The sequence below is a fragment of the Bos mutus genome, chromosome 10 (assembly GCF_027580195.1).
Source record: "Bos mutus isolate GX-2022 chromosome 10, NWIPB_WYAK_1.1, whole genome shotgun sequence".
NCBI lineage: Eukaryota > Metazoa > Chordata > Mammalia > Artiodactyla > Bovidae > Bos > Bos mutus.
This window is the reverse complement of record NC_091626.1, coordinates 26,478,183-26,622,361: the sequence shown is the minus strand read 5'-3', so window position 1 is coordinate 26,622,361 and position 144,179 is coordinate 26,478,183. Positions and strand designations below refer to the sequence as shown.

Below are 144,179 nucleotides of genomic sequence, written 5' to 3'. Positions count from 1 at the left end.
GCAGCCACAGAAAGACACATACAACATGAGTCTTTCAGATTTGGATTCTGACTTCCCACCATGAAGGAGTTTAGTGTGCCATTAAGAGGCCATTTTTCTCTGGCCCCTCAATTTGTGTTGGGGCTAGGAAAAGAAAACGAGCCTTTTCTTTTTGAGGTTTTCAGCATCAAATTTTTTTCCAGTTCCCTAGAATGTAGCTGAGAGGTGAGTCTGAGGGACTCTCCCTCCCTCTCCAAGACCCATTCTTAGCCTATATGCCATAGAATGGGGGTGCTGAGAGTCACCAGCCATAGAAAGGAATCCCTTTTGTCCCAGGGAGCCCTCCCTGAAACTGAGACACCATGTGACTAATGGCACAAATGGTCGATCACCCCAACAATCGGGTCAGACAGTGAGAGGTAGCTCCTGAGCATGCAGCTAGGGCACAAAGTGTGAGGCTAGACACCATGCGACTCGGGCAGGAAAAGATAGGAGAGAAAGGGACTACCGGAACCAACCTGGGGACTCACCCTTTGGCAATTCCCTGAAACATGGAGGCACTTTTTAGAATGACTCAGAGGCAACTCCCAGACTCCTGTGAATCAATCCAGACCAAGGGAGGAAAAGTGAAAGTAACAGGGAAGACAGGCTGAGGGATCTGCTTTGTGGCTCTGCCGGGAAGGCAGCAGTCAGGGGTGAATGGGCTCAGTGCTTTGCTTGAACCCATGTGTGCCTGACATTGCACAGAAACTGTCTTGGTGGGGGCAGATGTCCTAGTAGCCTTGTCCATTCTGTGACCCCCTATCCTGTCATGGGAGTATTCAGTGGCAGGTGCACTAATGGCTTTTAAGTGCCTGACCTGTGCTTGCAATTTTAATTGGCCTGGTCCTCAGCTTAGGGGAGAATGGGGAAAGGAGGAAAGGAGGGCCCTCACCCTTTTGGGTGGCAGTTACTGGGGCATAGTGGACTTTGGGGCCTTTGGAACATGCCAGAGAGTACCCCTGGCCAGAGTTCCTCAATTGCTTCCACAGACACTGGCCTGTTCACAAGGGGTTTGAAGAAAAAGAAATGAGAGAAGAAAGGAGAGCAGGGGAAAACCCCCCTGAGAATCCCCATATGGGCCACTCAATGTTGTGATCTGTGCCTGGGTTGGAAAAGAATTTCCAAATACAGAGTATTTTAGAAAGGAATGAGTTCATTAAGAAAAAGAGCAGAGAAAATGAGGGTGCTGCAAGCACACGGGGTGACCTCCTGACAGACCAGGGAAAGTTAACGCTTTTCGTGGGTTAGTAGCCAATTGTTATAGTCTCAAGACACGGAAAATTCCTGCCAGAAGGGTAGCATTAGATAATTGCTTAGGATGGATATTTTTGTCTATTCTGGGGTTAGGGAGCTGGCCGGTTTACATCAGGGGAGCTCTCGCAAAGCTTGCTATGTGGCTCGGTCACGTCCCGATGCCCATGGCGCAGGGCTCCACGCCTGTGGAACCTATCGCGTTCCACATAGAGCAGTAATCAACACAGCATGAAAAAGTTATCCTTCAATAAAAAGAAAACAAGGAGAAAAATTTGGACAAATGAAAATGTCACAGGGTGACTATCTTGTTGATTCTCTACTGCTACATCCATCCTCTTCCCTTAGGTAGTTACCCTCATCTGAACTTTATATTTATAGAAACGGATTTGCCCCGAGGACTGAGACATTTAAATACCATGAATATAACATATATCACTTATGAGACCCGCTTCTAAGAATCTCTTATGAGCAATTGCTTCCTGTCTCGTTTTGTGTAAATTTTGTATCTGTACATACAAAAGGCACTCAGTTACACCTGTACTTTATAAACAGGTTGTGCTTAGGCAATTCCTATGATTTTAGTATGAGATGCTACGACATTAATACCTGGGGGCCACAGTAGTGACAGAGCAGTGATCAATGGCTCCTTGTGTATTGGTTTTAAATTAAAGATAGCACATGCCAAAGTCCTTGTACTTTGAATGCTTCTGTTTTAGCACAACCCAAGAGAACAATGAGAATGATAGGCACAGCATGTATTAAGTGCATAACATGTTCCAGGCCCCTCTTAGGTCCCTTCTTTGGACCATCACAAAACTCCAGAAAGGTACATTTCATCTTTCAGTGTAAAATGTCATATATAACCTTGATCCTCTTAAAGCCTATGACTTTGAGCAAGATCATACGTAGCAGAGTATTGAACTGCTGTTGATATTCACATGCCTGTAACACGGAATTTTTTATCTTCCTACAGCATCAGTTAAGGTATCTTTTATGCTATCGTCAAGTTAGGTTTATTTAACGCTAGCAAAAGCATGAACTGGTAACAAAAACCTAGTACATAATCAACTAAGCAAAACGCTAATAAACTACTAAACACGTGCATACCAGTTCTAACAAGGTGTGCTACAGGCACATCCATGAAACATTAGTAACCACAACATAAATAAGTACAGGTCCTCTTGTTGGTTGGAATCTAACAGTTCCCATTATCATTGAGAGGAGTAATAAGACTAAGACCAGATATAAAATATTAAATGCATTTAACCACACAGACTCCTTTTAAATTGCCAAGTCATTTTAGTTGAAGACAACAATTTGGGAATTAGCAGTGTGATTATTGATCATTTCTCCCAGTAAGTGCCAATGTGATTTTCTCCATTTTGTGAACTCCAGTTTTATTTTCTTGGATTCAAGGGATTAATTCTCAACATTTTCATCTTCCTCTTCAAGGATATCTTTTACATAGTAAGTGGCGCCTATAAATGCTGCAAAGAAAAGAAGGCAAAGGCGAAGAAGCAGCAGAGCTAATGCTCTGTTTAGACTCAGCCTTAGACTGGCTCGAATGCCTAGTTCTCTGTCAGGTGGAGGGCCACTATCTACGCTGCCACCTGGTCCTCTCTCAGTACAATTTGGTGGTTTCCAACCTTGCTGACAGTGACAATGTTTCCGGTTGTTGCACACCCCTCTGTAATTGCATTTCTTGACATCGCAGTCAAAACCCAGGTCTTGAAAAAAAGTACAGTTTTGGTCCTTACAGTACGCTCCTGGGCCACATGTTGCACCATCCACTACAAGCCCCATTTCTGGCACATCTGTCCCGAAGTGGGCATCATACCCAAAGCAGGTTTGTGGTGTAACATCATGTACTATTATTTGATGAAAAGTAGTGTGCTCCCCACCACCTGGAATTTCCTTCACGTCGCTGCAGTGCAGCATTCCACACAGAACATCATCCTGTTCACATGCAACAGGTTTTCCTCCTCCTCGAGTCAACTTCACACCACAGTTTCCAAATCGGTCACCCCTGACATTCAATACCTCGTAGCATGATGACGCAGCCTGTCTTATGTTATAGCCAAAGAGGGCTTGACACTGTAAATCACGATCACTACAATTTCCCCTCACACAAACAGCTGATGGTGAACACGGGGTTCCATCCTGGATATAAGTGTCATCTGGACAATCATGTGTCTTCCCGTTACAGTATTCTGGTAGATCACAAATACCAAGAGTATCTCTGCAAATATATCCAGGATAAGCATATTTACAGTTTCTGCAACAACCTCCATAATCACAATCACTACCAAGGCTGAGGGCACAATTGGAATTGCAACATCGATCCTGAGTACAGTCTTTTAAGGTGCCACAGTCACATTCTTCATTGGGATCTATCTTCTTGTCACCACATCGTCTTGCTATATAAGGAAAATTATCGTATGGTACATATGGAACACTCAAACAAGGATCCCACATATGTAACCGTCGGTGAATTCTCTCAAAAGTGCAATTGCTCATCATATCTAGAAGACCAGGGTTAGAATTCATGAGACAGTGTTGTCTCCGAAAACACTGACAACCTGGAACATCATGACGACAACCCAATACATGACCTATCGAATGTGCTCCAATAATTGCAGTTAAAAATAGGTGGTATCTTGGAGCAAATACATATGATACTCCCCAGTTGGGATTGCATACTCCTTCAAAGCTGCTAGCATAGGAGGCCCCAGCAATTTTATGTCCTGTTACAAGCAACGAAGTATCATGAGGAATTTGTTCATACCATCCATATAATTTATATAAACCAAAATGAGTTACTGCCGTATTAACATTTTCATATCTATGCAAATTCATCCTATCTTTGCCATCCCATATGCATAAAACACGTATCAAAACCTGAAGTTGACCCTGGTAATAAATGCTATGTATTATGTTATTCAAAATCACCATATTCTCTATTATATGTGTCATATTAATGTCCTGAATATATAATGAGTGAGAAACTGTGTAGTGAACTTTTAAGGCTTTCCTGTGTGGCCACCACAGATACACAGGGCCTGCTCTAGGCATTTCAGAAATTATTGCCTCCTCATACTCCTGATTTGTATCTTTCTCTTCAGCCTCACATTTCTCATCCTCTGCTGCTGTTTTCTGTGTCACAAGCTGAGAAATCAGATGCTCAAATTTGGAAGAAGCCTCCAGTGGTTTGATTTCGTAAGTGAAGTCGTCCAGCTGCAGCATGCCATGCAGACCCCCATAGCAGGTGTCCAGGGTGCCCATGGACCCAGGAACCCCTTCGATGTAGCTAAAGTAGTAGCAGTCTCGGGGGATATAAGGGTAGTTCTCCTGCATGGCACCTTGGTCGTTATCGGTGATAACAGGAAAATGTCTGGGCAGCAAGTTCTTCTTGACTCTCAAGTGAACCACGTGTCTTTGGCCGCTGAAGCGAATCTTGTAGGAGAGCTGGCCTTGTCTCTCAATTCCACTCACTCTGTGGGACACCTTCCTGGGAATCACAATTTCAGAAGAAGTGAAGCGCCATCCTGGGGGGTCATGGGAATAGCAGGTTGGAAACAGGAATAGCCAGAGCAGAGGCAGCCAGAGATCACCTCTCAGGTGGGCCTGGGTGCAGGCACGCCCCATGAGTGAGGAAGTGTGTGACCAAAGAAAATGCACTGCGGTGGGAGGCAGGCAAGACTATCCCTGGAGCAGCAACTTTTAGACAGCAGGCTAGTCCTGAGGAGAGCAGAGACAGACTGGAGGCTGGGCAGCCCCAGAGGTGGGGGAGGGAGGGGAAGCTCTTACATAACAATGTGTCCTCATGAGGGGGAGGGGCTGTGCCAAGTGGTCCTAGGGGTCCTAACACAGGGGTGTTAGGGAAGACAAAACATGGCAGAAATGAGGAAAACAGAGTGCATATCTGGGCTGAGTGGTTCCATGGTCCTTTGGAAAAGTCACAGGGGGAGGATCAGGGGGTTTGGTGCAAATTTGAGAGTGATTGACTTTTTGCCCTCAAACCAAAATGAGACAAGGCTTCAATTTGTAATGAAAATACAAAATGGAGAAGAGAGTGGAAGCTTCTTTCAGTCAGACTTTTGAGGAGAGAATCAAATTCTTTCATACTTTACAAACGTGGGATGTGTTGGGGGTGATGAGTGGAACAAAACAATAGTGTCATGAGTAGAAATGTTAGGGTGGATAATAGTTCCTTATAAAGTTAAAATTATGCCGGCCCTGTGTCTTGGTGATTCTAGCCATAGGAAGTTACCACAATGATTCTATATACATAACAGCATTATGCTTGAATTTATTCCACAGACTGGAAACAAGCAAACAGTACTGGACAGATGAATGGCAGACACACGGGGCTATTCGTTCAGTGGGAAAATCCTCAGTAAATCTGAACGAGTTTCTGGTATGTGTACGATCGTGGATGTATCTCATAGATAATATGAGAACAGAAAGAAAGCAGAGCAAAGAAGCTTTACATAGGACTCCCTTTGTACGACATTCTGGAATCAGATCAGATCAGTCGCTCAGTCGTGTCCAGCTCTTTGCGAACCCATGAATCGCAGCATGCCAGGCCTCCCTGTCCATCACCAACTCCCGGAGTTCACTCAGACTCACGTCCATCGAGTCAATGATGCCATCCAGCCATCTCATCCTCTGTCGTCCCCTTCTCCTCTTGCCCCCAATCCGTCCCAGCATCAGAGTCTTTTCCAATGAGTCAACTCTTCGCACGAGGTGGCCAAAGTTCTGGAGTTTCAGCTTCAGCATCATTCCTTCCAAAGAAATCCCAGGACTGATCTCCTTCAGAATGGACTGGTTGGATCTCCTTGCAGTCCAAGGGACTCTCGAGAGTCTTCTCCAACACCACAGTTCAAAAGCATCAATTCTTCGGCGCTTAGCCTTCTTCACAGTCCAACTCTCACATCCATACATGACCACAGGAAAAACCATAGCCTTGACTAGCCAAAACTTTGTTGGCAAAGTAATGTCTCTGCTTTTGAACGTGGTATCTGGGTTGGTCATAACTTTCCTTCCAAGGAGTAAGCGTCTTTTAATTTCATGGCTGCAGTCACCATCTGCAGTGATTTTGGAGCCCAGAAAAATAAAGTCTGACACTGTTTCCACTGTTTCCCCATCTATTTCCCATGAAGTGGTGGGACCGGATGCCATGATCTTCGTTTTCTGAATGTTGAGCTTTAAGCCAACTTTTTCACTCTCCACTTTCACTTTCATCAAGAGGCTTTTGAGTTCCTCTTCACTTTCTGCCATAAGGGTGCTGTCATTTGCATATGTGAGGTTATTGATGTTTCTCCCAGCAATCTTGATTCCAGTTTGTGTTTCTTCCAGTCCAGCGTTTCTCATGATGTACTCTGCATATAAGTTAAATAAACAGGGTGACAATATACAGCCTTGACGAACTCCTTTTCCTATTTGGAGCCAGTCTGTTGTTCCATGTCCAGTTCTAACTGTTGCTTCCTGACCTGCATACAAATTTTTTAAATGGCAGGTCAGGTGGTCTGATATTCCCATCTCTTTCAGAATTTTCCACAGTTTATTGTGATCCACACAGTCAAAGGCTTTGGCATAGTCAATAAAGCAGAAATAGATGTTTTTCTGGAACTCTCTTGCTTTTTCGATGATCCAGTGGATGTTGGCAATTTGATCTCTGGTTCCTCTGCCTTTTCTAAAACCAACTTGAACATCAGGAAGTTCACGGTTCACATATTGCTGAAGCCTGGCTTGGAGAATTTTGAGCATTACTTTACTAGCGTGTGAGATGAGTGCAGTTGTGCGGTAGTTTGAGCATTCTTTGGCATTGCCTTTCTTTGGGATTGGAATGAAAACTGACCGTTTCCAGTCCTGTGGCCACTGCTGAGTTTTCCAAATTTGCTGGCATATTGAGTGCAGCACTTTCACAGCATCGTCTTTCAGGATTTGGAATAGCTCCACTGGAATTCCATCACCTCCACTACCTTTGTTCGTAGTGATGCTTTCTAAGGCCCACTTGACTTCACATTCCAGGATGTCTGGCTCTAGGTCAGTGATCACACCATCGTGATTATCTGGGTCATAAAGATCTTTTTGTACACTTCTTCTGTGTATTCTTGCCATCTCTTCTTAATATCTTCTGCTTCTGTTAGGTCCGTACCATTTCTGTCCTTTATTGTGCCCATCTTTGCATGGAATGTTCCCTTGGTATCTCTAATTTTCTTGAAGAAATCCCTAGTCTTTCCCATTCTGTTGTTTTCCTCTATTTCTTTGCATTGATCGCTGAAGAAGGCTTTCTTATCTCTTCTTGCTATTCTTTGGAACTCTGCATTCAGATGTTTATATCTTTCCTTTTCTCCTTTGCTTTTTGCTTCTCTTCTTTTCACAGCTATTTGTAAGGCCTCCCCAGACAGCCATTTTGTTTTTTGCATTTCTATGGGAACGGTCTTGATCCCTGTCTCCTGTACAATGTCACGAATCTCATTCCATAGTTCATCAGGCACTCTATCTATCAGATCTAGGCCCTTAAATCTATTTCTCACTTCCACTGTATAATCATAAGGGATTTGATTTAGGTCATACCTGAATGGTCTAGTGGTTTTCACTACTTTCTTCAATTTCAGTCTGAATTTGGCAATAAGAAGTTCATGGTCTGAGCCACAGTCAGCTCCTGGTCTTGTTTTTGCTGACTGTATAGAGCTTCTCCATCTTTGGCTGCAAAGAATATAATCAATCTGATTTTGGTGTTGACCATCTGGTGATGTCCATGTATAGAGTCTTCTCTTGTGTTGTTGGAAGAGGGTGTTTGTTATGACCAGTGCATTTTCTTGGCAAAACTCTATTAGTCTTTGCCCTGCTTCATTCCGTATTCCAAGGCCAAATTTGCCTGTTACTCCAGGTGTTTCTTGACTTCCTACTTTTGCATTCCAGTCCCCTATAATGAAAAGGACATCTTTTTGGGGTGTTAGTTCTAAAAGGTCTTGTAGGTCTTCATAGAACCGTTCAACTTCAGCTTCTTCAGCATTACTGGTTGGGGCATAGACTTGGATTACTGTGATATTGAATGGTTTGCCTTGGAAACGAACAGAGATTATTCTGTCGCTATTGAGATTGCATCCAAGTACTGCATTTCGGACTCTTTTGTTGACCATGATGGCCACTCCATTTCTTCTGAGGGATTCCTGTCCGCGGTAGTAGATATAATGGTCATCTGAGTTAAATTCACCCATTCCAGTCCATTTCAGTTCGCTGATTCCTAGAATGTCGACATTCACTCTTGCCATCTCTTGTTTGACCACTTCCAATTTGCCTTGATTCATGGACCTGACATTCCAGGTTCCTATGCAATATTGCTCTTTACAGCATCGGACCTTGCTTCTATCACCAGTCACATCCACAGCTGGGTATTGTTTTTGTTTTGGCTCCATCCATTCATTCTTTCTGGAGTTATTTCTCCACTGATCTCCAGTAGCATATTGGGCACCGACTGACCTGGGGAGTTTCTCTTTCAGTATCCTATCACTTTTCCTTTTCATACTGTTCATGTGGTTCTCAAGGCAAGAATACTGAAGTGGTTTGCCATTCCCTTCTCCAACAGGACTTCCTTTGTACGACGTTCTGGAATACTCCAAAATAATGTACGGGGAATCGAATTTTAATCAGTGCTTTCCTGATGTGAGGGAATGGACGGATGGAGGGAACTTTCTGAAGTGATGGGAAACTTCTGAATCTTGATTGGTGTGTGTTCAAGATGAAGGTTTCCCTCCAGGGTCCACATGTTGAAATCCGACCCCCCGCCCCAGGTGATGGTATTAGCAGCTGGGGTCTTCGGGAGGTGATTGGTGCTTTTACAAAGAGGCCTCAGAGAGATACTTCAGCCCTTCTGCCCTGTGTGTTTACAGTGAGAAGGTGCATCTGTGAACCAGGAAAGGGTTCTCCAGACACTAAATTTGCTGGCGTCTTGATCTTGGTCTCACTAGCCTCCAGAACTAGGAGAAATATTTTTATTACCCACCCAGACTAAGGTATTTTATTATAGTATTCTTAACACACCAAGACAGGATGGTACTTACCATCCTGTCAAACCTCAACAAGCTGCATCATTAAATCTGAGTATTTTATTGTATATGCTGAGCATACCTCAAAAAGTTGATTTACTTAAAAAGTTCTGACTTGAGCTTTTTTTTAGTTCCTTACAGAATAATGAATCATAATCTGATCATCACTGTTTCATACATCTTTCTGCTTTCAAAAATCATTTCTGCATTGAATTGCCTGTAAATGAACTCAACTCAAACTAAGGAAGTTACCATGAGCAATTTATGTCGCCTGATTTCTCTTTTTGTGGATCATATCTTGAAGTTGGAACCAGTAATAAGGACATTAACATTTAGAAGAGAAGACTGTCCTATTGCATAAATGTGATGTATGCAACACTGAAGGATTTTTAAAAAATTAGTGTACTCAGGAATATTCAAAAAAATACAAGTATGCTTGAACTCAGCTTGAAGTCAATTCACCATGAAAAGAATCGGTGATTTCCTATTTTTTAATTGAAGTGTAATTGAGTTATTGTATTGTTTTCAGGTATACAGCATAGTGATTCAATATTTTTATGGATTATACTCATTGAAAGTTGCTATCCTTTAAATATCTGATGCCAGATGCCACTCCCTTCTGCCTCCAAAGTTTCCACAGAAAAGTCAGCTGATGGCCTTTTGATTTAGTGTTTTCCTTTTCTTCTTCTATATACCCAGGTGTGGAGTTGCTGGATCATGTGGTGAATTTACTTTTAATTTTCTGGTAATCCTCCCTGCTGTTTTCCTTAGTGTACCGATTTACATTCCTAACAACAGTGCACAACAGTTCCCTTTCCTCTGTATCCTCACTAACACTTGTTCCTTGTCTTTTTGATGATAGCTCTTCTGAGAGGTTCATGAAGTCGTATCTCATTGTAGTTTTGATTTAAATTTTCTTAATGATTAGCGATGTTCAACACCTTTTCCTATGCAAATTGGCCATGTGTGTGTCTTTCGTGGAGAAATGTCTTTCCAAGGTCTTCTGCCCATTTTCTAATTGGGTCGTTTGGTTTTCTATTTGATATTGAGTTATTATATACTTTGCATAATAATCCCTTATCCATCATTGCATCTCCAAATAATTTTTCCCATTCAGTAGATTGAGTTTTAGTTTCGTGAATAGTTTACTGTGCTCTGCAAAAGCTTTTAAGTTTAATTAGGCCCCCTTTATTTATTTGTGCTTTTGTGTTTTTTTGCCTTAGGAGACAGATCCAAAAGAATAATGCTGTGATATTTTTCAAGGAGTGTTATGCCCATTTTCTCTTCTAAGTGTTTTACGATTTCCGGTTTAGGTCTTTAGTCCATTTTGAGTTTATTTTTGTATACGGGGTGAGGAAATGCTCTTATTTGCTGTACAGACAGAAAAGTCGCTCAGTCATGTATGACTCTTTGCGACCCCGTGGACTATACAGTCCATGGAATTCTCCAGGCAAGAATACTGGAGTGCGTAGCCTTTCCCTTCTCCAGGGGATCTTCCCAACCCAGGGATCGAACCCAGGTCTCCCGCATTGCAGGCGGATTCTCTACCAACTGAGCTGTCAGGGAAGCCCATTGCCAAAGCCCTTGACAAAAGTTTTGCTCTGCATTACTCCTGGAGGCCTCAGTCCTCAGGAAAGGGAGAAAGAGCCAATCATTTCCTCAAAAACATTCTCGAAAAACTAATCCGGGAAACCACAAGTTTGGGTAACCCTGTTACCTATTGCCCTCCTTAGCAGTAGAATAACTCCAAAGTATCCCTCGGATTGAGTCCATATACATTCTTTCTAACATCAGACCTCCTTATGGACAGGGAAGCCCTAGGGCTAGAGTATTATGTAACCAAACTCTCAGTGTTCTAACAGGCCATTAGGGAATTTGGCCCAGAAGCTAATCCTCCCAGCCCTCATTCAGCCATACTATATCAACTTGGGGATAGAGTCCTTAACAGAACTTGGAAGGACAGTTCTCCCAAGTCCCAGCTGGTTCCTATTTGAAAGGGACCTCTTCCAGTCTTCCTTTCCTCACCTACAGCCATCAAGGTTTCAGGAATCTCCAGCTGGATTCACCACTTTGAGGGGGGAGCTTGGAAACTGCCCTCTGAAGACTCAGGCACTCCAACATCCTGCACCTCTGAACCACTTGAAGACCTTAAATTCCTCTTCAAAAGGACCAAAGATAAGTAACAATCGAACTCTTTAAATAAATACATGATCAACTGCCCATGTTGTGCTGCTGATATCGTGATTGTCCTTTCTTTCTTCCAATCTTGTGCCCTCCTGTGGATGATCCTGTCTCACACCCGTGGTACCTAACCTTGGTTGTCTGGTCTTTCTGAGGCCTACACCCGGCATCATTCTTGACTAAATGCCCCTCAAACTCACCCTTGGGCTCCAGAATCACTGAGGACCGTGACTGAAGCCATGAAATAAAAGACACTTGCTTATTGGAAGAAAAGCTATGACAAACCTAGACAGTGTATTAAAAAGCAGAGACATCACTTTGCCAACAAAAGTTTGTATAGTCAAAGCTATGGTTACTCCATTAGTCAGGTACAGATGTGAGAGATGAAACATAAAGAAGGCTGAGTGCCGAACGCCTGATGCTTCTGAACTGTGGTGCTGGAGAAGACTCTTGAGAGTCCCATGTTCAGACCAGTCAGTTCTAAAGGAAATCAACCCTGAATATTCACTGGAAGGATGCTGAAGCTGAAGCTCCAGTACTTTGGCCACCTGACATGAAGAGCCGACTCGCTGGAAAAGACCCTGATACTGGGGAAGATTGAGGTAGGAGGAGAAAAGGGTGACAGAGGATGAGATGAGACGGTTGGATGGCATCGTTGACTCAATGGATGTGAGATGAGTTTGAGCAAACTCTGGGAGATAGTGAAGGACAGGGAAGCCTGGTGTGCTGCAGTCCATGGGGTCCCAAAGAGTTGGACACGACTGAGCGGCTGAACAACAACAAACTCACTCTCACTCTCACCTTACCCTTCCTCTGTTCCATCACACAAGCTAAACCCTCCCAACATTCCTTAGACCCAGAGGAGTATTTATAGACCTTAGCTACTGCCCACAACCCATCCTTCTACTGGCTATGCATCTCTGGAACTAGCCTTCAGACAGTATTACTCTGGCCAGTAGAAACTCAGTCTAGTGTCTCATCTTACCCAGATGCATAATTGATCCTAGGACCACAAGCTTTAAGTTAGATCATGTGGAGTCTATCTTTCTTCAGGTCCTACGAGAATGCCTAAATTTTATTCCTGTCATTCTGTCAACCCCACAACCCGGAAGCATCCTAACGAACCTAACCGAGGCTCCCATATACCCCCTCTATTTTCAGGGCGGTCACCCGTGGGGGTATTCTGTTGGTAACATCTCCACACCGTGCAACCATACTTTCATCCTGACTTTTCCCCCAGGGAGTAAACAACATTGGAACAGCACCAACCAAACTATCCAAGCAGCAGTTAAACACAAAAAAACTAGCCCTCTGAAATATCTCAGCTTTTTGGTTTTCAAAATACAGATGCCAGACAAACCCCTCTTTAATCATAGATACCGACAGTACTTTCATTTCTACAGGATGGGTCTTACTAAACATCTCTGGAAACCCCTCTCTTTTTGCACAATTACTGGTCTGGGGACAAAAAAAAAAAAAAAACCACTTTTTAAAAGTCTATGCTGTTTCCAGCATCCACAGGGGCAAATTGGGACCCTCTGATCCATGTGGAGGTCGGCTGGGAATCCCAGTAGCCAGTAACACCACCCCCCCAATTACACTCCACGCCGACTCATATGGAGCCAGCTTACCCCCATCTCAAGGCCTCTTTTGCATGTGTGTGAGCTCAGCATACATGCGCCTGCCCCCACAGTGGAAAGGAAAATGTTCCCTGGGTTACATGCATGAAAATCTTTACCTGAAAATGTCTAATCATCTGAAGGCCAGTTAGCCCGTTTTTGTTGTTTTTTTCCCCAGAGCACACTGCCTTATTTCTGATTTCCACTTTGAGCTCCTTTCAGGAGGTGCTGAAGGTTAGCAGCTGCAGTGGCTATGATTTAAGTTTTTTAGAGGCAGCCAGCACGTGCCAGATTCCAGTTGGCAGGACCCCTTCATGGCCAAAAATTTGACCATGGTTGGGAGCATTTTATGACCATTTGTCCTATGGTGCTAGGAATACTCATTTGCTGGTTTGGCAAAGATTCAGCTGATAGGCAAGTCAGTGTGCTGTTACTGGATTAGGCCATGAAAGTAGCAAAAGTAATTCTGGACCATACCTGTCTTACTAGTAATCTCTTGTGGTCCAGGAAAATATTCCCTCTGTTGTTTAATCCCTGTGTTGTGCCCACTCTTTTGTGACCCTATAGACTGTAGCCCAGCAGAGGCTCCTCTGTCTATGGCATTTCCCAGGTGGGAATACTGGAATGGATTGATATTTCCTTCTCAGGGAACTTCCCAACCGAGAATCGAACCCTCGTCTCTTGCACTGGCAGGCAGATTCTTTACCACTGAGCCACCAGGGAGGCTATTGATTTCGTATCGAACTGTATATATATATACATCATCGTTTTATCAGAGGCTCAGTCACACACACTTGGTAGTGCAAGCAACAATTTTGTAAAACAGGCAGTGAAAAGAAAGGAGCTAGCAGTAGTAGTGTCAGAAGCAAGAATTTAAGAATTTTATTAGGTATAGTCCAGGATACCCTAGGTCATCTAACTTAGTCTGTTAAGTAACTATTCAGTTCAGTTCAGTTCAGTCGCTCAGTTGTGTCCGACTCTTGCGACCCCATGAATCGCAGCATGCCAGACCTCCCTGTCCATCACCATCTCCCAGAGTTCACTCAAACCCATGTCCATCGAGTCGGTGATGCCATCCAGCCATCTCATCGTCTGTTGTCCCCTTTTCCTCCTGCCCCAAATCCCTCCCAATATCAGAGTCTTTGCCAATGAGTCAACTCTTCGCATGAGGTGGCCAAAGTACTGGAGTTTCGGCTTTAGCATCAGTCCTTCCAAAGAACACCCAGGGCTAATCTCCTTTAGAATTGACTGCTTGGATCTCTTTGCAGTCCAAAGGACTCTCAAGAGTCTTCTCCATACCACAGTTCAAAAGCATCAATTCTTCGGCTTAAGTCACTATAGCCTGGTGTTAATCTCCAGGTTGTAAATCGTGAAGCATCTGCTTTTACCCGAAGGTTGATGATGAAGTTAGGCATTAGGGGGAAAAAAAAAAAAAACGACCTAGAGTATCCCTTTAATAATGTAGTTAAATCTTGTTAACAGTATAACATAACAGCAAAGGACTGCCTGGGAAGTGAGTCTTAGTAGCACAGACTTTAATTAATAAAACTAGAATTTAATATTTAGTGAAACATAATTTTTTCTAAAATTATTCTCTTTTATTAAACATAGCCGACTAGTTTGTTCTAAAAATAAATTTGGTCCACTGACCATATAGGCTTTTTTTGTATTGACTCTGGCATAATTTTTCAGGAGTCTCAGATTAAATTCCCAAAGGCCTCTCAATGCCAAGAAGGTCATGCCAAAGGCCTGCCATCAGATTTTCCTCTTGTATCGGTCCCCCAAATATTTTGAGATATCTGTATTTTTTAGGAGACAGTCTTTTTATTTATTTGATGAGGTTTTTCAGAACCCAAGTGTCTCTAGTTTCTGGAGGGACAAGGCAGAGAGTAAAGGAAAATGTTTTAATTTTACCCACAGGTGTAAAATGCCAAATTGTTTTAAACCATAAGTAACTTGAGGATAAGAGCTTCTTTATATCTGGAAAAAAAACAAAAACAAAAACAAAAAAAACCCCACAAAGATTAGAAGCCAGTAAAATGTCAGACAAAAAGTCATGAAAGTTGCAACCATATTTAGCAGTTCATTTAATCCTCTGTAATTAATCTTTGTTCTGTCTATGGGGTCCCACAGAGTCGGACACGACTGAAGCGACTTAGCAGCAGCAGCAGCAGCAGCTGTTGCCCTTGCCTGATAATTGAGGATGAGAGTTTAAAGAAGTTTGTAAAGTTTTTGTTAAGGCTTGTGTGATGGTCCAGAGAAGTAGGGTCTTGCTCACTGGCGATTATAGAAAGCATATCCCAAGTGGAAGACACATTGTTAACCGTTTTTTCTGCACCGTGAGGGCATTAACCCTGTGCAGGCAAAAAAAAACAAAAACAACAACAACAACAATGAGGTTCGTCAGGAGCGGGAAAAGCCGAGCAGCTGTCTTAGATTTCCCATGGCCCGACTCTTTGATTTACCCATTTTAAATTTCCTGACTTAGGAGTAGACTGTTGCCATGTTTTAAAGACATCAATACGGCCAAAGTCTTAATTTTTGTAGAAGCAGAATGAACTTTATCCACATGTGCCATAGTCTTCACAGACCATTGTGAAATAATGCTTATTTACTTTACCAAAGTAACAAAAGATTTTAAAAACAAATATAAATCACTTAAAGGTAAGGAAATTCACATAGTCTGTTATCAAAAGCCACATTCCAAGAAAGCTTTGTTCTCTTAGGAGAGAAAACCAAATTCAGTCTGATACCAGGTTATATTCACTGTGCTACAGTAGTTATTCACTTAGTCAAAGTAACAAAAGATTTCAAAGGCAGTCAACATCTTAAGAAAACTTTACCATGCACCTACTTTTTCTTAAACAACCATGAACTGTTCTTTATATTAGCACTCTGTAGGTTGGTAAACAGAAATCACCCAGAGCTCTTCATTTTCTTCTCATTTTCTTTCCTTAAAAGTTTCTTCACGTAAAGTGACTTTCCCTGTTGACAAATTTGCAATAGATGTAAGAAGAATGTTATACTTATTGTTGATGATTCTTAAGACCTGTCCATATTAATTAGATTAGCAAACATTAATACCAGGTATTAATTTAATATTGAATATTTCCCAGTTCATGTGAACCTAAAATTCATTCAGCTTAATTTCTCTGTATTTAGAATTGTTTGATTTGTAAGCACTTTTCTTTAGGCCCGTTAAATTAGAACTCATTTACAAAATAACCTCAGCAATAGGATTCAAAGACAAAGACGCACACTGAGACATAGATTACTCCACACGGAAAGAGAGCTCATAGTTTTCCACTTGAGATTTAAAATGTCTCTTTGCCCTTGTATTTTCTTCCTTGGCTTGAAGTTCTACTAATTTGTCCAAGACTGAAGTCTCAGGCAGTGTGGGCCGTGTATGTCAAGGATGTGATAACAGTTAACTTCAGGTTTTTTCCTAGGCATGTTTCTCAAGGTCAGGAGTCTGAAAGAAGTATTGTAACAAGCTAGCTTTCTCCAATTGCACATGCAAAAAGAACCGGTTTTGTAATTTCAAAAAGGTTTCATTTTGACCAGTTTTCTCCAGAGTCTGAAGAATATCATGACCAGTCTTTCTGCATCATAGCCTCATAGCTAAAATTTAAATCAGAAAGTGCTCAGATTGGTTCTGATGACAGGTGCAGACTGACTGATAAAATGTTGTCCCCGGAGAGGTTGACCTTCTGGGGAGGTGGGGTCTTTGTTTGATCAGAAGAATCGGAAGGAGTAAGAAAACTTGCAGGAGTGGGGGAAGCTTGGTTTCCCTTCCTTCCTCACCACACGCCCTGAGAGGTAGGAGAAGTTAGAAGGAGACTTTTTTAGAACGTTCAGAGAGTTCTTTCAGGCTTCTGATTACAGACAGAGTAGGGGATGGGGAGATAAGGCAGCCACAGAAAGACACATACAACATGAGTCTTTCAGATTTGGATTCTGACTTCCCGCCATGAAGGAGTTTAGTGTGCCATTAAGAGGCCATTTTTCTCTGGTCCCTCAATTTGTGTTGGAGCTAGGAAAAGAAAATGAGCCTTTTCTTTTTGAGGTTTTCAGCATCAAATTTTTTTCCAGTTCCCTAGAATGTAGCTGAGAGGTGAATCTGAGGGACTCTCCCTCCCTCTCCAAAACCCATTGTTAGACTACATGCCATAGAATGGGGGTGCTGAGAGTCACCAGCCATAGAAAGGAATCCCTTTTGTCCCAGGGAGCCCTCCCTGAAACTGAGACACCATGTGACTAATGGCACAAATGGCCGATCACCCCAACAATCGGGTCAGACAGTGAGAGGTAGCGCCTGAGCATGCAGCTAGGGCACAAAGTGTGAGGCTAGACACCATGCGACTCGGGCAGGAAAAGATAGGAGAGAAAGGGACTACCGGAACCAACCTGGGGACTCACCCTTTGGCAATTCCCTGAAACATGGAGGCACTTTTTAGAATGATTCAGAGGTGATCCAGGGATCATTACATCAGTTTCAGAGGAGGGATCTCTAGTGCCTGCAGGATCTTGTCATGCCCTGTCAGAGCTGCCTCACTCCTAGGCTCCTCCACCATCCCAGCAGGACAGACAACAGTAGCCACCCTTCTGTAAGGTACAGGCAGCTGGCTTTGGCAGTGTGCACACTGGGCAGTCTCCATCGATGTGCAAATTCCACCCAGATTTTGAAGGATGGAGATTATTGGAGCCAAGGGCCCATTACCTTTGAGAAGCAGGGCTCCATAGAGAATACACCATAGGGCACTGCCCAGCAGAGCCATGAGGGCAGGCCACTTCAGAACCCCAGACTAGTAGAACCATTGCACATTATTTCAGCCATGGGCATTCAACTGTAGCCCATGAGAAGTACAGTGTAGGCTACGCTCTGCAAAGTGATGGGGTAGGCCTCCGGGAGTTGTGGGTGTCCAACCCAGAACTGTCACCCCAGTGTGTCTGGAAGGCAAGACCTCCACTTTAGTGGGTCAGGGAGTGGGACAAAATCCCCAGTGTGCCTGGAGGGAGGAAAGAACATGGAACCAAAAAGGATTAATTATTCTCTTGCTTTAAGATTTTAGACATAAGTGGAAACTGTCACTCCTTTCTTCCCTCCTATTTCTCCCTTTTGGAATGGGAGTGTCTATCTTATGCCTGTCCCACCATTGTATTTTTGAAGCATATAACTTTGGTGACTTTTTACAAAAATTATTCAGGAAGTTCCCTGGTAGTCTAGTGGTTAGGGTTCTAGGCTTTCACCGATGTGACCAGGGTTCAATCCCTGATCAGGGAACTAAGATCCTACAAGCCACGCAGAGTGGCCAAGAAAAATTATTCAGGAATATCCATATATAGTTGAAAGATAAAGAGCGAGGCTTTGACAGAAGGTGGCTTGAATTTATCTGGGCCATTATGTGACTGACGTCATCTTTTAATCAGCTTTTCTTCCTATTTGTTCCCGTCAGGATCTCCTAATGTCCAGTATAGCATCTCACTTATTTTTGAGTGATATAATGTTCTGGAGGTTTAGAAGTCTGAGATAAGGATGCCATCATGTTTCGGGTTCTGACACACGCTGTCTTCAGGGCTGCAGGCTGCCGAATCCTCCTTGTATCTCTGCATGGCTTAAAGAGACGTGTGTGTGTCCCATAATTTATTGCACCTTGAAGATCCTACAATGTAGACTCCTCTCACAGGGAAGCGTCTTTCAGAGAGAGAACCATTATCCATATGACTTGTTCATTTCCATTAACAGCTGGACTCTTCCTCTTGGATTTCCCGCTCTTGACTTCCCATGTGTACATGTGATAAAACACTGTACATGGTGACGTGATATGAGGGCTAGACACCCAAGAGCAGTATAGGCTGCCCTTGTTAAAACACTGCAGGAAGCATGCTGTGGGAAAGGCCACAAGGTCATAACATGACGCATCCCCATCAGATTTCCAAACTGGCAGTGACTCAGGCACATACTACAGTCATGGGAAATCATCCACAGTTTTTTAAAATATTTTCTTTTCCACTTCCAAGGTAATCAAGGGAGGAAAAAGAGAAGTTACTATGTTATCAGAGAGTGGAAGGTATTTTGTTGAATAATATAAAGCATTTACAGTTTGGCATTCTGTTACCTTATATATGACAGGTTGTAATGAGACATATTGAATATTCCAATAAAACTGTTGTGATTATAGCCTCTTTCTCCTAATAGACCCCCACATTTTTTTCAAATAAAAACTAACAGTATTTGAATATTGATATTTTTATTCCCATTTTGCCAAAAAGAGAAAATAGAACACGAATAATCTACCTGGTCAGAAAAAAATGTTTATAACCAAAAAAAAAAAAAGAAAACAATAAATCTTTATTCACCAAGAGCTGCTGCTGCTGCTGCTGCTAAGTCGCTTCAGTCATGTCCGACTCATAGACGGCAGCCCACCAGGCTCCCCGGTCCCTGGGATTCTCAAAGCAAGAACACTGGAGTGGGTTGCCATTTCCTTCTCCAGTGCATGAAAGTGAAAAGTGAAAGTGAAGTCGCTCAGTCGTGTCCGACTCTCAGCGACTCTTAGCGACCCCGTAGACTGTAGCCCACCAGGCTCCTCCATCCATGGGATTTTCCAGGCAAGAGTACTGGAGTGGGGTGCCATTGCCTTCTCTGTCACCAAGAACTGTTGACTGCTAAAATCACTTAAATTGGATATGTCAGTGGGTTTTACCAATAAAGTAATTCCTACAGTTACAGAATATTAAAAACATACAAAAGTGCTGTTTTTATACACAGTGTAACTGAAATGTAGTTTAACCAATGGTTTACAACGTAGTCAAATACCACAACAGCAAACCATGGAAGGAGTCATAAATTATGTATTTTCTACACGTCTGAAAAGCTTTCAGCTGGGACCAATCTTGTGTTTTTATCTTTGAAGGATGACTGTTGTAAAATGACAATATTCATTAGCCTGCCCTCTAAAAAGCAATAAGCTCAATTTATAGAATGAACAAAGGAAAAAATTTTCTATTGTTCTAAAGTATAATACGATTCCTTTATTTAAGTGGAGGGTATAGGAAGTGAAAACCCATCGTGTGGATCTACCTCTTACTTCAGGGATGAGGGTACTGAGGCCCAGAGAAGGGCAGTAACTTGGCCAAGGTCAACCCAGCAAGGTCTCTGATTCCCAGTTCAGAGAGACCTGGGGCTTTGGGATGGTCCTTTCCCCCGGAGTTATAACATTGTAACAGACTTGCTCTGGATGAGTATGTAGAAGTTTGGAACTCTTGGATCCTATCTATACCTCAGGTACAGTTTCTCTTCTTTTCCAGGAGATAAGCGTCACTTGTGTTGAATGGCTTCCCAAGGAGTTGATCTCTGTACAGCAACTCTGAGATGCACTCTTTATACCTTCACCAAAAATCTCCCTGCCCTGTTCATCATGGCTATTGTAGCTCTTTTGATAGAAGTAGGCTACCACTATAGGGAATCCCATTCTGCACATGGACATCTTCTGGGCACTGATGAAATCTCCCACTGTACCACTCTGGAAGGTCACATTCATTGATCTGAGGTCTACAGAGCTCCCCTGATGGCATGAACTTGCAGTCTTTGCAACAAAGCCCAGCACAAGCAGCCCCAGGTCTTAGAGTGCAGTTCAACAGACAACAGGGATCTTGTTCACACTGCTTTATAGATCCACAGTCACACTTCTCTTCTTCAATCACACCATTCCCACAGTGCTTCAGCATGAAGACTGTCCCTGGAATTGGAGGATTGTGCAGACATGATCCCTGGTTTAAAGCGGTCTTTGTAAATTCTGCATAGCTACAATTCGTGAATCTCTCTGCTGGCAACCTAATAGCATTCATGATGCAAGCACTTTGTCCACACACACAGAATTCTTTTTCATGCTGCATACCCAATTCAGTTCAGTTCAGTCACTCAGTGGTGTCCGACTCTTTGCAACCCCATGAATCGCAGCACGCCAGGCCTCCCTGTCCATCACCAACTCCTGGAGTTCACTCAGACTCACGTCCATCGAGTCAGTGATGCCATCCAGCCATCGCATCCTCTGTCGTCCCCTTCTCCTCCTGCCCCCAATCCCTCCCAGCATCAGAGTCTTTTCCAATGAGTCAACTCTTCACATGAGGTGGCCAAAGTATTCGAGTTTCAGCTTCAGCATCAGTCCTTCCAAAGAACACCCAGGACCGATCTCCCTTAGAATGGACTGGTTGGATCTCCTTGCAGTCCAAGGGACTCTCAAGACTCTTCTCCAACACCACAGTTCAAAAGCATCAATTCTTCGGCGCTCAGCTTTCTTCACAGTTCAACTCTCACATCCATACATGACCACAGGAAAAACCATAGCCTAACTCATGAGCTACAGTGAGAGCAAAAACACACCAGAGGTCTCCTTTGAAATTATTAACTCTACAGTTGAGAAAATGACAACATATTCCTGCCATATATGCTATAGCAAGGACACTTAGAAGTGAACCTTTAACAAAAATATGTACAGCATCATACTGTAGCTGGGGAAGACTGCTTTGTTTTCTCTGTCTTTATTAGTAATTTGTGTCATCTTTCTCCATTTTTAGTGTGGAAAGTGTATAAGTTTTACTGATATTTTCAAAGGACCAGATTTGGTTTCATTGATTTTTCTCTATTAATTTTCAGTTTCATTATTTTCTGCTTTATTTAATTTCTTCTCTTCTGCTCACTTTGGGTTAAATTAGGTACCAGATTAGTACAGACCTTCTTTCTAATATATGCAATCAGTTTTATAAATTTTAATAAATACTAAATACTGCTTTCACAGCACCCCATTAATTTTGAAAAGCTGTGGGATTTCCATCTTTGGAATTTGTTATGTTTCAGAATGTGTTCTACTTGGTATGTGTTACATATGGGTTTCGGAAGAATGTGTTCTGCTGTTGTTGAATGAAATATTTTATAAATGTCAATTATATCCAGTTGACTGATGGAGTTGAGTTCATCTATATCCTTCCTTACTAATTTTCTGCTTGCTGGGTCTGTTGTTGTTGTTTTTCACTTGCCCAGTGCTGTCTGACTCTTTGTGACCCCATGGACTGCAGCACGCCAGGCCTCCCTGTCCCTCACCATCTCCCAAAGTTTGACCAAGTTCGTGTTCATTGCACTGGTGATACTATCCAGCCATCTCATCCTCTGATGCCTCAGTCTTTCCTAGCATCAGGGACTTTTTCAATGAATCATCTGTTCACGTCAGATGACCAAAATACTGGAGCTTCAGCTTCAGCATCAGTCCTTCCTGGTTTGATTTCTTTGCTGTCCAAGGGACTTTCAGGAGTCTTCTCCAGCATCACAGTTCGAAGGTATCAGTTCTTTGATGTTCTGCCTTCCTTATGGTCCAGCTCTCACAACCATACGTGGCCACTGGAAAGTCCAGAGCCTCGACTATACGGACCTTTGTCGGAAGAGTGATGTCTCTGCTTTTCAACACACTGTCTAGGTTTGTCATCGCTTTCTGTCAAGAAGCAATTGTCTTCTGATTTCACAGATGCAGTCACTGTCTGCAGTGATTTTGGAGCCCAAGAAGAGGAAATCTGTCACTACTTCTACCTTTTCCCCTTTAATCTGCCATGCAGTAATGGGGACAGATGCCATGATCTTAATTTTTTTTAATATTTAATCTTAAGCCAGCTCTTTCATTCTGCTTCACCCTCATCAAGAGGATCTTTTGCTGGGTTTACCAATCATTAATAGAGAGTTGTTGACATCTCCAAATATAATAATGCATTTGTCAGTTTCTTCTTGCAGGTTTCTCATTTTTTTTAATCTAAGTATTTTGCTGCCCTGTTATTAGGGATATACACATTAAGGATTGTCATGCCTTTTGGAGAACTGACCACTTTATCATTATTTAGTGCTCCTTTGTATATCTTATCATTTTCCCTGCTCTGAATTCTGCTCTGTTTGAAATTAGTATAGCTATTCCAGCATAGTTTTGATTAGTGTTAGCATAGTATCATTCTTCATCCTTTTACTCTTTATCAATGTCTTAAAATATGTTTCTTGTAGACAACATATAGCTGGGTCTTGTATTTTATTTACTCTGATAGCTTCATTCTTTTAAAATGTATATTCACATTTAAAGTGATTATTGATATATTTGGTTAATATCTACCATATTTATGTTTTCTGTTTATTGCTCTTGTTCTGTTTTTTGTCTTCTATTCTTTCTCTTTTTTTGCCTTTTGTGGTTTTAATTCTGAAAAATTTTCTCATTCAAATGAAACCTACAAAACTTAGTTCCCTTGAGCCATTTTCCATCCCCTTTACAGTATAATTGTGTTAAATATTTCTTCTCTGTATATTGAGAACTACATTAGACAATATTATATTTGCCTTAGCTACTAAATATAATTTATAAAATTCAAGAGGAAAAAGAAAGTCCATTGTATTTACCCATATTTTAACTCTTCCATCACCCTTCTTCCTTCTTGATATTAAAAGATTCCTTGTTTTATAATTTCCTTTCTATTTCAAAAATTTTCTTTAGCTATTTTTTCAAGCAGGTCTGCTAGTGACAAATTCTCTTAGTTTTCCTTCATCTGAGTATGTCTTGGTTTCCTCAGCATACCTGATGAGTATTTTCAGTGGATATAAAATTCTGTATTGATATTTTAATTCTTGTGAAATATTTTGCTATTTCCTTCTGGCCTATGTGGTTTCTAACAAGAAATCTGCTATTTTTCAAATTGTCTCCCCCCTTAGAAGTAAGATTAGGCAATATAAAGTTTCTCTCAAAGTACTTTCAAGATTTTTTCTTTGTCTTTTAGTTTTCACAATATGATTATGACGTGTCCCAGCATGTTCCTTGGGTATATCCTGTTTGTGATTTTGAGCTTCTTAAATCCTTAGGCTATGACTTTTGCCAACTTTTAGAAATCTTCAGTCATTATTTGAGTACTTGGAATCCCTGCCTATTCTTCTCTCCTTCTGTAACTGGGATAACATGAGTCTTATATCTTTTGTTATAGTCCTAGAGGTTACACATTTTTTTCCACTTTATTTTTCCCTCTCTGCTTTTCAGATTTAGTAGTAATTCTTTCTCTGTGTTCAGTTTCACTACTTATTTCCTCTGTTAACTCTATTTTATTTTCCAGCCCATCCATTGACTTTCTGCCTTCAGATTTTGTATTTTTCAGTTATAAATTTCCATTATTTTCTTTTAAAAAATATCCTACACTTCTTTGGTAGGACTTTATTTTCCTGAAATTTTCTACTTTTCCCAATTGTTTTGATCATCCTTGTCATTGTTCATTGGAACATTTTTATGTTGGCTATTTTAAAATTCTTACCAGATAATACCAACATCTGCATCATCTCAGAGTTGGCATCTGTTGATCGTCTTTTCTCCTTCAAGTTGCAACTTCTATACTTCTTTATATGACAGGCGAATTTTCATTGTATTCTGAACATTTTGGCTGTTATATTTTGAGGCTTTAGATCTTATATAAATACCAGGACCCCTCTGACAGTGTACTAGCAGAGGAAGAGAAGTATTTCATTGTCAGTGCTATGATGGTACATGCTTAGGTCTCCACTCTGTTTCTGTTGATATGCTGAGGAGAAGGGGAACCTCATATTGTTAAAGTATGGAGCACATTAATTTCCTCTCTTGGTCTCTGCTGACAGCACCCTGACTAGGAAATTTAAGAATTCCACTGCCCAAGTGGCCTCCAAAAGCACTGTAATACGAGAGCCTCATTACTACATGGTGAGAATGAAAGTCCCAGAAGTCTATTTGACCTTCCCTGACACCACCCCAATGAAGGGGTGGCTAAGGCACGTCATGAGCTGGGTGAGATTGGATATCTAATCTCCTCACCTGGCCTTTGCCTATGAGGATTCATGTGGGACAACAACTTTTCCCATGACATTTGGCTGGAGTAGGATGGTTATTTTCTATTAATGAAAGGTTTCTGTCTTTCCAGGCTGCTCATTTCTTGTTTCTTTGGCTAGAGAGAACAAACTTGCTTGGGCCTTTTGTTTGTTTGTATCTATTGCATTTTAGCGTTTAACAGCCTTTTCCATACTACAATGAGGGTAGAAGAAAATAGAAAGAAATCATCACCATGCTGTTCTTAGGTTCCAGTGTCACTAACTGGTCTATAATTTTTGCTCCACCTTTCTGAACCTTCTTATGTTTGTTTTATATGTAAAGTACAGTACTTTAACCAGTACTGAGCATAAGCAATATGGAGACAAGTGTTTATTCTACCTTTTCTGGAACCAGAAGTCCTTAATGCTATTTTTAAAAAGCATTGCTCCCTGTTAAAGCAAGCAAGACCAAGTCAAAACTACTTTGGGAGATTTGAATTCTTTCTCACCTCTCAATCTCCTGGGATATTTTCTATTTGAAGCAGGTGCTCTAGTCTTCTTTCCTGAGTTGAATTTCCTTGCTCTGCTTACAGGTCCTACTTGTTTGTTACTAAAACTTTTCCATGATTGACTGTCTATAGTTTCCTACTTTCTTATCTCTTGGTTATATTTGCTTCATTGTTAATTACCTCATGCATAAGAGCAGACTTAATCCACTGAGTTTAGCTGTAGACAAACTTTTTTTAAATCTTCCCTTCCTAAGAAAGGGATATCTCCAGTTCTGTGTGGTTGAATGACAGTTTATGAAAAGAAAAATCTCAAACAGATTTCTGAGGAAATCAGCATGGCTAGAAAGAACTTTTCCTGAGAGTAAACAGAAGGGGACTGTCACTAAAAATGCTTCTAATTGATAATTATTTCATAGAGCTCTGAATCCAGTTAAATTAGGTGACAAGACTCATTTAGCCAATAATCCTTTTAAAATAGGATCTACCCAGATTTAGTATTTTATTGACTCAGGTTTTTTCTATGCAATATTTATAGAGTTGAAATCATTTTAGAGATGATCTATTTTGTCAAATATTATACTCTAAATTATCTACCAAATCATTTTGAGCATGTTTTTTGTCAAAATATTACAGTTTAATAGGAGATGCAACTTTTAAAACTTGTGTACAAAACAAAATAGCAAAGTTATAAATTATATAATACAAAAATGTGTTGAATATGGCAATTGTAAGGAGAATTATAGAATATCAGTGTTGTCTATATTATTTAGAAAATATGTAATATCTTGACCTACAATGTTAATATAATTAAACCCAACAGTGAAAAGTGATTAGACAATCTGGCCAATACAATAGCATGGGTAAAATGATGAAGCAGAAATGAATCTACACAAATTGGAGGTGAAGAGGCTATCTAATTTCAATTATAGTGAAGTCAGACGTAAATCTGTATAGAAATGGTGGAGCCAGAGCAAGACATTCTTGAGAGCCAGTTGTTTCTGGAGAAGTGAAAAATCCTTGTTGCTAAGCAGCTAAATCTAGAACTTTTGTCACCTGAGAGACAAGAGCGGCAACGCTTAAGTTTCCCTTTGTTATGTGAGGGCTCAGCTACCTATCTTGGTTCACTGATAAGCGTGGTACAAATTATCTCGAAGGAAAAAGCATGGAAGCTACTGTTACTCCTGTTGGTAAGTCAGTTATCAAGTTTGCCTCTACGTGTAATTTGGTGATCAGAATAATATGTCGAATAATGGAAAGATTCTTAACTTTGGTTGTTTTTCCTTTTAAAAGATGCGAGAGACTTTAGCATAAGAAGGTGGAGCTATGTTGCAGCTAGGGTTTGCCTAAAACTGAGGGGGTTGCTGTGATGTGGGACTTTCAGTTTATAAACAAGATAGTACTGGGCAAAGCAAGATAAGTTGATTACCCAAACTGCTAGTAAAGAACAGGAAAATAGGAAAAAGTAAAGTTGAGAGTAGGAAACATTTATAGACTCGGTGCTTTAGTAGATAGGAGATATGACCTGGAATAGAAGATAAGGGCTAATACCTGAATCTCAGGAAGGATCACTTTTCCATTATGACTGGGATATGGTGTAGGGCAGAGAAGTAAAAGAAATGGGCACCCATCCATATAGGTTTGTAACAGTGAAAATCCTAAAAACCATTTGGTCTTTGAATTTGGCATCAGTATGAATATTTTTTTTCACTCTGTTCTGGATTAAAAATTCATTTTGTATTATGACCCAGTGGCCACACATACACAAATACCCACAAAATTTGTGCATCATTCACGTATGAGTTGCTAAGGAACTTCTAGGGATGTCCTCTGATACTTTAATTCAATTTTCTAAAAGATAAAAACTGCATGTCTGCTGGGGTCCAGCCCCGGTGGATCCAGGGAAACTTGAAGGAGAGACGGTGTCGGCTTTGATCAGGAAACAACTGCTAGATTAAATACTAACTAGAGGGTTATAGAGTGGTTAAGTGAAGATAGCTCAGCAGGGAAATTCAGTGGAGAAAAGAGGCTGAATAACTTGGTTTACGCGGAAAACCAATAAAACTTCAAGACAAGAAGTTTGCACCACCCATGTAGGCCACAGGCGTCTTCCCATTCTCCCGAGGGAGAGGAGACACTAAGGCCTCCCCGGTCAGATCTTAGAAGCCCAGGCAAAATTAGTAGGCTTGGTGGGCCTCCGCACTCCAGATGGGAATTCAGCCAGAAGGTGAAAGAAAGAATGACATGAGGATACCAGTCTTTCGAGGAACTGATCCCATTCTTTATTTTCCAGGGTCAACTTTTATATACTGAGTGTTAAACAAAAGTCACGCAGGATCAGCAGCCCTGACTTTTATTAAAGTCAGGTGCTTCATACAAATGTATACAAAGGTCTTAGGGGTGTTACATCATCTTCTGGCCAGGGGGCCTGCTAACAATTTATGACCCTCTCCTTGTGACAGCAGTCAGTCAACCAGAACACTTATTTCTCCAGGGGTAATTATTCTTAAAACAGACACCACCTTCCGAAGGTACCAGATAAAGTTACATTCCTATAGGGTGAGGATGTAGTGGGTTTTAATTAAGCAAAGAATTTGCTTAGCCTAAGGTCTAACGTGATTAATATCAAAGGTTAATACTTTTTTCTTCTACATATTCATCAATGTGTATAAGGGCAGGGGATGTGGAGACTTAGCAGCAAACATTGGCTCAACAAATGAAAAAACCCTTCACCAGTACAATTTCTAATCAGCCCACTGTACTACACTAATAATTTCCTAACTTCTCAAAAGAATCTGTTTTTAAAAGGTTTAAAGCATCTCGTGCCTCTCATGGTTGGGAGGCTGTGAACAATCACATGTGGCCGGACAAGCCTGTCAGGCAGGCTAGAGAACCTTCAGAGGAGTTTGTAGGTTGAAACACTCCTGTCACGCCCAGGAATTATTATTAACTGGAGCTCTAAGTTAACTCTTTTTCAGAGAGAGGTGGTGGAGGACAGCCCCCATAAAGTCAGAGGTGTAGGTGAGAGCACAAAGCAGTAAAGTAGGCAGACTCCGGTTTTGGGGGTAGATGCTCGAGAATTTCCAGGGGGACTCCTGAGGCTCGATCCCGCCTTTGCGTATGTCAAGGCTCCTTTCTCATGACCTTTGCCATGGGCGGAGTTCCTCACGCTGGCTCCCAGCACATGTCAAGAACCATTTAATTGACTTCATGACTCTAATGAATCAGTGACAGACTGTATTCAAGCATAACAGAGTAAGAGAAGTGATGGGTAGGTAAAGGTTTTCAGAAATTTGGAATAGCTGTGGGGAAAAATTAAAAGTTGATAAAAATATATGGAGGAGGGCTATTGTCTACTCCAAGTTTCCAATAATTATAGAGAATATGGATTTTTAATGGCACCACTTCACAGTATTAAACATTTAGAATGATGTTCTTTTAGGAGTTTGGCTCTCTGGGGTCCTAGAAATAATGAGGACAAGGATTATGACAAAGATACTTTGAAGCGTTTTCCTATTCCCTGCTCTCAAGATGAGCAGAATATGACATAGGTTGTTTGTTTGGCCTCAGGGCAGCTCAATATAAAAAAAAAATTATAATAAAAAATGAGTGGAAGATCTAAACAGATACTTCTCTAAAGAAGACATACAAATGGCCAAAAAGTATATGAAAAGATGGTAAAAGTGAAAGTCACTCAGTCATGTCTGACTCTTTGTGACCCCATGTAGGGAATTCTCCAGGCCAGAATACTGGAGTGGGTGGCCTTTCCCTTCTCTGGCAAATCTTCCCAACCCACGGATCGAACCCGGTCTGATCATGCACATGCACTTCAATGTTCATTGCAGCACTATTTACAATAGCCAAGACATGGAAGTAGCCTAAATGTTCATCAAGAGAGAAGTGGCTGGATCATACCGTAGCTCTATTTTTAGGTTTTTAATGAACTTCTGTACTGTTCTCCATAGTGTCTGTACCAATTTGCATTTCTACCAACAGTGTAGGAGGATTCCCTTTTCTCTGTCTCACTGTTTCCAGCATTTACGGTTTGTAGAGAGGGAGGCGGGGGATGATTTGGGAGAATGGCATTGAAACATGTATAATATCATATAAGAAATGAATCGCCAGTGTAGGTTTGATGCAGGATACAGGAACCTTGGGGCTGGTACACTGGGATGACCCAGAGGGATGGTATGGGGAGGGAGGTGGGAGGGGGGTTCAGGATGGGGAATATGTGTACACCTGTGGCAGATGCATGTTGATGTATGGCAAAACCAATACAATATTGTAAAGTAAAAAAAATAATAATTAAAAAAATTTTTAAAAGAAGATGTAGTGTATACACACACACACACACACACACACACACACACACAATGGGCTATTACTTGGCCATAAAAAAGAATGAAACAATGCTATTTGCAGCAACAAAGATGGACCTAGAGATCATCATACTAAGTGAAGTAAGTCAGATAGAGAAAGACAAAAATCATATAATATCACTTACATGTGGAATCTAAAAAGTGGTTAAAATGAACTTATTTACAAAACAGAAATAGACTCATAGATTTTGAAAACAAACTTATAGTTATCAAAGAGAAAACATGGCATGGCTGTAAATTAGGAGTTTGGGATTAATATATATACACTATTATATATAAGGGCTTCCCTCATAGCTCAGTTGGTAAAGAATCCGTCTGCAATGAAGGAGACCCCAATTTGATTCCTGGGTCAGGAAGATCCACTGGAGATTTCTTGTGGATTCTTGGGCTTCCCTTGTGGCTCAGCTGGTAAAGAATCCACCTGCAATGTGGGAGACCTGGGTTTAATCCCTGGGTTGGGAAGATCCCCTGGAAAAGAGAAAGGATACCCACTCCAGTATTCTGGCCTGGGAGAATTCGTCCCAAAGAGTCAGACACAACTGAGTAACCTTCACTTTCACATACTTTATATAAAATAGACAACTAAAAGGACCTATTGTATAGTATAGGAAACTGTACTCAATCTTCTGTAATAACCTATATGGGAAAAGAATCTGAAAAAGAATGGATACATGTGTGTGTGTATGTGTATGTATATATATATATATATATAAATGAATCACTTTGCTGTACATCTGTAACTAACACAGCCTTGTATATCAACTATACTCTATTATACAATTAAAATTAAATTAAGCAAAACCAAAAAGACAACCTACTGAATAGGTGACAATATTTGCAAATTATATGACCAATAAGGGATTAATACCCAAAGTATATAAACAACTCATACAACTCAACATCAAAGAAATAAACAACTTTATTTAAAAATGGGCAGAGAACTAAACAGACGTATTTCCAAAGAGGAAAGGCAGATGGCCACAGGCACATGAAAAGATGCTCAACATTGCTAATGATTAAGAAAATGAAAATCAAAACCACAGTGACATCACACTAGTTTGACCAGCTATCATCAACAAAAGACAAATAACTAATGTTGGTGAGCATGTGGATAAAAGGGAATCCTCATACACTGTTCGTAGGAATGTAAATTGGTGCAACTATTATGAAAACAGTATGAAGGTTTCTCAAAAACTAAAAAATAGAACTTTCATATGACCCAGGAATGTACTCCTGGGTGTATACCGTAAAAAACCACAACCATTAATTGGAAAAGATACATGCACTCTATTGTTAATAGCAACACATGGAAACAACAGAAGTGTCCACTGACGGATGAATGGATAAAGAAGATGTGCTATATACATATAATGTAATATCACTCAAGTATAACAAAGAATGAAATTTTGCCATTTGCAGCAACATGCATAGACTTTGAGTGCTTTATGCTATGTGAAGTCAATCAGAAAGAGAAAGATATATACTGCATGATATCACTTGTAAGTGGAATCTAAGAAAACACCAAACTAGTTACTATAAAACAAACAGACTCACAGATATCGAGAACAAATGGGTGGTTATGAGTGTTGGATGGAAAGGATGGGTTTATAGGAACAAGGATGTGTGAAGTACCAACTATTCAGTGTAAGACAGGTTCAAAGATGCCTTGTACAACCCGGGGAATATAGCCAATATTTTGCAATAACGTTAAATGAAAAGTAACCTTTTAAAATTATATAAAAATAAAAAATATTAATCCAATAACCCTTGATTCAAACTGATATTTGCTCAAACTCTTAAAATTTAACAAAACAGATAATTCAATGTCTAAAATAAATAAATAGCAGATTAAGTGATAAAAAAGAACACACAAGTGATCTGGAAGGTAGAATAATGGAAATCACCCAACCAGAACAGCAGACAGAAAGAAAACAAAACAAAAGCAATCTATGACATCGTTGTCTGAAGCATCACTACCAACAAAGCTAGTGGAGATGATGGAATTCCAGCTGATTTATTTCAAATCCTGAAAGATGATGCTGTGAAAGTGCTGCACTCAATATGCCAGCAAATTTGGAAAACTCAGCAGTGGCCACAGGACTGGAAAAGTCAGTTTTCATTCCAATCCCAAAGAAGGGCAATGCCAAAGAATGCTCAAAGTACCGCACAATTGCACTCATCCCACACGCTAGTAAAGTAATGCTCAAAATTCTCCAAGCCAGGCTTCAGCAATATGTGAACCATGAACTTCCTGATGTTCAAGCTGGATTTAGAAAAGGCAGAGGAACCAGAGATCAAATTGCCAACATCCACTGGATCATCGAAAAAGCAAGAGAGTTCCAGAAAAACATCTATTTCTGGTACACTGACTATGCTAAAGCCTTTGACTGTGTGGATCACAATAAACTGTGGAAAATTTTTAAAGAGATGGGAATACCAGACCACCTGACCTTCCTCCTGAAAAACCTGTATGCAGGTCAAGAAGCAACAGTTAGAACTGCACACGGAGCAACAGACTTGTTCCAAACTGGGAAAAGAATATGTCAAAGCTGTATATTTCCACCTTGCTTATTTTACTTACATGCAGAGTACATCATGCAAAATGCCGGGCTGGATGAAGCACAAGCTGGAATCAAGATTGCTGGGAGAAATATCAATAACCTCAGATATGCAGATGACACCACCCTTAGAACTTAAAGAGCCTCTTGATGCAAGTGAAAGAGAAGAGTGAAAAAGCTGGCTTCAAACTCAACATTCAAAAAACTAAGATCATGGCATCTGGTCTCATCACTTGATGGTAAACAGGTGGGAAACAATGGAAACAGTGACAGACTTTATTTTGAGGGGCTCCAAGATCAGTGGGGATGGTGACTACAGTCATGAAATTAAAAGACGCTTGCTCCTTGGAAGAAAAGCTAAGACCAACCTAATCAGCTCGGCTCAGTCACTCAGTCATGTCCAACTCTTTGAGACCCCATGGACTGCAGCATGCCAGGTCTCCCTGTCCATTAGCAACTCTCAGAGTTTACTCAAACTCATGTCCATTGAGTCGGTGATGCCATCCAACCATCTCATCCTCTGTCATCCCCTTCTCTTCCCGCCATCAATCTTTCCCAGCATCAGGGTCTTCTCCAGTGAGTCAGTTTTTCACATCAGGTGGCCAAAGTATTGGAGTTTCAGCTTCATCATCAGTCCTTCCAATGAATATTCAGGACTGATTTCTTTTAGGATGGACTGGTTGGATCTTGTAGTCTAAGGGACTCTGAAGAGTCTCCTCCAACACCACAGTTCAAAAGCAGCAATTCTTCAGCGCTCAGTTTTCTTTATAGTCCAACTCTCACATCTGTACATGACCACTGGAAAAACCATAGCTTTGACTAGATGGACCTCATCATCAGGTTCTTTAGTTCCTCTTTGCTTTCTGCCATTAGAGTGGTATCATCTGCATATCTGAGGTTGTTGATATTTCTCCTGGCAATGTTGATTCCAGCTTGTGATTTATCCAGCCTGGCATTTTGCATGATGTACTCTGCATCTAAGTTAAATAAGCAGTGTGACAATATACAGCCTTGCAAAGTATAGAGAAATACAAATGAAAACCACAATAAAGTATCACTTCACACCAGTCAGAATGGTTATTATCAAAAAGTCTACAGATAAAAAAATTCTGCAGAGGCTGTGAAGAAAAGGGAACACTCCTATACTGTTGATGGGAATGTAAAGTGGTTCAGCCACTATGGAAAACAGTATGGCGTTTCTTAAAAAACTAAAAATAGAACTACCATGTTATCCTGCAATCCCACTCCTAAGTATATATCCTGAAACACCAATTCAAAAAGATACATGCACCCCAATGTTCATAGCAGCAGTATTTACCATAGATAAGACATGGAAACAACCTGAGGACCCATCAACAGATGGCTGGCTTAAGAGGATGTGTTTATATATATATATATATATATATATATATATATATATATATGCGTGCTTGTGTGTGTGCATGTACACCCACACACAATGGAACACCACTCCAGCATAAAAAGAATGAAATATTGCCATTTGTAGCAACACGGATAAACCTAGAGAATATTTAGTGAAGTAAAGCAGACAGACAAATACTGTATATTACTTGTAAGTGGAATCTAAAAAACAGTATAAACGAATCTATGTACAAAATGGAAACAGACTCACAGAAATGGTAAACAAACTTATGGTTACCAAAGGGGAATGAAAGTGGAGAAGGATAAATCAGGAATGTGGGATTAATAGATACAAACTACTATACATAAAATAGATAAGCAACAATGATCTAGTGTATAGTACAGGGAACAATATTCAATATCCACTAGTAAACTACAATGGAAAATAAGAAAATAATCTTAAATATCTATCTATCTCAATCACTTTGCTGTACACCCGAAACTAACACAATGTTGTAAATCAACTCTACTTCAATTTGAAAAGCTTGACTTAAATAACAAATACAAAAACAAAAAACCACATTGAAAAACCCTCCTGGTTTTCAGATGGGTTGTCTATATGCTTGCTAGCGTTAGTTATGATGAAGGTAGGGTTTTTGATGGAGAATAATTCTATCAGTCAGGTGTCAAAGTCTTTGGAGTTTGTGCAAGAATGATAGGGACTGGTTGACGGAAGAGTGAGAAAGAAAGGTTTAAACTTACTGTAGTCGGAGGCAGTTGGATAAATGGTTTGGATTTGACTTGGTGAGCTGTGGGCAACAGGAACTCAGCCTATGGACCATAAAGACACATGACTTCTATGATATGGGTTTCTCTAGAGTGAGTTTTAGGGCAAGCAGTAAACTGTGAGGAAGCTTAAGTTTAAGCAGGTAAGTGTATGTAAGGAGCTTTGTGAAGAGGTGAGGGTTGATTTGGGTTGTCTCTCTCTGTCTGTCTGCCTGCCTGTCTCTTTCAACAAATGAAAACTCAGAAGTAATAGGGGAAGTTGTATGTAGGGATGATATAGAGGAATTTGAATTAAAGTAAAAGAAGTATTGACTAGGAATGGATTTAGAATCCAGGAGATGATTGGTACTGGGTCAGGCATCTTCATTTTCATACCAGCTATGAAAGACTTCTTGGAATACGGAATGAAGCAGGGCAAAGACTAATAGAGTTTTGCCAAGAAAATGCACTGGTCATAACAAACACCCTCTTCCAACAACACAAGAGAAGACTCTATACATGGACATCACCAGATAGTCAACACCAAAATTAGATTGATTATATTCTTTGCTGCCAAAGATGGAGAAGCTCTATACAGTCAGCAAAAACAAGACCAGGAGCTGACTGTGGCTCAGACCATGAACTCCTTATTGCCAAATTCAGACTGAAATTGAAGAAAGTAGGGAAAACCACTAGACCATTCAGGTATGACCTAAATCAAATCCCTTATGATTATACAGTGGAAGTGAGAAATAGATTTAAGGGCCTAGATCTGATAGATAGAGTGCCTGATGAACTATGGAATGAGGTTCGTGACATTGTACAGGAGACAGGGATCAAGACCATCCCCATGGCAAAGAAATGCAAAAAAGCAAAATGGCTGTCTGGGGAGGCCTTACAAATAGCTGTGAAAAGAAGAGAAGCAAAAAGCAAAGGAGAAAAGGAAAGATATAAACATCTGAATGCAGAGTTCCAAAGAATAGCAAGAAGAGATAAGAAAGCCTTCTTCAGCGATCAATGCAAAGAAATAGAGGAAAACAACAGAAAGGGAAAGACTAGGGATTTCTTCAAGAAAATCAGAGATACCAAAGGAACATTTCATGCAAAGATGAGCTCGATAAAGGACAGAAATGGTATGGACCTAACAGAAGCAGAAGATATTAAGAAGAGATGGCAAGAATACACAGAAGAACTGTACAAAAAAGATCTTCATGACCCAGATAATCACGATGGTGTGATCACTGTCCTAGAGCCAGACATCCTGGAATGTGAAGTCAAGTGGGCCTTAGAAAGCATCACTACGAACAAAGGTAGTGGAGGTGATGGAATTCCAGTGGAGCTATTTCAAATCCTGAAAGATGATGCTGTGAAAGTGCTGCACTCAATATGCCAGCAATTTGGAAAACTCAGCAGTGGCCACAGGACTGGAAAAGGTCAGTTTTCATTCCAATCGCAAAGAAAGGCAATGCCAAAGAATGCTCAAACTACCGCACAACTGCACTCATCTCACACGCTAGTAAAGTAATGCTCAAAATTCTCCAAGCCAGGCTTCAGTAATATGTGAACTGTGAACTTCCAGATGTTCAAGCTGGTTTTAGAAAAGGCAGAGAAACCAGAGATCAAATTGCCAACATCCGCTGGATCATCGAAAAAGCAAGAGAGTTCCAGGAAAACATCTATTTCTGCTTTCTTGACTATGCCAAAGCCTTTGACTGTGTGGATCACAATAAACTGTGGAAAATTCTGAAAGAGATGGGAATACCAGACCACCTGATCTGCCTCTTGAGAAATCTGTATGCAGGTCAGGAAGCAACAGTTAGAACTGGACACGGAACAACAGATTGGTTCCAAATAGGAAAAGGAGTTCGTCAAGGTTGTATATTGTCACCCTGTTTATTTAACTTATATGCAGAGTACATCATGAGAAACGCGGGACTGGAAGAAACACAAACTGGAATCAAGATTGCTGGGAGAAATATCAATAACCTCAGATATGCAGATGACACCACCCTTATGGCAGAAAGTGAAGAGGAACTCAAAAGCCTCTTGATGAAAGTAAAAGTGGAGAGTGAAAAAGTTGGCTTAAAGCTCAACATTCAGAAAACGAAGATCATGGCATCCGGTCCCACCACTTCATGGGAAATAGATGGGGAAACAGTGGAAACAGTGTCAGACTTTATTTTTCTGGGCTCCAAAATCACTACAGATGGTGACTGCAGCCATGAAATTAAAAGATGCTTACTCCTTGGAAGGAAAGTTATGAGCAACCTAGATAGCATATTCAAAAGCAGAGACATTACTTTGCCAACAAAGGTTCGTCTAGTCAAGGCTATGGTTTTTCCTGTGGTCATGTATGGATGTGAGAGTTGGACTGTGAAGAAGGCTGAGCGCCAAAGAATGGATGCTTTTGAACTGTGGTGTTGGAGAAGACTCTTGAGAGTCCCTTGGACTGCAAGGAGATCCAACCAGTCCATTCTGAAGGAGATCAGCCCTAGGATTTCTTTGGAAGGAATGATGCTGAAGCTGAAACTCCAGTACTTTGGCCATCTCATGCAAAGAGTTGACTCATTGGAAAAGACTCTGATGCTGGGAGGGATTGGGGGCAGGAGGAGAAGGGGACGACAGAGGATGAGATGGCTGGATGGCATCACTGACTCGATGGACGTGAGTTTGAGTGAATTCCGGGAGTTGGTGATGGACAGGGAGGCCTGGCGTGCTGCAATTCATGGGGTTGCAAAGAGTCGGACACGACTGAGCGACTGATCTGATCTGATCTGATGAAAGACTTCTTAGATTAGCTTGGCTTAGTTGCTCTTCATAAGAAATTGAACTTACCTTGGCAGTACATTTATCACAGTCATGGATGAAATCAGATTTTTGAGCCTGAAGCATCTACAAGAGGAGAGGCCACTTTAAGAAAAAGAATAGAAAATTACAATAAGGATAAAAATGAACATTTATTTAGCATCGGAAGAAATCACAACAAACAATAACTTTCAAAAGTTTGAAAATACCATAAACATCACAAAAAATTTCAAAAACCCAATACTTGCATTAACTTCCTAACACACTTCTATGTTTCCCTACAGTTTTATAATCACTTCCTCTTGAGCTGCCTCCCTCATGAGAATTATTTTGTTATATTTTCTCTGGAGAGGACAGAAAGTAATTGCCTGTCCCTAGTGTATTCAACCAAAATTTATTTTTTATTATTGATATTTAGAAAATTCAGCTTTACAACTTGTTACTGGTAAAACAATAAAAATTACCTAAGTTATTAAATTTCAGGAAACATTTATCAAGTCTTTAATATATGAACCATTTTATTTCAGGGCACTTCAAATTTTCTTGTATAGTAACTAATTTTGAACACTTACGACTCTCATAAACTGCATTACTAAGCACCTCCTAGGGGTTTATGGAGGTCTATACAATGAGGGTCCCTGAATTATTAACTTTATTACTCATATTAATGTGATGCAGATCCTATTATAATAATTTGATTATTTTTTTCCACAGGCTCAGTGCTTCTTAGCCTCTTTTTTGTCACTTAACTGAGACTATGATGATGTCTATGGACACTCTCCTCAGCCATAGAAAAGGGCACATAATATATAAAATATTGAATACAGTGTTATAGAGCCTTCTAAAGTTATTCTTGCTCCTGTCACATGTTTCTGCACTAAATTGATAATCTGCTTAGTGCACTGTATTTTAATTTTATTTCCCTAGTATCTAGCACAAGGTCCTACACATTTTGTATGCTCCAGACATAAATTAAAGAAATTAATGAGTGTTGCCAGGCAGATTGTATGCCAGGTAATACAGAAATTCTTCACTTTCAAAAACTGTTGGTAAATACATTTTAGCAGACATTGGGAATTTTCCCCTGCAGTCCTAAAATACCAGGCACTCTGATGCCTTTGCCCCTAGAAGAGAGAATTCCTTTTCTCAGACTTTTAAATTTCATGAATTCTTATTATCCCTTCTGAAGTTATTTCCTTTCGTATTTCATATTCTCCTACAGGTAACCAGGGAGAACGACCTTGTTTTCCTCATTCCTTTAGAAGATGTCAGTATTTACGATTTTTTTCTCTTATAAAAATTATATTCAAATATGAATACATTTTAAGTGGCATTCACCTATAACCCAAGTACTTCACCACCCCTCCCCATCACCACCCACTGTTTACATTTTTCACTGTATGGAGGACTATACTAGGTATTATAGACCTTATAATATAGGGGATATTAAAATGAGTTAAAATCATAAACCTTGCACTAAATGACTCAATGAGTGAAGGAAAATATCGCAAGGAGACAAGCAAATAACTTGAGATAAATAGTCTAAAGTAAATCATAAGACTGATGCAAATTGACATAATGATTGTGATGGTCTCTGACCTCTCCAGTTTTGATAGGAGAAAGTAATAAGAGTTATTCAAGGGCAACAGGCACAAACCAACAGTTTTGGACAAATTGAGATACAGTGTCACTGTACTCTGAAGTTTCTTTAGTTCTGCTTTAACATTATATTGAGGAGATTTTTATGCCACCTATAGGTATTTGAGATAATTGTCTAATGAAAACCCAAGTGCCTAGCAACCAGTTCCCACAACTATCCACTGTCGATAGGGCCAATATTGTTTTATCTTTGTCCCCTCTAACTTTACATCCCCAGTTACTGAAAGCAAATCCAAAGCTTTTTGCTGCATTAATCACTCTTGACACATTCAAATTCTTTCTCCTATTTTCCTTACCCAATCCCACCACCATCCCCCACCCTTCTTTTTATTTTCACTTTGCAGCACTGCCCGCTCTGATGGTCCCACTCTGACAGGACACAGATCCTTAAAGTTCAGCTCAGAGGGAGGAGCCAGGTCAGCAGTGCCTGATAAGTTCTTCTCTGGACAGATGGCTCCATAGTGGCTGCTCCATCATGGTGACTGGTGAGGCGAGAGTGTCCATGCAGGTTGTTGGACTGCTCTGGCTTGAGGTGTCTCTGTTCTCTTCTGGCCTGTCCCAGGAAAGGCGCTCTCAAAGCCTCAACTCCCCAGATGTGGTGATTCCCTTGAAGGTTACCAACGGGAGCAGAGGTCCAAATGCTCCAGGCTGGCTCTCCTACAGCCTGCAGTTTGGGGGTCAGAGACGTGTTGTCTACATAAGAGCTAAGAAGATCTTGGTTTCCAAAGCCCTCCCAGTGTTCACCTACACGGACCAGCACGCCCTTCAGCAGGATCAGCCTTTTGTCCCTAATGACTGCTATTATCACGGTTATGTGGAGGGGGTCCCCGAGTCCCTTGTTGCTCTCAGTACTTGTGCTGGGGGCTTTCAAGGAATGCTGCGGATAAATGACTTTACCTATGAAATCAAGCCCATCAGGCACTCTACTACATTTGAACACCTGGTATCTAAGATAAACACTAAAGAGACACAGTTCTCACCAATGAGATGTGGCTTAACAAATAAAGCAGCACACCAGCAGCTGGAATTCGAAGAGGCTGAGAAATTAACTCTGAAACAAAATTCTGCTTATAACCGGTGGGCCCATTTGTGGTTTCTGGAGCTGGTTGTGGTGGTAGATCACAATTTCTTCATTTATTCTCAAAGTAATTTCTCGAAGGTGCAGGAGAATGTATTTGTTGTTGTCAACATAGTGGATTCCATTTATCAGCAGTTGGGTACCTATGTGATTTTGATGGGGATTGAGATTTGGAATTATGGAAATGTTTTTCCACTGATAAGCATAGAACAGGTTCTGGAGGACTTCTCTCAGTGGAAACAAATCAGTCTTTCCCAGCTACAGTATGATGCTGCCCATATTTTCATTGAAAATTCACTTATAAGTGTCCTTGGTATAGCCTATGTGGCAGGAATATGTCACCCTCCTCTCGACTGTGGAGTTAATAATTTCAAAGGAGACCCCTGGTCTGTTTTTGCTCTCACTGTAGCTCATGAGTTAGGTCATACTCTGGGTATGAAGCATGATGAAGAATTCTGTGTGTGTGGACAAAGCGCTTGCATCATGAATGCTATCAGGTTGCCAGCAGAGAGATTCACGAATTGTAGCTATGCAGAATTTACAAAGACCACTTTAAACCAGGGATCATGTCTGCACAATGTGCCAATTCCAGAGGCAGTCTTCATGCTGAATCACTGTGGAAATGGTGTGATTGAAGGAGAAGAGAAATGTGACTGTGGATCTATAAAGCAGTGTGAACAAGATCCCTGTTGTCTGTTGAACTGCACTCTAAGACCTGGGGCTGCTTGTGCTTTCGGGCTTTGTTGCAAAGACTGCAAGTTCATGCCATCAGGGGAGCTCTGTAGACCTCAGATCAATGAATGTGACCTTCCAGAGTGGTGCAATGGGACATCTCATCAGTGCCCAGAAGATGTCCATGTGCAGGACGGGATTCCCTGTAGTGACAGTGCCTTTTGCTATCAAAAGAGCTGCAATAGCCATGATGAACAGTGCAGGGAGATTTTTGGTGAAGGTGCAAAGAGTGCATCTCAGAGATGCTATAAAGAAATCAACTCCCAGGGAAGCCGTTTTGGCCACTGTGGTGTAAATGGCACAACATACCTAAAATGCCCTATTTCAGATAGCTTTTGTGGGAGAGTTCATTGTGAGAATGTGGGGAACATCCCCCACCTGAGAGATCACTCAAATTTGCAATACACTCACATCAATGGTGTCACCTGCTGGAGTACAGACTATCACTTAGAGATGAGTATACCTGATATACCTGACGTTGGTGAAGTGAAAGATGGCACCATGTGTGGTCCAGGAAAGATCTGCATACACAAGAAGTGTGTCAGCCTATCTCTTCTGTCACGGGCCTGCTTGCCTGAGACCTGTAACATGAAGGGGATATGCAATAACAAACATCACTGCCACTGCGGCTACGGGTGGTCCCCGCCCTACTGCCTACACAGAGGCACTGGGGGTAGTGTTGACAGCGGCCCAGCATCTGCCAGAAGAGCTTTCTTGCCAATAGTTGTGCCTCTTGGTTTGTTTGTTTTGCTTCTACCTTTAATTGCTGTGTTTATGTATCTTCAAAAACGTTTTAGACCCAAGAAGACTAAGACTCACTCTCCCAATTAAGAATATGACTGTAACCTAATAGCCTATACATTAAGTTTTAGTCTAGGGCAGTAGAAATATTCCAACATGCCTGTTCAGGAACACATTTCTGACAGTTTGCAAAAAAATGCGGACACCTTGCCTTCTGTCAGTATTAAAGATATTGCCATCAAGCAAAGGTAATTCCTAACGTTTTCCTATCTACTGTTCATGGTTGTAAAAGGCAAATAAAATTCATTTCCCTGCAAGTGAGTCCTCTTTGTGTTTTTTTGAGCACAGATATGACTCAGGAAAGGCAGGAGACATACATCTGGGGACCCAGGGATGAGTCTCGCCTCTTTTCATTTCTTCCCAAAGTAACTTCTCAAAGTTACACAGGATGTATTTGCTGTTGTCAGCCTAGTGGATTTCATTTATCAACAGTTGGGTACTGATGTGATTTTGATTGGGACTGAGATTTAGAATCATGGAAATGTTTTCCCATTGAAATGCACAGAACAAGCAAAGACTGCAACGCAATTCATGCCATCAGTGGGACTTTGTAGATATAAGGTCAATAAGAGTGATCTTCCAGAGTGCTGCAATGGGACATCTCATCAGTGCCAGAAGATGTACATGTGCAGGACAGGTTTTCCCTGTAGTGACAGTGCCTGCTGTTACCAAAAGTGAAATAATAAAGTTGAAAAATTACTTAATTTTCTAACACTGTGATCCAAAATCTGAAAAGAAGGATAACAATAATGCTTTCCCATCCAACCTCTAGGGATTATTAGGTAAACAAAAGAGAGAAAGGAATGGTTTCTTATTAAAGTATAAACAAATTGTTTTTAACAAAAATTCCTGACACTGTTTCTTCTGCTTCCTAGCCAAGCTTATCTGCTCTAACACTTTGTCTTAATTTGGCAGTTTGCATATCCTCTTTGAGGATTTCCTTTGAATACCAGAATATAATCTTCATGAGGGCAGAGTTATTTTAACTGTTTTCTGCTCACTGTTGTGTCCCAGTACCTAGAACAGTGCCAGATACACAATAAATATTTAAATGGACTATTAATTGCATAAAATTAATTAGGAAATAAAAAAATACTTTGGTCCTCTTTTAAAAACTACTATAGCTCTTCTTCAAAATTGAACTTTGAATATTTAAAATGTGTATTTATAATGCTCTTTTTGTACTTGTCCTTCACTATCTTTTAGTCCCCAGGTTATGATCTCCTCAGTCTATTCTCAGTATAGCTGGAAGTCTTGTCTCTTGAAAACACATTTCTATATCAGATACCCTCTGTATATGGTCCAGACAACTTGTAAATGCCTCTCTTTGTCAACTGAATTAAACTTTTTGATACCATTTTCCACTATCCTTTGCACATTTTGCATCCTCCAGCTATTTCCTGTTTTAAATATACTTAGCTGTGTCAGACCTCTGCACATCTATACATCAATTCCCGTTCCCCAAATTCTGTTTACCACCCTCTCCAACCCCCTTGCCTTGGAAAACTCCCATTTTCCTCTCAACAGAGGTTATACAAAACATCTTTGGAAAAGCATTTCCTTGTGAAATGCTTGTTCTACTTGTGTGCTTGTCGCTTTGTGCTCATCGCTTGGAGGCATTCTAGGAACAGATGAGGAATAGATGGTAACAATGGATCACCCAGAAACAGAAAGAAGAAACGGATGTTTAGTGGAGTCACAGAAACAGGGAAGCAAGAACCAAGGAGACAAGCTGATTAAATTTCGTTTTAGAACATAAATCAGAGATTTACCCACACGTTTTCAGTATACACAATCATATGGAGACAAAAGGCAGCTGCTCCAATTTATTGTTTCTCTTTTGAAATTATTTTGTGTATGGTGTCATTGTTCAGTTGCTAGGTCATATCCAACTCTTGCAACCCCAAGGAGCCCATTAGGCTCCTCTGTCCATGGGATTCTCCAGGCAAAAATACTGGAGTGGGTTGCCATTTCCTTCTCCAGGGGATCTTCCCAACCAGTGATGGAACATACGTCTCCTACATTGGCAAGTGGATTCTTTACCACTGAACCACAAGGTAAGCTCCTGTTTTTGTATAAAAATATTAAATTTGATTACAGTCAAATTTATCAGTCTAATATTATTTTACATTCACTGGGTTTTACATTTTTCACTTGTGGTAACTTTGAGATAATCCTTTTTATTTTCTGGGATTATGCTGACTTTGGTTTTCATGCTCAAATTTGGACTTTATTTTGCTATAAGAAATGAAATCTTCAATTATTTACTAAGAAAAAAACCCCTCAAATTGTCAGAGAGCAAAGAGAATCATCAAGAAGTAAAATTCCTTAAATATATTAAAAAATTGAACACATATCCATTGTAGCAGTGGACATGCAAAGTATAATTTGCATAATTGAGAGTTTCTTTCTGTAGATCAGAACTGAAAAGTAGAAACAATGAGAAAAAATAGAGTGCTCAATTATTTCTCCTTTAAGCTCCTTTATGACTTAGCATGGCTGGATTAGGGAATTAGAAAACAAAACATAACCTCACCTAGGGGTGCTGCCAGGGTTAGCAGAATCACAGTGTGTCTCATTCCTTTTCTTTTATGGAAACACAGGAGAATGCAGAAAACTAATATTTCTAAAACCTAACAGGGGAAAAGATAGGAAGAGTAAAGTGTAAATTATTCTACACAAAGTCTTCAGAAGGCCACACTTCTCTTTTTTGATTTTGCAGCGATTATCATATGAGGGTTGAGGGTGACTAGAGTTCCCAAGAACAATTCTAAATATATGAGAACAACATAAGGAGCCTCAGCCATCCAGACTCAGAGTTCTAACGTCACCTGCAGGGTAGTGACACCTAGCTCTAGATCTCCAGTTCTCCCTGCAACTCCACTCTCATTTAACCAGTTGTCTACCAGACATTCCCACATGCATGTTCAAAAACCATATCATATGAATATGGGCAACACTTAACTCTTTCTGAGGGGGAGGGGCTGTACCATGCGGCATGTGGGATCTCGGTTCCCTGACCAGGGATGGAACCTGTGTACCCTTCTCTTGAGGTGTGGAGTCTTAACCACTGGACTACCAGAGAAGTCCCCACACTGAACTCCTCCTCCCCCCTCCATCAGCAAGGGTTAATTGTTATGGCTCCTCCAGTGATAAAAAGAATCAACGGCACAACAACAATGACAAAAAAGAAAAGAAATAGAAACCCGACCATATGTTTTTTTTTCAAATGGCTATCCCGTTGTTCCAATGTTTTACCAACAAATTAAGATTCTGTATTATATTTTAATTTGTTAGAGTCATATTATCTTCCTTGCAAAGTTTTTTCAAGAAGTTGTAATGTTTACAATATTTCTAATTTTAGGAAAAGCTGCATTGTTATGTTATGTTGGCTGAGTTAATTAGGCTGAATCTGTCAATTATATCAAGATTAGTGGTTAAAATTAACCTCCTCATAATGAACATAGAGTCATAACTGGAGTTCCCTAAAAAGTATGCACTGAGATCAGGGTTTAGATGGAGTTAATTTACATGGGAGGCACAAAACTGAGTATATTATGAGCAAATTTCCACTGTGGGCTACTGGAGCCATTCCCTGTAAACTCTCTAAGTCATGTGAAACACACTTTAGAATATCCCTCCATGTCGTAGGAGAAAGCTGTCAGAAAAAGAAGTGAGATACAGCATTTGAAGTAGGAAGCTGCCACAGGATGGAAAATTGTCACAGCAGGAAACTGCCTCCTGCACAGTGAACTTAGGTGGATCAGGGAGGCGCAGGGTGGGCCACCAGCTACTGCACCCAGGTTCCCTAGAAAATAGATGCTGAGCCAAGGATTACATGCATTTGACCTTTTGTAGTATGATGACAATTCCTATACAGACTAGTGGCTTCTGACTTTACAGCAGTGTATTTGGCCCATCCACAGAGCAGGCTAGAAGCAAAAAGGAGTTAATACATCTGGAAGCAACTCTTAATCAATGAGAAAGATTTTGCAAATAAATCTCACAGTTCCCCGAGTCCTCATGGAACAATTCTGAGGTGTCTGACAGTGTCTCTCAGAGAATCCACAGGAGAACTGTGTCCTAGTTGCTCACGTGGTCACTCACTAATGTATGCTTGATTTACTTTTATCCCTTCCCTGTCTTAGTTGTAAAGTTGGGCATGGTATTAAAGTCCCAAGACCTCTAAATGTTTACAGAGAATCAGCCTACAGACTGTGCTGAAAATAATACCCAAGATTTGTCACACATCTGCAAAATTATCAAGATTTAGGTCTCTGGTATGTTTCCTACGTAAAAATTAAAGGTCCTCTTAGAAAGTGTTCTAGTTTCATTCTTTTACAAGTGGTTGACCAGATTTCCCAGCACCACTTGTTAAAGAGATTGTCTTTAATCCATTGTATATTCTTGCCTCCTTTGTCAAAGATAAGGTGTCCATATGTGCGTGGATTTATCTCTGGGCTTTCTATTTTGTTCCATTGATCTATATTTCTGTCTTTGTGCCAGTACCATACTGTCTTGATAACTGTGGCTTTGTAGTAGAGCCTGAAGTCAGGTAGGTTGATTCCTCCAGTTCCATTCTTCTTTCTCAAGATCGCTTTGGCTATTCGAGGTTTTTTGTATCCAGCAATCCCACTGCTGGGCATACACACTGAGGAAACCAGAAGGGAAAGAGACACGTGTACCCCAATGTTCATCGCAGCACTGGTTATAATAGCCAGGACATGGAAGCAACCTAGATGTCCATCAGCAGATGAATGGATAAGAAAGCTGTGGTACATATACACAATGGAGTATTACTCAGCCATTAAAAAGAATACATTTGAATCAGTTCTAATGAGGTGGATGAAACTGGAGCCTATTATACAGAGTGAAGTAAGCCAGAAGGAAAAACACCAATATAGTATACTAACGCATATATATGGAACTTAGAAAGATGGTAACAATAACCCTGTGTATGAGACAGCAAAAGAGACACTGATGTATAGAACAGTCTTATGGACTCTGTGGGAGAGGGAGAGGGTGGGAAGATTTGGGAGCATGGCATGGAAACATGTAAAATATCATGTATGAAATGAGATGCCAGTCCAGGTTCGATGCACGATACTGGATGCTTGGGGCTGGTGCACTGGGACGACCCAGAGGGATGGTATGGGGAGGGAGGAGAGAGGAGGGTTCAGGATGGGGAACACATGTATACCTGTGGTGGATTCATTTCGATATTTGGCAAAACTAATACAATTATGTAAAGTTTAAAAATAAAATAAAATAAAAAAAAGGTCCTCTTAGGAGAGAAGTGTTACCTTAAGATTTGGGATGAGAACATTTGAGGGGATGCATTTGAAAACTTGAATCGGGAGATTTTCTTGAACACTCTGGGCCAGCATAACTCATTCCTTAACGCTTGCTATAAGAGAGCAGCCTCTCATTACCTGGAGACCAGGCTTCACCAAAGATTATGCTTACACTCCTGAAGATCTGTCCTTAATTTTCCCTCATAGCATCTAGACCAATAACTAGCGTCAGTCCTCAAAATGGTCCAAGTGGGGCTGTACAGTTCTTGGTATAAGATGAATTGGATCATTGCTCCAAAGAACTATGCGAAGTGGCTAATATATGACCTTAGGAGTCAGGTAGAGTGCCTGAAGAACTATGGATGGAGGTTCGTAACATTGTACAAGAGGAATTGATCAAAACTATTCCCAAGAAAAAGAAATGCAAAAGGGCAAAATGGTTATCTAAGGTTTTGATGGAGCAAGGTGGCGCTCCATCAAATCGATGGAGCAAGATGGCAGAGTAGAAGGACATGTGCTCATCTTCTCCTGCAAGAACTTCAAAATTGCAACTTGCTGATGAACCACCATTGACAGGAGAATGTTGGATCCCACCAAAAAAAGATGCCCCACATCCAAGGGCAAAGGAGAAGCCCCAGCAAGATGGTAGGAGGGGCAAAATCATGTCTAGAATCAAACCCCATACTCAGCAGAGATGCTTGGAGGGCTGAAACAAAATCTTGTGCACACTACACCCAGAGACCCCAAAGAGACTGAGCCAGACCAACCTTGGGGTGTTTGAGTATCTCCTGTGGAGGCACAGGTCAGCGGTGGCCTGCCGCAGGGGCAGTGGCTCTTGCTGCAGCAGACCTAGGTCACACAGTGTGTGGCATAAGCCCTCTTGGAGGAAGTCACCATTAACCCCACCATAGAGCCACCAAGCAGACAACCCACAAACTGCAGAACAATTATACCAAATAAATTCTCACACTGTTAAGAAAGTTCTAGGAACCACGACAGATTTCCCAACCTGGGGGTCTGGCAAAGGGACTGAGAACTCCCAGGGAATTTGACTTTGGAGGCCAGTAGGATTTGATTACAGAACTTACACAGGACTGGGGAAACAGACTCTTGGAGGACACAAACAAAACCTTGTGTGCACCAGGACCCAGGAGAAAAGAGCAGTCCAAAAGAGGCTGACCCAGACTTGCCTGTGAGTCTCGAGGAGACTCTAGCAGAGGCATGGGTCAACAGTGCCTGCTGCAGGGTCAGGGACACTGAATACGACAGTGCATGCAGAAGACCTTTTGAAGGAGGTTTCCATTATCTTCATTCAGTTCAGTTCAGTCACCCAGTTGTGTCCAACTCTTTGCAACCCCATGGACTGCAGCACACCAGGCTTCCTTGTCCATCATCAACTCCCTGAGCTCACTCAAATTCATGTCCATCGAGTTGGTGATGCCATCCAACCATCTAATCCTCTGTCATTCCCTTCTCTTGCCTTCAATCTCTCCCATCACTGGGGTCTTTTCCAATGAGTCAGTTCTTTACATGAGGTGGCCAAAGTATTGGAGTTTCAGCTTCAGCATCAGTCCTTCCAATGAATATTCAGGACTGATTTCCTTTAGGATTGACTGGTTGAATCTTCTTGCTGTCCAAGGGACTCTCAAGAGTCTTCTCCAACACCACAGTTCAAAAGCATCAATTCTTTGGCTCTCAGCTTTCTTTATAGTCCAACCCTCACATCCATACATGACTACTGGAAAAACCATAGCTTTGACTAGACGTACCTTTGTCAGCAAAGTAATGTCTTTGTTTTTTAATATGCTGTCTACGTTGGTCATAGCTTTTCTTCCAAGGAGTAGGCATCTTTTAATTTCATGGCTGCAGTCACCATCTGCAGTGATTTTGGAGCCCCCAAAAATAAAGTCTGACACTGTTTCCACTGTTTACCCATCTATATGCCATCAAGTGATGATCAGATGCCATGATCTTAGTTTTTTGAGTGGTGGGTTTTAAGCCAGGTTTTTCACTCTCCTCTTTCACTTGCATTAAGAGGCTCTTTAGTTCTTAGATATCTGCCGTAAGGGTGGTGTCATCTGCATATCTGAGGTTATTGATATTTCTCCCTGCAATCTTGATTCCCGTTTGTACTTCATCCAGCCTGGCATTTTGCATGATGTACTCTGCATCTAAGTTCAATAAACAGGGTGAACATATACAGTCTTGATGTACTCCTTTCCCAATTTGGAACCAGTCTGTTGTTCCATGTCCATTCTAACTGTTGCTTCTTGACCTGCATACACGGTTTGCAGCAGGAAGGTAAGGTGGTTTGGTATTCCCATCTCTTGAAGAATTTTCCACAGTTTGTTGTGATCCATACAGTCTAAGGCTTTAGCATACAGCAGAAATAGGTATTTTTCCAGAATTCTCTTGCTTTCTCATGCTTTTTTCCATGATCCAATGGATGTTGGCAATTTGACCTTTGGTTCCTCCACCTTTTCTAAATCCAGCTTGAACATCTGGAAGTTCTAGTTCACGTACTGCTGAAGCTTAACTTGAAGGATTTTGAGCATTACCTTGTTAGCATCTGAAATGAGTGCAATTGTATAGTAGTTGGAACATTCTTTGGCATTGCCCCACTTTGCAATTGGAATGAAAACTGACCTTTTCCAGTCCTGTGAGTTTCCCAAATTTGCTGGCATATTGAGTGCTGCACTTTAACTGCATTATCTTTCAGGATTTGAAATAGCTCAGCTGGAACTCCATCACCTCCACTAGTTTTGTTCGTAGTGATGCTTCCTAAGGCCCACTTGACTTCACATTTCAGGATGTCCGGCTCTAGGTGAGTGCACACCATTTTGGTTATTTGGGTAGTTAAAATCTTTTTGTACAGTTCTTCTGTGTATTATTGCCAGCTCTTCTTAATTTCTTCTGCTTCTGTTAGGTCCATACCATTTCTGTCCTTTATTGTGCCCGACTTTGCATGAAATGTTCCCTTGGTATCTCTAATTTTCTTGAAGAGATCTCTAGTCTCTGCACTGATCACTTAAAAAGGCTTTCATTTATCCCTGCTATTCTTTGGAACTCTGCATTAAGATGGGTTTATCTTTCCTTTTCTCTTTTGCCTTTTCACTTCTCTTCTTTTCTCAGCTATTTGTAAGGCCTCCTCAGACGACCATTTTGCCTTTTTGCATTTCTTTTCCTTGGGGATGGTTTGATCACTGCCTCCTGTACAATGTTACAAACCTCAGTCCATAGTTCATTGGCACTCTGTCTATCTAATCCTTTGAATCTATTTCTCACTTCCACTGAATCATAAAGGGATTTGATTTAGGTCATACCTGAATGTTCTAGTATCATTTAAGTCTGAATGTTGCAATAAGTAGTTCATCACAGTCAGTTCCCAGTTTTGTTTTTGCTGACTATATAGAGCTTCTCCATCTTTGGATGCAAAGAATATAATCAATCAGATTTCAGTATTGACCATATGGTGATGTCCATGTGTAGGGTCTTCTCTTGTGTTGTTGCAAGAAGGTGTTTGCTGTGATCAGTGCGTTCTCTTGGCAAAACTATTAGCCTTTGCCCTTCATTTTTAGTCCAAGGCCAAACTTGCCTGTTACTCCAGGTATCTCTTGACTTCCTACTTTTGCATTCCAGTCCCCTATGATGAAAAGGACCTCCTTTTTCGGTGTTAGTTCTAGAAGGTCTTGAAGGTCTTCATAGAACCGTTCAACTTCAGCTTCTTCAGCTTTAGTGGTTGGGGCATAGACTTGGATTACTGTGATATTTAATGGTTTGCCTTGGAAACGAACTGAGATCATTCTGTCATTTTTGAGATTGCATCCAAGTACTACATTTCAGAGCCTTGTGTTGACTATGAGGGCTACTCCATTTCTTCTAAGGGATTCTTGCCCACAATAGTAGATATAATGGTCATCTGAATTAAATTTGCCCATTCCTTTCCATTTTAGTTCACTGATTCCTAAAATGTTGATGTTCAATCTTGCCATCTCCTGTTTTGACAATATTTCAACATAAATCAACATGCCTTAAAATAACTTTCGGGTAACAGGACAAATCATGAGAGATATTAGAAAATATTTCAACTGCATGAAAATAAACTTACTACATGTCAAATTTATATATTTATTCAAATAAAATATGTAATACGCAATTACTATAGAATATTGCCTATTCTAGGATCTCACATAAATTTCAATAGTATGCATTCTTTTGAGAATTGCTTCTTTCACTTAGCATATTTTCAGAGATTCATCCATGCTACCTATTCATGAAGTCTCGATAGTATTGGCATAAGAAAAGATATATAGATCAATGGGACAGAATAGGGAGTCCAGAAAGAGTTTTTCTTGCTTTGTTTTCATGATAGTTCATTATTAATGTGTAGAAAAGCAATAGATTTCTGTGTATTACTCTTGTATCCTACAACTTTATTGAACTTTTTAATTAGTTTCAATCATTTTTTGCTGGAAACCTCAGGATTTTCTCCATATATTACCACATCATCTGCAAATAGTGACAGGTTACTCTTTCTTGGATAACTTTTATTTCTTTTTCTCATCTGACTGCTATGGCAAGGACTTGCAATGATGTGTTAAATATAAATGGTTAGAGTGGGTATCCCTGTCTTGTTCCTGATTTTAGAGAAAAAGTTTCAACATTGAGTATGACGTTAGTGTGGGTCTGTCATAATGGCCTTTATTATGTTGAGATACGTTCCTTTTGTACCCACTTGTATGAAAGTTTTTATCCTGAATGAGGTTGAATTTTGTCAAATGCTTTTTCTGTGTCTATGGAGATGATTATGTGCTTTTATCCTTCCTTTTGTTAATGTGGTATATGACATTGATTTTTTTCAAATGTTGACTCATCCTCACATCTCTGGACTAAATCCCACTTGATCATGGTATTTAATCCTTTCTACATATTGTTGAATTTTCTTTTTTTTTAACTTTATTAACACATTTTCAATTAGAATAGGCATAAACCAAGAGAGGGAAAAAAAATCAGGATGATGTACCACTGTCACTCTGTGAGCAGGGAGGAGGCAGGAAATGGAACAGATGAGCAGAACAATGTCCTGAGACTAGGCTACATAACATGTAAATGCCTCGGTCAAGTCTTAGCCAACTTAATCTACACTTGAAAACAGGAGCCAAGGTTCATCTTATTTAGTTCAAGAATTTTTACACTGAATATATAGTGCTTCATTTCTCAGAAAGTGATGCTAGTTATTATTATAAGGAAGAAGTTCCCATTACACAAGGGCTGCTGCTGCTGCTAGAAAACCTCAAATGCAAGTAGGTAGCTGTGCTAGCTCAGGATGCACCGTCGGACTGAGCAGCTTGTGTACATCTCCTTTGAATGCAGATCTGCATCTGGGTTTAGAAAGGCAGCAATCATTACATCTTGGCTTTTATTCTAGATGCTTAACTTAGTTAAGGTGAAAATTCAAGCGCAATAAGTAGTTAAAATGTAATGATAGTCGATACAGTCTCTTACAGCTACACACATTCTCTAATAATGCTTACATGGAATAAAACCAGTGTTACTTAATTGGTGTGTGACACACACAGAACTGAAGAAAAGTAATTCTAAATGTACACAGCGACACGGTAAAAATGCAAATACACCATAGAACTAAAGTGATCCGACAGCACTGCTTGATGCCCAGGGTGAAGGTGACGGGTCTAACACGCAGCTGAGCCTGTATCAGTCATTCCACTCACAAAGCTTGTGAAAGATTCAGTTTAGTTCAGTTCAATCGCTCAGTAGTGTCCAACTCTTTGCGAACCTACGGACTGCACCATGCCAGGCTTTCCCGTCCATCACCAACTCCCAGAGCTCGCTCAAACTCATGTCCATCCAGTCGGTGATGCCATCCAACCATCTCATCCTTTGTCATCTCCTTCTCCTCGTGTCTTCATTGTTTCTGAGCATCAGGGTCTTTTCCAATGAGTCAGTCCTTCACATCAGGTGGCCAAAATATTGGAGCTTCAGCATCAGTCCTTCCAATGAATATTCAGGACTGATTTCCTTTAGGATGGACTGGTTTGATCTCCTTGCAGTTCAAGGAACTCCCAAGAGTCTTCTCCAACACCACAGTTCAAAAGCATCAGTTCCTCAGCGCTCAGCTTTCTTTACAGTCCAACTCTCACATCCATACCTGACCACTGGAAAAACTATAGCTTTAACTAGTTGGACCTTTGTTAGGAAAGTAATGTCTCTGCTTTTGAATACGCTGTCTAGGTTGGTCATAGCTTGTCTTCCAAGGAGCAAGCATCTTTTAATTTCATGGCTGCAGTCACCATCTGCAGTATTTTGGAGCCCAGTGATTTTGATCCTAGGATCAGGATCCCAGGAAAGCATCAGGTTCCCAGGAAAGAAACTAGTCTGTGTAAGTCTTTTGAACTGTAAAACCAGGATACGATTACAACTATCTTGATGTCTGAACAAGATACCAGATCGAACAGTAAGATCCCCGGCCCTACTGGAAGACATGAAGGTCCTCAGACAGCAAATGCTCACTGGCCCCTGGAAGGCTTCATGTGCATGATATAAAGGCAAGTTGCTGAAGACTTACAGGCGAACTTCTGGGAAGTTTCCACTGTGCCCTGAATTCTAAACCCCAGGAATGATGTGACCCAGCAAGCTTTTCATTATGCTTGGAGGAATGGTGTGATCCAGCAAGCTTTTCATTATGCTTGGCACCATCTGTTTAATAATGTGTCCAAAGATAAAAGCAGACATGATTATAATAGTAACTATATTTAACTATATTTCCAGCTGTGGACAGTACATCTGCGATTCGAGAGTCCTTCAGTCCAATGACATGCTGTCCATTGACCCCACAGGTGTTGTGTTCTGTAAGAAGACCATTTCTAGCTGCAGAACTGTATTTCACAATGGACGTGATTTTTTCATTTTTTAAAGACAAAGTTGACACGTCCAGTACTATCCTTATTCAAGGTAATTGTCCGTTCAAAGGGCCTGTCACGAATGGTCATGGTGATCTTCTCCCCAAAAGCCTGTGTGAGCACCCTGAGTGCCTGATCTGAGCTCCAGCCCACACAGTTCTCCTTGATCTGCAGCACCTGGTTCCCAAACCACAGACCCACCAGGGAGGACCAAGACTAGGCCTGGACGAGCTGAACAAACGCACCATTGTCTATGGATTTCAGCCTGAGCCCGATTATTATTTTTCTGTCCTAATCCTTACACAAGATGACTTCCCAGATTCCTTACTTAATCTCTGCTCTGCAGATTCCCATGTCACCACCAGTGACTAGAAGTTCATGCCAACCAACTGCCCCTGACTTGGTGCTCCAGGAACCATGGCCCTATTTGCACATATTTATTCTTCATTTAAACTCAGTCCCATGTACTGAGAGAACTCTGGATATAGTTTAGGACAGAGATTTCCATCTGGAGAGATAGGAGCAGAGGCTTCGGATAAAATCACTGGGTTGGCAGGGTTTGTGGAAAAGGCAGCCTGAGCCTGAATCTCCTTGTCTACCTTCAGGTCTTCAGGCGATGGGTACAGACACAGAGCAACTGGTCTAATGTGTCATTTAAGGCCACTGTTTCCTTATTAATTTTCTGTCTGGATAATCTGTTCTTAGACTTAAAGACGGCCATTAAAGTCTCTTACTATTAGTGTACTATTGTCAGTTTCTCCGTCTATGCCTTTGAAGGTTTGCTTTATATATTTGGGTGCTCTCATTTAGTTGCACATATGCTAACAAATGTTATATCCTCTTCTTGTACTGATTTATCATTATATAATGCTATTCTTTGATTTTATAATAGACTTTGCTTTAAAGTCAACTTTGTCTGATATGAATATACTACCCAGGTTTCTTTTCATCTCCATTTGCATGAAATATTTTTCCATCTCCTCACATTTAGTCTGTGTCTTTAGATCTGAAGTGTGTCTCTTGTAGGCAGCGTATAGATGCTCCTTGTTTGTTTTTTTAAATCCAATTAGCCACCTATGTATTTTTTTTAAGATCTACTTCTTTGGAGCTGTGCTGAGTCTTCACTGCTGTGCATGGGCTTCCTCTAGTTTCAGTGAGCAGGAGCTACACTCGATTTGTGATGTGTGAACTTCTCATTGTGGTGGCTTCTCTCATTCTGGAGCTTGGGTTTAGGCATGTGGGCTTCAGTAGTTCTGGTGTGTGGGCTTAGTAGTTGTCGCTCATGGGCTCTAGAACACTGGCTCTTCAGTTGTGGCACACAGCATTAGTTGCGCCATAGCAGGTGGGATCTTCCTGAACCAGGGATTGAACCTGTGTCCCTGCAATGGCAGGTAGATTCTTAACTACTGGGCTACCAGGGAAGCCCAACCCTACGTCTTTTGATTGAAGCATTTAATCCATTGGCACTCAAAGAGATTATTGATAGGTATGTACATGTTGCAAATTTGTTGCTTAATGGTTCTTTTTGTAGTTTTTCTTTGTTCTTTTTTCCTTGTCATTTGGTTTTCTTGAGTAAAAAAGTTGTGTTTTTTCTCTTTAGTTTTATGTATCTATTGTGTATAGATTTTTTTTTTTTCCAGTGAAGTACAGCTGATTTATAATGCTGTATTAGCTTGTATTACAAAGTGATTTGGGTACACACACACACACACACATACACACACGGAAGTTCCCCTGGAGAAGGGCATGGCAACCCACTCCAGTATTCTTGACTGGAAAATCCAACAGACAGAGGAGCCTGGCAGGTTACAGTCCACTGGGTCGCAAAGAGTTCGACATGACTAACGTGACTTAACAGCAAAGGTGAAATACAATGAGTAACCCATGAAGATGTGTACTATACTCCAAAGGAACTATATGAGTTTTCTAATTTATAGAAGCAGACATCAAGTGAACATGTGTGAGAACGAACACTGAGTATGTAGGATAACGGTAGAGGGATCATAAAGTTGGATTGGTCTGAATTTATTGACATGGGCTCACTAAGCTGAGATTCTGCATTAAATGCTACAGGTTGGGGTTTCAAAAAGGGCTCTAACAATTTGTTGGTTGGTTCTCTGAAACATGGACCAAAAGAAGGCCTCCTGTGAGCCAACTGGAAATGCTGAACCTCTTTTGGTTTAACGTAGAAGAGGGATTCAGAGGCTTAGGGAGACTGAAATATTAGAGTGAAGTCATTTAAGACTTGCTCACCTACACTGGGAGGGTCCAGAGGACATACCTTTCACTTAATATTTTGAGAAATAAATTTGTGAGAGGAGCCCAAAATCCTTGAAGAGCTCAATGATGGCTCTTATCTGGAGGACAGATCTTGAGTGGAAACCATGGCTACTCAATTGGGAAACTTAATGCAATAGGAATATGTGGATCCTAGGGTGGCAGGGGCCAAGTGATGGCACTCAACCACAAAAGCCAAGGGAGGCATGGTTACCATAATGAACAGTAGAGCCAAAGTAGCAATCAGAATAGTCAGGCTCATGCAAACCTACAGTCTTGGTGAATTAATCCTGATGTTCCTACAAGTGAAACAGAAATTCTCTCTTGAGCTAAATAAGCAGAAAATTTCAAAGTCAAGTGAACAAAAGTCACTTGACTCAAATCAGGAAATGAGTCACAGCCACTCAATCAATTCCCAGAGTTGAGCCAGTTTAGAGATTCAAAACCCCTTGAATGAATGGGAGGTTAGGTCCCCTTGAGGAAGGACCCTGGCAGACTAATGAAGATTTATACAGTAAACTTTGCTCCCAGCCTTCCCCAGAGGAACCTGTAGCCTTTTAACAAGGTAAATGAACATTGAGGGAAGGAAATAATCCTATCTTCTGGAGATTACCAGTGGCTCCAAACTGACACTGATTCCAGAAGACTCAAAACATCACTGCAGCCCTCCAGATAGAGCAGGTGCTTTCAGAGGTCAGGTAGTCAAGGGAGCTTTATCTCAGGCCCATCTCACAGTAGGTCCAGGGCCTCTCCGTACCCACCCTGTAGTTTCTTCCCTAGTTGCAGAATGCGTAACTGGAACAGACATATTTAGCAGCTGGAATCCTCACATTGGTTCCCCACTTGTGCAGTGAGGGCTATTATGGTAGAAAAGCCCAAGGGGAAGCCATTTGTACTGTCTCTGCCTAGGAAAATAATAAACCAAAAGTAATACCACATCCCTGGAAGAACTGCAGATACTGCTGCCACCATCAAGGACTTGAAGGACGCAGTCCTTCACACCACATTCTCATTCATCTCTAGCTGACCTGTGCAGAAGACATGTGGATCTTGGAGAATGACAGTGGATTACTTCATTCTAAGCTTAAAGAAGTTGTGACTCCAATTGCAGCTGCTGAACCAGACATTATTTTGTTGCTTGAGCAGATTCACACATCCCCTGGTACCTGGTATGTAGCTACTGCTGTGGCAAATGGCTTTTTCTCCATTGCTGTCCATGAGGCCCACCAGAGGCAGTTCCTTTCACTGGCAAGGCCAGCAATGCACATGCACTGTTCTCCCTCTCAGACCTATCAACCACCCAGCCCTATGTCATAATTTAGTTTGCAGGGATCTCAATCACCTTTCCCTCCACAATATATCATACCAACACATTACGTTGATGATACTATGTTGATTACATCTAGTGAGTGAGTTATAGTAACTACCCTAGGCTCACTGGCAAGACATTTGTATATCAGAGGGTGGGAAATAAATCTAACCAAAATTCATTCCTACCTCAGGGAAATTTTTAGGGTACCTGTGGTCTGGATCATGTCAAGACATCACTTTTAAGATAAAAAGTAAGTGGTATCTGGCTCTCGTACAACCAAGAAAGCAGATCAGTCCCCAAGGGGACTCTTTGGATTTGGGAGGCAACATATTCCTCATTTGGCGTGTTGCTCCAAACCATTTACCAAGTGGCCTGAAAAGGTGCTACTTTTGAGGAGGCCCAGAAGATGAGAAGGTTCTGCCCCAGGTCCAGCCAGCTGTGCAGACTTCTCAGCGACTTGGGCCATATGATCCAGCACGTGGAGTGGTGCTTCAAAGTCTCTGCCGCAGGTAGGGACAGCATTTGGAGACTTTGTCAGGCTCCTATAGGTGAATTGCACTGTGGTCCTTTAAGAATTTGATGCAAAGCTATGCCATCACCTTTGGATAACTACTCTCTTTATGAGAAACAGGTCTTGGTAGATTATAGGGACATAGTAGATAATGAATGCTTGATGATGGGCTTACCCAGTTGCCCATCATGAATTGGGTATTATCTGAGCCACCACACCATAATATGGGCCTGCATAGTAACATTCCATCATCAAATGGAAGTGATATATACAAGTCAGGCCTGAGCAGGGGAGCCTCATAGGGAGTTCCCTGTAATCAGATGACAGGGGAATAGAAGATCTGGGCCTGGTTTACAGATGGTTCTGCACGATATGCATGGACCACCTGTATGTGAAGAGCTGCAACACTAAGACCCTTTGCGGGGACATTCCTGAAGCAGAGTGAAGAAGGAAAGTTCTCCCGGTGCACAGAACTTTGGGGAGTGCACTCCATTGTACACACTGCTTGCAAGGAGAAATGGCCAGATCTGTGATTATATACCTATCCATGGGCTGTGGCCAATGGTTTAGGGACATGTGAGGAACATGATGTGAAAATTGGTGACACAGAAATATGAGAAAGAGGTATGTGGACGGGCTTATCTGGTCAAAAGACATGAAAGTATTTGTGTCACACATGAATGCTCACCAAAAGGTTACCTCAGCAGAGGATTCTAATAACCAAGTGGATAGGATGACTCATTCTGTGGATACCATTTGGCCTGTTTCCCTAGCTACCTATCATCACCCAATGGGCTCATTAACAAAGTAGCCATGGTGGCAGGGCAGAGTTGACAGTTATACATGGGCTCAGCAACACTGACTTCCACTCACCAAGAATGACTAGGCTATAGCCACCACTAACTGCCCAATCTTCAGTGGCAGAGACCAACACTGAGCCTCCAATATGGCAATTTTTCCTGGGGTGATCAGACAGCTTCCTAGTGTGTGCATCAGAAGGTGGTTCATTACCTTCCTGGACTGCTTCCAATATACAAGGTGAAGCATTTTATTCCTACAGGAGTAGACACTCTAGATGTAATCTGCGCCCCCCACCCCCACCCCACACCCAATACTTCTGCCAAAGATACCATCCATGGACTTAAAGAATGCCTTATCCGTCAGCATGGTATTCCACACAGCATTACTTTTGATCAAGAAATGTACTGCACAGAAAAATAAATGTGGCAATGGGTCCATGCTTATAGAACTCACTGGTCTTACCATGTTCCCCACCATCCTGAAGCAGCTGTCTTGACACAACAGCCTTTTGAAGACTCAGTTATAGTGCTAGCTAGGTGGCCATACCTTGCAGGATTGAAGCAAGGGTCTTCAGAAGGCTGCTTATGCCCAGAATCAATGTCGAATATATGGCGCTATTTCTCCATACTCAGGATTCAAGGGTCCAGGAATCAATGTGAAAATGGAACTGACCACACTCATTATTAACCTTAGTGACCTACTAGCAAAATTTTGGCTTCCTCTTCTCATGACTTTACACTTTGCTAGCCTCGAAGTCTTAGTCCTAGAGGGCGAAATGCTTCCACCAGGAGACCCTAGATTGATTTTATTAACAGAAAGTTAAGACTGCCACCTGGACAATTTGGTTTGCCATGCCTCCGAATCAATGAACGGAACTACGGTGATGACTGGGGTGATAAGGGGATATTGGACTACTATTCCACAGTAAAGGTAAAGAAGAGAAGGTCTGGAACACAGGAAATATCTTAGGGATTCTCCAGTATTACCATGCCGTGTGATTAAGGTCAATGGCAGGTTGGATTGGCCCAGACCCTCCAGGAATAAAGGTTTGGATTACCCCAACAGATAAAGAACATGATTAGATACAGTACTTGCTGAAGACAAAGGAACAAAATGGGTGGTAAAAGAAGATGGTCATAAATACCAGCTACAACCATATGAGCAGTTATAGAAACAAGGATTGGAATGTGTCATGAGTATGTCCTGCTTATTTTGGTATATTTTTATATTCATGTTTCTTGTCTTTTCTTGTTATTTCCTCTTATTCTACCGTGTAGCATAAGGTGTATTGAATTTATATCATAATATCTCAGGATTAATTTCCCATTATACTGTTAAAGTTACCAGATTTCAAGAAGAATCAGTATCACCCAAGGACTTTACTTCCTCTTCTGCTGCTGCTAAGTCGCTTCATTCGTGTCTGACTCTGTGCGACCCCATAGACGGCAGCCCACCAGGCTTCCCCACCCCAGGGATTCTCCAGGTAAGAACACTGTAGTGGGTTGCCATTTCCTTCTCCAATGCATGAAAGTAAAAAGTGAAAGTGAAGTCGCTTAGTCGTGTCTGACTCAGCGATCCCCTGGACTGCACCCTACCAGGCTCCTCCGTTCATGGGATTTTCCAGGCAAGAGTACTCGAGTGGGGTGCAATCACCTTCTCTGACTTCCTCTTCTGAGGAAAGGGTAAATCTATAAATCTCCATAGCCTCTTGGTTCTGTCTCCCTGGGGAACTCTCACACAGGAGCCATCCCAGGATGGACTGTACACACTAAGCCAGAGACCTTGACAAGGGTCTGGCAACCAGGGGCTGGAAGTAGCAGTGGCACCGCTTACATTCACTCCCTATGACTCAATGGTGTGTTTTGTACTTCCTGTCCCCTGCAACTCTGGCTCCGCAGAGTCACCAAATGGGTCATATTTTTGCCTTGGGACAAAGCTAAAGTCCCAGTGGAAATAAAAGCTGCCACCTGGGCATTTGGGGATCCTTGGATCCCTGCAGTAGCAAGAAGAGGTCACAGTCTTGACAGGCATAGCTGAGCCTAATCATAGGAGGTAGGGCAGGGGTGTGGAAGCCAGGTGGTCTCAGGTGCCTCTTCTTATCCTCCAGCTCTACTGTGACTGTGACTGGATAGATTCAGCAATCCCAGCCTGAGAAAGGCAATGTGATCAGACGTTCGGGGACTTTAAAGATAAGGACCTGGGTAATGACACAGGGTGAATATCCCGCCCAAACCATAAGAATGCTCTCTAGAGATGAGGGAAACTAGAAGGCATAGTGGAGAGAGGCAGTAACAATCAACTTCAGCTCCAAAACCAACACAGTAGTAGGGTTCATGCTTCATCCCACTAACTTCCCTCTTCTGTGGTTCCCCACAGGCAGAGGTGCCTGCCAGAATCCCGGAGAAGTTGTTCCAAAATATAGAAAGAGGGATGGTATGGGGAGGGAGGAGGGTTCAGGATGGGGAACACATGTATACCTGTAGTGGATTCATTTTGATATATGGCAAAACCAATACAATATTGTAAAGTTAAAAAATAAAATTAAAAAAATATATAGAAAGAAAAGCTGATCAGAGCAGTGTAAAGGTCAGATTGTGGAATTTCCAAATCAGCACCTTCATCCTCCTTCCAGGAAAGTCTTGCTGACCAGCTGCTGGAATTATCAGCATAGAGCCTCCAGATATTAGCTCTCTGGGTCAGCCTCAGTTGCTGAGGTGCACGGCCAAGCTCTTGGTCTTCCTGGAGCACCCACATCCAGTGAATGGGCAAGGGGAAAGTATGAAGACCAGGCCATTTTAGCCCAATTCAAGACTAGTCTGTCAGGTAATATTCATTCCAGAGCTTGCTGCCAGGTTGGCCAAGGCTGAAAGAGTAGTATAATTTCTCACCTGTACAGCTAACTTCCTCCACCCAATTCAAACTATCACAATGAACTAACTACTGAAAGCACCTTGCAGCCACAGGGCCAAGGGAACAAAAGAAAGAAGTTGGTTCATTCAAGTACTGGTGATTTCAGGAGGTCCTCTGCAAAGCAGGGACCAAGACTTCTAAGGAGGTCAAGTGACCAACTGCTGCTGGTGCTCCAGCAACTCAGAGGAGAACCACACTGCTAACCCCAGAGCTACAACAGTGACCTTTCAAAGCATCACTGGTCAACTGGTGCTTGTACTTCTAATGAAGAATGAGGGTGATTCTAACAGAGTCAACAAAACTGGAATCCAAAACCAAACTTGGCTACCAAAATGACAGAGTAACTTTCAGCACACAAGAAGGTAAACTCCCTTCTCTCTTCAGCCATCATTCCAGGCTACTTTTACTGGCCCCTCCCTGGCACAGATTCCCAGAAAAGAGCAGGCCAAACAGAAATAGGGTATATAGTGGCACATCTTGGACATGACATTTTAAGAGTACAAAGGTGGGAAGATGTTTACAACTGATAGACATTAGGTTACAAATGAGACTTTCCCGTGCCTTTGCTCAGGAAACATAAAGAAATGACTTCCAGAGGGAAAAAATGAACTTTTAATATTGCTTAGCACACTGAGGAGTAAGTTAAGAACATGATAAGAATCCTTCAGTGAAATATTACTGCTTATGATCCTGCCATAAGAGATCCTTAAATTTTTCTTGAAGCAGTCAGACAGGCCCTAATGCTCCTCTACTATTTAAAAGAAAAGCCAGGGATTTTTTTTTTTTTTTCCTTTGTGAATGAAGTAGGAGCCTTAGTCACTTTCTTCCTCCGTCTCCTCTTCTTCAGTATCCTCTTCCTCCATCATTTCTGGCTCCTTTTTCTTTTTACGCTTCTTACAAAGCACAAGGAAGCAACATACAAATAAACAAATCAAAGGAATAAGCCACAGTAACATGTGAGTGTTCTTTTCCATTTTTGTGTCTTCCGCCTGTTCTGCCTCTTCGGCCTCTTCTTCCTCCTCTCCCTCTCCTTCCTCATCTCCTTGGGGATTACCCGGTGGGCCACTACTATTACTACCTCCACTGCCTTCATCCTTGCAGTAGGGAGGTGCCCATCCGGGGTTGCAATGGCACTCTTGCTTATTATTGCAGACCCCCTTCATGTGGCAGGTCTTAGGCTGACAGGCTTGTGGCTCAGGAACCATACTGACACACCTGCTGTGAACACAGATCTTTTTTTGACCACACATTGTGCCGTCCTTCACCTGGCCGATATCAGGTATGGACATTCCGACATGATAGTCGGTGCCCCAGCAAGTGGTGTCATTGACTTGAAACTGATGCACTGTGGAATGTTCCATCAGATTTGGGATGACTCCCACATTTTCACACTGAACTCTCCCACACAGGATATCAGGGACTTCACATTTCATGTACTCTGTGTTGCTGATACCACAGTGACCAAATCGATTTCCTTGGGTGTTGATTTCTTTGTAGCAACTCTGAGATGCACTCCTTGCATCTTTGCCAAAAATCTCCCTGCACTGTTCATCATGGTTAGCACAGTTCTTTTTATAGCAGTAGGCACTGTCACTACAGGGAATCCCATCCTGCACAAATACATCTTCTGGGCACTGATGCGATGTCCCATTGCACCACTCTGGAAGGTCACATTCATTGACCTGTTTTCTGCACAAGGTCCCTGCTGACCTGACCTTGCAGTTTTTACAGCAAGACCCAAAAGCACAAGCAGCTCCAGGCTTCAGAGCGCAATTCGGCAGACAGCAGGGATCACGTGCACACTGCCCTATGGTTCCACAGTCACACTCCTCTCCTTCTTCGACCACTAGGTTCCCACAATACTTTATCCTAAAGATATTCTCTGGATTTGGAGGAGAGAAGAGACAAAGTCCATTCCTCATCACATTGTCCCAAAACTCGCATAACTGCAGTTGCTGAATTTACTCGTTACCGATCTGGCAGGATACATTATGCAAAACTGAAGTTCACACACACAAAATTCAGTATCATGCAGCATACCTAAATTATGACCAAGTTCATGGGTAACAGTAAGCCCAAAAGCATACAGACTCTCATCTTCGAAAACCATAACTCCACTATTAAGAGGATTCTGGCATACTCCAGCAACAAAGGCAACTCCAAGCGTAGGGTCAAATGATTTCTTTATGAAAAGATGGGCTGCATCATGTGGCAGTCGCTTATCAAGGTTAAAAAACTTCCAAACAGCAAAATCCTCCAACATATTCTCTATGTCATCAGTGGCAATTTGGTTTATTTCAGTCCAGATTTCAAGCCCAGTTAAAATTACATCAACTGCCAAAGGGCGATACAGGCTATTTATTATGTTGACAGCATTAGCTATATCATTTTGTACTACTGACACATTGCTTCCTGAGAAAATGTATCGAAGATTGTCCACAATCACTACCAGCTCAAGAAACCGCAAGTGGGTCCACCAGCCTGTGTAAGAACTTTGCTTCAGGGTGAAATTATGCAACTCCAATTGGCGTGCTATTTCCTCTTCTGTTAACCCACATCTCATACGTGGGAACTGAGTATCATCGATGTCTATTCTATATACCCAGTGTTCAAATGTGGCGGAAGACCTAACTGGTTCAATTTCATAAGCAAGATCATTTATCTGCAGTATTCCTCGAAAACCTCCAGAACAGGTACTGAGGGCAACCAGAGACTTGGGAGCACCCTCCACATAACCATGATAGTAGCAGTCATCAGGAACAAAAGGCTGATCCTGCTGCAGGGAACGCTGGTCTGTGTAGGTGAACACTGGGAGGGGCCTGGAAACCAAGAACTTCTTGACCTTCATGTGGGCGATGTGTCTTTGGCCCCCAAATCGCAGGCTATAGGAGAGCCAGCCTGGAACCTTTGCATTTCTGCCCCAGCCAGTCACCTTCAAGGGGATCACCAACTCTGGGGAAGAGAAGTGCTGGGAGGGCCTGGCCTGAGAGTGACCAGAAATGAACAGACACACCCCAAACCAGAGCAGCAGGGGAGTGACTCTGAAGTGTACCAGGGCCTCACCCACTGTCATTATGGAGCCACCTGCTCAGGACAGAAGAGGGCAGGGCATCAGGCACTGCTGGTCTGGCTCCTCCCTCTCAGCTGTTGAGGGTGCAGGGATGAGCTTTATGGATCTGTGTCCTGGAAGAACTGGCCCATCAAAGCTGCAACGCTGAAGTGAAAATAGAAAGAAGATCTAGGAGAGGGTGGTTGGGGCAGAGAGGGTAGGGGAGAGAGGGAGAGAGAGGGAGAGAAAGAAAGTGATTTCAATTGGGACAAGGCTTGAATCAATAAAATTCTGGAGTCTGTCTCATATATGTAAGGGCAAGGGATAAGGGAAGAGCAGGTTTACAGGGAAAGAAATGCAGGAAATTCATCATAGATGGGTAATTGTTGAATCCTGTTGTAATATAAGGACTCATTAATATACTATTCTCTAAGCATGAACACTGGCATGACATTTCTCATTTTAGAAAGATTGACGTCTGACTCCCAATTTACTCCCCACCCAAAGTCGACTGGTACTCTGCTAGCTTCAGTAAGCATGTGGACAGCCCATCCAAAACTCACCATTTTTTGGTTTCTTTATTCAGACAGTTTGCTCCATCTCCCCTTCTCTTCTACAGACATCTTATCTAGCTCCCATTCTGTTTGAGGTAAGCAGTCAAAGTAAGTCTCACTTAAGGGACTCATTAGTTTCGGGAGCCCAATCCAGACAAACATGTAATTTGTAACACACTTTCATCTGCAGAAAACCCCTGGACCTTCCAAGGAAGGCAGCTATGTTGACAAAGTAATAGGAATGAGACTGTTATCTGGGGACAAGTCAACAACCCAGTTGCCTCTAATCACAGCATGGAAGCAGCAGCCTTCTCTGCACCTAGCCCAGCTGCATCATGTTCTCAATCATAAGAGACTCACCGTGGCTGTGTTTAGATATATTCCATTCTATATTTTACATGCACGGTGAGTTAGCTGAATTCTCTAGAGAATGTTAGACCGAAGAATTTAAATCTAGAGTCAGTTCACTAAAAGATTCAGAGATCACAATTTGAATGGACTTACTTCATATCTGTTGAAAACATAAATTTTAACTCAAGTAAAAGCTAATTTTCTTCATTTGCTGACTTTCAGTTAAAAGTATCAATAATTTCCTTAACATTTGAAAACAACAGATTTTAAAAAATTGGAGACACATCAGAACATACACTGGTGGCTGAATATTCTAAACACAGACACAAATGGGGTTGACAGTAGAGAGCATAAAAATACTCTCAGTAGTACAATGTCAAGAACATCTGGATAGTCCTAGATACTTTGCCAGAACTAATGGATAGCTCCTGGAAGCCAAGTATACTAGATGCAACTTCTAAGGGAAAGCATCTCTGATATAGGTCAAATCCTAATGACCAGATTTCCTTTCCATGTCTCCCTTCATGATATCCTTGGTATCTGCTACAGATCTGGGGACATTAAGATGGAAATGCATGAGGTGAAAGAGGACTATTAGAAACAAATCACTGTAAAGAGGAAAATAACTTATATTAAGTAATCTCATCAGAAATAGGACGTGGTGACGAGAAACTTTCAACCCCGAGGGTCTTTACGTCTACCCGGCTTTGTCACTGTTGTACCGTTCAATACGACGGACTGCTGCACGCCAAAGCCCTTCCTCTCCTTCCTGCCAGCACTGCCCGCACTTCAAGTAGTGTCAGAATCTTCCTTGGCATCAGTAATTAACTCTTTCTTCCATGCCAGCAGCTACTTCAACTCCTCAAAACCTCTATCTTACTTTGTCTCCACTCACTTTTAGTCACAGCTAATTCAGGGTTTCTTACACTTAGGTCACAAACCATTCAGGGTCATGAGAAGAATGTAATGAGCCACAATTAAATAAAACAACAGAAAATACGAGACAGCATCACACAAATCATTTATCACCTCCTATATATCACCTGTCACCACAGAAGCTATTAGCAGAACTCTGCTGACATAGCTTATACTGATTATCAACTATTTTCTGAGTCCTAACGCTAAAGTTTATACTTTGTTTATGGAGCTAGAGATGGGAACTGGCACATTATATTTCCCCATTTCTAGCTGGATTCCTGAAAAATGCTGTCAAGAAAAGCCTGAGAGGGAGAATAAAAAGCAAAAGGGAAGGACAAGAGGCTCTTCCTGTTTGCCTGCTGTTACTGTCAGTGACCTTCCCCGTACACCCAGAATGGTCTCTTGCTCTGGTGCTGAGAGTCAGTTACCACATTCTAGAACCAGCTCCATCAATCCTACCAAAGGCACCTAGTGTCAATGCCCCCTGCCAGAGGGCTCAGAACCAGATGTACAGAGCCATCTTCCAGTACTGTGGGCAACCCATACCAGCCAGCCAGTATCTCTTTCTCAGATGTTTCAGGCTATACCACAAAGCTCCCTGATAACGGGTTTGATATGCTCCATGAGAGGAGTAACCCTCTGTCTCTTAGATCTGTGTCAGAGTCCTGGCGGACCTTCTTCCAAGTCCCTAAGGAACCAGTACCAGCTCAATATTACCTAATAGGAAGTACAGCTATCAACTCCACACTACTTTTCTGAGTTCCTAAATTACCAGCATCACCTGGGCTGGTAGTGCTCTATCTTCTACTGTCCAGGTCCAGACCTATGAGGCCACTGTGAGAGCTTCTAGGTTATGAAAACCGCCATCTCTTCCCTTCGTTCCCACAATCTCAGGGGTGCAACTCTCTGTGGTAATTCATACTTCTCTGTACCTCCGTGTTCCCTTTTTACCTTTTTGGCTCTCTAATACTTTTCCAAGAATTTTTATAGTAATTACTCTTGGTGGATTTTTCTTTTCTGGACTAGATCTTGACAAATACATACAGCACTTGGTACCAAGAGTGCTGCCGAGAGAGATAGATAAACTGGGTCTCTGGGATTCGCTTAGGTATGTCCATGGCCTTAACACACTGCTGAACTCCTGTTGAATGGGGGATGGGCTCATAATAACATCACAATTAGTTAAATTTCTCCTCACTGTTGATTGTGATGAAGTGCCCTATTGAAGCAAGTGTGTGGCGGACCAAGGGAAGGCTGTGATGTTGCCTAGAAATATCTCAAAGACTGAGGGGTGGAATGGGTGTATTAAATTCTAATGGACATTTTGCACAATGAGGCTCAAGGCTCTAAGGTCTCAGCTCAGATTGCTGATAACAGGAGACTTAAAAAAAAAAAAAATCTCTCCTTTAGCCACAGAGCGAACTTCAAAGAAAACCAGAATTTAACTGTGGAGTTTCAGAATCACAGCATAAGTTGAATACCAAGATTTGCCAAGACTGTAGCGGGAAATCCGATTGAGACAAAAAAAACACAAAAAAACTTTGACCTTGATAATGGGAGTTCCAGGTCGACTGGATTGGTTCTGAGTATCTAGATCCTCCCAAGACACCTGACATTCCTCTACCAGAGAAGGTGCCTAGACTCCTCTTGTCTGAGAAGCCTAGCCACCTTTAGCTAGAGACCCTGTGATTATCTCAGCTGGGGAAGTTATCCCACCAGGGCATGTCTAGTATCCTCAAGACATACTCCTACTGCCCTTTAATGGCTCTAAATGCAAACCAGAATCTAATTCAATATGCTACAGAGGAAAAGGTTCTTTCCTCTGAATTGAGAGGAAAGAACTTCTACTCAAAATAATGACAATAGTTTACTAATTTATATTGACAAAAGAAAGGAAACAAACCATATTAATAGCAGAAACGATGAAGTCATTACAGAGATAAAGATATATTCAATATGATAAAATTCAGCAGGAGTTTGTATCTTCTTAACAAATAGCTTTGAAATATATAAAGCAAACACCAACAGAACAAAAAGGAGAAATAGAAAAAATTAGAAAAAATAGAAAAGGAGAAATAGAAAAATTCAAAATCTACTTGTAGGTGTTAACATACTTTCTTTCAGCAACAAATACAGCAACAAAACTTAAAAGAGTTAAGTAGAAGATTTAAGCAAACTTAATCAAATTAACCTAACTGAAACAGGCTTCCCAGGTGGCCCTAGTGGTAAGAACCCACTTGCCAATGCAGAAGACATAAGAGACGTGGTTCAATCCCTGGGTCTGGAAGATCTCCTGGAGGAGGGCATGGCAACCCACTGCAGTATTCTTGCCTGGAGAATCCCATGAACAGAGAAGACTGGCAGGCTACAGTCCATAGGGTTGCAAAGAGTCAGACATGACTGAAGCAACTTGGCACACAAGCACACACATGATATTTACCAAAACAGACAATATTTACAGTCATAAAGGAAGTCTTAACAAATGCTAAAAATAAAAACTGCTTAAGGTTCCTTGCTTGCAGAATTAAAATTGTGTAAAGAAGAAAAACAAACTAGAAAATAGTAATTTGCTTCAAAGTTAAAGAACAGCCATGATCCAAACATGGTTTAAATGTATAACTGTAAATATTTTGGTCTGAATGAAAATATAACATATTATATTTGTATAATGGAGTTAAAGCAAAAGCTTACATGAAAATTTCTGGCTTTGGGGATACTAGTAGGAAAGGAGAAAGACTAAAAATACTTTGTATAAGATATAATGTCACAAAACTTGAAAGATAACAGCTAATCAATCTTTAACAGCAGAATTAAAAAACAGAGTACCAAAGACATAAAAAACAAACACTGAAAAGAAAATTAAAGTCAAGTTCCTTGTGAAGAACTGACACACACCTACCAGTGATGATCAAGGACTACCCTGGAGAATCGAACTGCGGGCTCCTGCATTGCAGGTGGATTCTTTACCAGCTGAGCTACCTGGGAAGCCCAACTTTTCACAAAGACTTAAAAACAATGACCATATAAACAACTTTATATCGATAAATTTGAAAATTTTAGCAATATGGGAAAATTCCTTGATAAACCACACTAACAAACGTAACAAGAAATCTAAATGGTTCTATATTAACTAGAGGTTGGATCTATAGTAAAAATATAAATTAAAAATAATATATCTTTTCACAAAACCCCCAGTACAGTGGATTCTTCCAACTGTTTTTGGCAGTAATACAAATGACTGAATAGTAATAAATCAGAGATTATCCTTACAAGTTTTATTAATAAAGCTTCAATTGCTTCAACAATAGTAACCTGAGAGCAACTGTTTGAATCTGAAGGAATTACAAATGTCTGTGCTATGATAAAACCTTTAACTATACTGGGATAATGATACCAATTACACTTATATTTAACTCACCTGTTTCACATGTACAAGTGGGTTGATCCTGAAGAGTTACTATTGAGTTTCCTAAACTAGGCAGGGGTGATTGTATTTACACTTGCTATTTCAGTTGTGATTTCTTTACTAAATAAGCCAAATCTAATATGAAGGTAATTATGGAAGGCTGAAAGCAAAAGATAAAACATGTGGATAGTAAAAAGTAAAGAAAGTAGTCAATGTAAACATTATAAAAATAAATCTTATTAAAAGTTGACAAAATATTGACAGTAATAGAAAGGTATAAATCAAGTAGAGAAACATCCAGTATATGATTAAAAAAACAGGGACCATTCCACAGTGTTTTATATGCACATAACAGCATAGCTTCAAAACATACAAAGCATATGTTGAGAGTGAGAGATAATGGAGCAAGAGTTGAGAAATCAAAAAAAAAGAAAAATCCAGGATCATACATGAAGAAGTTTACCAAGAGTAAGCATGCAAAAAAAGTAAAGACATAGAAGAGTTAAACAATATTAATCAAATTGACCTTGATATATATAAAATACTATACTCAAAAACTGTAGAATACACATTATTTTCAAATGCATGTGGGACGTTTACCAAGATTGATGATCTTGGTAAAGATCATTGGTAAAGATCATTTGTGGCTTCTGCTAAGCCACAAAGCATCTACACAAAACTTAAAACATACAAATTGCACAGTGGGTACCCTTCCAATTTCCACTCTGACATGTAGATCTTGTACTCCCACTCTCACAAAAAGAAAAAACTACACTGAAAAGCAATGAGTTTTCTTCCGTTCACTTTAGTCATTCAGTCTTGTCAGACTCTTTGCAACCCCATGGACCACAGCACGCCAGACCTCCCTGTTCATCACCAGCTCCCGGAGTTCATCCAAACCCATGTTCATCGAGTCGGTGATGCCATCCAACCATCTCATCCTCTGTCGTCCCCTTCTCCTCCTGCCCTCAATCTTTTCCAGCATCAGGGTCTTTTCAAATGAGTCAGTTCTGCACATCAGGTGGCCAAAGTATTGGAGTTTCAGTTTCAACATTAGTCCTTCCAATGAACACCCAGGACTGATCTTCTTTAGGATGGACTCCTTGCAGTCCAAGGAAATCACAAGAGTCTTCTCCAACACCACAGTTGAAAAGCATCAATTCTTTGGCCCTCAGCTTTCTTTATAGTCCAACTATCACATCCATGCACGAGCAATGGAAAAACCATAGCCTTGACTAGATGGACCTTTGTTGGCAAAGTAATGTCTCTGCTTTTCAATATTTTGTCTAGGTTGGTCATAACTTTCCTTCCAAGGGGTAAACATCTTTTAATTTCATGGCTGCAATCACCATCTGCAGTGATTTTGGAGCCCAGAAAAATAAAGACAGCCACTGTTTCCACTGTTTCCCCATCTATTTGCCATGAAGGGATGGGACCAGATGCCATGATCTTCGTTTTCTGAATGTTGAGATTTAAGCCAATTTTTTTCACTCTCCTCTTTCCCTTTCATCAAGAGGCTCTTTAGTTCTTCTTCACTTTCTCCCATAAGGGTGGTGTCATCTGCACACCTGAGGTTATCGATATTTCTCCCGGCAATCTTGATTCCAGCTTGTGTTTCTTCCAGCTCAGCGTTTCTCATGACGTACTCTGCGTATAAGTTAAATAAGCAGGGTGACAATATACAGCCTTGATGTACTCTTTTTCCTATTTGGAACCAGTCTGTTGTTCCACGTCCAGTTCTAACTGTTGCTTCCTGACCTGCATACAGATTTCTAAAGAGGCAGGACAGGTGGTCTGGTATTCCCATCTCTTTCAGAATTTTGCACAGTTTATTGCGATCCACACAGTCAAAGGCTTTGGCATAGTCAATAAAGCAGAAATAGATGTTTTCCTGGAACTCTCTTGCTTTTCCCATGATCCAGCGGATCTTGGCAATTTGATCTCTGGTTCCTCTGCCTTTTCTAAAACCAGCTTGAACATCAGGAAGTTCACAGTTCACATATTGCTGAAGCCTGGCTTGGAGAATTTTGAGCATTACTTTACTAGTGTGTGAGATGAGTGCAACTGTATGGTAGTTTGAGCATTCTTTGGCATTGCCTTTCTTTGGGATTGGAATGAAAACTGACCTTTTCCAGTCCTGTGGCCACTGCTGAGTTTTCCAAATTTGCTGGCATATTGAGTGCAGCACTTTCACAGCATCATCTTTTAGGATTTGAAATAGCTCAACTGGAATTCCATCACCTCCACTAGCTTTGTTCGTAGTGATGCTTCCTAAGGCTCACTTGACTTCACATTCCAGGATGTCTGGCTCTAGGTGAGTAATCACACCATCATCATTATCTGGGTGGGGAAGATCTTTTTTGTACAGTTCTGTGTATTCTTGCCACATCTTATTAATATCTTCTGCTTCTGTTAGGTCCATACCATTTCTTTCCTTTATTGAAACCATTTTTGCATGAAATGTTCCCTTGGTATCTCTAATTTTCTTCTCTAGTCTTTCCCATTCTATTGTTTTCCTCTATTTCTTTGCATTGATTGCTGAGGAAGGCTTTCTTATCTCTCCTTGCTATTCTTTGCATTCAATGGGTCTATCTTTCCTTTTCTCCTTTGCTTTTGGCTTCTCTTCTTTTCACAGCTATCTGTAAGGCCTCCTCAGACAATTATTTTGCTTTTTGGCATTTCTTTTTCTTGGGGATGGTCTTGATTCCTGTTTTCTGTACAGAGAAATGAGGCCACAGGACCGACTGGAGAGACTGGCTAATACAGAGAATACAAATGAGCTTACCTGAAGCAGAGTGGCAGGAGCCAGTAACACATAAACAATGACTTCAGCAAATTTGTGAAGCCTAAGTGTAGACTACCACCAGTGTTCAAAACTCATGGGGGCCCATTATAAAGGGAGCTTCTGCACTGCCATAAGTCTGACCTCCTAGAAACCTACCATATTCTCACAGTAGAGACTAGGAAAAAATTCATCATGTTTGACCAAGAAATGTGACCTTTCTGATATATGGAAAGAGTTATAGTCACCATTTTGAAATACACCCGAAGTGTCCTCAAAGTAAAGGTCTACTCAACAAGGTAAAAGACTTCATTCACCATAGCCTTTTTCAACTTGAGGGAAGGGAAATTACCCAACTTCAGCTTCCTCCAGCCTTCTTATCTCACCTAGGGGAAGAAGGGTGCAGCTTAAATGCACGAAATTCACAGCCCAGAAGCACAAGACCATTATAAGACTGAGACCTCACCTTAAGACTAGAGAACGCTTCCCATCCTCCCACACCTTATACCATCTCAAAGGTGCTCCTGTAATAAGCAGATTATAACGGAAATAACTACAGGCATAGGCTCTATTTAAGGGGTTTCTCAGAAAATCCTAAGAGGACATGGGAAACAGACATAAGAACATTAGAGGAAATTGAAACCTCTGACACCTACACTAAAGGAAACAGTAAATACAGACTAACACCTAATCAGATAAACAATAAAGGCTTATTTACTTCAGTTTCCATTAAACTTCATATCTGGTTTTCAACAAAAAAGTTGCAAGGCATGCTAACAGGCAGGGGGAAAAACAAAACAGTCTGAAAGGAAAAAACAAGCAAAAGAACCAGAGTCAGATATGGCAGAGTTTTTTGGAATTATCTGGGAATTTAAAATAATTATGATCTATATGCTAAGGGTAACAGAAAAAGTTGACAACATGCAAGAAGAGATTAGTAACATAAACAGAAAGATGGTAAGAAAGAATCAAAAGGAAACCACAGAAATAAAAAACACTGTAACAGAACTGGTATATTTAAAATGGATAACCAACAACATCCTACTATATAGCACTGGGAACTCTGCTCAGTAAAATGTGGCAGCCTGGATGTGAGGGGAGTTTGGGGGAGAATGGATACATGCATATGTATGGCTGAGTCCCCCTGTCATCCACCTGAAACTATCACGACATTGTTAATTAGTTATACTCCAATATAAAAAGTTATAAAAAAAGACACTGTAACAGATAAGAATGTTTCTGATGGGCTCATGCTTAGACTGATGGGTCAAGGAAAGAATCAGTGAGCTTGCAGTCAGTTGGAAGGACTGATGCTGAAGCTGAAGCTCCAATACTTTGGCCACCTGCTGTGAAGAACGGACTCATTGGAAAAGACCCTGATGCTGCAAAAGATTGAAGGCAGGAGGAGAAGGGGACGACAGAGGATAAGATGGTTGGATGGCACCACTGACTTGACGGACATGAGTTTGAGCGAGCTCCAGGAGTTGGTGGACAGGGAAGCCTGGCATGCTACAGTCCATGGGGTTGCAAAGAGTTGGTCACGACTGAGCGACTGGACTGAACTGAACTGAACATCCAAACAATAGAATACTATTCAGTGCTTAAATAATAAAGCTACCAAGATATGGAAGGACACAAACAAACTTAAATGTATATTACTAAGTGAAAGAGCCAATCTGGAAAGGCTGTACATTGTAAGACTTTAACAATACAATATTCTAGAAAAGGCACAATTTTGGAGACAATAAAAACATCATTGTGGGTGGGGGGCAGAAATCAGTGGTTGAAGAGTTAGGTAAAGGAGGGTGAACAGGGCACAGAGGATTGTTACAGCAATAGAACTATTCCATATGCTACACTGGTGAATATATGTCATTATACATTTGTCCAAACCCAAATGATGTATAACATCAAGAGTGAACCCTAGTGTAAACTACAGACTTTGGATAATAATGACAAGTAATGCAGGTTCATCGATGATAACGAATGTGCCACTCAGATGCAGGATGTCGATGGTGGGGGAGACTATACTCATGTGCAGGCAGCAGGGTGTGGTATGTGAGAACACTGTACTTTTCACTCAATTTTGCTGTAAAAAAAACTGCTGTAAAAAAAAGACAATCTATTAAATATTTCAACAACAAAGAAAATTAAATAATATTTTGAATTAAAATAAAAACATATATCGCAATATGTAGAACACCACTAGAGCAATACTTAGAAGGAAAGTTATAGAATTACATGCCTAAATTAAGAAGTAATAGGGAGAAATATGCAGCAATACAATAATAGAAGGGGATTTCAATACCCTATTTTCATCATCTGGACAGAAAATCAACAGGGAAACATCAGACTTAAGGTACATGTGATATCTGATGGACTTATCATATATATATGCAGAACATTTCTTCAAAAACAGCAGAATACACATTCTTCTCAAGAGCACAGGGAACATTCTCCAGCACAGATTATATGCTGAGCCAAAAGCAAGTCTCAACAAATTTAAGAAAGTTAAAATCATATCAAGCATCTTTTCCAACCACTGTGGTATAAAACTAGAAATCAATTACAAAAAGAAAACTGGAAAATTCACAGATAAGTGGAGATCAAACAACATGCTATAACAACCAATGGGTCAAAGAAGAAATCAAAAAAATATCTTGAGAGAAATGAAAATGGAAAGACAACATACCAAAATTTACAGGATGCAGCAAAAGCAGTTCTAAGAGGAAAGTTCATGACAATAAGTGGCTACATTAAGAAACAAGAAAAATCTCAAATAAACAACCACCCTTTACACCTCAAGGAAACAGGAAAAGAACAAATTAACTCCAAAGTTCACAGATGGAAGCAAACAACAAAGATCAGAGTACAAATAAATGAAATAGAGACTAAACAGAAAATAGAAAAGACGAATAAAACTAAAAGTTTATTTTTTGAAAAGATAAACTAAAGAAAACTTTAGCTAGATTTATAAAGAAAAAAAGAAACAGCAGCCAAATAAAACTAGAAATGAAAGAGGAGATGTTATAACTGACACCACTGAAATACGAAAGATTGTAAGACAACAATATGAACAATCATATGTTAACAAAATGGACAATGTAGGGAAAAAATGGATAAATTCCTAGAAACACAATCTACCATCTACTCTGGCCACCTGACGTGAAGAGCTGACTCACTGGAAAAGACTCTGATGATGGGAAAGATTGAGGGCAAGAGGAGAAGGGGGTGACAAAGGATGAGATGGTTGGATGGCATCACCAACTCAATAGACATGAGCTTGAGCAAACTCCAGGAGACAGCGAAAGACAGGGAAGCCTGGCATGCTACAGTACATGGGGTCACGAAGAGTCAGACATGACTTAGCAACTGAATAACCACCATCTACCAAGACTGAATCATGAAGAAACAGAAAAGTTGGACAGATAATTACTAGTAAGGAGTGTGTGTTAGTCACTCAGTCATGTCTGGCTTTGCAACCACATGGACTGTATAGCTTGCCAGGTTCTTCTGTCCATGGAATTCTCCAGGCAAGAATACTAGAGTGGGTTGCCATTCCCTTCTCCAGGGGACCTTCCCAACCCAGGGATTGAATCCAGTTCTCCTGCATTGCAAGCATATTCTTTACCGTCCGAGTCACCAGGGAAGCCCCACTAGTTAGGAGACTGAATCAGTAATCTAAAGTGAGTGGAAGTCACTCATTCGTGTCCAACTCCTTGGGAACCCATGGACTATACAGTCCATGGGATTCTCCAGGCCAGAATACTGGAGTGGGTAGCCTATCCCTTCTCCAGGGATCTTCCCAATCCAGGAATCAAACTAGGGTCTCCTGCATTGCAGGCAGATTCTTTACCAGCGGAGCTACCAGGAGTAATCCAAGTAGTAATCCAAAACCTCTCAACAAAGAAAAGTCTAGAACCAGATGTCTTCACTGCTGAGTTTTACCAAACATTTAAAGAAGAATTAACACCAATTATTCTCAAACTTTTCCAAAAAATACAAAAGGAAGGAACATTTCCAAAGTCATTTTACAAAGACATCATTACCAATACCAAAAATAGACAAGGTCACTATAAGAAAACTACAATCCAATTCTCTCTAATGAATATCAATGCAAAAATACTCAATAAAGCAGCAAATCAAATTCAACAATATATTAAAAAGGTCATACAATATGATCAAGTGGGATTTATTCCAGGATAAGTCAGAGAGAGAGAGAGAGACAAATATTGTATGATCTCACTTATATGCAGAATCTAAAACCAAATCCAGTGATACAGAAAACAGATTGTATTTTCCAGAGGCAAGGGTTGGGGGTTGGGTACAATGGGTGAAGGGGTAAAAGATACAAACTTCCATTTATTTATAAGATAAAATAATCCTGAGGATATAACATACAGCATGGATACTACAGTTAACAATACTATATTGTATTCAAAAGTTAAGAGAATAGATCTTAAAAGTACTCATCATAAGAAAAAATATTTGTCATTATGTGTGGTAAAGGATCTTAACTAAACCTCTTGTGGTAATCATTTCACAGTATGTACACATATCAAATCATTATGTTGTATACCTAAAATTAATACAATGTTATATGTCAATTACATCTCAATTAAAAAAGAAACAATAAAGGTCTCAAATCAATTATCTCAATTTCCACCTCAAGAAACTAGAAAGATAACAGCAAATTAAATCCAAAGTAAATAGATTAAAGAAAGTAATAAACATCAGAGTGAAAACTAAGGAAATAAGAAACAGAAAACAGGACTTTCCTGGTGGTCTAGCAGTTAAGACTCCAGGTTTCTACCGCAAGTGGTGTGGGTTTGATCCTTGGTTAGGGAACTAAGATCCCACATGCCACATGGCCAGGCAACACACACACACATACACACACGGGGAGAGAGAGAGAGAGAGAGAGAAACAGAGAGAGAGAAACAAAGAGGGGGGAAAAAAAGTACACAAAAACAAATGCTGGCCTTTTTTTGACAAAGCCAGTAATAATCATACACCTCCAGTCATACTGATCAGAAAGAAAGACAAAAATTACCAACATGAGGAACGGTTGAAGGATGATGCCATGGTTTCTATGGTTACTGAAAGGATAATAAAAAATAATATGAACTTTGTGCCTATAAATTAGACAACTTAGAGATGAAATGGACACACTCTTTGAAAGACACAAACTGTGAAAGTTAACACAAGAGGAAATGGATGACCTAGATAGTCCTGTATCTTTCCAAGAAATTGAAATTGGAACTTAAAACTTTCCCACAAGGAGAACTCCAGACCCACACTGATTTTACTTATGAATACTATAAAAAAATACAAGAAAGAAAAAGAACAATTCTATATAAACTTTCAAGAAAACTGAAGAGGAGAAAATATGACCCAACTAGTTCTTTGCAGCCAGCATTATTACCCTGATGTGAAAATCAGTTTACAACATTAATACAAAATTTCAGACCAATGTCCCTCCCAAATACAGATGGCAAAATCCTAAACAAAATGTTAGCAACTGAATTCAACAATGTATAAAAAGGATAATATAACATGACCAAATGAAATTTATCCTATGGACACAAGCTTGGTCTGAAAATCAGTCAGTGTATATTACCATATTAACAAACTAAAAATGAATAATCATAATGAAACAGGAAGACAAGAGTACACAGCCATCTTGGAAGAAGACCGAGGAAATGCCTGGAGCAAAGAAAACTACAAGCCTACTACAACAAAGTGCCCGAGGGCTTAGGTCTTTGAGACAATAACTAGAGATCTACAAAAGTACCAGATTATTTCTGTTCCATTGATGTATATACAGTTTCCAAAGGACAAAAGCTGGACTGTAAACCCACCACACAGTAGAATCACAGAACTCCCAGTTTCCTGAGAGATAAAGGCTGACACACAATCCTAAGTTGTATTTGCAGGAAGCAGACCCCGACCAGATGAAAACTGCTGACTGCAAGCATGCAGACCTCAGACCAACTGAAACCAGTATGTTGACGAAGCTCAAAATTTCACTTTTATGCCAACCAACCTGAGAAATGATGCCAAGCTAATCAGGCATCCTGTGGCCCCCTCCTTCACACTGCCTTTAAAATCCTATTTCTGAATGTCCTTGGGGAGCTGGGACTCGTTCACCTTCTCCCTTGGCACACATTATCCCTCCAATAAAAACTACTGCTTGCCTAAAAATCTTTTGGGAACAATATTCATTTTTGTGGTATTTCTGTCCAAGAATCTAGAGCAAGGCCAGTAACAATATGATCACATCAATAGATCAGAAAAATCATTTGACCAAACCCAACATCCAATCCTATTAACTCCCAGATAACTGACAATAGGGGGAACTTTTCAACATGAGAAAGGAGATCTGTGGGAAAATCTACAACTAATGGTAGCTTCCAATGGTAAAAGATTGAATATCTTCCCTCTAAGATCAGAAACAAGACAAGAACGTCTACTCTCATTATCTCTATTCCACATTGAACTAGAGGTTCTGAGCAGTGCAATCAGGCAAGAAAGAGAAATAAAAGGATTCCAGATAAGAAAGGAAGACTTAAATTTGTCTTTATTTATAGATAACATTTATAGAGGTCTATGTAGAAATCTGAGGGAATCTACAAAAAAACCTACTAGACCTAATGAGTTTAGTAAGCTCAAAGGATGCAAGATGAATATGCAGTAGTCAATTCTGTTTTTATAATACTAGCAACGAACAATTGGAAATTAAAAATTTTAAGGGGTATTATTACAGAGTGAAACAGTTAAGTACTTAGCAATGATTCTGACAAAAGTTGTGAAAAACATGTAACTTAAAACTATAAATATTGAGAGAAATTGACACCAACCTAAATAAGTGGAGGGATCTTATTCATCGATTAAATAATTAACATCATTAATTGTCAATTTTCCCCATAGGTCAATCACAAGGTTTTTCTTGTAGAATTTGACAAACTGATTCTAAAATTCACATAGAAATGTAGAAGATCTAGAATAGCCAATCCACTTTGAAAAAGAAGAAAAAAATTGGAGGACTACCACTTTCTGATTTTAAGACATATAAAGTCACAGTACTCAAAACAGAGGGGTATTTGTGTAACAATCAGTTCAGTTCAGTCGCTCAGTTGTGTTCCACTCTTTGAGACCCCATGAACCGCAGCATGCCAGGCCTCCCTGTCAATCACCAACTCCTGGAGTCTACTCAAACTCACGTGCAATGAGTCAATGATGCCATCTAACCATCTCATCCTCTGTCGTCCCCTTCTCCTCCTGCCTTCAATCTTTCCCAGCATCAGGGTCTTTTCAAATGACTCAGCTCTTCGTGTCAGGTGGCCAAAGGACTGGAGTTTCAGCTTCAACATCAGTCCTTCCAATGTATATTCAGGACTGATCTCCTTTAGGATGGACTGGTTGGATCTCCTTCCAGTCCAAGGGACTCTCAAGAGTCTTCAACACCACAGTTCAAAAGCATCAATTCTTTGGAGCTTAGCTTCTTTATAGTCCAACTCTGACATCCATACATGACCACTGGAAAAACCATAGCCTTGACTAGATGGACCTTTGTTGGCAAAGTAATGTCTCTGCTTTTTCATATGCTGTCTAGGTTGGTTATAACTTTCTTTCCAAGGAGTAAGCGTCTTTTAATTTCATGGCTGCAATCACCATCTGCAGTAATTTTGGAGCCCAAAAAATAAAAGTCTGACACTGTTTCCCCATCTATCTGCCATGAAATGATGGGACCGGATGCCATGATCTTAGTTTTCTGAATGTTGAGATTTAAGCCAACTTTTTCACTCTCCACTTTCACTTTCATCAAGAGGCTCTTTACTTCTTCACTTTCTGCCATAAGGGTGGTGTCATCTGCATATCTGAGGCTACTGATATTTCTCCCGGCAATCTTGATTCCAGCTTGTGTTTCTTCCAGTCAAGCGTTTCTCATGATGTACTCTGCATAGAAGTTAAATAAGCAGGGTGACAATATACAGCCTTGACGTACTCCTTTTCCTATTTGGAACCAGTCTGTTGTTCCATGTCCAGTTCTAACTGTTGCTTCCTGACCTGCATACAGATTTCTCAAGAGGCAGGTCAGGTGGTCTGGTATTCCCATCTCTTTCAGAATTTTCCACAGTTTTTTTGTGATCCACACAGTCAAAGGCTTTGGCATAGTCAAGAAAGCAGAAATAGATATTTTTCTGGAACTCTCTTGCTTTTTCCATGATCCAACAGATCTTGGCAATTTGATCTCTGGTTCCTCTGCCTTTTCCAAAACCAGTTTGAACATCTGGAAGTTCACAGTTCACATACTGTTGAAACCTGGCTTGGAGAATTTTGAGCATTACTTTGCTAGCGTGTGAGATGAATGCAATTGTGCAGTAGTTTGAGCGTTCTTTGGCATTGCCTTTCTTTGGGATTGGAATGAAAACTGACCTTTTCCAGTCCTGTGGCCACTGCTGAGTTTTCCAAATTTGCTGGTATATCGAGTGCAGCACTTTCACAGCATCATCTTTCAGGATTTGAAATAGCTCAACTGGAATTCCATCACCTCCACTAGCTTTGTTCGTAGTGATGCTTCCTAAGGCCCACTTGACTTCACATTCCAGGATGTCTGGCTCTAAGTGAATGATCACACCATCATCATTATCTGGGTCATGAAGATCTTTTTTGTACAGTTCTTCTGTGTATTTTTGCCACCTCTTCTCAATATCATCTGCTTCTGTTAGGTCCATACCATTTCTGTCCTTTATTGAGCCCATCTTTGCATGAAATGTTCCCTTGGTATCTCTAATTTTCTTGAATAGATCTCTAGTCTTTCTCATTCTGTTGTATTCCTCTATTTCTTTGTACTGATCACCGAGGAAGGCTTTCTTATCTCTCCTTGCCATTCTTTGGAACTCTGCATTCAAATGGGTCTATCTTTCCTTTTCTCCTTTGCTTTTGGCTTCTCTTCTTTTCACAGCTATTTGTAAGGCCTTCTCAGACAACCGTTTTTCTTTTTTGCATTTCTTTTTCTTGGGGATGGTCTTGATCCCTGTCTCCTGTACAATGTCATGAACCTCCGTCCATAGTTCATCAGGCACTCTGTTTATCAGATCTAGTCCCTTAAATCTATTTCTCACTTCCACTGTATAATCATAAGGGATTTGATTTAGGTCATACCTGAATGCTCTAGTGGTTTTCCCTACTTTCTTCAATTTCAGTCTGAATTTGGCAATAAGGAGTTCATGATCTGAGCCACAGTCAGCTCCTGGTCTTGTTTTTGCTGACTGTATAGAGTTTCTCTATCTTTGGCTGCAAAGAATATAATCAATCTGATTTCAGTGTCAACCATCTGGTGATGTCCATGTGTAGAGTCTTCTCTTGTGTTGTTGGAAGAGGGTGTTTGCTATGACCAGTGTGTTCTCTTGGCACAAATCCATCAGCCTTTGCCCTGCTTCATTCTGTACTCTAAGGCCAAAGTTGCCTGTTACTCCAGGTGTTTCTTGTCTTTCTACTTTTGCATTCCAGTTCTCTATAACGAAAAGGACATCTTTTTTGGGTGTTCTAAAACTATTAACAATAGACAGATCAATAGACCAGAACAGAAAGACTAGAAATAGACCCACACAAATATGGCAACAGATTTTTGACAAAGGTAAATCACTGGAGAAAGGATAGCCTTTTTATATACAGTGCTGGAACAACTGAATGGAAAACAAAAGAACTTAATTTCATATCTTGCATCACATAAAAAAAATAGTGTAAAATAGACCACAGACCAATATGTAAAGCCGAAAACTATAAAACTTCTGTAAGTAAACACAGGAGAAATCTTTTAAACTGAGAGCTGAAGGTTAAGCAAAAATTTCTTAGATGTGGCAGTGAATTAAAAATTCATGAAAGAACAAAGGGATAAGCTGAACTTCATCAAACCTACAAGCTTCTCTTTAAAATATTTTATTAAGAGAATTAAGAGACAAGCCAGACTGGGGTAAAATATTTTTAAAATGTATATTTGCTCAAGGACTATTCAAAATATATTTTTTTAAAAAACTTCAAAACTCAGTAAGAAACAAATCCTCAAGAAATAGGCAAGAGATCTGAACATATACTTTACCAAAGAAGATACATGGAAGGCTAATAAGCACAGAAAAAGATGCTCAACATCACTAGTAATAGGAAAATGCAAAATTAGCCACAATGTATATCACTACACACTTATTAGAATGGCTAAAATTTAAAAGACTGACCATACCAACTCATCGTAAAGATGCAGAGGGATTAGAATTCTGATATATATATTGCTGATAGAAATGTAGAATGGTACAACCACTTTGGAAAACAGTTCTGCAGTTTCTTAAAAAGTTAAACATTCAACTACTATATATCCAGTCATTCCACTCTCAAGTTTTTACCCAAGAGAAAAGAAAGCCCAGGTTCATACAAAGATATATGGAGGCTCATAGCAACTTCATTTGTTTAACAGTCTTAAAGTGGAAATGAAAAAAATGTTCACCTATCGACTGGAAAACAGATAGCAAATCATGGTGGTTTCAGGGATGTACACATATATAAAAATTTAGCTAGTTATGTTACAGAAATCACAAGTCTGTGTGCCCAACACACAGTGAGGCCCATCAATACTAAACATTAGAGTTTGGAACAGAGAAAGGTTCATTACAGATTCATACAAAGAGATGGGTGGCTCATGCACTAAGAACTTCAAAGTTACTGAAAGCTTCCAGCAAGTCCATGTAAAAGCCAAAGGTGAGGGATGGGTGTGGTTAGTTATTGCAGACTTCTCGGTATCAGATGCTTTGTTCTTGAGGTCCGGTCATGGTCAGGTAATGATGTTTCTGCAAATCTCTACCAGATGAATGTTATTCTCTGTCCTGACCAGAAAGGGCAAAGTCCCAAGGCACAACTTTCACCCTCCAAGGTTCCAGCCCTGGCTAAGAGAAGGCAGATCTCAGTTGACAGCTCTTCAGGGCCAGGTACCCACATCCTGCCCACTTGTCATGCCTGAGGGAGCCAGGCATCCAGCTCAACTGGCCCTCAGTCTCCTCAGACCACCCACTTGGGGAGACCAGGTCTCACAGACTATGACCAGACAGATGGCCACTGCCATTAAGTCGCAGAGACAAGGATGGGGAAGAGGTTCACCGCTGCCTCAAGGCCTGGACCAAGGCTAGTGGAGGGCCTTAATGAGGGCTCTGGAGCCCTGCAGGACATAGGGCCCAGGCTGTTTCCTGGGCCTTCCAGCTGACCTGCTGGCCCAAGGCTTGGGTGAGCTGGAGGCCCTCCAGGACAAGGCCTGGTTCGGCCTCTTACCTCACTCTCCACCTGATGACCACCGCACCACCCACCCTTGACTGAATCATTTTCCCCAGTGGTCCCTCACTGAGATACCAGTGGGCAGGGCCCACTGAAAACCCAGAGCAATGGCTGAGCAAGACCTGTTGCCTTAGTTACAGGGTGCAGAATAGTGAGGCACAGCAATGGCTGCCTGCTAGGAGCTGTGCTCTTTCTGCTCTGTTGCAGTTACACAATGTATTATGTGTAGTTTGCTATAGAATAAATAAACTGCAATAAAGCTGTTTTATTAAAACAAAATTTAAAGGGGTGAAAAATTATACTGTATTACACTATTAGCACTCTCTCTCTCTCTCTCACACACACACACACACACACACACAAACATACACACACACACCCTATTTACTCTTTACTGCAGGAGTTCAGCAAAAATGCAGTTAACACCCTCTTAGACTTCCTCATGGAAACAGACTTATATGTTATATCCCTTTTAGGAGCAGCCAGCAGCTGGCTTTAGTAAAATTTTATCAGCCCATGGTGGGAACAAGTTACTGAAAATTTAGTTTTGCCTATTTGTTCAGGACCAATACCAAGAAGTAAAACAGGCTTGATCTGTCAATTTCCATAGCCTCTTCCGATATGCTGACCCCTCTAAGCTTCTCTTTCCAAATTAAATTCCCTTCGCCCCAGGGTACCCTTCTGCTGCTGTCTCTTCCCTACACTTCCTCACGCCTCCCCTCCAAACCACTTCAGTTGCCTGCTCAGTTCCCTCTGTTGTCACTCTGTTTTTCCTGTACTTCTCCCTCTGGCCAGCTTCCAGACCCTGGAACCCCAGCCCCAGTCCCTTATACCGGGACAGCACTGAGGAACCGCCCTTTTTCTCAGGTCCAGGGCGGCGGCCGCCCAACCCAGAAAGCTGGGTTCCCGCCTTGGAAGAGGGTTTGCTTCGGAAGCAGATTTTCATACTCAAGCCTCTATCACCCACCTTCCTAAGACCGCAGAGAGCTGCGTGCGATGCAGCCCTCCGAAAGGCCGCATGGAGAGCGGTGTGGGCCAGGCGCATGCAACTGCGCCCTCCTGCGGCTCAGGCTGCAGGTGCTCCTGGCCCGCCCACAGGCTCCGCGCAAATCTGGCCCAAAGTGGGGCTTCCCCAACGTCCCCAGGGCACGTAGCGCCTTTGAGGGTGGCTCAGGGTCTGGCCTCCAGCTGCACTGGCGTCATTCCTGTACATCCTAAGAAGCTCTTGGTTTCCAGACACCTACAGAGAGCAGGGTGGATTCCAAGAAAATCAGCCCTTCATCCAAGATACCTGGTACTATCATGGTTACGTGAAAGGGCTCCCAATTCTCTGGTTGTCCAGCATTGGAGAGCCTTTCGAGGGATGCCACAGATAAATGACCTCACTGACGAAACTGGGCCCTGAAGCACTCTACCACATTTGAACACCAGTGGTGTTAGGTAAGATAGTAACAAGAGTCAGTTTTCATGAAATGCAGCTTTGAGGAAGACAGAACTATGTCAGAAGCTGGAGTTCAAGGCAGAGAGTTTAAAACTGCCACAATGCCACAAAACTGCCATTCCCCTGGCTGCTGGACTCACTGGCCCTTTGTGGAGTGTGCTTATGGTGGTGGACAATTACAGTTTCAACTATTCAAATGTCTCCAAGGACACAGAAGATATATTAAATGTGCTTAATGTAACAGATCCAATCTGTCTACTGCTATGCCTTCACGTTTCTGTAATTGGGACTGAGATTTGGAACCAGGGGAATCTTAATGTCAACCTAGACATGAGTCAACTTCTTGACAACTTCGAGTCAAGGGAAGTGTTCATCTGTACCCCCGTTTGCCATGTTTCTGGGCATCTGTTTGTGTGCAAGGACTTTTCTAATGTATTTAAGTTGGCTTGAATCTCAGGGATATGCTACCATCATTTTGGGCAAGCCTCAAAGGTAAATCAATTGCTTTCATTTTGCAGTGGTCATTGTTCAACAAGGGTCATAATCTTGTTATGTCTCATACATAGGAATTCTGTTTATGTGAGAAAAAACACTGCATCATGAATGCCTATAATACAAGTACCAGTGCTCCTGGCAACTGCTGCTATGGAAGTTACTTTAACCTCATTCATCACAAGGGACTCTGTGTGATGAATACACCAGCTTCTCAAAACATCAGCCATCAGAATAATGTCATAAGGAAGCGGAAGTTGAAAAAGTACGCTGTGACTGTGGATCAGAATGTCAGTGCAGAAAGGATCCTTGTGTACTTCTTGTAAATTGAAACCTTGGGCAGGCTGCTTTTGGATCTTGCAATGTAAAATGTAAGTCTGCTTCTCTTAGAATGCTCTATAGAGCACAAGAATGTAACCTTCCTGAGTGGTACAATGTAAGTTCAAGGTGACGCCCTGGCAATTTCTATGTGCAAGATGGGATGCCTTGTGGTGACACCATCTACTGCTATCACAAAATGTGTAACAACCACAATAAACTAGGTCAATACATTTTTGATCATAAAGCAAGGAGTGCCCCCTGAGCAGATACAAAACAATTAATGCACAAGGAGATCATTGAGGCCAATATGGTGTGGAAATTCAACATACAAAAGATGTCTTTCTTCAAATGTTTTGTGTGAAAGAGTAAAGCGTGAATATATAAACAATTCCCAATCTAAAGTAACACAATGCCATAATTCAGATAACACTGTTAAAGGTATCAAGTATTAGGAAGCCAGCTCCCACTTTGGGAAGGATACAGTTGATATTGGAGAAGTAAAAGATGGCACCCTGTGGGCTCTAGGCAAGGTATGTATAAGGAGCTGTGTCCGTTATTTGACCCTCAACTCTGTAAATTAGAGAAATGTCATTAAGAGAGGAGTATGCAATGATGAAAAACATTGCAACTACTGGTTGGAGTATTGTGACTTTACATGGAGAATGCAAAATAATGAAGCTTGTAGATAATGACAGAAGAGTACATTTTCATAACTACAATGTAGAGAAAAACCTCAAACAAGACACAAAAAAGCATTAATAATGGAGGAGACTGACAAACCAAGCAATGTTAAAATTAGAAACACTTGATCATTTTTCAGTTCAGTTCAGTTGCTCAGTTGTGTCCAACTCTTTGCGACCCCATGGACTGCAGCACACCAGGCCTCCCTGTCCATCACCAACTCCCGGAGTCCACCCAAACTCACGTCCATTGAGTCGGTGATGCCATCCAACCATCTCATCCTCTGTCTTCCCCTTCTCCTCCTGCCCTCAATCTTTCCCAGCATCAGGGTCTTTTCAAATGAGTCAGCTCTTCGCATCAGGTGGCCAAAGGATTGGAGTTTCAGCTTCAAAATCAGTCCTTCCAGTGAACACCCAGGACTGATTTCCTTCAGAATGGACTGGTTGGATCTCCTTGCAGTCCAAGGGACTCTCAAGAGTCTTCTCCAACACCATAGTTCAGAAGCATCAATTCTTTGGCACTAAGCTTCCTTTATAGTCCAACTCTCACATCCATGCATGACCACTGGAAAAACAACGGCCTTGACTCAACAGACCTTTGTTGACAAAGTAATGTCTCTGCTTTTTAATATGCTGTCTAGGTTGTTCATAACCTTCTATTAAAAGGAGCAAGCATCTTTTAATTTCATGGCTGCAATCACCATCTGCAGTGATTTTGGAGCCCAGAAAAATAAAGTCAGCCACTGTTTCCACTGTTTCCCCATCTATTTGCCATGAAGATGGGACCGGATGCCATGATCTGAATGTTGAGCTTTAAGCCAACTTTTTCACTCTCCTCTTTCACCTTCATCTTTAGTTCTTCTTCACTTTCTGCCATAAGGGTCGTGTCATCTGCATATCCGAGGTTACTGATATTTCTCCCGGCAATCTTGATTCCAGCTTGTGCTTCTTCCAGCCCAGCGTTTCTCATGATCATTTTAAGTCACCATTAAAGGGTAAGAAGGCAAGCCAGAGTGGACTTACACCCTGGCTTTAAAGATACATTTAAAAACAATACATGTAAGGACTCTTGTCCATGCATACCAAGGACTCTTCTGACTCTGGGAGACAAACAGACAAAACATACTTCACAAAAATGGACACACTTCACAAAAAAGAATATTCAAATAGTCAATAGTTGTAGGAAAGAATGCTTAATTAACATCACTAAATCATCAGGAAATACAAATTTCAGCCTCAACAAGATACATAAGACGGGTGGTAGTGGTGCTGCTCAGTCACCTAGTCATGTTCGACTCTTTGTGACCCCGTGGACTGCTGCAAGATAGGCCTCCCTGTCCCTCACCATCTCCCAAAGTTGGCTTTTCACATCAAGTGGCCAAAGTATTAGAGCTTCAGCATCAGTTCTTCCAACGAATATTCAGGCTTGATTTCCTTTAAGATTGCTTGGTTTGATCTGCTTGCTGTCCAAGGGACGTTCAAAAGAGCCTTCTCCAGCACCACAGTTCAAAAGCATCAATGCTTTGGCGCTCAACCTTCTTTATGGTCCAACTCTCATATACGTACATATAGTCAAAACTATAGTCCAAAACTATATGGACCTTTGTCAGCAAAGTGATGTCTCTGCTTTTTAATATGCTGTCTAGGTTTGTCATAGCTTTCCTTCCCAGGAGCAGTGTCTTTTAATTTCATGGTTGCAGTCATCATCTGCAGTGATTTTTGGGGTAGCTTTTAATATATACAGAATAAACAGATACGTGTGCAGACATATGTGTATTCATTCATGTCACACACACACACACATTTCTTTTCTTTTTTTTGGCTATGCCATGCAACATGCAGGATCTTACTTCCAGAACCAGGGATTGAACCCATGCCCCCTGTAATGGCAGCATGGAGTCTGGAGACATCCCCACCAGGGATGTCCCAGTATATGTCTATTTCTTAACTCTATCATCTAAAAAAGCCCAGAAGCCATGCACCCCAGTAGCAAATGAACACACCTAGCACACAGATCTTGATTTCCAAATATATTCTCTATTAAAAAGAAGGAGGGACCCTTAGAGAAATGGCTGACTCGAGGGTTTTTGAGATGAACTTGGGGTATCTTATTGTGCCAAAACACAAAAGATACTCAAGGAATGACAGGATTATGTCAAAAGGACCACAGGAATCAGTTTGAACCGGTTCCCATTGGCCCAGTCTGGCACAATTTGAGCATCAGTATAAATTAATGACAGTGAAGAAATAACAACACATTGAACAAATAAGATTCCAGGTGTCTACAGTGATATAAACAAGTAAGTACTGGGGTGGGGGCGGTGCGGGTGCAGCTCTTATTTATAATAGAAAGCCAAGTAATAAACACAGAAAGAAAGAAGAAATTAGAAAACCACCATTTGGCAACCCTAATAGTAAGAAATGATTCAGGTAAGAATGATCAATGAAAGCTGCCGGAGGGTAAAATTTTGAGGAATAACATGGCATTTACAGAGCCTCAAACTACTCCCCCATCCCATACCCCCACCTCATGATACTTAAAATTATGAAAAGAAAAATTCTAACTTTACAGTGGAGTACCTGACAAACACTACCTTAACCAAGTATTCCAAGTTAACATCACCAGCAATGGAACAAATAGCTCATGCCTCCATAAGCATCTTTTCCATGGTATTCCTAACAAAAGTACATGAGGTGAATTTAATTATGAAAATGTATCAAACAAACCCAAACTAAGAAACATTCAACAAAATAACTGGCCCAAACTCTTTAAATATTAAGTCATGAAAAACAAGGAATTAAAGAACTGTTCCAGATTAAAGCAGACTAGAGAGACAAGACAACTAAATCTAATGTACAATTCAGGATATTCTTTTGCTGACATTCCTGGCACCACTAGCAAGACCTAAAAAAGACCTACAGATTAGATAATGGTATCATACTGGTTTAATTTTGATAATTGTGCCAAGACTATGTAAGAGAATGTCCTTGATCTTAGGAAATGTACACTAAAATTCTAAGGGGAAACAGGTATCATGACTGCAGTTGTCTCTCAATTCAAAATAAGAGGTGTACATATGTATTATACATATGCATACACACTCACAGGGCTTCCCTGATGGCTCAGTGGTAAAGAATCCCACCTGCCAATGCAGGAGACACAGGTTTCACCCCTGGGTCTGGAAGGTCCCCCGGAGAAGGAAATGGCAACCCAATCCAGTATTCTTGCCTGGAAAATCCCATGGATGGAGGAGCCTGGTGGGCTACAGTCCATGGGATTGCAAAAGAGTTGGTCATGACTAAGCAACTAAACAACAATAATACACATTCGCACATATAGAGAGACAGAGAGAGACAGCAAATGACAGCAGGAGTTAGAGACAAAGATTAAAGAATAAACAAACATGGAAAATGTTGTTATATGGGGAATTTGGGCAAAAAGTATATATGGAGGAATTATTTGTACTATTTCTACAATTATTTGTAACTTTTCTATAACCTTGAAATTGTCAAAATTAAAAAATCTTACACAATTCAGAAAATTAGATATTTCATAAAAGCAAAAATCAAAGATAAGAAATTATTCAACCACTTAAAATAATGAAACACCATTTTTTTGCTACTTTGCACTAAAAATGTGTACTGTAATACTTAGTGTTAGCGAGATTCTGGAGAAGTTGGTATTTTCATATTTTGCTGTTACAGTAGTTAACAGCAAAACTTTTGAGAAAAACAACCTGGCAATATGGACTAACAGCAAAAAAAAAGTACAGATTCTAGTGATTCTACTGCTGGGAGTCTATACTAAGGAAATAAATGCTAAATGTAATCACTGCATGCGTGCATGCTAAGTTGTTTCAGTCATGTCCAACTCTGTGCGACCACATGAACTGCAGTCTGCCAGGCCCCTCTGTTCCTGGGATTCTCCAGGCAAGAACATTGGAGTGGGTTGCTGTGTCCTCCTCCAGGAGACTTTCCTGACCTAAGGATCAAACCTGTGTCTCTTGCATCTAACCTGCACTGGCAGGCGGGCTCATTACCATTACCACCACTTGGAAAGCCCCGAAATCACTACAGTCTTATTTAAATAATGTAAACTGGAAAAAACTTAAGTACAACACAGGGAGAGTTTAAGAAAACAGATATAATCATTCAAAGGAATTATTCAGTCAATAAACTATAAATAGTCTATAAAAACTAAGTAATCATGGCATAGTGCATCAATTCAGTTCAGTTGCTCAGTCGTGTCCAACTCTTTGCGACCCCATGAATCACAGCACGCCAGGCCTCCCTGTCCATCACCAACTCCTGGAGTTCACCCAGACTCACGTCCATTGAGTCAGTGATGCCATCCAGCCATCTCATCCTCTATCGTCCCCTTCTCCTCCTGCCCCTAATCCCTCCCAGCATCAGAGTCTTTTCCAATGAGTCAACTCTTCACATGAGGTGCCCAAAGTACTGGAGTTTCAGCTTTAGCATCATTCCTTCCAAAGAAATCCCAGGGCTGATCTCCTTCAGAATGGACTGGTTGGATCTCCTTGCAGTCCAAGGGACTCTCAAGAGTCTTCTCCAACGCCACAGTTCAAAAGCATCAATTCTTCGGTGCTCAGCCTTCTTCACAGGCCAACTCTCACATCCATACATGACCACAGGAAAAACCATAGCCTTGACTAGACGGACCTTTGTTGGCAAAGTAATGTCTCTGCTTTTGAATATGCTATCTAGGTTGGTCATAACTTTCCTTCCAAGGAGTAAGCGTCTTTTAATAGTGCATACAACAGACAAAACATGATAAAGTAAAACAGTATGAAGAGAAAAATTACAAACTATGGTTTTAAAAATATCTACACATAGGAATTTTCCTGGTGGTCCAGTGGTTAAGACTCCATGCTTCCATGCCACACAGTGAAGCCAAAAAAAAAAAAGAATCTACACACAGAAAAAGAAGACAAGGAAAATTCACAACATTGCTATGGTATTTGTGGGACATTGGTTTCAGTGAATAAGGTTGTTTTCCCTTTACCTTTCACATTGTCAGTAACTTTACTATTTTAATACTGAGGAATATGCAACTAAGAATAGAAAATCAGCTTAGTTACTACTTTAACAAAAATCCTTTGTGTCTGCAAAATGTACCTGGACATATTTCAGAGGGAAAATAGGAGGGGAAAGTCAAGATAAAGTAATTTATACAAATACCTTTATTTTGTTTTTAAACATATATAGCAGTAAACATGTGAGACAGGAAGCTGCTTAAGTCCAGAAGGGAAAAGGTTACAAAAGATACATTAAAAATATTTAGGTTGATAGCATGAGCATCCTTAACATCCTTTCTTAAAGAATAAGCACATTCTATACAAATGATTGTGACAAAGAATTTTAAAGTTCAAGAGCCTGTCACAGTAATGAGGTAAACCGTGGCCAAGAGGAGTCTTGCCAGCTTCTCTCTTCTCCAATACTCACTGGAGTCTCATTCGTTTTTCAGGTGGGCCTTTAGTGCCCACTGTCTGTTGCACATTCTTTGCGGTCTCCTTCTCCTCAGATTTTACAGTCTCTGGTAGAGGTTCTGCCTCTTTCTTTGTCTGATCCACTAGACATCAAAAGCAGATATTTTTTGGAGGGGATGGTGGGTGGAGGGATGAGACCAGTTTAGACAATGGTTAATGTGAATGGTTCAGACTCTCGAATTCACTTAAACTACTTATCCCAAGTTCTAGATTTAGCTGTTTCATCAGGCAGATGTTTAAGAATCAATTCATTTTACCTGGTAAGACCCAAAACCTGGTAATACAAGCAAATTATGATACAACCTCAAATCACCTCAGCTTTTCCACGCATCCTCAATACCTATTCATCCCACTCCAATTCATCTTTTAAATACTACTATAATTACCACAAAAACACCATCTTTTGGCAATTCAGCAAATCAAAACAAAGGTTAGGAGTAACAAATTACCATTAGAGAGTCTAAAAGGACAAAATGACAATTCATCTCACATGTTATAGTTATTATTTCAAGTTTAGTAAGAGTTATCAGATGAACCATACCTGGGACAGGCTTTTCTCCAGACTTTTGCTGTAAGTTTAAGAGTAGGGGAGGGAGGTGGAGGAAAAGGAGAAAAAAAACAGGGAAGGTTAGCAAAGCTTTCTTCTTCTTGACTTCATAATTTTCATTAAAATTATACCTGCATGCAAATTATATTATAAATTACTTGATGAAGAAGAACTACTATCCATGTACCATAAAAAGTAAACTTATTCTCTACTTCTTAACCCCCAGTTCCAAAAAGACACAAATGTAAAACTAGAACCAAAGAATCAAACATTTAAAAAAAAGAAAAACCTTGAACATCAATAAAGTCCTTTGTGTCTGCACTGAGGCTACAATTTTTTAAAAAGTAGCTAAGGAGAATCCAATGAGAGGGAATAATGGAGCTTTTCAAAACTCCATAGACTTACTTGCTTAGGGGAAACGAGCTATAAGTAAGCAGAATGAAATCTGGATGACTGATTTTTAAAGTTGGCAGGTATCAGAAGTAAAGAAAGAGGTATTTTTCTCTGAATATAAGACTTCTGTTGAGTGAGTACACTATTAGAAATCAAACTGCAGGAAAAAATGACGGGGGCACTAGGAGTCAGGAACAAGGTCAGATCCTTCATTCAGCACAGGAATTCTTAAACGTGAGTGGGCCCTGTCATCTCTAGGATCTCTTTCCCAAGTTAAATGCTTTAAAACACTTTTCTCCTCCCCCGCTCCTTCTTCGTCCTTAAGGCTCACAACCTACCCTTCACCATCAGCCAAGGAAGGTGTCAACATCCCAAACTCTCTCCCTTCTGCTGCTGCTACTGCTAAGTCACTTCAGTCGTGTCCGACTCTATGCAACCCCATAGATGGCAGCCCACCAGGCTCCCCAGTCCCTGGGATTCTGCAGGCAAGAACACTGGAGTGGCTTGCCATTTCATGCAGACATACATACATGAAAAATACTTCTCTATACTTCCCTGTCATCTCAGAATAAAAGTGTTCTAATAGAACACTTAATGCCTCTATTTGTTTTCTGAATTTCCTTCTGAATTTACATGCCCTCCCTAAGCTTTCTTTTCTATTCCTACAACTAAAGGCTTCAAAATTTTCGGTTATCATATGCTCCAGAGTCATGCTGCCCACTGCCTACCAACCCACTCCAACTACAAGTTCTGGGAACCACTACACTTAATAAGACCAAAACTGAGTTTTCCATTATTACCCACTGTACAGAAAAGGTTAACACAGAAGGCCTGAGGCTTTGATCCTTAAAAGGGCCAGCTTGGAAGGTTGGCCTTTGACTGGTATCTGGAAACTTGGATTTCAGGAGGGTTCCCACCATTTCCTAACTGATAACAGCAGTTAATTATGCCTAGACTGTATTTACAACGCTGTTTTTGCTTCCTTCAAAGAATGTGGTGGAATTTTGGTATGTGCTAGGCGCGGGGGTGCTAAGTCCCTTCAGTTGTGTCCAACTCTGTGCAACTCTATGAACTATAGTCTGCCAGGCTCCTCTGCCCATGGGATCCTCCAGGTATGAATACTGGAGTGGGTTGCCAGGCCCTTCTCCAGGGGATCTTCCCAACCCAGGGACTGAACCCACATCTCATGTCTCATGCATTCGCCAGGCAGGTTCTTTACCACTAGTGCCACCCGAGAAGCCTACATGTGTTAGGTAAAGGGCACCTGAAAAACCTCCCAAAACCTGGGCACCAAGTCTCTAACAGACTTCCTAGGGCAGAAACATCACAAACACGTTGATGCATTTTCACTGTTGAAACAAAAGAGTATATCCTGTATGACTCTTGGGTTATGGGTTTTAAATAGTGACTGAATACTGGACTATAGAGTTAACAATAAACTCCTTTGTGGAGCATATAAAGTTCTCCTAAATATGACTTTAATCCAATTTTTAAGTCTCATATTTCACCACTCTTCCCTTCATAAAACATATAAAAGTAATCAAACTTCAGAGTATTTTCTGGTTCTTTTTTTTTTTTTTTTAAAAGTACACTACAGTATAACTGATATGCAAAAACATGGCACATATTTGATATACACAACTTGGTGAGTCTGGACATACACATATACCTGTGATACCATCATCACAATCAAGGTAATAAACATATCCATCACCTCCAAGATTCCTCTTGCTGCTTTAGTTTGGAGTTCTGTGTGTTTGTGTGCATGCACGCTAAGAACACTCAACATGAGATCCACCCTCCTAGCAAGTTTTTAAATGCACAACACCGTAATGTCAACTATAAGCAGTATGCTATACAGCCTATCTCTACAACTTATTCATATTCATAGAGCTGTAACTACATCCTTTTTACAACTCCTTATTTTCCTCTTCCTTCATCCTCTGGCAATCACTATAATGTTTCTGCACCTGTAAGTCTGACTACTGAATATTCTGGATACCTCATATAAGTGAAATCATACAGTATTCATCCTTAGGTGACTGACTTATCTCACTTAGCACAATTATCTCCCAGGTTCATCCATGATACCACAAATAGTACAATTTCCTTTTTTTTCTAAGACTGAATAATATTTAACTGTATGTCTATCCCACAGTTTCTTTTTTGGAAGTTAATTTAAGAGTTTATTATGGTGTATAAGTCTCATTTTAAAAACATCAGTCCATCAAACCATGTAGAAATAAGTATGCAAAAAGTCTACAAAACAAAACATACTTTAAACATGTTTAAGTAGAGAAGTTATCTGAAATTCTGGATTTTCAGTCACTTAATTATTTGCATTATTATGCAATGGCAGCCAAATAATCCTTAACTTCAGTTGGGGAAAGCCTCCTAAATCCAGCTTCATTGCAGATTCCAACTTCTATATTATCTTCTGTCATATGCCCTTCAAAGCTTTCCTTTAGGGTTAATATGACTGTATGAATGGCATCTTCAAGTTCCAGATCTTCATTATATCTTTTCTCAAGGAAAGTTTTCCCATTCACATAGTTCTTTCCCATTGCTGTGGCTTTCCAGACAAAGTAAGCTCCAGATGGATCTGACTGAAATAAATATGGCCATCCTTCATTCCAACTACAGATAAGTAAAGAAACTCCAAATGGGCGAACACCATCTGACTGGGTGTATTCCATCATGGAAGCTACTCCCTGGACCAGCTGAGCTCTGGGAATGGGCTCTTGGTAAACGAGACAGCACTGTTGAGCTAGTTTTCAAGCTCTGTGCACAAGTACCCTGTAATCTGGGCCCATGCCACTATACACCAAACCTATATGCTTGGTGACTGGTTCCACTTTGTGGACACTTCGCTCATCATACAGAATGGATTTCTGTTTCTTCTCAGTTGCCAAGACCATGCCACTTGCAGCTTTAATTCCCACTGAAGGAGCTCCTCCAGCTACAGCAGCCAAAGCATATTCTATTTGGACAAGTTTACCAGACGGGCTGAATGTAGTCAGCAAAAAGCTGTAACCACGCTCTGCCACCTTTACCCGAAGACCTTATCCCAGTTTCTTTATCCATTCATCTGTTGATGGACATTATGGCTGCTTCCAGATTTTGGCTATTGTGAATAATGCTAAAATATTCACAATAATTATAAATGTGGGAGTACACATAACTCAGATTTCAAACTATATTACAAAGCCACAGAAACCAAAACAGTATGGTACTGGAATAAAAACAGACACAGAGCAAGGGAACAAAACAGAGCCCAGAAATAAACCCATGTTTATATGGTCAATTTACACCACACACAATAATTAACTCAAATGGATTAAAGACTTGAATGTAAGACCTGAAATCATAAAACTCCCAAAAGAACAGACAGTAAGTTCCCTGACATCAGTCCTGGTGATGACTTTTTGGGTATGACACCAAAAGCAAACATAAACAAGTGGGACTATATACATCAAACCAAAGAGCTTCTGCACAGCAAAGTAAATCATCAACAAAATGAACAGGCAATCTACAAAATGGAAGGAAATAAGTGCAAATCTCATATCTGGTAAGAAGTTAATATCCAAAATATATAGACAACTTATACAAGTTAACAGCATAAAACAAACACTTCAGTTAAAAACTGGGCAGAGGACCTGAATAGGTATTTTTCCAAAAAAGATACACAGATGGCCAACAGATACATGAGAGGTGCTCAACATCACTAATCATCCAACACAGCACTGTAAAGCAATTACACTCCAATTAAAAAAAAAAAAAAAGACAACTGGTGAGAATGTTAAAAAAAAAAAAAGGACGGGAGGAACACTTGTGCACTAGTGATGGAAATCTAGTGTAGCCACTATAGAAAACTGTATGGAGGTTCCCCTAAAAATTAATAACAGAACTACCATATGACCCAGCAATCCCATTTCTGTGTATATATTCAAATGGAGTGAATACAAGATCTTGAACAGTCACCTGCATTCCCACGTTCACTGAAGCACTATTCACAAAAGTTAAGATATAGAAAACAACCTATACGTCTGTCAACAGAAAGGATAAAGATGTGATGTGTATGTGTATGTGTGTGAGAGACTTATGCGATACACACACACACTGGAATATTATTCAGCCATGAGAAAGGATATCCTCCCATTTGTGAAAAAATGGATGAACTGAAAGAGTATTATACTAAGTGTTGAATAAGTCAGACAGAGAAAGCCAAATATGGTATCATTTATATGTGGAATCTAAAATATTCAAACTCATAGAGAGAGGAGTGGTTCCCACCAGTGGTTGAGGGAGTGGGGGAAATGGGGAGATGCTGGTCAAAGGTAAAAGATGAAGTAAATTCTGGGAATCTAATGTGCAACTTGGTGATTACTGCTAGTATTACTGTAGTATATATTTGAAAGTTGCTAAGAGTAAGGAGATCAAACCAGTCAATCCTAAAGGAAATCAACTCTGAACATTCATTAGAAGGATGATGCTGAAGCTGAAGCTCCAAAACTTTGGCCACCTGATGTGAAGAGCCGACTCACTGGAAAAGACCCTGATGCAGCAAAAGACTGAAGGCAGGAAAAGAAGGGGACAACAGAGGATGAGACGGTTGGATGGCATCACTGATTCAATGGACAAGAGTTTGAACAAACTCCAGGAGACAGTAAAAGACAGGGAAGCCTGGAGTGCTGTAGTCCATGGGGTTGCAAAGAGTCAGACATGACTGAGTGACTGAACAAGAGAGTAAAACTTAAATGAACTCACCATAAAAAAGAAATAGTAATTATGTGACATAACAGAGGTATTAGCTAATGCTATGGTAGTAATCATTTTGCAATATATAAGTGTATCAAATCCACAAGTTGTACATGTTAAACTTACACAACATTGTACACCAGTTATATCTCAATAAAGCTGATAATAAAAAGTTTATCCCTGACTGTTTTTTGATGCTATTTTAAATGGAATTTTCTTGCTACTTTTACTGATAGTTTGTTGTTAGAATATAGACATGCAACTGATTTTTGGGTATTGATTTTATACCCTGAAACTTCACTGAATTCATGTATTGGTTCTAACAGTTTTTTAATGGAGCCATTAGGGTTTGCTATGCAAGCAAACAATTTTACTCCTTTCCTATCTGAATCCCTTTATTTTTTTGTTGGCTATTTCTCTAGCTAGGCCTTCTAATACTGTGTTGCATAGAAGTATGGAGAATGTAATCTTTGTCTTGTTTTTCATCCTAAGAGAAAACGCTTTGTTCTTCCCAACTGAATATGATAGCTGTAGGTCTGTTACAAATGGCTTTTATTATGTTGAGGTATGTTCCTTTCATACCTTTGTTTTTACCGTAACAGGATATTGAATTTTCCCAAATGCTTCTTCTGCATCTACTGAGATGATTATGGGATTTTTATTCTTCATCCTGATAATGTAGTGTATTATAATGATTGATTTTGGTTTGTTGAACCATCTCTGCATCCCAGGGATAAATCCCACTTGATCATGATATATGATCCTCTTAATGCGCTACTGTATTTAATTTGCTAGTATTTCATTGAGAATTTTTGCACGTATTTTTACTAGGAGTATTGGTCTGCAGTTTTCTTGTCTTGTAGTGTCTGTGTCTTTGGTATCAGAGCAATGCTGGCCTCATAAAATGAATCTGGAAATGTTTCCTTCTCTTCAGTTTTTTTGAAGAGTCTGAGAATGGTGTTAATTCTCTTTAAATGTTTGGCAGAATTCACCCATGAAGTCATCTCTTCCTGGACTTTTCTTTGTTGGGAGGTTTAAGATTACTGATTCAGTTCTCCTTACTCATTATTGGTCTGTTCGGATTGTCTATTTCTTAATGAGTCAGTCTTTGGTAGGTCATGTATCAAGGAATTTCTTATAGGTTAACCAATTTCTTGGCATATAAACTGTTTACAGTAGTCTCTTAAGATCATTTTATTTCCATGGCTTCAGCAGTAATGTCTCAAATTTTACTTGAGTCTTTTTTGTTAGTCTAGCTAAAATTTAGTCAATTTTATCTTTTGAAAACACCAGCTGTTAGTTCCTTTGCCTTGTTGTTGTTTGCTTGTTTTTTAAATTGAAGTATAGTTGATTTAAAATGTTGTGTTAGTTTCTGGTGTACCATTGATTCTTTTCTATTATTTTTCTAGTCTCTATCAGTAGAAGTTAAACAACACACTCCTGAACAACCAATAGGCCAAAGAAGGAATAAAAAAGGAGAATCAGAAATTATATGGAGAGAAAGGAAATTGAAAACATAACATATCAGAATTTACAGGACAGCAAAAGAAGTACTATGAGGAAAGTTTACAGTGATAAAACCCTTCATTAAAAAGAAGGAAATATCTTGAAAAATATAACTTTCCACCTCAGGAAATTAGCAAAAGAACAAACAAGGGATTTTCTTGGTTTCTGAGTATATTTTCATCAATAATTTTTCATGTTTTTTGTTTTGCATTTTCCATTTCCCTTTTCTAAATCAGCACTGCCCCCCCCCAAAAAAATGTGAGCCACAAATTCAACTATATATGTCATTTTAAATTTTCTAGTAGTCACATTTTCAGAAACAGATGAACTTTAATATTTTTAACCAAATGTATTTCAAATAGTATTCTAGACATATAACCAATATTTTTAAACTAGATATTTTATACATACTTTTATGTACTAAGTCCTTGAACCCAGTATGTCTTCCACACATATCACAACTCACTATGGACTAGGCGTGTTTCAAATGCACAACAGCCACATGTGCTGAGGGTCTACTGTACTGTGTAGGTCTAGAGGTTCTGCCTCCACCATTCCTAGTATATGCTATGTACTCAGAGAATGAATGGTCAGCCACACCTAATCTCTTACACTCTGTAGTCACGACTCAGTATCTTACATACAGCTGTAATTCACTGATTTATTTATTCAACACACATTGTTTCATCTTCAAGTCCAATTCATGAGATTTCTCTAGACTGACTTTTCTGAATTCCAACTGGGCCTCTGCTGCCTTCAGTACCATATCACCATTCCAACAGCACATTTCATCCAGTAGAGTCAAAGAAGGGGGAACGGGAGGTCTGTTCTAAAATCATCTCAGGGTGTGAAAACTCTCAATCAGAAACTACCCTTGAAAATCTCTTAAACAGGCCCTCAACAAGAAAAACAGTATCTATGACCTTAAGTCTAAGTATCTAAGTTGTATCCAACTCTTGTGACCCCATGGACTGTAGCCCACCAGGCTCCTCTGTCCATGGGATTCTCCAGGCAAGAATACTGGAGTGGGTTGCCATTTCCTTCACCAGGGGATCTTCCTGACCTGGGATTGAACCTAGGTCTCCTGCATTGCAAGCCAATTCTTTACCAACCAAGCTATGAGGGAACCCCATCTATGACCTTGTGTGTATACAATCCTGTAAAGACAAATAAGAGCTGAGACAAATCATGAGAATAACATGTTCACATATTCCATTTCACACCTACTTCTCTGCCAAAGCTCATTCAGTAGACCTGCTATTGCTGTTGGAATACCCAAAATGACATAATAAAATTCATTTTAATTTCAACACCAGAACGACATAAGCCTATTTATTTTTACTCCTGCCTCCTCCATTTGTTATGCAAAACCCTCCACATCAAATGTGCTATTGTGTTACAAAAGTTTAAACTATTCTATCATTTAACGACTTAAATATCCACTATATTCAGGCTAGAAGGTAGCATACAGCATGACAGCATGAGTTCCAAATTCTAGTTTTGTTACCAACACTTTCAGCAACCTTCTGAATATATTATCTATAAGCAGGCCTCACAGTCTGTGAGGATTCCATAAGGAATTAAACTTCAGAGCACAGAATAGTATTAATTAGATTCCCTTTACCCGTTTTTTCCATTAAGTCCTTGAAAAACTTTCAATTCAGAGTTTTTATGTTTAGATCACATCTGAAACAGTTTTTACTTAAAAATTAAAATGTCAGGAAAAAGTGTTGAATCAAAATTAACCACATGTATTCTCATTACCTGCACAAATTTGGGTGGAAATTTTTGTCTAAGATCTAGGAGCAAAGCATCCACACGCTGTCTCTGGAAAATAGAACTTGGTTCTTCTTTCCTTTTGACTTTAGGTTTGACTTTATCTATTAAAATATGAAGTCCAAATCAAAACACTAATTACTTTGGTGCCTTATATTTCACAAATCTTTGTCTGCCACAAATATATTCAAATTTCATTTTTTTTAATGGCTGCTATTCCAAAGGCAATCCCCCCAAATACATTAAACATAGCATAAGGACAGAAGCATTCAAACTCCCTCTCTGAAATGAGGTTAAAATTCTAACATTTAAAAAGCTGACATATCTTTTAAAGATATTTCAGTTTTAGCATGGATAGACACTGTTCTTATGTTTTCATAATAATTATGAAATAAATAATTATGAAAAACTTTAAGGCTACATTTTCCATAATTATCTAACACATTCTGATTATGTCTGAAACTATCTTATGTTTACTTTAAGTGTATTAAATTTGTTTTTCCCACAAAACCTAATAGGCACAAATGGAAAATGTAATTTTCATAAACTTAAGTTACCATACTCAATTATGAAGACTATAATCCACTAAAAATCAGGACAAACCAGACAACAAAAGATCATGAAGAGAAAAAAGAACTTACAAGAGAAATTCTGAAATTAATCACATGTGGGCGTTTCCCTGGGAGGGGAATATGCTGTGGGTTGTTTCTAAAGGAAGCGTTCCAGTTAAGTTTTACTTCAAATACTTCATTAGGGGAAAGAGCTCGTGGGAGAAGTTTATTCAACTCATGCAAACTTTCCTAAGTCAAATGTTGTCGCCAGCACCTACTATCAAGAATAAATACAACCACATCTCAAAGACCCTTTATTCCACGGGTCTGAATTTTATTTCAAGGCTACCTTTTCCATAGTAATTCATCCTAAGTTGCTATTTCTCTAAAGAGAAATGCAGAATATAGGTATACTGCTGTAGATATGTTTCTAGAAGTATTTTTATTGGCAAAATATGGTACAGAACAAGTAGTGGATTAGCAGCTATGGAAACTAGACACCTGGCATCACAACAAGTGGTCATATGGAAAAATCAGAAACAGACTAGTAATGGAGATATGGCTTTAAGAGCATCTCCCCTAGTTCAAAGACTCAGATTTAGGTTCCGGGCTTCAAGATGACTCAAGAGTTAAGAAAGAAGGAAATATCATCATTACTCTTTCCTCATCACGATTTCCCGTATGTTTTCTAAATATTTTAAAACCTTGAATCAACTTATCAATGACGTCACTTACCAAAGAGATTAAAATTTATACCTGCTGTTGCTATGGGAATGCTATGACTACCACATCTAGTTGCAAGAAACCTAGCTCTGACAATGTTATCATCCTATGAAATTTTCCTATTAGAGGTAAAACACACCAAGAAATCACTGATAGCCATTTTTCAAAAGAAAAACAGCTTCATCCTCCGAGTAACAAAAAGTGTTTTAGGAGGGTCCAGGTGTCCCACCTACCTTGCTCTTCGTGATCTTTGAAGTGCCACCAATACCCTTTGGAAGGGTGATATCGACAGTATGACATAGCTTCATCAAAAGCTGACTGAATGCCATGCACTGCAGTAAGCTGATAAAGGGAAAACCAATTTTGAACTTTTCATCAGTCATCCATAATTTACAAAGTAACTACACAGTATTACATGTGCAAAGACAGTAATTCTTCTGTTTTTCAGAACCTGAATCACTATGTATCTGGGGCTGTGGTATATACTTTGAACATGGAGCTGGCCCACAGGAAGCAATGCTTAAGACATTCTAATGGTCAACACTTTATTCCAAGGGAGAGGAGTTCCTGTTTAATTCTTGGAAGAAGGTAGTTCAGCCAGAAGTTTTCTGTAATGTTTAAAGAATGTAAAGACACTTACCACTCTAGAGTTTATAACTGACCCCAAGTCTGGTGCCTGATAGATCACTCCAGCAATAATATAGTAATCAGCCAGTGGGATAACTAAAGCAGTGGGAGAAACAAACGTTTATTAATACAGCTATGCACACAAACTGCTAAATACACTTCCTTAAGAACTAAAGTTTGACGTTTTCCCATTTTAAAGCTTAAGGTGGGATTTGCCAATTCCTGTTTTTGTAAATAAAGTTATATAGAAAAATCACCACACCCCTTCATTTGCATCATTATCTAAGGCTGCTACAGCACTAGTGGAGTAGTCTCAGAGACCATGAGGCCCACAAAGCCTAAATACTTAGTCTTTGTGATGTGGCCCATCACAGAAGTGTGCTAACTTTTGCTCTAGGAGCAGTGCTTCTTAAACTTACTGATCATCTGAATCATCTGAGTATCTTGTTAAAATTAGACTCTGAGTAGAAACGACAATGCATTGCTAACAAATTCCTAAGTGATCCAATGCTGCTGTCAGTCAACCACACTTTGGGGAATAAGACCTTAGAGCACGAGGATGAAGGTATCAGACGCACTCAACTTGGTTCTGTGCTCCAGTCCAAGGTTCTAAGGAATAAAACAGCTGCTAGTGAGGCTGGTGTCATCGTGGGTCACTTCTGTACCTGGAATCCTTCTATCATGGAAACTGTGTCCCTGGGGAGGGACTCTGATCTTTGATTTTGAAAGTTAGTTTGGATTCTCGACTCTGGAACCACAACTTCATTAGCAAAGTCATTCTCTGGAATCAACACCAGGGTGAAGGTTGTTCCCAAATGTCTTGAAGAGAATATGTGATTTAGGAGATGTAGCTGATCATCTCTGGAATGAGTGATAGCTCTTTGATTCAAAATCAAGTCTGAATTCTATACTCTCCATACGATTTCTAAAGCAAGTTTTTATTTGGTAACATAACCCAAAGATCAGAGAAGGCAATGGCACCCCACTCCAGCACTCTTGCCTGGAAAATCCCATGGACGGAGGAGCCTGGTGGGCCACAGTCCATGGGGTCGATAAGAGTCGGACACGACTGAGCGACTTCACTTTCACTTTCATGCATTGGAGAAGGAAATGGCAACCCACTCCAGTGTTCTTGCCTGGAGAATCCCAGGGACGGGGGAGCCTGGTGTGCTGCCGTCTATGGGGTCGCACAGAGTCGGACACGACTGAAGCGACTTAGCAGCAGCAGCAGCAGCAACCCAAAGAAGACTTTTGCTTCAATGTGTCGATGACGGTTTTCAACTGATCTTTTATGAATCTGGTGTAACTGCATCTACCAGGAATTAAACATGATTTCCTTCTGAGAGACTAGAATTTTGACAGGCATGTAGAGGATGTAGAGGATGTCTACATGATCAGCCCTCAATAAAAAGTCTGGACTTAAGAGTCTCTAAGGGTCTTCCCTGAGCAGACATCTTATGCATGTGGGGGTGCATTTCACTACTGGAGGGAGGGTGGACTTGGTGTGGCCCCTCACAGAAGGGAAAGCATGGGAAGCCTATACATGGATTCCTATAGATCCCTAAAACAGAACCCAATCCAAAAACATAAGAACATACAGCTCAGGAATCAATATATCATGGTATTTTAAGAAGAAAATAATACCTGAAGTTTACACATTTTACCTTGAGTAGGGGACTGCCGCTGTTGCTTCCGAATGATAAAAAGAATGGGTTCTTGAGCGTGTAAAAGGATGTATTCCACTCCAACCATCTGACTGAAAACAGGAGACAAAAATTCAGAGATCTATGAATGCCCTACAAACAATTCTGCAGAACATTCAATTATATAAAAGCAGAGCAACATTGTAAATAGGATAAAACTGCCTATGTGTGATATTAAAAACTGGCTGTTCAATAAAACTGGCTATTTTTCCCAGGTAGGTGGAGCACAGATAAAGTAAGATTTGGTTTTTAAACAACAATAAAATTTCTCTATAAAAATTCATGATGAACTTGTGTTAAGAGTATTTTCAGTCATGAAAGTACACTGAACTTACATTTCAAAAAAGGCAACTAAAATACCCACGATGCATCTTGACCAAAGAGATCTACAAATATATATAAAATATTAAAATATACATGAACACTATATCTGTCCTAATTATATATCTCTACTATATATTCTACCCAACCAGAAAACATCAAACCTTATCCTCACCTCCAACAAATTTTCTTCTGACATACTATATTTAAAAGCAACATCAAGATGCTTCAGTAAATGTACATATTTACCTCACAACGAAAGCTATTTAAAATACAAGAAATTTAATTACCTGGAATCCACGCTCCCCATGTTTAGCTGACAGATGAAAAACTCTATTACCCAGTTGTTTCAGAAACTTTTGTATCAGTAATAAATTCTTAATTATTTAGCATCTGAAGTCTGAAGAATCTTGCTTTGTATTTGTATGGCTAAAATTTTACTTGTCATACAAAAAAAAAATGTTCTATAAACGGCACTATGGATTAAGACATTAAATTAGATGTAGAGGAGATAATAAATACAGTTACCTGGTTAAGGACAACAGAGCTGCATTGTTAAAATAAATGACATCTACATCTAAACTTCATACTGCATTTTAAATGGACTATAATATAGGAAGTTATAAAGAAAAGACTTCCTAGGTTACAAGTGACTACTAATAATTCTTTTGCATGTCAAACTTGTACAAACAAAACTCCGGTTCTTCAAAAACTTCTACTCTGTACTTCATGATCCACAGCTGGGAAGAAATATTCATTACAAAATCTGTAGCTGGCAAAGATGCTACCTTCTTACTAATAACTTACTTTAAGTGCTCTAAAGTTAGCCTCTGCATTTTGACCACTTCGTTATTACATGTCCTGTCATAAAAAGGATTACTTCTTTCTGAAAAATAATCCAGGACACTTCCACTGTTCAAAATAGGGATCCAGGAACTGTCAACCCAAGAGATTCCCAGCAGATTATCTTTAAAAAATAGAAACAAAATGATAAAGGATGAGAAAAGAGAAAAAAATCCAATCCAACAAACATTTATTATGCATATAACATAGGAGGCACTATGAATACAAGAATGTCATGGATCCTAAACTATATACCCTCACAGTCTAACAGAAGTGATAAGTATGCAAGAAAACAATGATAACACAACATTAAGAACTATAATAAAGATGTGAATAAATATATTATGGGAGCACAGTGTAGCGAGCAGAATACCTCACCTGAGGAAGAGAAATGACTTTTCCTGGGGTGAGGAGAAGGTGGGTTTTAGCAGGTGAGTTTTTTTGTGTGTGTGTGTTCATTTACTTTAATAACACTACATTTACCATGTTATCACCATGGAATGTAAATTCAGGTTAGACGAGAATTCACAAGTACAGCAAAGCATTCTGTGATATACCAAAGTTTGTATAATGTCTGACCAAACCAGCTTGCTCATCAATGACTTCCATTGTAGGGATTTTATTTAGTTGATGATACTTTTGGAGAAAATAAACATACTGCACACATTTAAAAAGTGTTTTTCATTTACCTTTGCATTAGCACTTAAAATACATGTTTCAAAATAATTTAAAATTATTCTAATATAACAGCAGCAAAATATAATTCTGCAATTACTAAAGAGCTAAAAGGATCCACAAGTTAAGTTACTCTCATGTTTATGATTCTAAAATAAATACTACTTCAAAGTGGCTCTGTTACCAGCTTTTTAGTTTTGGTTTAAAAACACACACAGACTTGCAGGGAGGTTTATAATGTTGTATTCCATGCACTGTTCTGAAAGGGTTCCTCAAGAGCCAACCAGCCCTTAAAACAGTACTCAGTCCACAAGGCCGTCAGAAAGTTACATTAACTGGGGTAAATAGGATTCCTACATTACATCAAAAGCATATGATATTCTGCAGCAACTGGGAGCATTTTCAGGATTGGCATGTTGTCTTCTTTAGAACTAATTTCAACAGAAGAGTTTAAGAAGGTGGACAGGTACCACTATCAAGTGTATTTAAAAGTGACATGTTTCTTTTGTGCTGGTCTGACTCCCCTGAATGACCTAGCCAGTGAACTAGTCACCAGTAACTTGGTCACCAGGCAAATCAAGCCTGCAAGAAAGGAAGCCAATTTTCAAATTACCATGTTCTTGTCTGACCCAAACAATTTATTTTCAGCATAAACATATAACCTCAATATGAGATGTCTAACTAAAGCAAGCACCACCAAGACGACCAAGACAGCATCTCCTCTTCTAAGGTTTAGGTTTCCCCCAGAATTCTTGATACAGGGAATAGCCCATACCAAGAGTCATTGCTCCCACAACAAAGCCTTGGGCTGCCACACGCATGTGGATCAGGTGAACAGACATTTTAGTATGTCCCCTGCTCTTCAATCTATATAATCCATATGCAACAATTGCTGCAAAACCTGCCATTCCAATGGGGACAAATGGTGCCTCTCTAGCTTTTCGGATAAGTTTAGATCCCTGATCTTCATCATATGAAGAAAGAGAAATATCTGTGTCGCTTGACATAGTGATTGAAGACTCTTCAGACAACTTCAAGACGTTTCAGGTTCCTACCGTATTCTCAGCAGGTGAGTTTTAACACGATATGTTAAAGAATAGATAGAGGCTCACCATGGAGAAAAGAGAAGCAAAGCCAATTCCAAGCAGAGAGAATGTAAATACAAAGGTAGGGAAATATAAAAATACATTATTAAAGGTTTAGGTGAAGAAATTTTAAGACTTGAAATCTAGAGAAGTCTTTATTGGAAATCCTGAGTTTTTATAATGCTGGCAACTAATTCAAAAATTTTCAAACAATACTCATGTCAAAGAAAACACATCCACTGTCACTAGTCTGAGATCTTCCAGTTAAAGAGACAGAAATAAGTTAGGAAGCTATTATTATAGATGAGATAATAATGATGTAAAGGGGGCAAATGAAAAGTTGAATGCCCTTAATTACAGCCATACAATGTCATATTTTAAAGAATTAAACCTTCAATTTTTCAAAATGGAAAAAGAAAAAGACAGACATGGAAAGTAGGGCTAGACAGCTTTAACTGAGCTTTTACTGGTTAACAGCTACAATGTTTCCTAACACCGACAGTACCAAGTCCCACTAGGTGTTAAGTCATGGATGTCAAACTGCCTATATAATACTGGTTGAAGGAGGTAGAACTGAAAACTTCAATCTCTTCTAAACTGTATTTCTGGCATCTATAAAGAAATCAGACCTAATTCAAGGTGACAAGCAATTTAGAGGAAAATGAATCAAATTGAAAAAGCAATTACACAAAGGTAAAACATGCTGTGTACATTATAAAGTAAAGGAAGAATAGATGAAGCACGTTAATGACCAAATAATCAGTAGAAATCACTGAGATAGCCCATATAAATGGACCATGCCATAAACAAATATTTAACAGGCCAGGAAAAAACATTTTCAGAAAAAGAAAGGTTTTCCAGTGAAAAACAACTAAAGATAATCATTATTTTCAGCTTTAAACACTACAGTTACTAAAGTTGTTTTCCTTAAACTTTCTCACACTTTTCTTTTTTATTTACTTAGGTACAATTATATAAAAGCATCTGCAGAAGAACAATTTGAGGTTGGTTTCTCCTTTACATAGTAACTATGTCTATATGGTGTTATAAGTTATCACAAACCATTATAGTATCACAGATCATTTCAGCATAGGCAGAAAAATAATCTGCAGAAGCAAATAAATGTATAATTATAGATTCTTCCTATCCACAATTATGGAGTGTTAATAGATATGGGCATGAGGCGATGAGGACCTAGTGGAAGGCAATGGCAATATACAGCAAGATAAAAACAAAAGAAACATTTCTAGGAGGGAAAATAGACAATTTTCTGAATGACCAATTATAAAGTCAGCGAGCTTGCTGCTGCTGCTGCTTCGAAGCCGCTTCAGTCGTGTTCGACTCTGTGCGACCCCATAGAGGGCAGCCCACCAGGCTTCCCTGGGATTCTCCAGGCAAGCACACTGGAGTGGGTTGCCATTTCCTTCTTCAATGCATGAAAGTGAAAAGTGAAAGTGAAGTCTCTCAGTCATGTCCGACTCTTAGCAACCCCATGGACTGCAGCCCACCAGGCTCCTCCGTCCACGGGATTTTCCAGGCAAGAGTAGTGGAGTGGGGTGCTATTGCCTTCTCCGGTCAGCGAGCTTAGGAACCAGTAAATGATTTATGAAGGTGTAATGAATTCAGCTTGAATACACTGAGTTTACATATGGAATCAGACTCTCAGAATTAGGAAAAATTACAAATGTCATCTGATCCAAGTGACTGTTCAGTTAATTCTCTCTACAATTTTCTTCACCTGGCTGTTTCTTGATCAGCAATTTTATGTCATATTTTCCTCATTTAGTAAACTAGTCAAAGATAAAAAGTAAGGTGAGTATGACCTGGAAATAAATACAGAGAACAGTATTTTCCACTTTTGAACACTAACAGTACGGACACTAACTACTTTACCCAATAACTCAAGATTGGTACTATTATTAATATTAGTTTACAAAAGAAAAACCTGAAATACAGCAAGGTTAACTCGTCAAGGTCACAGAACCACTAAATGGTAGACTTGAGATTTGAAACCAGGCAGCTCAGCTCCAGAACCCACACACCTCTACACTTGGCGGCCTCAAAATCAAAATACTGAGTCAGGAGAATTTCTGAGAGAAGTCAGGGCTGATACCACAGATTTTGAGACCACTAGTAGAACAACAAGTGCTGTCCTGTAGAAGAGGTAGTCTAATCAAATTCATTTCCTCTTCTCCACTCCTTTTGCCAGTATCACATCTAATCTTCCAAGTGTCACTTGGACAGCAGCCTCCTTAAGGGGCTTCCTGTCTCCAGATCTTCTCTCAATCCTATTCAGCCTTAAAAATGCCACTTATACGTTTAAAAAAAAAAAAAAAAAGATTGATTTTATTATTTTTGGCTCTGCTGGGTCTCTGTTGCTGTGAGCGGGCTTTAGAGCAGGGGCTATGTTTGCTGCGGTGCATAGGCTTCTCACTACAGTGGCTTCTTTGTTGCAAAGCATGCTAGCCCACTAGCTGTGGCCCATGGGCTTAGTTAGTTGCCCCATGGCATGTGGAATTTTCCCAGACCAGAGATCAAACCTGTATCCCCTGGACTGGCAGGCAAATCATTAACCACTCGACCACCGGGGAAGCCCAACTTGTACATTTTTGAGTGAGAGCTGCATAATACGTCATGATATTCTATGCAAAATTTAATTACGTCACTTCTTATTTAAAGAACAGCAGTGCACCTACAGTCTAAAAGAACAAGGTCCAAATTCTTTAACATGGCATTTCACAATCTAGCTCCACTATTCCTACTTTACTGCCCACAATTCTCCATCACACAGCTGAATGGCACAAGGAAAAAGCAGTGACAACTATAGGACTTCAGGCGAGTTAACCTCCCCATGCCTTACTTTTCTCATCTATAAAACAAGGATTATTATGTATGTAAAAGGTTTAGTACATTATAAAAATCCAGTGTCAATTTGATGATGATGGTGGTAGTGCTGATAGTCAATTTCATTTAAGATTAATATGACTGACCTTATTTCTGGCTTAACCAAGGCTAGCCTAGTTTGGGCCTCTTTTTTTTTTTTTTTCTAGTTTATACACTTTTTTGGAAAAAATAGAAACCTCTTTCTCAAAAGGGTATAGGTTTACCAGAAAATTCAAAGGGTCAAGTTAGATTAAACTCATTTCAAATGTTACTAATTTCTGCAAAGTCTTTCTCCAGTTTGCAAGGGAGAAATAATGGTTTCTTTCTCTATGTTCTCATAGCAGTTTCTATATACTTCAATTATTAATAACCCACAAATACAAATGTGTTCCTATTAAATGATGACTTTTTAAGAAACTGGGGCTGTGGGTTACTAATCAAAACTAGCACAGGATCTGACTGGTAAGAGTTAGAAAAAGTTTATTAATTCATGATTAAGGGCTAAAGGTAAGTTACTCTACTGGTCATAAATTTACACATACTCCAGTATCCAAAGATGTTCGTTTACAAAATAGTTAACTGGGTGGTGTGTGGCTGTAAAATAGAATACCTTAGCTCTCCCACATAGAAACTACCTAAGACCACAGCCCAGTAAAGAGAATACACTACCAAAACAAGCAGACTCCAACTACTACTTACCATCTCCACTGTTACCACCCTAGTCTGAGCTATCCCCAAATCCCCATTCATTACAAAAATGGCCTTCTAACTAGCCTCCCTAATTTCACCATTGCTCTCCTACACTGTTCTCAGCAGCCAAGGTGATCATAAGAAAAAGTAAGTTACATTATGTTCATCCTCTTTGGTCTGAACCCTCCAGTGGTTCTCCGTTTTTACTCAGAGGAAAAGCCAAAGACCTTACAACAGCCTACAATTCCTATATGACCACATCACCAATTCTCTCTGACCTCCTCTACTTCAGGCCTCCTCACTCACCCGGCTTCAGCCATACTGGCATCCTTGCTGTTCTGACACACCAGACACATTCCCACCTTAAGAGTCTCTGCAATGGCCTTAACAAATCTAAATAAAAAGTGAAAGTCGCTCAGTCGTGTCCGACTCTTTGCGACCCCATGGACTATACAGTCCATGGAATTCTCCCGGCCAGAATAATGGAGTGGGTGGGTAGCCTTTCCCTTCTCCAGGGGATCTTCCCAACCCAGGGATCGAACCAGTTCTCCCGCTTGGCAGGTGGATTCTTTACCAGCTGAGCCACAGGGAAGTCTAAAGTTACGAAGACTAAAGTCTGATAGACTTTTTATTTTTTATTCAATTGCAAGCGAGAGCGTGTTAACATGGCCCTAACAAAGCTCTCTGACTACAAGCGAGTAATGAAATTAGGTACTTGATATTCTCACTTATAATGAAAGAAAAACATATAGTAAGCATTATTCAGAAATGCTGAAGATCACTAGACATTTTGACAATATATAAGTGACAATATATTTGCAATGCATGTGCCAGACTCCAATTTGGTCAATAAAGAAAAAGGAATATCAAACGTCAGGATTAAGGCGGCCCCCAGGCCAAGTTCCAAGGATGAACCAAACCCTGTCGGCGGCTCATTACCCCACCCGCTTCTCTATCCAAAGGCCGTTCCTTCACCCGGATAGAGAGCCCCAGCCAATACTGATGGAGAGATATGTATGTAGAACAACACCGCAGCTATCAGGGCTCAAAGCCCAGGGCTTCTTCCAACCCCCTTCGTTTTAACGTTTCTAAGACTCCTGAAGGACTGCGAAAATCTAGGCGGTTTCCCGCCAGATTAGAGCTTCGAGTCGTTCAGAAAAAAACAATCACAAGAGCTTGGCAGACATCATAAAGGAACCAGAATTTTGCCCTCAAGAGCTATAAATCCCTAAACCAGGCCCCAGACAATCAGAAAACAAAGGATGATAACACAGGTTACCTCGGATATCCACCGCCGCCATAACTCCGAAAGCGTTCTCAGGCCCTTCTTCCGGCGCAGAGAAAACGTCACAACTCAGAGACGAAAGAGGCTGCAGATCGAGCGGAAGAACGTTGAGGAGGAACCAAAAGAGGGCGAGGCGAACAGAAGAGGGGGTGGAGCGGCGACGGGGAGAAGGCGGGACTCAGACCGAGTGGGCGGGGCTAGGAGGCGGAGTGGGGAGGGGAGGAGGGGATGGGAGAGGCTTGCTGGAAAGAGCTGCTGCTCCTGCTGGATCGCTTCAGTCGTGTCCGACTCTCTGCGACCCCATAGACGGCAGCCCACCAGGCTCCCCCGTCCCTGGGATTCTCCAGGCAAGAGTACTGGAGTGGGGTTCCATTTCCTTGTCCAATGCATGAAAGTGAAAAGTGAAGGTGAAGTCGCTCAGTCGTGTTCGACTCTTAGCGACCCCATGGACTCCAGCCTACCAGGCTCTTCCGTCCGTGGGATTTTCCAGGCAAGAGTACTGGAGTGGGTTGACATTTCCTTCTCCATGCTGGAAAGAGAGAGCAGATTCAAAGAAAGGAGAGGTAGAAGCAGGAGATGCTATCGGGTTAAAAGTTTGAAGACTTTGAGAAAAAAGGGACTGAGCAGAGGCCTGCCCAACGCCCATCTCTGAGGGATTCGAAAATTCCACCTTGATCTGTGATCGTTTTAAAAAGACAAATTCTGATTGTGCAGAATTGGGGGTGGTAACATTTTTAATTTTAAAAACTCTTGCTGGCGTATTCAGTGAACTGCTCAGTTTAGGAGCCACTGTACTGTTGTTAGTCGCTCAGTCGTGTTGGTTTCTTTGCGACCCCGTGGACTGTAGCTTGCCAGGATCCTCTGTCAATGGGGATTCTCCAGGCAAGAATACTGGAGTGGCTTGCCACGCCCTCTTCCGGATCTTCCCAACCCGGGAGATCGAACCCAGGTCTCCCACATTGCAGTCAGATTCTTTACCGTCTGAGCCACCAGGGAAGCCCAAGGATATTGTAGTGGGTAGCCTATCCCTTCTTCAGGGGATTTTTCCCACCCAGGGATCAAACCAGGATCTCCTGCGTTGAAAGTGGATTCTTTACCATCTGAGCTACCGGGGAAGCCCTTAGGGGCCACTGACCATTCTATTTTTCACCCCACCTCAAGTGTGGGGATCGGACAGGACTAAGCAGGAGGAATTTGACAGCTATTTTAGATTTATGTAACTAAGCCCATTAAGAGTCTAAACCTATTACATACCTTTGAGACAAAATTTTCACAAGACAAGGCTTCCAGCACAAAACATTAACAAGAAAGGGAATACCCTGGGTCCCTGAGTAAAGACTTAGTGTCCAAATTCCGGGTAATCTGGGCTAAATAGCAAGATGCCTTAGAGGGACAGTTCTGGAATGGGGGAGCTATAGGAAGTCTTAGAAAGATTTGCAAGCTCCAGTGTGTCTCCATAAAAGCAAAATGTTGAGGATATTTGCAAGCAAGACACAGATCCCAAGAAGAGAACCCCAAAATCTGAAGAAGCCCTTTTGTATGGGGATGAAGTGTTAGTGCCTATATCTTCTCCAGAATTTAGGTAGTGTGAAGGTTCCCCCAGAATTTAAGCACAGAACAGTGGTAAGGGGTGGGGGGTATGGAGGGGGTGGGGGGCAGAACGGCCATGAATTTACTGGAATTTTCTATGTTATAGACTGGGAATTCAAAACTTTTAACTCTAAGTGACATAAAAATATATGGCTTTGTTTAACTCCAGTTTTTGAACTTGGATTTTATGCTTGAGATGGTATGTATACGTGTCCCAACAAAAGTATGCACACACACAGAGCAGAGTTTTGTTTTCAAAGGAGGAAGGCCTGGTGGGGCCTGGTTGAGGAGGCATTCCAAAATAGGGGTTATCACATCCAATAAACAGAACTGTGAAACATCAAGCTTTCTGTTTTGTTTGTTATGCTTTCTTGTACTTTTATTAGGAGAAAATAACAGAACACAGATCCTTAGGTAATAAAACATATGGTAAGCATAGTAAGCCAGATCTGGGAGCTCAGCCTTTATCTTGTAGGCAGTGGGAGAAGTGTAATTGTGATTCCATTTTATCAATTTGAAGATTATCCAAAGAACATGAGTTGGAGGCATTTATAAGACTAAGAACAGGGAGTTGGTTTAGGAAACTATGGCAAACAAATGATGTCTACAGGCATACAAAGGCAGTGGTAGCCGAGGGAAGAAAAAGGATGACAAGTATTTAGGAGATAAAATCAAAAGGTAATTAGTGACTAATAGATGAGTCTGATGAAGGAGAGGCAGGAAATAAAAAATTATTCCCAGGATATTGCTTTATAAGACTAAGTGCTCCTGGAGAAGGAAATGGCAACCATTTCAATATTCTTGCCTGGGAAATCCCATGGACAGAGGAGCCTGGCAGGCTGGACTCCTGGCAGCTGGAATCAAGATTGCTGGGAGAAATATCGGTAACCTCAGATATGCAGATGACACCATCCTAATAGCAGAAAGCAAAGAGGAGCTATCTTTCACCTTGATGAAGGTGAAAGAGGAGAGGGAAAAAGCTGGCTTAAAACTCAACATTAAAAAACAAAGATCATGGCATCCAGTCCCATCACTTGATGGCAAATAGGTAGGGAAAAAATGGGGAAGGTGACAGATTTTATTTTCTTGGGCTCCAAAATCACTGTGGACAGTGACTGTAGCCATAAAATTAAAAGACGCTTGCTCCTTGGAAGAAAAGCTATGATAAACCTAGACAGCGTATTAAAAAGCAGAGACATTACCTTGCTGACAAAGGTTCATATAGTCAAAGCTATGTTTTTTCCAGTAGTCATGTATAGATGTGAGAGTTGGATCATAAAGAAGGCTGAGCACTGAAGAATTGATGCTTTTGAACTGTGGTGTTGGAGAAGATTCTTGAGAGTCCCTTGGACTGCAAAGAGATCAAACCAGTCAATACTAAAGGAAATCAAATCCCTAATATTCATCAGAAGGACTCATGCTGAAGCTGAAGCTCCAATACTTTGGCTACCTGATGTGAAGAACTGACTCATTGGAAAGGACCCTGATGCTTGGAAAGATTGAAGGCAGGAGGAGAAGGGAACAACAGAGGATGAGATGGTTGGATGGCATCACCATCTCGATGGATATGAGTTTGAGCATGCTCTGGGAGTAAGTGACGGACAGGGAAGCTTGGCATGCTTTAGTCCATGGGGTTGCAAAGAGTCAGACACGACTGAGCAACTGAACTGAACTTAACTGACACAAATCTGGAGTATCTATTGCTTCATGGACAAACCGCTCAGAGAAACAATTTGCCTTCTCAGTATTCATTCATCTAATCATTTTTATTTACCTGTCTGTTGTGGGTGAGTATCAAATGGCCTGTGAACCAATATTGTCATACAAATTGGAAAGTGATGTAATAGATGTTACTATTACAGACTTACAGAAGACAAATCAACTGTAAAGCTGCTGGTGAGCAGTGGAATAATGGGGAAATCATTCTAAGCTGAAGATGTTTAAGGTTGTATTTTTAGATGATAAAACATAGTTGTACACATGTCTATGCTCAAAGATGATACAAATAATTCATAATTAATTTGTGATGCAAATTTTATTATCCTTCTTTCCAGAAAATTCTATCTACATATAAGAGTTTGTCAGATATTAAAAGCTAGATTAGATATCACAATGAAGGACTGACTTCCCTGGCAGTCCAGTGGTTAAGAATCTGCCTGCCAAGGCAGGGAACATGGATTCGATTCCTGGTCCAGGAACTAAGATCCCAAGGAGAGAAGCGACCACAATGAGAAGCCAGTGCATTGCACCTAAAGAGTAGCCCTTGCTCTCTGCAACTAGAGAAAGCCCTCATGCAGCAACAAAGACCCAACACAAGCCATTCCAAAAAAAAATTTAGAAATCACAGTGGTATTTGTAGCATTTTGATATAGAATGAAAATAAATTTAATTTTGATGTATAGTTAAAATTGAAATAAGTCAAATTTGAAATTAAAAACAAGTTCAAAGTGGTATATAAAAATCACAGTTGTGTGTATAAATTCAGTAAAAATATTTTTTTCCATACAGACATAATGAACATAAGTAGAAAGAGTTTTACTAAGGTGGACTCTTTGAAATATTTGGTTATGTTAATATTGCTTATTATTAATGCAAAGCATTAAAAATACCTGACTGGACTCTAAGAACCTCCAAAATACAAAAGCTTGATCCTGGCTCAAAAGTTCCTGATGGAATTACAGTTAAAAATATCATTATCACATGGCACATGGCAGTTCAATATCGTTTGTTCAACCATACTCCATGAGATACAACTGGAATAAATGCCAAGGAAAAAAGGAACTACAGTTGGTAACGACTGTTACCTTGGTCATTTGTTTCACCCAAATTAATATAATTCTACATATAAAAGGTGGCTAAGTTAAAACATAAAAGTTAGAACACAATTGAGTTGGAGAAAATGTCAGCAAAAATAAAATAATAGTCCATATTTACATATTAAGTACTTACAACATGCCGGGCACAATGCTAAGCCCTTTAAAAAGATGACTGCATTTAATCGTCCCAACAGCCTCATATGGTTTAAGGGTTTCCCTCATAGCTCAGTCGGTAAAGAATTTGCCTGCAATGCAGGATACCCAGGTTCAATCCCTGGGTCAGGAAGATCCTCTGAAGAAGGAAATGGCAATCTGCTCCAGTATTCTCATCTGGAGAATCCCATGGACAGAGAATCCCAGCTCACAGAACCAGAAAGTAGAATGGTGGTTGTCAGGAGCTAAGGAAAATGGGGACAAAATTGCTCAAGGGTATAAACTTTCAATTATAAGATGAATAACTCTGGGGACTCTCACAGTGATTATAGTTAAGTAATACTGTACTGTATACTTGCAACTTGTTATGAGAGTAGATCTTGTCTTCTCATATGCAAGGTGATGGATGTGTTACCTAACTGGACTGTAGTAATCATTTCACAAGTGTATGTATCATCACATTGTACAACCTAAATATATACCATTTTTATTTGCCAATCATACTTCAGTAAAGCTGGAAGGAAAAAGTCGTCACCTTATGTATGAGGAAACAGAAGCTGAGGGAACTCAAACAAGTCACTTGAGGTTACAGTGATCAATGGTGGAACCTAGGTCTCCTGCTACTGCTGCTAAGTCGCTTCAGATGTGTCTGACTCTGTGCGACCCCATAGACGGCAGCCCACCAGGCTCCCCTGTCCCTGGGACTCTCCAGGTAAGAATACTGGAGTGGGTTGCCATTTCCTTCTCCAATGCATGGAAGTGAAAAGTGAAAGTGAAGTCGCTCAGTTGAGTCCGACTCTGTGCGACCCCATGGACTGCAGCCCACCAGGATCCCCCATCCATGGGATTCTCCAGGCAAGAGTACTGGAGTGGGGTGCCATTGCCTTTTCCAATCTAGGTCTCCAGTCTCCTGTTAATCACTCAGTCATGTCCAACTCTTTGCGACCCCATGGACTGTAGCCCAACAGGCTCCTCTGTCTGTCCTCTTGCTTGGAATTCTCCAAGCAAGAATATTGGAGTGGGTTGCCATGCCCTTATCTAGGGGATCTTCCCAACTCAGGGATTGAAGCTGAGTCTCCCTGCATTGCAGGCAGATTCTTCACTGTCTGAGCCACCAGGGAAGCCTCCCTACTCTTTCCCATTTTGCTATTCTGCTTTTAACATATTGAACACAACAACCAAAATTAGAACTAGTATGAAAAGATGATTATGATTTTTTCCTAGAAGAGAAAAAACAACAGGCACTTTGACTGGGAGAAGAGCTGGCACAAAGCCACAGAAGTGGACAAGATTTTGTTCAAAAGAGAGCAAGTATGTTGTGCACTGAATGAACAATATGATAATGCTGGAAGATGATGATGAAAGATAAGATCCTTGGGCCCCATTTGTTTCAGACCTTATTTGCTTAAGAGTTTTGACTTGATCCTAAAGGCATTGGCTAGTCAATGGAGTTTGTTAATTGATCATGGGAACTCATGTCACTGTGAATTAGATGGAATTCACAATGGAATTAGATGGAACCTGAGCGATAGTTCCTAACAGTCCAGACAAAAGCTGATGATGGACAAAACTAAGGCAGGAACAACCAAAGTAATGGAGATACAGACCTTGGAGGGGTCAAAGAAATTTGCTCTCCTCTTCCCCCAAGCCTGCAGATACAAATACTTCAACTGGCTGTTGAATATGTACAAAAATGGAAATGGTCAGCAAAAAAGTGCTGAGTTTTTCCACACAACAATATTTCCTGCTGTGGGCTCTTCTTTACCAATCCAGATGGGAAATTATTACTTGTAGACTTCAGAGGAAAAGGTAATTACAAAATTCATTAGACTTCCTGAGTGAAGAAGTGCAATGTCTTCCAAGAAAATAATTAAACCACTGTGGGCCAAGAGCCTCATCTGTATAATTTAAAGCTATGCAGTGGGTCATTGTTTATGTCTCAAATCTAGTCTACATGTAGCTAGTTCATAATCATGCTTCATCTGGCCAAAAAAATTACATTATGCTGTAGGCCAAGCAAAAATATTTTTTAAAGAGGTTTCAATATCCTCTCCAGTGTAGTTTTATGTGCATATGGAGTATCCATTCTCCTTTTCTCAGAATATTTGAATCTTGCTAGAGTGAAAAGAAAAAAATAGAATATGTAGCATGTATAAGACAAAGCTCTTATTTCAAGAGCCCAGAGTCCTTAATAACACAAAGTTAGGATGGAACATTCTTGTATCTATTTAAAGGTCAGGGGACAGGGAAAACAGGCAGATGTGTGCCAAGCTGCCAGGTGTTGAGGTGTTCAATTAGGATTATAAGCCAAGATGAAAGTAACAATCAAACCTCTTTATTCATTTCCTGCAACAGTGCAAGTGAGAGGTGAAAGAGAAAGGCATTGGCTCACTTCCTCCATGGAATGGCCCCAGGCAGGGATCAATGGAAGCACAGATGGGAGATTCAATCTCACTGTCAGGAGCCCTGAACAAAAAGCTCCGGCTTTTTAATGGACCTGTGTGGCTACAGGAAAAAAGCAAAGAGCTGGGTGTGAAAAGTACTGAGTCAAAGTGAGAAAAAAGGGCTCAACCAAGGGTCCCGGATCTTGGTAGAGGGCCTTGGAAAACATCTCAGCCAAGGTGGTTTAGTGGTTTAGATGTTAAGTCGTGTCCAACTCTGTGTGACCCTATAGACTATAGTTGGCCAGGTTCCTCTGTCCATGGGATTCTCCAGGCAAAAATACTGGAGTGGGCTGCCATTTCCTTCTCCAGGGGATATGCAGAACCCAGGATATCCCTGGGTTTCCTTCCCAATCCAGGGATCGAACCCGGATCTCCTGCATTGGAGGCAGATTCTTTACCAACTGAGCTACAAGGGAAAGCTACTATCTCAGCCAAAGCCCTGGATAAAGAGACTTGGTCTGAATGGAGGTAGTGGGCTGGGGATGCAGATATGAGCATGGCAGCCCAATGAGGCTTGAGTTCATTGGCTGCAACTCCCTCCAGAAAACTACAAAGCACTGGCTGTGCACCAAGTATGATGTGGGGAGGGCAGCTTCTCCTATGAGGCCTGCCAGGCCTGACCATACACAGGATTCTGTCTTAGAGCCGCACTACTCAATGTGAATCCAGGAGAAACCAGACCTGATAATAAGTTGACGTAGATTCATGTGTCCAGCGTGCCAACCTGCCAAAAGCCATAAATTGTGAATAGAGAGCATAAAGGAAATTTTTTGGTCTAATGTTATGCAACTACTAAAGGTTGCCATCTTGATTTTGTGCTTTTTATCTAAGAAGCCCAAGTACAGAGTTTAGGCCCAGGGCTTGGGTAGTGAAAGGAGAAACTGGGATTTTCCCTCCTGTTTCCCAACTTTGCTGATTTCTCAGCATTCTGTACATTAGACTTTGAGAAGAGAAGGGAGGAGAGAAGGGGTGGTGCTCTGAAAATATTTGACCTTCTCAGTCCGGTGAGCATTCACTGGGTCAGCCTTCACCACTTGCGAAGTAGACATCAGCACATACAGCATAATTTCAGAGCAGTAGCAGAAGGTTCTTCATCTGGCCTGATGCAACTTGTTTCACTAACATCTCTTCAAATTGTTTCCTAATTTCCATTCTCACTGCCTCTCACTTAAGTTATTATGATAGACTTATGGATTACAGTCTCTGCATCTGGTTTCTTTTCCCCACTGGACCATTTGATAAGCCTTAAAAGACATAGAACCAGAGCTTCTCTGGAAGTTAGTTATGTAGAGTTGGTAATTGAAGCTCACAGGAATGAGTAAGCTTTCCTAGATAGTGATGTAGTATTAAAAAACAACAATAACCAAACTCTTCCACTAATGAACTAGGGAGAGAGGACACATCCATTTTTTTCCACTTACTCAATAGATAATTATTATGAATATTTATTTATACCATTATACCACTAAAGATTAAGAAATCCTATCCAGGAAGTAAGGAGGACAATAGGGTGGAGTTTTCAGCAAAGGCTTTGTATGACATTTGAACTGACAAGATGAAAAAGGTTTTTTTCCAGATACGGTAGGAAGGGGAGGAAAGAGAGGAGTAGGAAGGAGGAAGAAAGGGAAACAAATATTTAGACATGAAGCATCCTGGAGTATTCAAAGTCTTGCAAACATTTCTCTATGTCTGGGTAAAGTAGATTTTGAGTGAGATGAGTGAGCATAAGATACAACAGGAGGCAAATCGAAGCCCCATAACTGGAGGGCTTACAGCCCGTGATAATTAATTTGGGTTTTATCCAGTAGGCAATTGAGGAACTATTGGAGAATTTTTTACCTAGATAAATAATAAGGTCAGATTTTTATTTTAGAAAGCCCATCTGGCAACTGTATGAAAGATGAGTTGAAGGATATAAGTGACTAAAGAGATTACTGCCAGTAAGTGTAAGTAAAAAAGAATATGGACCTGAGTAGGGAAAATAGCAATGGAATGAGGAGGAAGGAATGGATGTGATGGGCATCAAGAAAGTAGAATTTAAAGAGCTTAGTGATTGAATGGATGTGGAAGTGAGAAAAGTCCAGGGTGATTCCCCAGTTATTTGGCTTGGGTGAATGGATAGATATCATTTGCTGAGAAAGGGAATAAATGAGGAAAAGGGAACTTTTTAACATATTAAGCTTGAGATTATTATAAAACATGTAAAATAGTGTGGTCCAGATGGCAGTTGGAATAAGAGCTAGAGGTCAGAGGAAAGCTGTACCTGGGTAATGTTTAAAGCAAAGAGATCTCATATTTCCTCTCTGTAGCCGGGCCTGTGACTTTGTTCATGACCTCATCATCTCTCATAGCCTCCTCATTGATCTTCAGTCTCTACCCTTTCCAGTTCATTCTTCACATTTCCATCGGAGTTATATTTCTAAAATACAATTATATACTCGGCCATTTAAAACTTCTCATGGCTCCCTACAAGTCTGCAACAGAAAAATCCATACTTCTTGTTTTGGCTTTTAGAGAATAGAGCAGCCTCACTAAAGACATTTATTTTTACATCATCCATTATAAGGCTCTAACACTTTACAGTTATTCACAGGTTATCTTGGAAGAGTGATTCCCAAACATACATATGTTGATTACCCTCTGAAAAGACAAAATCAGATGGCTAAAATATTCTTCACAGTTGTCTTCTTAAGATCTTAGACACATTAAGAAAATAATTGCTCTTCATTACCAACTATGGCTTTGAATCCAAACCCTAATGCATTATCCTGGAGAACTTGAATTGCCACCCAGAATGGGCAATTCTCAAAACTCTGGGTGAAACACAAGTGGAGGGGTTTCTTTGGCCCCTTACCCCAAGACCTATTCCCTAATCATTACCCTCAGATATTTGTCATCTTAGTGATAACAAAAAGGAACTAAATAAATGACCCAAGGGAAGAGAAATTTCTCCCTGCCCTGTAAATCTCTTAGAGATTTCACATTGGCAGCTGCTACAGCAAATTCTACTTAAAAGCATCTTTTGTTAGCTAACACAGTGAGGCCCCACAAAATATTCTTTGTAAAATCTTTATCCCTTCCCTTTCATAAAAACATGAAAAATGAACTTGCAGAGGGGTGCTGGTGCTCTTTACATTTTAACGTCCCATGATCACCTGGACCTAAAATGGTATTCCTCTTAAGATGGGGTATTCGTCTTTCAGTCCGTCACCTCTGACCCAGTTCCCTAATGGGGGTTAGGCCAGTGCTTCTCAGTCATTAATATACCTGCAAATCATCTGGGGAATCTCATTAAAATTCAGTTGACTTGACAGGTGTGGGGCGTGGTCCGAGATTTGCTCCAGGTAATTCTGCTGCCACAGTCCAGAAACCACACTTTGGGTAACAAGGAATTAAGCAGGTATCATAGTAATCAAGGCTATGGTTTTTCCTGTGGTCATGTATGGAAGTGAGAGTTGGCCTGTGAAGAAGGCTGAGCACTGAAGAATTGATGCTTTTGAACTGTGGTGTTGGAGAAGACTCTTGAGAGTCCCTTGGACCGCAAGGAGATCCAACCAGTCCATTCTAAAGGAGATCAGCCCTGGGATTTCTTTGGAAGGAATGATGCTGAAGCTGAAACTCCAGTACTTTGGCCACCTCATGCAAAGAGTTGACTCATTGGAAAAAACTCTGATGCTGGGAGGGATTGGGGGCAGGAGGAGAAGGGGACGACAGAGGATGAGATGGCTGGATGGCATCACTGACTCGATGGACGTGAGTCTGAGTGAACTCCAGGAGTTGGTGATGGACAGGGAGGCCTGGCGTGCTGAGATTCATGGGGTCGCAAAGAGTCGGACACGACTGAGCAACTGAACTGAACTGAAACTGATAGTAGTTAAGGGGCTTCTCTGGCAGCTCAGCTGGTAAAGAATCCACATGCAATGCAGCAGAGCCCATTTCAACTCCTGGGTTGGGAAGATCCCCTGGAGAAGGGGTAGGCTACCCACTCCAGTATTCTTGGGCTTCACTAGTGGCTCAGACAGTAAAGAGTCCACCTGCAATGTGGGAGACCTGGGTTCGATCCCTAAGAAGATCTCTTGGAGCAGGACATGGCAACCCACTCCAGTATACTTTCCTGGAGAATCCCCATGGACAGAGGAGCCTGGCAGGCTACAGTCCATGGGGTCACAAAGAGTCGGACTCAACTGAACTAAGCACAGCACAGCAGCATATAGTAGTTAAGTAGACTGTGGAGTCAACAGTCTGATTTTGGATTCTAGTTCAGCCACTTACTATTATAGTTGAACCTCTTGGGAAATCTTTCTACATTAGCTGTGCCTCAGCTTCCTCATTTACAAAATGGGTGCTAATAATAGTTCTTAAAGAATTCCAGAAAAGATTGAGTCATTGTGTGTGACATTGTCAAAAGGATGCCTGGCACACAATTAGAAACAAATGAGTGTTAACTATTATTATTCATTATTGAAGTTATAGTAGGTCACTCGCTTGCTTAAAATGATGGACTGATTTTCCATTGTCTCCAAGATGAAATCCAAACTCCTTGGCATGGACTATAATCCCCTTTATGACTTGACCTCTATTTTCCTCTCCAAATTCTCTCTCTAACTTTTGTCCCTAGCAATGCATGCTCATCTTGATCCCTTTTCCCATGAAGTTCTCTCTACCTAGAATATCCTTCCTTTTCTATACCCTGCCAACTCCTAGAAGTCCTTGAAAACTTAGTTGAGACAACTCAAGTTAGTTGAGTTGGAATTCTTCCCAGAGCATCCCCCATACTACTGTGAGTTAGGTAGCTCTCTTAAACATTCCCATAGCATCCATAGCACATCTCTCTCTGTAACGCTTATCACATTACATTCTATTAGTCCAATTGTCCATGTCTTCTTTGAGGAAACTGTTGTGGGCATGAGCTTTCAATTTGTCCAGTGCGGAATTAATAAGTGGATAAATGACCAAGTTTCTTGATGCTACTGTAGATCTCTATTGGCCCAAATCCTTTGATTAGACCTCTTCTTTTATGATTTGTGGATCTCTGACCTTTAGGGATCCAGACAAGCTATAGCCCAACCCTTCATCCCAGGATGCACCCATATTCACCACTGCCATGATCCTGCCAAGTCACTGGTATCATAGCAGCCCTGTGGGCAAACAATGCACATGACATTGCACAAGTTCTTACATTTCCAGATTCAAGAAGATGGCTCATGGATGTGGAAGATGGTGGTGGATGTGGAGCTCAATCATCAGGTAAATGACTACCCAGCACGGTAATTTTAAGGGATTCCCGGGTGACTCAGTGGTAAAGAATCTGCCAATGCAGCAGATGCAGGTTTGGTCCCTAAGCCAGGAAGATCCTCTGGAGGAGGAAATGGCAACCCATTCCAGTATTCTTGCTGAGGAAAATCCCATGGACAGAGGAGCCTGGTGGACTACATTCCAAGCAATCTCAAAGAGTTGGACATGACTGAGCACACATACTCAGTAATTTTAAACCTAGATTTAGCAACTTCAATTCAAATCCATGCTAAGTGTTTTCCATAAGCCATATTCATTTAACCTTTTAAATTCATTTTCATGACTTGTGAAACTGTTTATGACCTACTTCCAGTTCACCTCTCCAACCAAGTTTCACTACACTTCCTATGCTCCCACCACATTGGCCTGTTTTTGGTTCCCAAAATAGCCAGCTGACCTCTGTAGGATCTTCCCACCAACTAGTTCCTTGGCCTGAGATACAGCTCCATCCCACACGCCACTCCCACACCCTCAGAGACTGTAGACCATCTCTGCCCCTTTTTTACTTCCAGAATGCAAGCTCCTTGAGGCCAGTTCTTTGTTTTCCCCCATCCCCCACTGCTCTATTTCTAACACCAGGAGTAGTGCCTGGCCCATACGAAGAGCTCAATAGTTATTTGTTGAGTGCTGGCATGCTGCAATTCATGGGATCACAAAGAGTCGGACATGACTGAGCGACTGAATTGAACTGAACTGAGTGAATTAAGACCTCCTGTCAGGTCTCTGTTTGACTGTATCCTTCATTCTTGCCCCATGTTAAGGGCAGCCTCCCTCCGCCTTTAATTCCTATGAGCTCTCACTAGATTTGTTTTATTTTATGGCATCTATCATGGCTTCTGAATATTTCTGTTTGTTTGTTCATGTCTGTCCTCGGCCCCTACCCCAAGCTGTGTTCTCTCCAACAGATTCTAAGTTCCATGTGGGAAGAAATGATATTAGTTTTGTTCAATGTCTGGCACCTAGTAATTCGTTGGTAGATTTCTTTTTATATAATATAAATTTATTTATTTTAATTGGAGACAAATTACTTTACAATATTGTAGTGGTTTTGCCATACATTGACATGAATCTGCCACAGGTGTACATGTGTTCCCCATCCTGAACTCCCCTCCCACCTCCCTCCCCATCCCATCCTCTGGGTCATCCCAGTGCACCAGCCCCAAGCACCCTTTTCATGCACCAAACCTGGACTGGCGATTCATTTCACATATGATAATATACATGTTTCAATACCATTCTCCCGAATCATCCCACCCTTGCCCTCTCCCACAGAGTCCAAAAGACTGTTTTATACATCTGTGTCTCTTTTGCTATCTCACATATAGGGTTATTGTTACCATCTTTCTAAATTCCATATATATGCATTCATATACTGTATTGGTATTTTTCTTTCTGGCTTACTTCACTCTGTATAATCAGCTCCAGTTTCATCCACCTCATTAGAACTGATTCAAATGTATTCTTTTTAATGGCTGAGTAATATTGCACCATGTATATGTACCACAGCTTTCTTATCCATTCATCTGCTGATGGACATCTAGGTTGCTTCCATGTCCTGGCTATTATAAACAGTGCTGCAATGAACATTGGGGTACATGGTCTCTTTCAATTCTGGTTTCCTCTGTGTGTATTCCCAGTAGTGGGATTGCTGGGTCATATGGCAGTTCTATTTCCAGTTTTTTAAGGAATCTCCACACTGTTCTCCATAGTGGCTATACTAGTTTGCATTCCCCCAAGAAGGCAATGGCACCCCACTCCAGTACTCTTGCCTGGAAAATCTCATGGACAGAGGACCCTGGTAGGCTGCAGTCCACGGGGTCGCGAAGAGTCGGACACAACTGAGCGACTTCACTTTCACTTTTCACTTTCATGCATTGGAGAAGGAAATGGCAACCCAATCCAGTGTCTTGCCTGGAGAATCCCAGGGACGGGGGAGCCTGGTAGGAGGCCGTCTATGGGGTCGCATAGAGTCAGACACGACTAAAGCGACTTAGCAGCAGCAGCAGCAGCAACAGTGTAAGAGGGTTCCCTTTTCTCCACACCCTCTCTAGCATTTATTGCTTGTACACTTTTGGATGGCAGCCATTCTGACTGGCATGAAATGGTAGCTTATCATGGTTTTGATTTGCATTCCTCTGATAATGAGTGATGTTGAGCATCTGTTCATGTATTTGTTAGCCATCTGTATGTCTTCTTTGGAGAAATGTCTGTTTAGTTCTTTGGCCCATTTTTTGATTGGGTTGTTTATTTTCCTGGAATTGAGCTGCAGGAGTTGCTTGTATATTTTTGAGATTAATTCTTTGTCAGTTGCTTCATTTGCTATTATTTTCTCCCATTCTGAAGGCTGTCTTTTCACTTTGCTTATAGTTTTCTTCATTGTGCAAAAGCTTTTAAATTTAATTAGGTCCCATTTGTTTATTTTTGCTTTTATTTCCATTACTCTGGGAGGTGGGTCATAGAGGATCCTGCTGTGATTTATGTCAGAGAGTGTTTTGCCTATGTTTTCCTCTAGGAGTTTTATAATTTCTCGTCTTCATTTAGATCTTCAATCCATTTTGAGTTTATTTTTGTGTATGGTGTTAGAAAGTGTTATAGTTTCATTCTTTTACAATTGGTTGACCAGTTTTCCCAGCACCACTTGTCAAAGAGATTGTCTTTTCTCCATTGTATATTCTTGCCACCTTTGTCAAAGATAAGGTGTCCATAGGTGCATGGATTTATCTCTGGGCTTTCTATTTTGTTCCATTGATCTCTATTTCTGTCTTTGTGCCAGTACCATACTGTCTTGATGACTGTAGCTTTGTAGTAGAGCCTGAAGTCAAGCAGGTTGATTCCTCCAGTTCCATTCTTCTTTCTCAAGATTGCTTTGGATGTTCGAGATTTTTTGTATTTCCATACAAATTGGGAAATTATTTGTCCTAGTTCTGTGAAAAATACCATTGGTAGCTTGATAAGGATTGCATTGAATCTATAGATTGTTTTGGGTAGTATACTCATTTTCACTAGATTGATTCTTCCAATCCATGAACATGGTATATTTCTCCATCTATTTGTGTCCTCTTTGATTTCTTACACGAGTGTCTTATAGTTCTCTATATATAGGATTTTTGTTTCTTTAGGTAGATATATTCCTAAGTATTTTATTCTTTTCATTGCAATGGTGAATGGAATTGTTTCCTTAATTTCTCTTCCTGTTTTCTCATTGTTAGTGTATAGGAATGCAAGGGATTTCTGTGTGTTAATTTTATATCCTGCAACTTTACTATATTCATTGATTAGCTCTAGTAATTTTTCTGGTGGAGTCTTTAGGGTTTTCTATGTAGGGGATCATGTCACCTGCAAACAGTGAGAGTTTTACTTTTTCTTTTCCAATCTGGATTCCTTTTATTTCTTTTTCTGCTCTAATTGCTGTGGCCAAAACTTCCAAAACTATGTTGAATAGTAGTGGTGAGAGTGGGCACCCTTGTCTTGTTCCTGATTTTAGGGGAAATGCTTTCAATTTTTCACCACTGAGGATAATGTTTGCTGTGGGTTTGTCATATGTAGCTTTTATTATGTTGAGGTATGTTCCTTCTATTCCTGCTTTCTGGAGGGTTTTTTCATAAATGGATGTTGAATTTTGTCAAAGGCTTTCTCTGCATGTATTGAAATAATCATATGGTTTTTATCTTTCAATTTGTTAATGTGGTGTATTACATTGATTTGCAAATATTGAAGAATCCTTGCATCCCTGGGATAAAGCACACTTGGTCATGATGTATGATGTTTTTAATATGTTGTTAGATTCTGTTTGCTAGAATTTTGTTAAGGATTTTTGCATCTGTGTTTATCAGTGATATTGGCCTGTAGTTTTCTTTTTTTGTGGCATCTTTGTCTGGTTTTGGTATTAGGGTGATGGTGGCCTCATCGAATTAGAATGAGTTTGGAAATTTACTTTGCAATTTTCTGAAAGAATTTGAGTAGGATAGGTGTTAGCTCGTCTCTAAAGTTTTGGTAGAATTCAGCTGTGAAGCCGTCTGGTCCCGGGCTTTTGTTTGCTGGAAGACTTCTGATTACAGTTTCAATTTCCATGCTTGTTATGGGTTTGTTAAGATTTTCTATTTCTTCCTGGTTCAATTTTGGAAAGTTGTACTTTTCTAAGAATTTGTCCATTTCTTCCAAGTTGTCCATTTTATTGGCAAATAATTGCTGATAGTAGTCGCTTATGATCCTTTGTATTTCTGTGTTGTCTGTTGTGATCTCTCCATTTTCATTTCTAATTTTGTTGATTTGATTCTTCTCCCTTTGTTTCTTGATGAGTCTGGCTAATGGTTTGTCAATTTTATTTATCTTCTCAAAGAACCAGCTTTTGGCTTTGTTGATTTTTGCTATGGTCTCTTTTGTTTCTTTTGCATTTATTTCTGCCTTAATTTTTAAGATTTCTTTCCTTCTACTAACCCTGGGGTTCTTCATTTCTTCCTTTTCTAGTTGCTTTAGGTGTAGAGTTAGGTTATTTATTTGACTTTTTTCTTGTTTCTTGAAGTAAGCCTGTATTGCTATGAACCTTCCCCTTAGCACTGCTTTTACAGTGTCCCATAGGTTTTGGGTTGTTGTGTTTTCATTTTCATTCATTTCTATGCAAATTTTGATTTCTTTTTTTATTTCTTCTGTGATTTGTTGGTTACTCAGCAGCGTGTTGTTCAGCCTCCGTATGTTGGAATTTTTAATAGTATTTTTTCCTGTAATTGAGATCTAATCTTACTGCATTGTGGTCAGAAAAGATGCTTGGAATGATTTCAATATTTTGGAATTTACCAGGGCTAGATGTATGGCCCAGGATATGATCTGTCCTGGAGAAGGTTCCATATGCACTTGAGAAAAAGGTGAAATTCATTGTTTTGTGGTGAAATGTCCCATTGATATCAATTAGGTCTAACTGTTCTATTATATTGTTTAAAGTTTGTGTTTCCTTGTTAATTTTCTGTTTAGTTGATTTATCCATAGGTATGAGTGGGGTATTAAAACCTCCCACTATTATTGTGTTATTGTTAATTTCTCCTTTCATACTTGTTAGCATTTGTCTTACATATTGCGGTGCTCCTATGTTGGGTGCACATATATTTATAATTGTTATATCTTCGTCACAGTAATCCAAGCCTATGCCCCAACTCTGAAGAAGCTGAAGTTGATTGGTTCTATGAAGACCTACAAGATCTTTTAGAACTAACACCCCAAAAAGATGTCCTTTTCATTCTAGGGGACTGGAATGCAAAAGTAGGAAGTCAAGAAACACCTGGAGTAACAGGCAAATTTGGCCTTGGGATACAGAATGAAGCAGGGCAAAGGCTAATAGAGTTTTGCCAAGAGAACGCACTGGTCATAGCAAATACCCTCTTCCAACAACACAACAGAAGACTCTACACATGGACATCACCAGATGGTCAACACCAAAATCAGATTGATTATATTCTTTGCAGCCAAAGATGGAGAAGCTCTATACAGTCAGCAAAAACAAGACCAGGAGCTGACTGTGGCTCAGATCATTGCCAAATTCAGACTTAAATTGAAGATGTAGGGGAAACCACTAGACCATTCAGGTATGACCTAAATCAAATCCCTTATGATCATACAGTGGAACTGAGAAATAGATTTAAGGGACTAGATCGATAAATAGAGTGCCTGATGAACTATGGATGGAGGTTCATGACATTGTACAGGAGACAGGGATCAAGACCATTCCCATGGAAAAGAAATGCAAAAAAACAAAATGGCTGTCTGGGGAGGCCTTACAGATAGCTGTGAAAAGAAGAGAAGCAAAAAGCAAAGGAGAAAAGGAAAGATATAAGCATCTAAATGAAGAATTCCAAAGAATAGCAAGGAGAGATAAGAAAGCCTTCCTCAGCGATCAATGCAAAGAAATAGAGGAAAACAACAGAATCAGAAAGACTAAGATCACTTCAAGAACATTAGAGATACTGAGGGAACATTTTGTGCAAAGATGGGCTCGATAAAGGACAGAAATGGTATGGACCTAACAGAAGCAGAAGACATTAAGAAGAGGTGGCAAGAATGCACAGAAAAACTGTCCAAAAAATCTTCACAACCAAGATAATCATGATGGTGTGATCACTCACCTAGAGCCAGACATCCTGGAATATGAAGTCAAGTGGGCCTTAGGAAGCACCACTACGAACAAAGCTAGTGGAGGTGATGGAATTCCAGTTGAGCTATTTCAAATCCTAAAAGATGATACTGTGAAAGTGCTACACTCAGTATGCCAGCAAATTTGGAAAACTCAGCAGTGGCCACAGGACTGGAAATGGTCAGTTTTCATTCCAATCCCAAAGAAAGGCAGTGCCAAAGAATGCTCAAACTACCGCACAATTGCACTCATCTCACATGCTAGTAAAGTAATGCTCAAAATTCTCCAAGCCAGGCTTCAGCAATACGTGAACCATGAACTTCCAGATATTCAAGCTCGTTTTAGAAAAGACAGAGGAGCCAGAGATCAAATTGCCAACATCCATTGGATCATCGAAAAAGCAAGAGAGTTCCAGAAAAACATCTATTTCTGCTTTATTGACTATGCCAAAGCCTTTGACTGTGTGGATCACAATAAACTGTGGAAAATTCTGAAAGAGATGGGAATACCAGACCACCTGACCTTCCTCTTGAGAAACCCATATGCAGGTCAGGAAGCAACAGTTAGAACTGGACATGGAACAACAGACTGGTTCCAAATCTGGAAAGGAGTACATGAAGGCTGTATATTGTCACCCTGCTTATTTGACTTATATGCAGAGTACATTATGAGAAATGCTAGGCTGGATGAAGCACAAGCTGGAATCAAGATTGCTGGGAGAAATATCAATAACCTCATGTATGCAGATGACACCACCATTATGGCAGAAAGTGAAGAGGAACTAAAAAGTCTCTTGATGAAAGTGAAAGAAGAGAGTGAAAAAGTTGGCTTAAAGCTCAACATTCAGAAAACTAAGATCATGGCAACTGGTCCCATCCCTTCATGGCAAATAGATAGGGAAACAGTGGAAACAGTGTCAGACTTTATTTTTGGGGGGGGCTCCAAAATCACTGCAGATGGTGATTGCAGCCATGACATTAAAAGATGCTTACTCCTTGAAAGTAAATTCATGAGCAACCTAGATAGCATATTCAAAAGCAGAGACATTACTTTGCCAACAAAGGTCCATCTAGTCAAGGCTATGGTTTTTCCTGTAGTCATGTATTGATGTGAGAGTTGGACTGTGAAGAAAGCTGAGCGCCAAAGAATTGATACTTTTGAACTGTGGTGTTGGAGAAGACTCTTGAGAGTCCCTTGGACTGCAAGGAGATCCAACCAGTCCATCCTAAAGGAGTTCAGTCCTGGGTGTTCATTGGAGGGACTGATGCTAAAGCTGAAACTCCAATAGTTTGGCCACCTCATGCGAAGAGTTGACTCATTGGAAAAGACTCTGATGCTGGGAGGGATTGGGGGCAGGAGGAGAAGGTGGCGACAGAGCATGAGATGTATGGATGGCATCACTGACTCGATGGACATGAGTTTGAGTGAACTCCAGGAGTTGGTGATGGACAGGGAGGCCTGGCGTGCTGCGATTCATGGGGTCGCAAAGAGTCAAACACGACTGAGTGACTGAACTGAACTGAACTGATGATCCTGTTGCCATTTACTTTGTTGTTTTGGGTTCAATTTTATACACCCTTTCTTTGTTTCCTGTCTAAAGAAGATCCTTTAGCATTTGTTTGAGAGCTGGTTTAGTGGTGCTGAATTCTCTCACCTTTTGCTAGTCTGTAAAGCTTTTGATTTCTCCTTCATATTTGAATGAGATCCTTGCTGGTTACAGTGATCTGGGCTGTAGGTTTTTTTTTTTTTTTTTTTCTTCATCACTTTAAGTATGTCCTGCCATTCTCTTCTGGGCTGAAGAGTTTCTATTGAAAGATCAGCTGTTATCCTTATGGGAATCCCCTTGTGTGTTATCTGTTGTTTTTCCCTTGCTGCTTTTAGTATTTGTTCTTTGTGTTTGATCTTTGTTAATTTGATTAATATGTGTCTTGGTGTGTTTCACCTTGGGCTTATCCTGTTTGGGACTCTCTGGGTTTCTTGGACTTTGCTGATTATTTCATTCCCCATTTTAGGGAAGTTTTCAACTATTATCTCCTCAAGTATTTTTTCATGGTCTTTCTTTGTGTCGTCTTCTTCTTCTGGGACTCCTATGATTCGATGCTGGGGCGTTTAACGTTGTCCCAGAGGTCTCTGAGGTTTTCCTTCTTTTAATTCTTTTTCCTTTTTTCCTCTCTATTTCATTTATTTCTACCATTCTATCTTCTACCTCACTTATCCTATCTTCTGCCTCTGTTATTCTACTGTTGGTTCCCTCCAGAGTGTTTTTTATCTCATTTATTGCATTATTCATTATATATTGACTCTTTTTTATTTCTTCTAGGTCCTTGTTAAACATTTCTTACATCTTCTCAATCCTTGTCTCCAGGCTAATTATCTCTAACTCCATTTTGTTTTCAAGATTTTGCATCATTTTCACTATCATTATTCAGAATTCTTTATCAGGTAGATTCCCTATCTCTTCCTCTTTTGTTTGGTTTAGTGGGCATTTCTCCTGTTCCTTTACCTGCTGAGTATTTCTCTTCCTTTTCATCTTGTTTATATTGCTGTGTATGAGGTGGCCTTTCCGTATTCTGACAGTTTGTGTTTCCTCTTTATTGTGGAGTTTCCTCACTGTGGGTGGGGTTGGACGGTGGCTTGTCAAGGTTTCCTGGTTAGGGAAGCTTGTGTCGGTGTTCTGGTGGGTGGAGCTGGATTCCTTCTCTCCTGGAGTGCAATGAAGTATCCAGTAGTGAGTTTTGAGATGTCAGTGGGTTTGGTGTGACTTTGGGAAGCCTGTATATTGAAGCTCAGGGCTATGTTCCTGTGTTGCTGGAGAATTTGCATGGTTTGTCTTGCTCTGCTACTTGTTGGCCCTTGGGTGGTGCTTGGTTTCAGTGTAGGTATGGAGGCGTTTGAAGAGCTCCTGTTGATTAATGTTCCCTGGAGTCAGGAGTTCTCTGGTGTTCTCAGGATTTGGACTTAAGCCTCCTGCCTCTGGTTTTCAGTCTTATTCTTACAGTAGCCTCAAGATTTCTCCATCTATACAGCACCGATGATAAAACATCTAGATTAATGATGAAAAGTTTCCCCATAGAGAGGGACACCCAGAGAGGTACCCAGAGTTACATGGAGAAGAGAAGAGGGAGGAGGGGGATAGAGGTGACCAGGAGGAGAAGAGGGGGAATCAAAAGGGGAGAAAGCAAGCTAGCCAGTAATCACTTCCCTATGTGCTCTCCACACTCTGGACTGCTCAGAGATGTTCACATAGTTACACAGAGAAGAGAAGAGGGGGAAGGAGACAGAGGTGGCAAGGAGGATAAAGGGGGGAATCAAAAGGAAGGAGAGAGACAGATCCAGCCAGTAATCAGTTCCCTAAGTGTTCTCCACAGTCCGGAACAGACAAAGAGATTCACAGAGTTGGGTAGAGAAGAGAAGTGGGAGGGAGGAGATAGAAGCGATGTGGTGGAGAAAAAGGAGAGTCCAAAGGAAGAGAGATCAGTCAAGCCAGTAATCTCACTCCCAAGTAAAAATGGATACTGAAGATTGGGTTCTTAAAGGTACAAAATTGATAACAAATACCAAAAAGCAAAGATTAAAAATCTAGAGTAGAGGTTAGATTCTCAAAAATACAATATTAAAAAAACAAAACAAAGTCACAATAATTATAAATACATATATATGAAGCTTGCTTTTAAAATAGGGTCCTTTTTTTGCAAGGTAATAGTAGTTTGTAAAAATGAAAATTAAAGGAGTAATAGAGGACTTAAAATATCTTTTTTTTAAATTTAGAAAATGATACTAGTAAAAATATATCTGATAAATTTCTTTCTTGAATAGTTCAGTGAAAATTAATTAACCAAAGAAGAATAATGGCACTATTTTTCCAGTTTATTTATCTGATGTAAAAAATCCTACAAAAGTTTAAGTTCCATTTGTAGCTTTAAAATACAAACAATTAGTATAAACCACAGAAAGTTGGAATGAGAAAAAGTCTTAGATATCATGAGGCCCATTTTCCTTACTTTGTAAATGAGTAAATTAGGGCATAGGAAGGAGAAGTGACTTGTGCAGCTAATTAGTAACAGGATTGGAAGTAAAACCTAGGCTTTCTAATCCTACATGATTCATCCCCTGAGTTAAAGAATGTATTAAGTACCTACGCTGTTGAATGGTTTTGACTTAAGTGCTTTGTCACCCTGATGGCAACTCCAGGTGTCCATTCAAAGGCAGATGCAAGTAAAAGATGGAGTCCAGGTTGCTACTTCTAAGGATAAGGTTTTTCCATTTATAAAGGCATATTTGGCTTTAGTCAGAAAAAGTGCACCCACTTCTATTTAAGCTAATGAAGAGCTCACTTGTAGCCAATTTCTGGGGGTGGTGGTTGTAATTAGAACCAATTACACAAAAGCCTCATTTTGATAATCATGTATTGTCAACAAATGACTCATAGTTTTGATATCTGCAGTCGGTTAGGAAAAAAGTAAGTGCACACCGGATCATACATTCTCAATGTGGGCAATGAAAAATGGCTCTTGGGGAAGTATAAAAAAAAACTCACTCTCTTTATGTATAAAGCACAGATATATATGCAGTGCATAAATAAATATATAGTATATCTGTCGTAAGACCACATATTATATAATTCCTTTCGTATGAAATTCAGAAAGGCAGATCTATGAAAATAGAGAGTGGGAATGAAGGTAGGGACCTGGGGTGATAATTAATGGGTACAGGGTTTATTTGGGGGTTGATGAAAATGTTCTTAAATTATTGTGGTAATAATTGTACAACTCTGTGAATGTACTATAAGTCATTGATTTGGACACCTTAAACAGACAAATTTTATGGTATGTAAATTACAGCTCAATGAAATTGTTAAAATAAAAAAACACACAAAACTTCCCTCAAAAGGGGGAGGGAGGTAGGGTGGCAATTAGGAGAAAGGCTCTAAAAAGGTTCTTTGATGAGTCAGTAATGGAAAAAAAAAGAAAAAAGAGAAACACTGCCTTGGACCAAAAAAAAAATGAATTTCATTTTAAATCTCTGTATTCCCAGTTCAAACATCCATGACGATACAGTTCACTTAGCCTGAACAGTTCCTGGGTTAATCCTCCCCAAGCCAGCAATGTCCTCTGGGCCTCATCTCTACCAGTAGGTGGAGTCTGGAATTAGTTTTGCTGCCCAGCACTTGGTCTGTAAGAATGGTGGGGCTGAGAAAAGGACTTGAGGAATCATGGCTGCCCTGCCAGAGTCATATTAGAAACTGTCTCCTAAAAACGAGGTTGCTTAGGTTGCTTGCCATTGCTAGAGGGTCTTTGAGCACTTAACTGTCTAACTCAAAGTCAGAGAGTAAGTTCTCAGGCAGATAGACTCTGAGGTGGTTAACAAGCATGGCTTTTCTTAGGGAATACTCTGGGGATTAACTTCTGTGGGAAAGAGCAGGAATCAGCCGGCGAAAAGTTGAGCTGTGATGCAGGCCTGACAATGGTTTTAACCAGCCTCAAGAGAAGCGCCAGTGCTGGGATAGCCCTTCTGAGTTGTCCCAACAACTGAGCATAAGACCTTCACTTCTGAAGGGGTGTCTGAGTGGTGCATCACAGCATTCGTCCCACTCAGCATCTCACAAGGGGCAGAAGTGGAGTGTTAAAGAACACTAACAAGCTCATTGAGTATCTTGGTTGCTGTAACTAAAGTTGACGGCAGGAAGTGACCTCCCAGATGAATTCATCCTTTCAGTCACAGAACCATAGAGGATGAATTTGTATAGCATCACAAGGAATATGCAACTAACATTAGCTAATATCACAAATTTACACTGATATTATGACAAAATAGATGACCCAGCCACCAAGGAAGCCACATCCATCAATGTACAAATAGATCATAAATACCACCAATAATGTACATTTTAATACCATGCATCTATGTGCATGTGTTGTGTTATCTGGCATGCAATATGTTGGGTATGATATACACAAAGACATATTGCCACATATAATATAAAAAGCTATACAAATATATTCAGTGTTTTCATATATAAATAATAATGTTGCAGCAACATGGACGGACTTGGAGGGCATTATGCTAAGTGAAGTAAGTCCGACAGAGAAAAACACATAATGTATGACATCACTTACATGTGGAATGCAAAAACGAAAACAAACCAGTGAATATAACAACAAAAAAAGCAAACTCATAGAGAACAATTAGTGGTTACTAGTAGGAAAAGCAAAGGGGAAAGAAGCAATAAAGAGGTAGTGGATTAGGAAGTACAAACTATTAGGTATAAAATAAGATGCAAAGACATATTGTATAACATGGGGAATATTGTTGTTCGGTCACTAAGTTGTGTGTGGACTGCAGAACGCCAGGCTTCCCTGTCCTTTACTATCTCCTAGGGTTTGCTCAAACTCACGTCCATTGAGTCAATGATGTTATCTAACCATCTCATCCTCTGCCACCCGCTTCTCGTCTTGCCCTAAATCTTTCCCAGCATCACGGTCTTTTCCAATGAGCTGGCTCTTCACATCAGGTGGCCAAAATACTGAGCTGCAGCTCCAGCATCAGTCATTCCAATGAATATTCAGGGTTGATGTCCTTTTGGATTGACTGGTTTGATCTCCTTGCAGTCCAAGAGACTCTCAAAAGAGTCTTCTCCAACACCACAGTTCGAAAGCGTCAGTTCTTCAGCACTCAACCTTCTTAATGGTCCAACTCTCACATATGTACATGACTACTGGAAAAACCATAGCTTTAACTATACGGACCTTTGTCGGCAAAGTGATGTCTCTCCTCTTTAATACTCTGAGTAGGTTTGCCATAGCTTTTCTACAGAAAATATTTTCAATAACCATAAATGGAATGCAACCTTTAAAAACTGTGAATCACTGTATCATATACCTGTAACATATAATATTGTACAACAAATATACTTCAATTAAAAAAAAAAGAATGTATTAAGATTTCCCATGTTCTGTGAAACATAGTTCTGGGAAACCTTGCTCTTACCAAAAGCCACTCCCATCCATAAGCCTTCCATGCTGTGCTGCTACTATGTCGTCCTGGTCCCTTATTGCTCTCTCTGTTGAAAACTGTCTATTTAGAAGACATAAAGAATTCAGAGAGTTTATAGAAGGGCTTCTAGAACATGGTGAACTCTGTAGAATTGAATGCAAAATTTGTTCTTCATCACCTATGTATGTTTTTTGAGGACAAGTGTCCATAACTTCATTAGATTCTCAAGTGGGTCCATCCTTTTGAGTTTATTAATCATTTCATCTTCCATAATGTTCTTTATCCTGTGTTCTTATATTCACTTGGTATTGTGTTTTTCATCATGTTATGAACTAGAATAATTCCCTCATTTCTTCAGTGTCCACCAAGGACCATCTTATAACACACTCTGAGTTCCCCTGAAAAAATATTTCTCTTAAACAGATACCACTTGGCTGAAGATATTTGTTAACATTCACTGCCTAACAGTGGACACATTCCAACTGGATCCATCTCGAATATATTCAAGAAGCTCCCTAGAGCTGTTGACATGACTGTCCAAAATGACAGTGTCTTTATTTACATATATTCCAGGTCTGGCTCTAGAGAGAAATCCACTGGGCCTGGTAAATTATATAACTAAAGCCTGCCCCCCCAAATGGCATTGTATTTTGGTCTTTTATGAATAGATGCCATGTATCAGCAATTCACCAAATACTACATAAATAATCTCATTTCACTGACATAACAAGCCTATGAGATGAGTATTTTCTGAAACTAATTCAGCAGAGTTCACAGAAGAAATGGGGGGGGGAGGGAAGATCAGTAAACAGAAATTTCCTAGAAAGATATTCCCTATCAGTTTAGTTGTGCTACACAGGAAAATTTGTCCCAGACACAGGAAGAATTTTCCACTTTTCATGTTATAAAAAACCAAATCTACACAGTGACCAAAATATACAAGTCTAGTAAAGTCTTTCCCACAGATGTTATTTTATGATTAGTAATGAAGGGTTTAAGAGGTTTGGTTTGTTAGAGGATTAACTAAGTCACAAGAATGAAAGCTCCTCAAAGGATTTTTGTCGGATGTTCGAATAGGGTCCAGCACATAGCAGATGCTCAATGAATATTTGTGGGTTGTACAATGCAAGCATATGTGTCAAATGTCATTTCTAACCATTTCAATGAGAAGCCCAATAAGTTTATAGATTCTTGAATCTGTAAGGGATGGAAACTTGACATCTCAAGCCATCGCCATAGTCAGCATTTCAGTGCTCCTGCATCAAGCAGTTGGCTCACTCTTTCTTTCTTCAGTTACTGGACAGTTTCTCAGCACTGGACTGAGCGTGTGATCAGATGACAAGCCTCAGTGGTAGACTTGTCGGAGATGCAGATCAAGAGGGAAGTTCAAGATCATTCAATTTCTGGTTACATGTGGATATCTCTAAGTGTGGCTGATTTTACCTTAAGAGAGCTGTAATACTTTAAAAATATTTTTGTGTTATTATTTATAATTTATTTAAAAAATAATTATTTGTAACTTGTGCCAACCACTATGCCAGTGACAGAGAAATAGAGTGAATAAGATAGACATAGTCTCAATATTTCAGGCTGCAGAGAAAAAATAAGAATTAAATTCCACTGTAATTGAAGCTATGATGGAGGAAGCAGAGCAATCAGAAAGCATAAAAAGAGGGTGCAAAACAAAGGAGGGAGATGAGGAAGACTGCCGGGAGGAAAGGATGTCAAGCAGAGACAGGAAAGAAGACTAGGAATTCACCAGCTGAACAGGAGAGGTAGGAAACTGCAAGGCAGGGAATTCCTTGGGAGTTCTGGTGGTTAAGACTCCATGCTTTCCCTGCCAAGGGCCTGGGTTCAATCCTTGGTTGGGGAACTAAGATCCCACAAGCCACTTGGTGTGGCCAACAAAGGAAAAAAAAAAAAAAAAAAATGCAAGATGGAGGAGCATGAACTAGAGCTAAGAGGCAGGAGAGAACAAGAAAGTGAATGTTCAGAATGACTGGAACATAGAATATGTGAAGATCAGCAGGGACAAGGCTCGAACAGGAATCAGGTGCAAGATTACTGTAAACCACATCAAGGAACTGAGAGCAGTAGGGCACTAAAGGAAGATGTTAAGGAAGTGAGTGACAAGATCAGGCTTGAATTAGGAAGTGTGTTACTATAAACTAAGCCTGAAAAGACAACAACCTCGACTGAAGAAGTAACAGTAAGAAACGAAGGAAGTAGAATAGGTGGGTTTTGTTTTAGTTGTGTTTCAAGTACCACTGAATTGTCCAAGGAAATACATCTACTGGGCAGTTAAAGCCAAGTAAAATCCATGGATCCCATATATAAATTTAGGAGCCCTGGTAATCATTGAGTATAAAGTAGAACACTGCAGCTGTATCAAAATATTAAAAGAAACAGGTACGATGGATACTTTTTATTGTTCCATCATGAGCTTGAGTTGATTTAATATTCTATTCTGGCTTCCTGCCCTTAACTTGCTGTATTTATACAGCCCTCTCCAAAGCTTGGTGTTTATTCTGAAGCAGATCCTAGCTGCTAAACTCTTCTATGTCCTTTTCATTCCAGGCGGTTACCAGGGCTACATGTGAGAAGAATGAGGGTGGCACTGAAGCTCACATTGTTTGCTAGAAACAACACAGACAACTAATGTGTGAAGTGTTTGGAGCAGGGTGACACCTAAACACCTTTTACTGCTGCCACAGACACAGTCTCATAACCCCCTCTTCTGATCCTAATTCATCCTTGTGAAAACCTTCAGGTGTTCTCTAGGAAAGAGCCCAGCCTTGACTAGAATGATGGTACCTCCGTCTGAACATAAGTTAGGTTGACCTCTATTGTTTAGAAAACATGTTAGACCATCAAATTCAAACTTTAATAAGCTTCTTTCAACTCCAAAATCCTCTGCATGCATGGGCATACTGAGTCCTGCCCAACTCTTTGCAACCCTATGGACTGTAACCCACCAGGTTCCTCTGTCCATGGAATTTTCCCTGCAAGAATGCTGGAGTGGGTTGCCATTTTCTCCTCTAGGGTTTCCTTCTCACCCAGGGGTTGAATCTGCATCTCCTGTGTTTCTTGCATTGCAGGCATATTCTTTACCACTGAGCCTCCAGGGAAGCCCCAAACTCCTCTATATCCCCCTACTTTTAGAAATCACTAAAATGGTTTTCTAGTTTGGCACCAAACCTCTCTATATTTCAGTTTATATTTCAGTTACTCAGATATTGAAGTGAGTACAGACAACATTTTTTTTCATGTAAACCTCACAATGATCCTAGAAAGGATACTGGGGCTTTAAGAGGTTAAATAGCTTTCCCAAGCTCATGGAGCCCACATTCTTTAGCTATAGTGGTTCCCATTTTCTATTATCTTAATCCTAATGGTAACAATAATTACCACAAAGACAATTAACATGTTGCTGCTGCGTAGTCACTTGAGTCATGTCCAGCTCCATGTGACCCTATGGACTGCAGCCCCTCAGGCTCCTCTGTCCATGGAATTCTCCAGGCAAGAATACTGGAGTGGGTTGCCATGCCCTCCTCCAGTGCACCTTCCCAACCCAGGGACTGAACCCAAGTTTCCTGCATTGCAGGCAGATCCGTTACTGCTGAGCCACCAGGGAAGCCCAATTAATATGTCAGTTCAGTTCAGTTCAGTCACTCAGTCATGTCCAACTCTTTGTGACCCCATGAATCGCAGCACGCCAGGCCTCCCTGTCCATCACCAACTCCCGGAGTTCACTCAAACTCAGGTCCATCGAGTCGGTGATGCCATCCAGCCATCTCATCCTCTGTCATCCCCTTCTCCTCCAGCCCCTAATTCCTCCCAGCATCAGAGTCTTTTCCAATGAGTCAACTCTTCGCATGAGGTGGCCAAAGTACTGGAGTTTCAGCTTTAGCATCATTCCTTCCAAAGAACACCCAGGACTGATCTCCTTTAGAACGGACTGGCTGAATCTCCTTGCAGTCCAAGGGACTCTCAGGAGTCTTCTCCAACACCACAGTTCAAAGGCATCAATTCTTTGGCGTTCAGCTTTCTTCAGAGTCCAACCCTCACATCCATACATAACCACTGGAAAAACCATAGCCTTGGCTAGACGAACCTTTGTCGGCAAAGTAATGTCTCTGCTTTTTCATATGCTGTCTGGGTTGGTCAAAACTTTCCTTCCAAGGAGTAAGCATCTTTTAATTTCATGGCTGCAGTCACCATCTGCAGTGATTTTGGAGCCCAGAAAAATAAAGTCTGACACTGTTTCCACTGTTTCCCCATCTATTTCCCATGAAGTGATGGGACCAGATGCCATAATCTTAATTTTCTGAATGTTGAGCTTTAAGCCAACTTTTTCACTCTCCACTTTCACTTTCATCAAGAGGCTTTTGAGTTCCTCTTCACTTTCTGCCATAAGGGTGGTGTCATCTGCATACCTGAGGTTACTGATATTTCTCCCAGCAATCTTGATTCCAGCTTGTGCTTCTTCCAGTCCAGCGTTTCTCATGATGTACTCTGCATATAAGTCAAATAAGCAGGGTGACAGTACGCAGCCTTGACGTACTCCTTTTCCTATTTGGAACCAGTCTGTTGTTCCATGTCCAGTTCTAACTGTTGCTTCCTGACCTGCATATAGGTTTCTCAGGAGGCAGGTCAGGTGGTCTGGTATTCCCATCTCTTTCAGAATTTTCCACAGTTTATTGTGATCTGCACAGTCAAAGATTTTGGCATAGTCAGTAAAGCAGAAGTAGATGTTTTTCTGGAACTCTCTTGCTTTTTCGATGATCCAGCGGATGTTGGCAATTTGATCTCTGGTTCCTCTGCCTTTTCTAAAACCAGCTTGAACATCTGGAAGTTCACAGTTCACGTGTTGCTGAAGCCTGGCTTGGAGAATTTTGAGCATTACTTTGCTAGCGTGTGAGATGAGTGCAATTGTGTGGTAGTTTGAGCATTCTTTGGCATTGCCTTTCTTTGGGATTGGAATGAAAACTGACCTTTTCCAGTCCTGTGGCCACTGCTGAGTTTTCCAAGTTTGCTGGCATATTGAGTGCAGCACTTTCACAGCATCATCCTTCAGGATTTGAAATAGCTCAACTGGAATTCCATCACCTCCACTAGCTTTGTTCGTAGTGATGCTTGCTAAGGCCCACTTGACTTCACATTCCAGGATGTCTGGCTCTAGGTCAATGATTACACCATCTTGATTATCTTGGTCGTGAAGATCTCTTTTGTACAGTTTTTCTGTGCATTCTTGCCACCTCTTCTTAATATCTTCTGCTTCTGTTAGGTCCATACTATTTCTGTCCTTTATCGAGCTCATCTTTTCATGAAACGTTCCCTCAGTATCTCTAATTTCCTTGAAGAGATCTCTAGTCTTTCCCATTCTGTTGTTTTCCTCTATTTCTTTGCATTGATCACTGAGGAAGGCTTTCTTATCTCTCCTTGCTATTCTTTGGAACTCTGCATTCAGATGTTTATATCTTTCCTTTTCTCCTTTGCTTTTTTGCTTCTCTTCTTTTCACAGCTATTTGTAAGGCCTCCCCAGACAGCCATTTTGCTTTTTGCATTTCTTTTCCATGGGGATGGTCTTGATTCCTATCTCCTGTGCAATGTCATGAACCTCCGTCCATAGTTCATCAGGCACTCTGTTTATCAGATCTAGTCCCTTAAATCTATTTCTCACTTCCACTGTATAATCATAAGGGATTTGATTTAGGTCATACCTGAATGGTCTAGTGGTTTTCCCTACTTTCTTCAATTTAAGTCTGAATTTGGCAATAAGGAGTTCATGGTCTGAGCCACAGTCAGCTCCTGGTCTTGTTTTTGCTGACTATATAGAGCTTCTCCGTCTTTGGCTGAAAATAATATAATCAATCTGATTTTGGTGTTGACCACCTGGTGATGTCCATGTGTAGAGTCTTCTGTTGTGTT

The 144,179-nt window shown here is 40.5% G+C and overlaps 4 protein-coding genes and 2 pseudogenes across 4 annotated transcripts; 1 reads left to right on the top strand and 5 right to left on the bottom strand.

The window, feature by feature from the left end:
* The first annotated feature begins 39,366 nt into the window (after positions 1–39,366).
* Positions 39,367–41,652, top strand: ADAM21 (ADAM metallopeptidase domain 21). The gene has a single exon (XM_014481353.2). It carries the CDS (start codon positions 39,487–39,489, stop codon positions 41,650–41,652), a length of 2,166 nt encoding a protein of 721 aa, XP_014336839.2. The 5' UTR covers positions 39,367–39,486.
* An 11,888-nt stretch (positions 41,653–53,540) lies between these two features.
* On the bottom strand, positions 53,541–58,123 carry LOC102273765 (syntenin-1-like; annotated as a pseudogene).
* Positions 58,124–62,299: 4,176 nt separating this feature from the next.
* Positions 62,300–68,327, bottom strand: ADAM20 (ADAM metallopeptidase domain 20). The gene is given in 2 exon segments (XM_005911951.3): positions 62,300–63,586; positions 63,589–68,327. Coding segments are annotated over 2 exon segments (2,259 nt in total). The 5' UTR covers positions 64,721–68,327; the 3' UTR covers positions 62,300–62,459.
* Positions 68,328–92,146: 23,819 nt separating this feature from the next.
* Positions 92,147–112,940, bottom strand: MED6 (mediator complex subunit 6). Its single transcript, XM_005888504.2, has 8 exons — positions 112,831–112,940; positions 106,183–106,342; positions 105,016–105,107; positions 103,365–103,447; positions 102,958–103,066; positions 101,439–101,554; positions 93,012–93,039; positions 92,147–92,553 (listed from the first exon to the last, which is right to left on the bottom strand). The coding sequence occupies exons 1-8, from the start codon at positions 112,850–112,852 to the stop codon at positions 92,423–92,425; spliced, it is 741 nt and encodes a 246-aa protein (XP_005888566.1). The 5' UTR covers positions 112,853–112,940; the 3' UTR covers positions 92,147–92,422.
* On the bottom strand, positions 94,974–100,440 carry LOC138989461 (proteasome subunit alpha type-2 pseudogene; annotated as a pseudogene).
* LOC102272623 (HIG1 domain family member 1A, mitochondrial) lies at positions 107,511–107,968 on the bottom strand. Its single transcript, XM_070377634.1, has one exon. The coding sequence runs from the start codon at positions 107,898–107,900 to the stop codon at positions 107,619–107,621; it is 282 nt and encodes a 93-aa protein (XP_070233735.1). The 5' UTR covers positions 107,901–107,968; the 3' UTR covers positions 107,511–107,618.
* Positions 112,941–144,179: the final 31,239 nt, after the last annotated feature.

Excerpts from the sequence above, each read along its gene's own strand:
- ADAM21 (XM_014481353.2), top strand. The coding sequence starts at position 39,487 with ATGGTGACTGGTGAGGCGAGAGTGTCCATGCAGGTTGTTGGACTGCTC.
- LOC102272623 (XM_070377634.1), bottom strand. The coding sequence starts at position 107,900 with ATGTCAAGCGACACAGATATTTCTCTTTCTTCATATGATGAAGATCAG.
- MED6 (XM_005888504.2), bottom strand. The coding sequence starts at position 112,852 with ATGGCGGCGGTGGATATCCGAG. Across the intron at positions 103,067-103,364 it reads CAGTTATAAACTCTAGAGTG|CTTACTGCAGTGCATGGCAT; the intron begins GTAAGTGTCTTT and ends TCCCTTTATCAG. Across the intron at positions 92,554-93,011 it reads TGGAGAAAAGCCTGTCCCAG|TGGATCAGACAAAGAAAGAG; the intron begins GTATGGTTCATC and ends TTTGATGTCTAG.